The sequence below is a fragment of the Drosophila grimshawi genome, unplaced genomic scaffold (genome assembly GCF_018153295.1).
Source record: "Drosophila grimshawi isolate 15287-2541.00 unplaced genomic scaffold, ASM1815329v1 contig_1367, whole genome shotgun sequence".
Taxonomy (NCBI): Eukaryota; Metazoa; Arthropoda; class Insecta; order Diptera; family Drosophilidae; genus Drosophila; species Drosophila grimshawi.
Genome location: NW_025062889.1, coordinates 10,353,788 through 10,472,482, shown reverse-complemented (window position 1 = coordinate 10,472,482; position 118,695 = coordinate 10,353,788). Strand labels below are relative to the sequence as shown.

Below are 118,695 nucleotides of genomic sequence, written 5' to 3'. Positions count from 1 at the left end.
CATCCACATCCACATCCAGATCCACATCCATCCAATCATCCATCAACTGCAGCAGCAGCAGCAGACAACGTGTAGTTTTATGAGGTTCTGGCTTCAAGTTTGATTAGAATTCGACGATTAAGCAAAACTGTAAGCCAAACCCAGAAAGGTATTCACTGGGCTGACGCCGGGCACGTTATTCACTTTAAGAAGTTGTCAAAAATTAGTTTGGATTCGGATTACAAACATGCCACATACAGGTGAGTTTTTTTGTCTATTTATTTGCATATTTATTTTTTTTGGTTTTTTTGTTTGTTTGATCGCTTTGGTTACCTAATGAGCTTAAACGGCTTCAATGAAAGCGTTCGATGCGATCGCATCGACAAAAAAAAAAAAATAAATAAATAAAAACCAAAAGAAAACTTGAAAATACTTATTTGGCTCGTGATAATCGCGACACCTCGAAAGTAATCGCTGCCCTTCCAGGCGGAACTCGCTGGCCAACCATAAAAGAGACAGTCAACATTAAATTCGCACTTTATTCAATTTGAAAGTACTGCCCCGAGCAGTGCCATCGAGCCGATGCCAACCGGTAAAGAGTGGAACGATGGCCAATTCTGAATTACGATTACACACAATTATTACCGAATAACACGTTTGGAACGGCTCATTTGGACGGCAAATTACCAACTTTTAGTTAATTACCAATCATTAGTCCATCTTCAACTAGATACTACATTATACACTAATATACGAATAAAACATTTTTATACCCATTTGTCCAAGATTTCTGAAGCAGACAGCTAGGAACCTATAAAGTATATATATCGAAATAGATATGTTCGTCTATCCGTTCATTCTTTTATTCACAACTCATTCAATCTTAAAGTTATTTGAATGTGATCATCTAATTGCTTTGCTCACTCAGGACTCGACTACTGATCCGATCAAAGCACTATATTATGTAGCTGCCATAGGAATAATAGTTCAAAATATTTGTTCTCTTATTAAAATAATTAATTTTTAGCAAGATATCAGCGCCAAAGTCACAAAATCATAAGTCGACTTACTATATCAATATAGGAACAATTGGTCCGAAGATGAGTTTTTTAGCCGTTAACAATTTCTCTTCCTTTCTGATAAAAATTAACTACACAATTGTGGAGTATTCAGTTAATAGCCAGTATCTTTAGAACAGTGCTAACATAAATTCAAATTCAAATAACTTAAACTGCGAACTAAAATTATAAATCAGAGGATTAACTCCATATGACAAACTAAGGCGTGTCCAAAATAGTCGTTCTAACTTGCTCAACATGTTTTCCCAACTTGTTTTTTTTTGTTGACAGTTTGTTGCAGTGGAATATTATTTAAAGAAACTAACAATTAACTACTATATTCATTGCACACTAATTTATGATCATTGTGTGTTTATTTTGGTTTTCTATTTGGCATTTGCAGGTCAGGCGGGTGTCAATCAGTTGGGCGGGGTCTTTGTCAATGGACGTCCATTGCCGGACTGTGTGCGTCGACGCATCGTGGATCATGCATTGTGCGGCGTTAGGCCCTGTGACATATCCAGACAGCTGCTGGTGTCTCATGGTAAGTGTGTGGCAGTGTGGCAAGTGGCGCAATTTAACAACAAAAATATACTAAAAGGCTTTTCTGCTTTGCTTTTTGCTTCTGGTAGGCTGCGTTTCCAAAATTCTGACGCGTTTTTATGAGACAGGCTCCATACGGCCGGGATCCATTGGTGGCAGCAAAACGAAGGTAAGTCGCTGTGTGATTGGGATTGGGTTTGGTCGTTGGTGGTTTGTGGTTGGGCTTCGTGGGATATGGGCATGTGTACGCGCCGTGAAATCAACAAACGATTATATGTATAAAAATCAAACGCAGTGCAGTAAATCCATAATGTATCACAGATAATATGGCTAGTTTACATGTTGTTGTTGGTTTTTTTTACATGTTGAAATGATAGCTTTTATGGAGTGTTTGAGGTAACAACTGCCGTGGGCAGAGCGCAACAAATCAATCTCATTTGCTGCCATTGATAAGGTGATAGCACGCTTTTGTCACTCCAGGGACTACAGTCTACAGCCTGATTTCAGTCAGCTGCCAAAATTCACATGCTCAATCAGCTACCTGCAGCTACCGTGCCGAGCTGGCGAAGACTGCGATAATAATTGTTGGTTGGGGGCCCAATCACGGATGTCCATGTGTTTTTTATTTTTCATGTCGAACAATTGTTGTTGAGGTGTGCCGTCGGCACCAGTTCGAAACCGTATTTCTAATTAACGCCCAAGCCAAGTGCAGCTCAAGGTAAATGGTGCAGTCCCATTTCGCCCTATGGTGATTCAATAACTGCTTACACTTGCTCAAACAAAACGTGCATTTAACACCTACACCGGGTCAATAAAGAAGTGTCACCCCCGGGCGGGATGTGGTTTGACGGGCGAACACTGGACAGACGGAGTGGAGTAATGGACGGAGTAATGGACACAAAGCAGGGGTTACTTGTCCGGCTACTGTATAAAGCGCATTCGTGTACACGATCCGATAAGATCTGTGATGTAAATGTGGAGTACCTTTAGGGTCGACTATGACTGCATATACGAGTATTTATGAATTTTTAATGAATTGCCGCGTCACACGTGAACCTTAAGCGGTGCGAATGGGGTGTGGCACTGCTCTCAAAATTGCTATGCAAATTAACATATTGCTCAAAAAACAAGTTGATTAAAATCTCAACAAAAAAAAAAAATTAAAAATAACAGCGAATGCGGGTGTTTGTTAGGCCTCAATACACTCAGATATGTGTGTGTATCTCAGAGATATGAAAATATACTTGGGGCAGGTGGCACCGTTTTTGCACAATTGAATTTCACGGCATTTAAGTCAATGCAGACAAAATAAATTTGTTGTTGACTGGCTAAAAGGCAAGGAAAAGCAGTGCTCAAATTTTACAAAATTTATTAGGATTAAAATAAATATGAAATTAAAATTGGTTAAAAAATATACAAATTAAATGATATACATTTAAAGTCAATAATTAAATTAAATTTCAAAATAAGAAAAAATAAATAAATAATAATTCATCTGAATTAAAATCAAACAAAGGCATATGAAAATTAAAAAAGGATTTGGGGAACTACGAAATAAAACCAAGTCAGACCAAAAATAGTTCAACTTTAATGATTAGCAATTAGAAAAGTACAAATCTACAACAGTTTTTAAATATGACATCAGATTTAGTTGTCTTGCTTTTTTTTTGCTGTAGTCTCTAAGCCACACTGACTAACGCTGCGCTCTTTGTTTCTTCAACAGCAAGTGGCCACGCCCACAGTGGTTAAGAAAATAATACGGCTAAAAGAGGAGAACAGTGGCATGTTTGCATGGGAAATACGGGAGCAGTTGCAGCAGCAGCGTGTCTGTGATCCCAGCTCGGTGCCGTCGATCAGCTCGATTAATCGTATACTGCGCAATAGCGGACTGTGGACGGATGAGATGACGTCGAGTCAACAAAATGCGGCGGCGGCAGCGGCAGCTGTGGCAGCTGCACATCAAATGTCGGGCAGTGGTGCTTCGTCTAGTGGCTATGCCACACCCCCCGTAATATACGCAGGCGCGAGCAATGCAGCAGCTCAGACGGCAACACGGGTTACGCCCACAACGGGAGCACCGCCCACTGCGACCGTGTCAAGTGCGTCTGTGGCACGCTATACCAAATTGTCAATGCCACCGTCGCCGACGACGTCGCCGTCTTTACTGGCCGATGGGCTACCCCTCAAACCCGCGCCCAAGCTGCCACCCAGTCACAGGAGCAGTCACAGTCACAATCCCAGTCACAGTCACAGCCACAGCCACAGTCACAGTCACGGGTTGGCCAGTGGCGTTTCCAGCCAGTTGGGTGGCTTAGATCTCAGCTATTCGGCGCTGCACAAACACTGGCTGTGGAATCCCTCGTTTTTCTACTACACCCAAGCACAGATGCAGGCCGCCCAGGTGGCAGCGACGACAGGCGCTCAGATCTTGCCTTACAGTGGCGCCTATTTGCCACACAGTGCATCGGGCATGGCCGCTGTGGCTGCAGCTGGCGGCGGCTTCACCAAATCGGAAAGCTCCATTGATCTGACGAAACCCGGTGCGATGGGCGATCCGTTGAGTGACTGCGATTCGGGTAAATCTTCGCCGGTGGCGTTATCGATGAGTTCGGCGAGTGCCAGCACAACAGATCCGCTGGCCAACAATAATAGTCGCAAGCGTAATCCCTACTCCATCGAGGAGCTGTTGAAGAAACCTGAGAAACGCTTGCGTCTCAGCACCGAGTCACAGGCGAGCCTGGAGGGCTGCACGGCCAAGGATGATAATCTGGAGTGCATCACATCCAGTTCCAGTTCATGTGAGAGCAACAGCAGCAATGCCAGCTCCGAAGATGCGGCCAACCTGGCCAGGCCACCTCTCGAAGTGGCCGACATCGAGGAGGATTGCAGCGTTGAGGTGGTCAACTAAACCAAGTTGATTGCGCTCACTTTAGCTGAATAAGAGTCCCAGTTTTAAACAAATGTGTTTACACTAGATCCCATAATCGTGATAACTAATTAATCGAAATAAAATTTAAGCAAACTATATATATAAATATAAATGTATGCAATTATTCCAAATTCTTTTCCTTTATTGTTGGCTGACCTCTTTCTATTATTTTAAATATGTTTTTTCTTTTTTACCTGGCGGAATCGGAAATCGAAATCGTTTTATTCTTAACTTATTCGCTGTCTCTCTTGGGATTTATTTTATGTTCATTCATTCAGCAGATTTGTGTTTATCATTATCATATCATTTCAATGATAAAGTCTTAAAAGGTGAGTAAGGCAGAGAATAATTTCCACACATTCCTATAACTAAATAAGAGTAATAAGAGTAAGTCAGATATAGTCTGCAAGCCTCTGTAAAAATGGGCTAAATATGGTAGTGCATCTATTTAAAATATTCTTGATTAGAATCAACAGATAACTTCATCTTGCTGGTCTATCTGCAGCAAGGAACACAGTTCTGTCTACTTTGCTGCAATAGTAAATAATAAACAAATCATTTTTTAAATCTGTATCTAACTCAAATCTAGGCTTGTTAAGCAATTGAGAAACCATGGAAATCAATTGGCAGCTATATGATAAGATATATATGATATCTGACAACTATATGATAAATGTAACTAGTGAGAAATAATATCCCTACAATCCCTGCTCTTGGTAAGCCCAAAGTTGTGCAGACAATCACCACATTTAGCTACGAAATATTCATGTGCTGACTTAAAGATGTCTTCTTTCATGCGTTACACACTCAACTGTAAAGTTGCAGTACTTGCTGCCAGAGTGTAGCTAAGTGCGAATGAATATTTAATCTGGTTTTCAATGAGCTGCCTTGGTGGTCGCGGGGAAACCCTGTTCGCCGTGTCAGCCAGCGGCTCTTTAATTAACTTGCGCGCGAATGAAGTGTCAACAAGTTGCAAGCACAGCAACAACAACAAAAATTCATTACAAAGTACAAAATTACAAGATGTCTGACACGCCATAACTATGGATCGCCCGCGATGGTACCTGCCTCCCCCCATGCCCCACAATTCCCCCCCATCCAGCCAGCGATGACTGGAGGTGCTGCACCACACTGTGGCACGACAGCCCACTCTCAACACCACAATCATTTGCACCACTTCTACGTGTGTAAAATATTTGATTTGTAAACTGAAAAATACCAGCAATATTATATATTTTTTTAAATATGTATTTTGTTTTTAAAAAACAATAAATATTAATTCTAATCGCAGAACAATTCCTAAAATAATCAAAGTCAGTTTCCATGTTTTTTTCTTTATTTTTTATTCATGTTCAGGTGAAATATTTTTGTTAAGAAATAGATAAACATTTTACATGAAATTGATTTATATTTATTTATTTACTTTCAACAGATAAAATTGGGAAAAAGAAAAATCATTTAAATTGCATTTGTATTGAGGCAAAAGAGTTGAATTTGTATAATGAAATATGTTAGTGGCCCCACTGTGCGTAGCTGACCAACTTGGAGAGGCGACAATGACATTGATGTGCTTTGCAGTGGCAACATTGTGAGCGGAATTCATAAACAGCGAAGACAGACTGGGAGACTGGGCGACCGGGAGACTGGGAGACCGGGAGACCCAGGACTACCCAAGCCAGAGGTGTGAAGTGCTTCAATTATGTGAAACAACAACAGGTGGAGTCTGTTGTCGACTTAACCAGACTGAACACAGGCAGTTTTCTTATATACTCTGAATACCGCTGAGCTTGTTATTTGACAATTGCATAAGCTATACTAATCAGGCAGTAATCGGAGCAGCTTTCTTGCTTTTCTTATAAAAAGTGTGCTAAAATTTAATTATGCAAATGAATTCGATTTTGAATTGAGCATTTTTTAGAGAGTGCTCAAAGATGTGTGTATTTTTACTGAAGGACACATATACACTTAACCAAAATATATATATATATATTTCCAACTTAGGGTTGGAGTTATCGATAATTTAGATATTTGTATTATATGTTTTTTCTTTTGCATAGCCAACATATAACATAGATGCTTTCCTGTCAAATATATTGCTTGATACTCCTTTCATAGATTATTTTACTCCTTTCATAGATAATTTTCGGCTATATTTATAAGTGCTGACCACGTTTAATAAAATGCTCGGAAAATGTTACAATGCCAGATATGATTTACTAGCAATGTTAAAGGAAATCATAAAGCTGTACGATGCCACTAGATGTCAACCTGATGATAAAACATTAGGCCAGCACGAGAAGTGTAAGCATACTGAAATTGAGTTAAATATGCGAAAAGCGTATGTTTTGCAGCTTGAATCTGGAGGGGATGAAAAAAGCGAGACGTATACTGGTGAAATGCTGGAAGCTGGAAGCTGGCCAAAAGGGGGAGCAAAAAAGCTGCCATAATTGTATCACGTGCAGAGCTGGAAGCAGGAGGGGCATTGCACTTCATAAACAATGCTAAAAGGCGTTGAGGATGCGCACAAGAAAACTGGTGGTCAGGAATGCAGCACAGTGTGAAGGCCTTCCTTAGGGCAACCAGCAACCAGCAGCGAGCAACCAGCAGCCAGCAGCGAGCAGAGAGCAGCGAGCACCCCATCAACTGTTCCGAGCCAGATCGTCCCACATTGGAATGATCAGGCATGACTATGACTGACTGACAGGTTGGATGCTTGGCTTGGCCTGGCTTGGCTTGGCTTTACAAAAACAAAAAATGGTTTTGTCTGTGGACAGAGTGGAGCTTTGGCAGCGCTGAACGCACATATCGATCTTGGATCGGTGATTGCCTCGATCATAAGCTTGGGGGCGACACTTTTGGGCCATGCCACATTGGGGCAACAGAATATTTTTATACGCTCGCGTTCGAAATATAAATGAGGCAGGCTGGCTGGCTGGCTGGCAGGCAGACATGCAGGCAGGCAGGCAGGAATATCAGGACCGTACAGATCTACAATTCGATCGCTCGATTTCCGATCCGAGGCGTTTTTTGCAACGCCTCGATCAGTTGGACGCGACAAAAAACGCGCGCGCCGTTCACTTTGCGGAGCATTTGGATTTCGCGCTCGTTTTGTGGTTTTTGTGTACCGCTCAGCTGCACACAAGCAGCAGCAACAGCAACAACAGCAACAGCAGCAACAACAATAACAACAGCAACCGATCCGATGAAGAGAAACAGATTCTGGTGTTCGAAGGAGCGCTCTCGCTGTAGGATTCAGTGGATTGTCGCAATGTTTCGTCGCGCTGTTAGCGTTTGATTTGTGTTTTGGTTTTTGTGGCCAATACACGTTTTCGGCATAAATCAAAATGTTGTCGCTCGAATCGTACAAGATGAGCAGCAGCAGCAGCAGCAGCAACAGCAGCAGCGGCAGCGGCAGCATCATCAACCGTCGTGTTCGTCGGTTGACGACATGAGAAGCCAAGCGATGCGACAGATATTTATTTTATGGCGGTAATGGTGTTATGTTTTACGCGATTAGCAGATCCAAATGTTTGACAATGCATAGAAATGCCTCAATGCCTCAATGCCCCAATGCCTCAATGCCTCAATGCCTCAATGCCTCAGCGGCGAGGCATTCATTCAATTAGACGCAAAATTTTGTATTTTGACATAGTTTGCTCTCTTCTGTATTCATTTAATGTCATCATTTGGCCAAGGCTTTGCTTAAACGCATCTGATTTACAAGTTGTTTCTTATTTGAACATTTTTTTAATAATTTTAGATTTTAATTTAAATGTAATAAACATAAATTTTATTCAATTTGTTACGCTTTGTATTTTTTGTGTCGACTGACTTTAGTTGACACTAAATAAATAAAAGTTGAGCTGTTGTTGGACTTTTCTTTGATTGCAACAATGTTGAAAGTGGAAATTTTGTATTGTCCTTGAAGACATCTACTTGACTTGATTTACCTGTTTGTATTGCTGTAGAAGAAACCAAAGAAATAATAGAAATAACTTAAGTTTGTAATCCTTCAATATTTATTATTATTATTTATTTATTTTTATATATTATTATTATTTTATTTTCTTAATTTATTACAATTTTTAATAATTTAAATTATTGAGCTGAGCTTTTACTTAAATAAATATTTGTAATATTATTTTTATACAAATATATCATAGTTAAATATTTTACATTGTTATATTTTAATACATAAAATATATCTTTGCTTATTCTATATTAAATGGCATATTAATTACTTATGAAATACATGTAAATTTATATTTTTAATTACATCAAAAACTTAATTAATTACATATATCTGTTATATTATATATGCATACATATATTAAAACAATTTGAAAGCCTATGCGACTTCCGCTTTCTAAGCCACGACCCAAGGGCCATCAGTCCATCAGTTACAGTCTACACACAGTTTAAGGTTTTCTCTACTTACCTTTAACATGTTGGTCATATCTCTTCTTCTGCGCTTGTTTGCTTGGCTAAATTAAGCAATTTTTTATGGGCAATTTCCTTAAGGTTCACTCAAATGCACCCGACCGAAGCTGAACTCGAGCCGCTCTGGAGGAGAAGGAGGAGGAGGAGGAGACCTTTGCAATGAGCCTGAGTTGTCAACACACATTTCGAGATTGATTTCTCTGTTTGTGTTGTGGCAAACGCCGCTGCAACCGCACCGCAATTAAACCGTAAAATGCGGCAAGCACACACACACAACAAGAGCGCTGATGGGAAAGGGTTAATTGGCAGCCAGCGGCAACAGAAGTGGAAGCAGAAGCAGAAGCTGAAGCAGAAGCTGGAGCTGAAGCAGAAGCAGAAGCTGAAGCAGAAGCAGTTATGTTCTCATTTAAAACGCTCGACAACGGGTTCAAATCAAATGTGAGGCAATAAAAATTAAAATGTTTTCCTGCTTTCCTCATGCCACCGCAGCACCGCTGCACCGCTCCACCAACATCATTAAAATTGTCAATGTGTGCGGATCGATGAATAGACCATTCAATGGAAAACAGTAGCGCTCTAAAAAACTAAAATATATATCGTCCAAATGTGGCCAAAAAACTGTGACATTTACATAATTAGCTTTTATTGTTCAGTGCCGACTTCCCTGTGAGGGCCAACAGAGGCAACTCCACATCGAATTCGCCAATCGGTAATAAATTAAACAGAGACATTAACTGAACTGGCTGCGTTGACCTGACCCCTGAATGACTTGAATTTCGGGCCAGTAGGCGGCGATGACTGTGTGGGTAATAAAAAAAAAATAGAGTTAACAACTTTACAGCGGACCAAACGCCACACGGCGCACTGATTGCTGATGCTCTTGCTTCGACATGGACATCAAAATCGCTGGGCAGGCATCGCGAGCTGATCACTTTGGAATGTTAAAGGAAAGACAAACCATGTATTATAATATACAGTCTAAGCCAGCAGCAGCAGCAGAAGCAGCAGCAGCAGCAGCTTTAATTTTAAGTCTAGATCGTAACTAAATGACCATTAAGTTGTGTGTGTTGCTGCAAGTTGCTGTTACACTAAGAGAAATACGAGGACAGGTCCTTTTTGGTTTGATCGATTTTGTTGCATTGGCAGCTGCACAAGACACAGAGTGAGTGAGAGAGAGAGAGAGAGAGTGAGAGAGTGAGAGAGAGAGAGAGAGAGAGAGAGAGATAGACATTGAGTAACTAAATTAGTGCGCTCGCACAGAGCTCGTCAAATCAAACGAATAATGCATACTTCCGCATCCGAGCGGCGAGTGGAGAGAGGGGGCGAGGGGCAACTGATTCACCTGCTCAATTTGAGGCGCGCAGCCCGTATTATCCTTGAGTTGACTGTGGCAAGTGCTCAAGTGGCCATCATTAGGTTGTTCGCTTTTGCAGCAATTACGCCACTTCAATTGCCTTTGACATGACTGCGCACAGGATCTGCGCCCAGGATCTGCGCACCTTTTCAAAATCGCGCTTGCTTCTTTAGTTTTTTTTTTCTTTTTTTTTTCGTTGTTGTTTTTTCCGTTTTATTTTATGAGTCCTGGCCGTCGATGCTGGCTTACATTCGCGCCTCCTTCGCCTCCTGCCTGGCAATTGCCAATGGTAATGGAATTATAATTATAGACTCTCCACTCCATCACTCCCTGCTCGGTCTCTGGCTCTGCGCCTGGCTCTGGCTGTGGCTCTCTGCCCCTGCTCTTGGCTCTTGGTTGTTGGTTGTTGGCTAATGTTGTCAGCGACTCTCGCGCGGACAGTTTGCGGTTGCAGGCTGTGATGTCGCCACATTAAATTGTCAAATTGTTTGCGCCTTTCTTATCATGATGTTGGGCCAGGGGAAGCACGTGCTCATCATTTTCATTTTGTTTTATGAATACCCTGTAGCCACTGCAGTGGGTTGTATAAGCTGCATTACAAAATGTATGTTCGTGTAAATATATATTTTATATACAACTCATGCAGAAGCAGACTATATATATATATATATACATACATAAATATATATTTTTATTGCATTTCCTGTAAATCGATGCTCTTTCGAATATTTAAGATGAATTATCAGATGTTTTCACAAAATAATAATAGTTAATGTTTCATAGATGTCCTATTATATAACTACATTAAACTAAATTATATAATATATTTATATATATGTATAATATACGCTTTAAAGTATATTTTTTATATTATATATTTCACAATTTATTTTAATTCTTACAGCTTCAATTTTAACATAACTTTTGTTTTGAATGTTACATTTTTTGTTGTTAATATTTGTTTATTTATATTTGTTTAATATACACACCATTTTAATTCAAGTCCACTATTTACATATATTACCAAAGTGGCTCGTTGAAAAGAAGTGCCAAATACAGAACAATATTTTCGGTCCACCCTAATATAAATGCTTGTTCCTCGTGAAGACTTTCTTTGCGAGAGAGAGAGAGAGAGAGAGAGAGAGAGAGAGTGGTGTGTAAGTGTGTGTGTGTGTGTGTTACTGTTTGTTTGTATGTGCTTGCATAATAGTTTGTAATTTAATTTACAATGAAAGTAGCTATTAAGGCAATAACGCGCAGTTTGTTTAAGGCTTGTAAGTGTTTTGTTGACAAAAGCAAGTCTTTCACTTGCCATCTTTTTGTGCAATTATAAACTACATATGCATATATAGGTAATATATATGCAAATCAGAGGAGCACAGGCAAACTGCCCACAGTAAATTTGACAAGGCTTTTAAATATTTAATTATGCATCAATTTTAAATCAATATATCAACAAAGCTGCGAAAGTTCGGCTTATTTACAAAATATAAGGACAGCAGTACATGGCTAAATTAACTTTTGCTATTGATTCTGATCGAGAATATGTATATACTTTATGGGATCGGAGACATCTCCTTCGATTTATTCGCAATTATCTCTCATTTATCTATGTCCATTTTGAACTAATAATATTTTATTTATTCATTTTTTATTTTCAGTCATCTATGCTTGTAGCCTGCATTTATTCCACATTAAATAAATATTAGTTTGAATAATTTATCTTTTATTTATCTTTATCTATTTGTTTCTCTAACTCGATTTGAAAGATGATTTTGTCAACAGATGGCGCCTTTTGGTGTGCTACACAGATCTGCAGCGAGTACACTTACCAAACGGACATTGTATTCTACGGACAGAAGCTGGCTGATAGGAAACGACTTAGCCTGTCCAATAACCATATGAGTGCGCAGCGCAGCAGTTGCTGGTTGATATATATGATTTAAATGTTAAGCTTGGACAACAACCACTTCGCTGGCAGTTGACTTTTGAAATTTGAACTTTTCGTTATTTTTAGATCAAGTTTTGCAGTTGCTTACGCTATTCTACACATAATCAAGGGCTTTAAATCCTAAAAGCTCCCTTGACGTTTACTACGGGTTTGCATTGTACCATCTGTAAAAGTTCTCTTTTAGGAATCCCGTTTCCAACATTAAATGTAGTTTCAATAAATAGATCAACGCATGAACGAATATCGCTGGTTATTTTTTTTTAAATTTATGGCTCCATAAAGTTCTTGGTGATTGGCCAAGATTGGTCTTTTGACCTATCGCTGCGGGCACAATTTTGATTTCGATGAAGTTTAGATTGTTGACTCTGTTGACACCTTCTTGGGCAAGCATCCATCGACAATCTCTGCTCTGAGCAGCGAGTTCGTCTGAATGATTATCCGAATGGGTTCGGGCCCAGCTCGGGCGAACTCTGAATGAAAGTATTTGGAAAAGAGCGAAGGCCTCAGAACTTGTGAGTCAGAGGCGACTCGCAGAGTCAAAGAGTCAAAGCAATGCGTTGCGCACTAAAGGTCAAAGGGCCATTTGTGCTTAATTAAATTTTATTTGTATTGAGTGAGAGTGGTGAAGAGTGGCATAGTTGGGGGCCATAGCTGGTAGTGCCAAGGGCCGCCTAATTCAATTATTATTGTACCACTGTAAATATGATTTACACTCGGCAGCGTCTCTCGACGACACTTCAGCCGTTTGCAGCGATGCCCCAACAATTCATACGCACAATTGGTCGGCTAGAGGTCATAAAAAGAGACTACTCATCCGAGAGGCAATGCCAGATCAGCTGCTGGCTGCTGGCTGCTGGTTGCTGGTTGCTGGCTATGCCAAAAGGGACTTTGCCGTAATTCACTTGCCCGCCTCGAAAGAGCAGCGAAAGCGAAAATATGACGCAAATGGAAGCCGAGCGAAGACATAAACACACACGAAATATCTGAAAATATGCATCAGGTTTAATCAAATTTATGAATACTTAAGACATGAATGCTTGACGCTGTGCATACTTTGTAAGAATTAAGTGAACGGAGTATTTATGAACCAACACTCGACATGAATTTTGGAAAATCGTTTTCAAATAAAAGCCCCCCAAAAACCAGAAAGCTTTTCTTTTTTAAAATAATAATTTCTAAATATAAAAAGGATCTAAATAATAGAACATTTTTCGTTGAAGTAGCAATGCTAGCCTTAATTTTTTGACAGAGTCCTAACTGAAATTTGGAAGAGGGCTAATTAAATTTGTTCTCTGAAGTTTGTTTGTTTAATTTTAGCTGCACGGGCTTAGATTCCCATAAATCGTCAGATTTTTCAATTGAAATTTTATGAATTTATAAATTATCTTCAATTTTTTGCGTGAAATAATAAAACATTAATTTTTAATAATAATACAGGCAAGCGAATTTTAGAGTTATTTTTAATCATTTTTTTTTTTAGATTTTTAGAAAAATCTGCACTCGAATTGTAAAAGTAAAAGTCCTGTTTGGAAACCTCTCGTTTTAGAAATATTTATTCTGAATAATTAGATGAGTTATTGCTTGCGTTCAGAAATCTTTAAATATGGTAAAATCGTCAGAGTTGTTATAGCCATCAATTAAATCTTGCTAGAGACTCTCAGCTAAGCCTCGTGTCTAATCATTAAATATCGTAGACAGCTACTAAAGGGTCGCAGTTAATATAATATATTAAAATGTACTTGGTCGCCTCACTGACCCAAATAAGTATTCTCCTGGGTGCTTGAAGCCTTGCCTTGCCTTGCCTCGGCTCGCCAAGTGACAAACATCTAAATAAGGCAACATTTCAAGGGTTTTTTTTCACGTTTACCTTTGTCCAATTAATGCCGCCGGCGATATTATGCAAACGGAATATTTTTGCAAGTTGTTAGCGACTTAATGAAAGCTGTCACAGTTTGGCCTTTATACGCAATGTGTTTGCACTGTCTTTGAGATTACGAAGTGAACACGCTTCAATGATTGCCAAATAATTGTGTAGCTCTTTTCTGATATTCTAACGTGACATTAAAGAAGCCTTTTTCCTATATAAGAAACTCGAAATAGGATCAAGCTAGCTGTCTCTAAGTAATATATTACTTTCCAAATGGGGAAACCAACACATTGCAGCTGTTAAAGATACAAAGATACAAATAGATTTGCCATTGAATTTGTGCAAATGTCAGTAACTTTGGGGCAACTCAATAAGAATGCACAACACAACACATGTTGTAGGTGTAAACTTTAAAAAAGAATCCTGAATGTGCATTTTACGAATGTTTGCAAGAATTGATACACGAAAAAAAAAAACGGGTGACAAAATATGAGTCAAGCAAGGCTTTCACTGTAATATATGTGTGTCAAGCAGACTAGAAAACTCTTCTGCAAAAAACAAAGAGCAAAAATAGATAGTAGATAGTAGATAGTAGATAGTAGATAGGAGGCAGAGACACAGACAGAGGCATAGAGATATAGATGCGACCATGCGGAATTTAAAATTTGTGTGCAAGTTGTGGCATGCAATGCTTTTGTTGCCGATGGAATTCATACTGACAACGGCCACAATTTAATGTAATAACTCAATTTTTGGCAAACATTTAATAAATATTTATGTGTAAATAGCTTTAAGCATGAAACGCGAGTGGCAAACATCAAAGTAAAAATAAACATTAAATATTAACCAGCTGCTGGCATTTCAAATAGAAAATATGTATTTTTGGTCACGGGTCATGGCCAAAAATAAAATGTAAGGTAAAATGTGAAAGTGATCTTAAGCGACCCATTGTTGCCAATTACGTTGACATTTATTAAAGAAATAATGTAATTAGGCAACGCAGAAAGTTGACTAAAGCTGACATGGGGTTCAATGGGCTAGGGCGCAACCTTGATTGATGAAACCAGCCAGCAATCAAGAACCACTCAAAGAAGCAGCACCAACAGCAGCACCAACACCAGCAGCAGCAGCAGCGGCAGCAGCAGCAACTTGGTAAAGTTTGTGGCTTTTCTGTTAATGAATAATAACCAAACGGGCAATGGGCCACATGTGTTTGTATTTGTGTCTAGGTTCACCCTTTCAGGCAGCTCCCCATAAATGTTGAAAAGTGAAATTGTGTCGTAAATTAATTAAATTGTCTTTCCTTTGGGGACCCTTGACACTCGAACCGGGTCCCCAGTGTTGATTGGAAAAGTATCCGGCACCATTTGTCGACTTGAGCCTAATTTATACTCTTCTACTCCAATGGCAAATGGCAAATGGCAAATGGCAATGTGATAATTTTGTAGACTCTTTTTTTTTCTTCAAATAAATGAGATCAACCCACCAACTTAATTTAACTAATACAATGGGCCAGTGGCACACAACAACAGCATCAAAATACTCGTATTACGCATTCATTGAATATAGAATGAATGATTCATGCCATTCATTCATGAATTGCTCAGTAATTCAATTAAGATCCAATGCGTCAGCTTGCCTTAATTAAAAAGAGGCCAACCGATTCAAACAAATAGTTTACATATATGGCATAGATGCTGGCACTCCTCATCGATGTGCAAAACTATATTTAATGAGTATATAGAAAAATACAAATAAATGAAACTATTTTGTTAAATATATAAGAAAATAACAGTCAAATGTTTCTCAATCATTTTGAGCCACTTTCGAAATATCAGCTTCTTTTAAGCTCGAATATTAAATAAATTAAATATAATTTGAGTAATTTAGATTTGAAAAAAACAGAGTCACCTTTGTGAAATGCATGCTAATTCAACAAAAATAATGCACAACTCTTGTGTTCAGTTGTAATACTTACAACTGACCAATTTAACTATATCACTATATTCTGTCTCGAGCATTTAACGTCATGAAGGTCAACACACATACACACATGGAAAAATACACACTCAGAGAGACACACACACCCATCCATTTCACACAATCGACTGGTCAATTGAAGAGGTTAAATTTGTGTGTGTGTTTGTTGTGCGTGTGTGTATTACGGGGCTGGGCTTAGTCATGTCTCGGGGGTGTTAAAGTTAATGCTGCAAATGCCACAGGCGGCAAATATCCGCTTCAATTGTACTGTGTCTGTGTCTGTGTCTGTATGCAGACTGTGAGTGGTTTAATGGCTTTGACAATTATAATTTGAACAAATTAAAAATTAATAAGTTCTGGTCATACGGTCATCAAAGCATAATTGTATTTACTGACTTATACGGGACAGGGCAGAGCACTGCTTATTAAAATTTAATTAACATCAAAGTCCAAGTAATGGCTGCAATGCCAGACCAACATGTCAATTATGCGGTCAGTTTCTTTCGCCTCTCTTTTATTAGTGGTCCGATGTCTTTTCATAAATAATTATGCACACATCCATGTTTGTTTAATTAGACAATATGTGAGAGGGTTAGCAGGTTGAAAGGTTGGGTGCTTGATTATCCATCCCTTTTGGCAACACACTAAATCAATTTATTCAGCATTGAATTGCAGTCATATCTGAAGTGAGATTGTTTGGTCAAACTAATTTGAATACAACTGATATTGAATGATCAGCTGTTAATTTGTCAATTTATCGCTACTTTACATAACTCTGTTAAATCTTATTCACTTATGTAAACACTACATTGTAATTTTAGTAAATATCGATAAATTGACAAATTAACAGCTGATCATTCAATATCAGTTGTATTCAAATTAGTTTGACCAAACAGAGATCTTTTACATATCTGCGAGACAGAAAGTGTTGCTTACAAACCACTTACTTGTTGCTCAGTTAATAATGAGTATTTTCTAAAAATATTTTTGTATATTTTATAAGAAGCAACTGATAATGATGGCAATCGATTTGTGTGTTTTCCCAATTGAAGACCATTTTACTTTGTGATTGCCTCTGGTTTTATTTAAATTTTCATTGAAATTAATTTGTATATCTTAAAACCATTTGTAATAATTGTGAACAGGTGTGTGCTAAGGCCAGAAGTCCTGCAAGGGATAGTTTTATTGAGTGTTTGGCAGCCAATTAAATGAATGACCCGAATTCCTTAACAATTTTACAAGCTGTCAGGTGAAATAACAATAACAATTGGACGTGACTCATTATGTTTAGGAGAATGTTGTGTTGTGTTTCGTGTTTCGTGTTTGTAGTTGACAAACAAATCAGCCGTGTTAAATCGAACCCAGCTTGAAAGCAACAGCAACAACAACAAGTTGCAATGCCAATCTATAAATGTCAAAGTGGTTCACTGACCACAGCTGAGAATTGTTGGCACAGTTGCAACTGCTGCTGCTGCTGCTGCTGTTATCGGTAGTTGTTAACTAACAGGACTTGCATCCTGTTGGTTTAATGGCAATCAAGGCACAGGTTCAAAATATGCTCAACATCTGCGTGAGGGTGGCTTAAATGTCTACATAATCTTACGGTTGCTTTAGGCCAGTTGCTGTTGACAGCTCTCTCTCTCTCTCTCTCTCTGGGCGTTATGTCAGCTAAGAGGGCTAAGGAGTCGCTGGGGGAAGGATTTGGTTAAGGTGTGAAAGTGAGTGTGTGTGTGTGTGTGTGTGTGCACAAGTGACAGATTTTGACAATGTGCCTTGTTGTTGTAGTCAGGCTTTGCATTTGATGTCTGGAAACCGCAGCACGAGGCGAGAGTTGTCCGTTAGTTGGCCAAACAGCTAACATGACAAGCAAAAAGAGCGTTAACCACACATGTCCTCACTGGTCTTAACGGCGGGCGGAATGAGGGGGTGAGGGGTTGGGGGGAGGTCCTGGCTGGATTGCTGCTGACATGTCAAAGCTTTTCCTGTGTGTGCAGCAATCATGCGATTTGATGGCCAATATTATATATTTGCACTGGATGAATCACTTTGTTATGTCTATTACAATATCTGTGCTGTGTGTTTAATATATATATATAAATATTTAAACAAATAGAAACATTGATTTTGGATTTATAAAAGTACAAAATTCAGAAAGACACAGTTTTCAATCTGTGTAAAGCAGCTGTTCTCGTCAACTTTTCATTTATGTGTATTTATTTTTCTCTATCGATTTAACGATTTTTATTTGAATTATTTCCCATATTTTTTAGTTGCGACAATTTAATTTTGTTAGTGAAAGAAAATTAATAAAAGAAATAGAAATAAATAGTCATAAATTCGGCATCGAAGAGCTTCTAATAATAAAATATTACACAAACGTCATATTTTTTATTATTCTTATCTAGTTTTATGTCAAAAATGAACATTTTTATAATAAGTAAAATGTCTTTTCTCTGAATTTCTTGAAACTATTCAAATATTAAATATAAATAAATTTTTCTCTGACTTAAACAAACCTTGTGGCACAAGGAAACTGAATTTTAATTAATACTCAATGAAAAGTGCTTTAATAATTTTAAAAATATATATATCTAAAATTGTTGCACTGTTTGTATTAATCTTGAAAAATATTTCATATTTTTTCTGTCTTGTTTAACACATTGAAAATATTTTCTCTATCTAAGAAAGTCATTTATTTTTCTCTCTCTCGTATTTTAGGTAAAAGCATTAACATTTTAAGGAATAAGTCGTACATATTTATATATATATATATTCCTCTAATTTTGCTCTGTACACAATGCAATAATTAAATGTATTATAAAGCTGAAAGAGCTGTTAAGTAATTAGCAAATGCAGAAGGGAGTTGTGCTGTTTTTTTCGCAGCTCTGTTTGCGGTGCTTGTTGTCAGCGTGTGGCATGAAGTGTGGCTGCCATGAAACAGAAACACTTAAAGTCGACTCGTCGTCGCCTGATGCTCTCAGCTTGCGGCAGGTGCAACATGAGCAGAGCAGAGCAGAACATAGCAGAGCAGAGCAGCGGCACTTGGCAAAGGTAACTTGAAGCGTGCTTGAGTCTAAATTTAAAATCCTTTCAGGACAACAGCGAGACCCCAACGAAGCTTTAGAAGATGCCAGATGTGTGTGTGTGTGTGTGTTTGGTGTCGAGAAATGTCAGAAGCAGATAGGAAAAGTGAGCAACTTAAACGTTCACACACACATGTGTGTGTGTGTGTGAGTGTGTGTGTGTGTGTGTGTGTGTGTGTGTAACAGGTAGATTGCTGGGAGCCACACAAATAACATCTATGTCAACTGCAAAACAAGATGAAGAGCAGGCCACCGAACCTGGATCGGCCTGGCTGCTCGGTTGAGGCTGTACTCCTGCCCCATTGCAAGTCCTTTTCTATAGTTAATAATAACTGGGCTTTCTTTCACACACTCACACACACACAATACGATAGCTGATTATGTTAAGGTGTCTTGAGAAACAAAACATAAATACAAACACAGGCATCAGCCTCAATTTGAATTGGTTTTGTTGGTTGCAGCTGAGAGCCTTCTCATTCCAAATGTAAATCGATTAATTTAAATATTCTTGTGTTATGTTTGACAGCTTGGCAGAAGTTGAATCCAATAGAATATGGCAAGCTGGCAGGCAATATTTGGATATATTTCATTCATTCTTAAGATACTTTTGCTTAATAATAATATTAGTTAAACAAAATTTGTTTATGCCAGAATTCTAAGAAAAAACCAACCTGGAAATTTCCATTAATTTTGTATAATTAATTTTAAAAAAGAAAACCTGAATTCCAGAAATTTTATTAATTTTCTAATTTCATTTTAAGATTAATTTTCTTACAAATACTACATTTATACACTGCAACACATGACAACCATTAAAATATAATTTAAATAATTTTTTTTAGTTTTCTGTGTCCTCATTTTATTTATTAATATAAAACAATGATACATATACACCATAATATTACAATTAACAATATATGTTTTCATTAATTTAGCTGAGAGTATGAGAATAGTTTGCTGTGCAGAATCGCTTTTTTGGCCTGGCTAACACAGCCATAACCGGCAAGGACACTTTTCATTTCTTTTTGCCTGCATGCAAGTTGAGTCATTCCAACCGAGAGCTGTAAACATTTCACAACGCTGGCAACGCACACGTTTATCCTGCCACACAAACACACACACAGCACACTATGCACACACACACACACACACACACACACACACACACACACACAGCACACACACACAGAGCATGCTCGCTGAAATTTTCGCTTGCGGCTGCTTGAGTTATGCTAACCAGTGCTCAAAGCAAAGCGTGGCAAAGCTCAAGCGGCTGGACAATGTTATTGTTATTCTTGTTGTTGCTGTTGTTGTTGTTGCCACTTTTGTTGTTGTTGTTGCTTTTGTTGTATTTGTAATTTGCCAGTTTCTCAGTGGTGGTTGTTTCTGGCAGCTTCTAACAATAATTTGAGCGATTTTGCACTTTTTGCGAGCGGGTTAACGGTATGTCAGCCTGTGCCACTCTGTGGCAAGATGCTAGGCGGAAACGGGTTCTGGTTCTGGTTCGGGTTCGGGTTCGGGTTCGAGTCCGGGTTCTCCTCATTGCCAGTGCCAAAAAATGCTTTTTGTACACAAAGAGTCTTCTACGGTGGCGGCGGCGTAACGCACATAGCTTTTGAATTCCACAATTCTCGCTGGCTTCACAGAACACATCATAGTTGCCCGGGTCTGGTGGGTCTCCCTGGACTCTCTCTCTTCAGCCAGGCACCCACATAGGGCACAAAGTTGAAATGTGGAACATGTGATTGGTGGCGGTGCCGGGCAGCCGAGAAAGGCAACAGCAGACGACACAATTGTTGAATGGCTCTTTAAAATTACGAGCAGCACTAAATATAATTGAGTTAGGAGAACTTAACAGACCGAGAGAGCCCATATATATATATATATATATAATAAAAATATATAATATATATATTCATTATTATTATTATTATTGTTTTGTAATTTTATTTTGCATGTACATTTTATTTATTTATTAAATATATAAATAATATTAGGCATATTGTAATGAATAGTAATATAAATACTTTTTTAAATATAGTTAAAATAAAGTGTATTAAAATTTAAAATAGATTCAATAAATCTGGGCATTTTAAAATGTAAAAGAGTCCACCTTTCTTATCAAATATTGCGGAAACCCAAAGAAAAAGTAACCCCAATCAATGAAAGCAGTTTAATCCGATAGATTAGATGATCGCATTAAGCATTATTCATTATTCATTAAGACATAATTTTGGAAAACTCGTCCAAAAACAACTGGTTGAAAAATGGAACTAATTCTACTAGTTGTTCTCAGAGTGTGCCACATAATTAGAGTCAAAAAAGAGAAAGAAATTGTCGAGCAACTTCTATATCATTTGTAGCAGAAGACTCCGAAACCTTGGCAAAGTTTTTTTTTATCTCAGTTATCTGTCAGTTATCTCTAATTTCCCGATATGATATATGATTTCGAACTTGAGTCTTGAGTTGCGTCTATTAATATTAGTTTGTGCATAGAAATATTTTCAAAAAGTCGAAAAACATTCTTCCGTTTTCGAAATGTACTAACTGAATAATAAACTGAGCTACCCTTGGGGCCAAAACTATGCCATACATGCAAAGGTATTAGAAATAAGTTGTGGCAAGCATTAGCTGTGTGCCTTTGTTTAGGAATTCAGTTGGCATAGCTAATGTGCAGCCAGGCCGGTCCTTTGGCTGGGATCACAGCCTGCAACATTTGTTGGAATATATTTTTAAAGCTCAGACAACGGAAAAGTGGTGCGCATTTTTTTTGTTTTTTTTTTTTTTATATTTTCTTCTTTGCCTTAGTTGTGTGTGATGTTGAAAAATTTTAATGCTCATCAAATTGACAAAGAAAAAGTTTTTCATTATTACATTGCGCTGTCATTTGGGCACAGAAAATAGCTCGACAAAGTTTTGCTTTGTTTCTTTGGCTCTGGCTTTGGCTCTGGCTCTGGCTTTGGCTTTGGCTTTGGGTCTGGTTCTGGTTCTATGTGTAACTCGAGTGCAACGCGTAAATGAGCTACGCTTTCTGCTTTCTGCTGCTTTCTGGTTGCTGCTTCTCCTGCTGCTTTCTCTAACTATTGCCGGGATAGATTTTCATGCCTGCCAAGTGCGTAGTTGACGTAATTTTCTCGGATGTCCTTCCGTCAGCGCAGCATCCTTGCACATTAATCCATTTGGGTGCTGCTTCATCCTGCTACAGCCTGCTGACTGCTGCCTGCTTGCTGCTGGCTGCTGGATGCTGGCTGCACGCAAATGAGGGTACGGTCAAATCACTCACTGTCATCCAGTGTCCCAAGGAAAGAGTCGAGCGTGTTCTTTAATTTTTTTTTATACTCACTTTTTTTTTTTAACCATTTTTTATACCCGCAGCAATTTCTATAGCTTGACGTTTTGCCCGACTCCTGTGTCGTGTGTCCTGTGTCCTGTGTCCTTTGTCGCTTGTCCAGCTTCGGCACCAGCTTTAATCTCATCTTCAACTTGTACTTTGCTATGTATTTCCTTGCCTTGACTGCTGCCTGTCAACGCGACTTAAGATAAGCGCTAAAAACTTTCCATGTCTTCCTCGTCCCACCCCCAAAAAAGGGTTGCTATGACGTTTAGCTTTCGCATATTTACACATCCCAGCGCCCATCCAGCCATCCATCTCTCTACCCACCTCTCTCGCTCTCTCTCTCTCTCTCTCTCTTTCTCTCTCTCTCTGTCTGAGTATATTTTATAGACTGCTGCTGTTAGGCGAAAACATGACAAATTCGAAAACAGAAATTCTTCGACCAGATTCTTGGCTAAAAAACTTCAGTTCGTATTGGTAAAAGGCGCTTTGGCCAGCAAACTGACTCAAATATAAAGAATTCAAATTAAATGCGAGGCCGACCGACGTTTCTTGACGGCCCTGTCAATTTCTGTCAATGGATTGCGATACCCTGTATATTCATTCTAAACTGATGATGTCTCATGAAGTTCATCGAGCCAAATTATACAGTTTAGATTAGAAATATATTCACGACCTGCCTTAACATCTAAATCTATTTCCTTTTCTTTTTTAATCTGAACTGGATTATTCCACATTTTTTAAACTGAGAGAGATTAAGATGAAATCTATTTCCACTCTAAAAAGGATCGTTTATAGATATCGATAATTAATTATCAAATATAGAGATGCATGCATCTTTTCTTACAGGTCAGAAATATTTTGTTTTATGTTACAATCTGAAAATAATGACAAATGTTATTTCAAAATCAATTTACATTTACCAACACTGGATCACTATATATATATACATATATATATATATATATTTATTTATTTTTTTGTTAAGCATAAAATCAAATTCCGAATTAATTTAAATTAATTTTAAATGTTTCCATATTTTTTTTTACTGAACACTCGACTTGTAGTTGGGATTGGCTACAGGGTATCTCCGAGTCAATTACTCTCGATTATAGAAAACATAGAAGAAGGCAAGGCTTGCTCACATCTTTATCTCCATATATGCAAAGTCAATCAATAAGAAATCGTCTGATCTTCTTTTATCAACCTATGGCAATAATTGTGCAGTGGTGAATATCTTTCATTCACACATCTTCGCCGTTTTTGGTTTTATACACACAGAAGCCATTCATATTTTTTATGTTTTGTTTACACTGAGCGTTAAGCATCAGGCAGGTGACGTCATACTCACTGTGTGAGTAATATAAGAGAATTGCAGAGAGAAAGAGGGAGAGCGAGGCGCATGAGAGCGAGGGAGAGAGAGAGAGAGAGAGGTCAACTGTTATACAGGATGCTTTGGAAAGAGCACTTGACAAACATAAAAGCTCCTAATTCAAACAAGAGCCACAAGAGACTCGTGCGAATCGCTGGCTGTTTGTGCAATTAAGGAAGGAACTCATAATTTCGCTGCTCATTTCGAGCGCTTTTGCGGTGAGTTCAATTTCCGCAATCGAAAGAGAGAGGGAAAGAGAGCGAAAGAGACTGCACGAAAATTGTGCAATACGAGCCAAAAAATACTAACGAGTGTTGCGAGCGCTGCTAAACGTCATCGACATCGGTGGCCAAACTGTAAACTGTAAAGATGTTCGTCGATTAGCTCTCGTCTCGTTTTACTGTCGTCATCAGGCAGGTATCGACCAAAGTTGTGCACTGCACAGAAACGAGTCGACGTTTGAATACATCGGGTCGGGTCATTGCGCTCTGCTTTGCATTTACTCGGCCAATAAACAAACACACATATAACGGGAGCGAGTGTGTGTGTGAGCGGAGTATTGCATACAAACAGGCGCCGCAATCAAACAAAGCAAATGTGAGTGCATGCGTGTGTGTGCGTGTGTATTTGTGGATTTACCGGTGTTTTTATATGTGCATTTACGCAAATGCAAGTGTTGGAATTTACGCAATGCGTTTCCAATTAAATAGGTACTATTTTTGAGCGCATTTCATTTGTAAAGCTTGCAAAATTTTGTTTTGTGTACTTGTCAACAATTCTCTTAATATTTTTGCCGGCTTTACTGCGTGCTCTCTTCTCCGCAACTCTCTCGCGCTATCCGCTCTCTTCGCAATTCGCCTGCGCTGTAAGTGTGCAAAAAGAGTGCAAAAAGAGTGCAAAAAAGAAACAAGCAAGTAGCAAAGTTCAAGTGCCGGTTGTACTACGAAGGGTTTGTAGATGAAAGTTGTACTACCGGCTTAATAAAAATCTGGCACGCTGTTTTCCTCAACATTAGAACAACATTTGTCGCTTTGCTCTTCAACTGCGCATTGTGCGCGAGAGCAAAACTTTCCACATATCACTTTTATTCTCAAGCATTTTCTTTTTAATGGCATTTTTTTCATATTTTGTTTTCTTTTATTTTTCATGCTAGTAACTAAAGTGGCAAATAATGAGCAGCTGCTTGGTAACAACAGGGTTATTTCCGCCAGGGCTCCCAAAATGGCGTCAGCTGCTGTCAACTGCCTCAGTTTTGCTCGAATGTGATTCCGTCTTGGGTTGCAGACAGTCAAATCAATGAAATTGCGATCATCATCATTACGCGATACTTGTAAAAAGATGTCAGCTGAAAGCAAATACCTTCCTCGAGGCTTGTTACATCGAGGGGATTGGCTAAATGCAAATGAGCAAATTAAGTCAAAATCGGAAAAAGTCTGAGTGACATTTCCAAATATTTATTAATTTTAAAATCCAAATTAATATATATATGGGAGGTCCCCCTGTCCATGCCTACTACGCCTATGCTCAGCTTGCTACTGTGACTAGAATTTAGTGCAGAAACTCTTAGTAAACACACCTATTATTAAATAATTTTACAAATTAAATTAACCCAATTTAATTACGAAGCTGAACATTTATTTAAGGTGCAGCATCCCCCTGACTACGCCCATGTTCATTTTACTGTCAGCTGTAATTTAGATCGGAATAAATATTAAATTTGAATGAACTCAATCCAAAATATAAAACTGAATATTGAAGTGGATGCAATGTTGTTTTATTATTCTGGCTCAGGCTGAGCACACCCTATTAGCTGCTGTCCATGGTTAACGGGTATGCTGGTAATATAGTTATCAACCTGGCAGCTGCAACTGCAACAGCAACAACATCAACAACGTGCAACGCCCAACGTTGAAAGTGCACTTTGAGTGTTGGCGTTGCAAATGCAATAAATTAAGGTCCATTTACCAGCAAGGCAAAAGGTTTTAAATTTGACGTAAATATTAATAGAGCGTTGTTGTAATTGGATAATGGAGCCTTTTGCATATTCAAACATACACGCAAACATGAACAGACATGCATGGAAACTTGTATGGCCAAAAAAACTTCTTGCTCACAAATTGTTTTAACTTGTTGCAAGTGATTATTGTTAATAAATGCCACAAGCAAAAACTCAATTAGAAACTTATGTGATTTGCTTTTATTCAGAGCAAGCAAAAAATTATTTTTTTTTATAAAATAACTTTCTTTTACGGAAGAATATACTAAAAACAATTTTAAACTTCGAATTTTTGAATTATACAAAATTCAAAAATAAGCACAAAAATATGCTTGTGAACATATAAAATTATATTAGAATTATATTATATTAAAACCAGGATGTTATTTCGAGTAAATCGGTCTGAAAGTCTCCAATGTATTCGTTTTATTCTCTTGACTACTTTTAATGACATTTTCTCTTAAATTAAAATCGATTAAAACACTTTTTTTTTTTGTAAATGTTGCCCGACTTTAGTAAAATCTGAGGAAATGCTTTAATTTTTTATGACATGTTGCAGGGTCACCACAAAAAATCGAAGGCACCGCCTGTTTTTATGCACAACCCTAAAAAATAGGCGGTATTTTTGCATATGTGTTTGTGGGTATATTTGCAGAATACACATACACAAATTTCGGCGAATATCTGATTGGGTTTTTTTCTTGCTGGGTTTCCCCAACACTTGACATATGTGTTGAATCCCTTAGTTTAGTTATTGTTTATTTATTTTTTAGTAATTCAATTTTATAGCTAGCCTCAAGGGATTTGAGTAAAATGAAGAAACAACTAGCAATAAAATTGAAAATATAAATAGAATTATCATAGCTTTTGGCCTGATGCTGAAACAATCGCATAAATTTCTACGTTTTATAAATATATTTATTAGTAATAAATCTTTCTGACAAACTGAAAATCAGTCTTTCTTATTTTAGGATATTTTATTTCTGAAATAATGTTTAGTTTTAAGGAGGTTTTTCTAAATTTCAGTGCGATTTTTTTACTGTGTGTAAAAAACCAAATATATATGTATATATATATATATATATATGTATGATATGAGCAAGAGATGCCAGCCAAACCTAGCTTGCTATCTCTTTCCGTCTTCCTTCGCCCCTTCCACTGCCACCCGTAGAGATAACGATTATTGTGATGTGCATAATAATCAAGCTTATTCCATATTCCATATTGCCCGATTAGTTTCCAATTCATAAGCATTGTTGTTGTTGTGTTGGTTTTCTGTCTGCTTCTCTACGCCTTCTCTTTTGTCTCAGCCGCCTTAACAGCAATCCCCTCCCCCTCCTCGTCGCTCTCCCTCACCCAACGACCCCTTCACCCACCTGCCACCTTCCATGCGATGCATGCATTATGTTTTCATCTATTCCGTTTTGGGCTTTCCTTTGTTTTTCGATCCCAAAAATATTACCACGTAAATTTTTAATAAATTGAATGATATGGCCGTAACGTAACGTACTCTCCGTCTGCCCCACCCCACCCCAACCCACCTCCCACCAGCAAGCCCCCTGCTTGTCGATTTGTCTCTCACTTAACATGCATAAGCGGTTTCCATGAATGTCTCCGCTTAGCCCATACACACTGAGCATTAACTCACAAAATCTCATGACTAATGAGATACCCTGTAATAACCAATCGTATTGATTGTGCGTGGAGGAACAAAGTAGATTATTCAGTGCGCTTTCTTTGTATTTTTTTTTGATATGCATAATCTTTTTTTTGTTTATACAATAATAAATATTCGTACTATTTTTATTTTAAATATTTACTATTTATTTAAGAAATAGTTTGATAATTTGAATGTCTTGTAGAAGTCTCATAGTGCCAAACTACTGCAATTTATTCAAACAATTTTCCGAGAACCCAACATGTCCCATGAAAATCATAAGTTAAGAGAGGGAGAAGTAATTTCGTTGGCATTGTCTGCTTGACGATTCCAGTAACGAGCTTCTATATATATTTTTTTAATTTGCTTTATTAGCTTATGCACTTTATGATTTCCTTAACGGCCCGGTTTTCATATAGGCCAGCAGTAATAAGCATTGCTCAGCGCTTGGCAGCCTTATAAAGGCTTACAAAAAGGTAAATAAATTACACGTAAACAGCATATAATTAACGCCTAATAACTAACTATAAATAGTTAAAGGAAAAAACATACACAAATCAACAATTTATTCATTTATTCATATTTTTCTTTCTCAGTTCTACAAACTTAAGCAAATTATTTAAGGCACTACTCACAAGTTATAAATAATCACTAAATATTAACGATTATAATTTAATATACCTAATATAAGATATGTTAAATTAGATATTTAATTTAGTTTGATTGAATTCTATTTGTATTATTAATGTATTTCGCATAAGATGTGGTTTTAGTTATATTTCAAATTCTTCGTTTTAAATAACATAATAGTATTATGAACATTAATACTTTCACAGCATGCTAAATGGCCCAAAATATTTTAATGAGCGCCTGTCTGAAAATTGTTGCTAAGCACTTGACTTAATCACACAGTTAGCAGACAATGCTGCATGCCTTTGTTTGCACCTAGGTCTGGTCTAGCGCCCAACTGTGCATGTCATATTTTATACCATTTACGGTATTCTGCGACTTCCGTTGTGACAGCTAATTACGTGCGTGTGTGCGTGAGTGCGTTATATATGCTTATATATGCGTGTGTGTGTGTGTATATGCTACCACAACAAGATGTCAATTTGTCAACGCAGCTCAGTTTGCCCTAATCTCTATGCATGTGCTGGTGTTTACTGCTTACTTAGTAGTTTATTTGCAATTATGCCAACAACAACTGTTATTGCCTTAACATTATGCTTCTCATCATTTCTAATATTAATGTTAATCAGTTGTCGTTGTTAGTTGCAACTTTTGTTGCTCGACATATGCAAACAATATTAAAACAAAAAATGCTACTAATACCTTTGTTTATATTTATGTTATGTTGTTATTATACATTTGTAAAGTTGTAATTTGACCATGTAATGTTAATATTAACTGACTGCTATCAATTTCACCTCTCGTTTGAATTCGCTGCGGTGGTGAGTTTATGCGCTATGCTCAATACGCCGCAGTAAAGGGAAGCAGAGCACAATTTTACTCTCTGAGCGAGAATATGGGCACTGTTAAGTATTAAATTTGGCTCTCTGCGTTTAACATTCGTCTGTTAAGCGTCGCTCAATGTGCACTTGTGTCTCAGTGAGAGTAACAGCAGCAACAGTCTTGTTTTTACCGGTTACGTTAACGGTTCACCCGTGCGTCCGAGTCGCAGTCGCAGTCACAGTCGCAGTCGCAGTTATTAGAAGCAACAGCACACAAACCGCACTCGCTTTCGTCGCAGCATTAACAGCATCGTTCGTTTTTTCCTTACCCCTCCCCCTTAAAGAAATGCACTTTGAGTAGAAAGTGAGGAATTTAACAGTGTGTGTGTGCCATATATACAAAAATAAATACGACTACTTGGAATGCTGCTCCTCATCTGTGCAGGCTGCGCGCGTGTGTGTGTGTGTCTGTGTCCCTGCTGTAAACAAAGTGTTGATAACAACATGCTCTGATAAAACAGACAACAGCAACAACAACAGCAACAACAACAATAACGGCAGCAACAACAACAGCAGCAGAAACCGAAATTCAAACAGTTTTGACAACAAATAAATAAATACGTTTGCCAAAAAAAAAAAAAAACAAAGCAACTAAAAAGTTAAATAAAAATGACACCGACACCAAAACCAAATAGTGCATAAATATTAAATATTAAATAGCAAAAGTAAATGCAATTAAAAATTTCTCATTCAAAGTTTTGCAGCGTTTTGTTGTTGCTTTGTCGGCGGCATTCTCAGTCTCTCTCTGTGTGAGTGTGTGTGTCTGTGTGTCAAGTCTTCGTCTACAAGTACCACATACATGTGTGTATGTGTGCGTGTGTGTGTTTGTGGGCAAACAAGTTTTGCTGCGCAAAAGTGCGTCAAAGTAACAAGTGTTGCAGCAGCAGCAGCAGCAGCAACAACAACAACAACAACAACAACAAGCTGAAGAGGTACGTCGAAGTGAATGAAGAAAAGTTCAAGCTCATTTACAGCTCAGAGAACTAAAAGAACTAAAGCATGCTGTGCATCTGTCCGCCTCTCTCTCTCTCGCTCACTCCCCCTCAGTAGAAGCAGACGCAGCAGCAGAATGACTCAGCGCATAAAACGTACAACGCACGTTAAAAATATGTAATGTAATAATATATAGCAGCCAATACAACAACCAAGAACCCATACCCAAGACCCCAACCGCTCAATCATTTGCTGCCATTTTTTAGCCAACATCTCAAGTTGATCGTTTTGTTGGTGTTATTTTGCTATTTGTAGTAAAAAATAAAATGGAAAATAAATAAGAAAAAAATACGTTGTAATTTGCATGAGTAACTGAGTTGTTCTCTAATTCCTATTAGATCACGTAGCAAATGGCAAAATGTACTAGAAATGCGGTTGATTCATGCATCCAGCGGTTTTCCAATTTTCTGCGGTTGTCGAAGCGAAGTAAATGAAATGTGTGCATATCGCATATATATATAAGGCAATATATGGCAAAACAAGTGCCGCTTTTGTTTTTTTATGATTAGAACGAATGTGGGCTCAGTTTGCAGTCGGCTTTTGTGTTTTTTTTACAATTCAATCAAAAGTAAATATAAATAAAATCACCGGTTCCTGGTACCACAAATAGTAGTGCAACAACTGATATGGATTATGGACACGTATCTGCTACACCCCCTGACTCGTCCCTCCCCCTCTCAATAGTAATTTGAACTTGCTTATAGAATTTATAGCGCCCAATTGGATTTGGAAAAAGAAAACTACAAAAATAACTTCAAAAACAACCACAACAATTCAACTCAATTCTCGCTTGTTGCAAGTCCAATTTATGCAGCCACAGCATGCCACATGTGGCACTCCTCTGCTTTGTCGGATTCTTGAGCACATTCCAAAAATAAGAAGCGACTTGAAGACTTGAAGACTGTCGCCCAAAATTAACGAGTGTTTGTCTTTATTTATTAATATTTATTTGACTGCACCCAAAAATAAGAATCGTGCACATAAATAACGTTTTTGTTTATAAACATAAGCAGTTCGATTCCCTGAAAATAGAAAGTGTTGGATATGTTAAACAAACTTTGAAAATTACTCGGGCAAGATCGGAAAATTACCGGAAAAATGTGATATGATCTTATTTTACTTATTTTCTCTGATCAGCTTCCGATTCACTTCAAAGAGTGTATATGAAAATTCATGGAAGACTGTACATTTTGCACGATTTTTATTATAAAATGCTTGCAGGGCTGAAATTTTTGAAACAGATTTATTTTGAACAAAAGTGGAATATACGTTCAATTGACCTGGAATACATCTAAGTTGATATTAAGGAAGATTAAACCGTGACGAAAGTAGAATTTTCTTGGAATTTGCTGGAATACTTGTTTAAAGACGATTAAAGCTTGACGAAAGTAGAATTTTCTTAGAATTTGCTTGGATTACTTGTTTAAAGACGATTAAAGCTTGACGAAAGGAGAAAACTACTTTTAGACCTTCTAATTGTTATAACAGAAGATAAAAGTTTGACGAAATTAAAAATTTCATCGAATTTGCTTTATTCCAGGCAAGAAAAACATATTGAAAGTTGAATTTTCGTCCATTTGGGCTTGAATAACTGGCAAGTTGATCTTAAAGACGATTAAAGTTTGACGAACGTAGAATTGACCGGCAATTGACCTGGAATCTATCTGCCAAGTCGAATATTAAAGACGATTAAGATTAAGCCTTGACATTAAGACGCATGCAGCTTATTGGCTGGATATGGTTTATGTGTGGAAAAATTCCACTCTTAATGAAATACAAACAATCAAACAAACAGGCAGCCAGCAACAAGCAACAAGCAAAAGGTCTACACAAAAATAGGCAGCAATGAAAATGAAAATTTCTTTCTATTCGTTTTTATGTTAAAGCAATTCACGTGTGAAATGAATAAAGTGTTGATATGTGGGTTGTGTTAGGTTTGGGTGAGGAGGCGGGGTGTCAAAGGGGGAAAGCAGGAATTTCAACGCAGCGGGGGAAACAATGGGAATGAGTTATGTAGGAGAAGAAGAAGAAGCAAAAGGAAAAGAAAAAACGCAAGAGCAGCAGGCAGATGCATAAAGAATAGCGGCGAATCGAAAGACGCAAAAGAAATTGCATACGAAACAAATCAAGTTCAGGGCACAAATTTCGTAACGTTTTTTTTCGTCTTTTTTTTGGCTTGGCGAAGAATGGCAATGAAAAGTGGCTGTTGTTGTTGTCATATGTACACACATAACATAAAAAAGTACACGCTCACATACAAGATCAGCTCTGAAAAGCATACTAATTAAAAAAGTAAGTGTGTGCTTTGCGAAAGTATGCGTTCTGACTGCTCATGTCAAGTAACTCGACTGGCTATCAAAACCAAAAAAATAAACGAAAGCAACAACAACACAGTGACAGTATGGTGTAAGCCGAGCTTTGTTGTCGAAGCGATGCTCACGCATTGCAGTCGCAGCAGAAGCTGACGCCGAAGCCGGCAGCAGAAAGCAGAAGCAGAGAGAGAGAGGAGAGAAATAAATTAAAACTCACGTAGGCTGCAAGCGGACGTGAGCGTCGACCCCTGCCCTCGCCCCCGCCACGTTAACAACCATCTACGCGGCGTCGAGCGAATTTTGTTGTTTCTTTTTTTTTTGTCGTGTGTTAAGTTGTTGATTGAAGGGTATTTGGTTTGAGTACGCACACACACACACACATGCATGTGTATGCGTTGTGCTATGTTGGAAAGCGTACTATAAAAGCTGCGTGCAAGCTGTATATATATGTGTGCGTGTGTGTGTGTGGGCAAAACTTTGGTGCTAAAGCGTGGGCAGCGTATGATAATTTAACAGTATTCAGCCTGGCTTTTATTCGTTTTTTTTTTTGTAGAGCAGAACTCTGTCCAATTATACAAAATATTTATAGGATAATATTTCCCCAGCAGTTGTTGCATCTTTGTAAACAGATTTAAAAATCATAAATTGAATATCTAAGCTTCTAAGCCCAATGCACACTCACACCCACACACACACTCAAATACCATGTGCTGTTGCAACCAAAAAAAATATATAAAAATTATGTGGTACAACAAAAACAAAAAAAACAACACAAGACTGTACTAAATTGAACTGGAAAGTGCACGGTTGTTGGCTGCTTCAAAAGCGGGTTGGTTCTTTTTCAGTTAACACGAGAGAACAACAAAAAAATGTGGAAGAAGAGAAACACGTTGTAAAAGAGCCAAACCGAAACAGGTAGTAAAAAATAAACAACGTAACGAGGCCCGAGTGCTGTTGTTGTTGTTGCCGCATTTTGTTGCCGTATTTTGTTGCTTGACAGCGGAGGGAGAAAGGGAACAAAGCGCTTAGAAATTCAACTAAAATACAACATATTCGAAGCAGTCGAACTCGAACTCGAATCCGAACCCAAAGCCGAACTCGAAGCCGAACACGAGTCGACACCACTCGACTCAACCCGACGCACCTCGCCTCGCCTTTTTTTCAATCCAGGCTAATATACTAGGCAGATAGCTAATAGGGTTTGAGCCCGGTGCCAGCTCCGTGCCGCTGTCGTCAGCCAACAGTAATAATTTGAGCCCTAACAAAACTGACTATCTGACTTAGAGTGTGTGTGTGTGTGTGTTGTGTGTGTGTGTGTGTGTGTGTGTGTGTACGACACTCAATGGGGTTAGTGACCCAAAACTTTGTTTGATAGTGAAAACAGTTTGAGCATGGCTTCAAAAGCTGAACATAATATATATGAAAGGCATGCAGTAAAATGCACAACTGCTACATAACTTTATTCATAGGTTGGGCACTCACACACACATACTTATTAATATATATTTACATACAAACATATATATATATATATATATACATACATTGTCCAAGAGAGGGCCCTCAATACGAAATGAAATTGAGCGTTGGCAGCCTTAGCTAGTCTTATACTCTGTTCGCAATCATAAAAAGGGTATATTGTTTGTATGCTAAGTTCGTTTGGTTGTCTGCGCGTTTGGAAAACTTATATTCCAATATACACTGCACCAACATAATAAATACCAATATATAAGCCGGTTTAAGCGAATGCATTTAAACAGTTTCAGAGCATGCAAGTGAAAATGACAATCTTAATTCAAGAACAAAATTGACAAATGATTGCCCCAAATAACGCTTTATAAAAAAAGGCTCTAGTTTTTTTGGCTTTTCAAAATAATATTTGCATAAAGTTGATCTCTCTATAAAATTCTACACTTGATCTAAGCTGAAATTTTGGGTTGAAAATGCTTTAACCAACAAGATTAGTTAAAAACTGTATATTTGATCGGTAATTACAGTAATATTTTGTTATTACCAGTTTTAAAGTATAATTACTGTCTTGCAGTTAATTAACCATGTGTTTTTCAGATATTATATTAGAGCTGCGAACGCCAAACTAACTTTTTGCAACAAATATCTTTTGAATCGTGACGAGTTTTACCCAAGTCCATTATCCTTGAAGACAGCCTGTTCCAACATACAGGACATTTAAGCAAATTTAGACAAGACAGAAGTCATTGTTTAAGCATTAAATAGATATATATTTTTTTAATTTATTCTGCATTTCACTCACAATATTATTATTATTATTGTTATTAATAATGATTCTCACTGCATTCTTCTATTTCAGCTCGAAGGAACTGCGCAACATGCCCTAAAAAATGATGTGCAATTAAAAATATTTATTTAATAAATAGGTCTAGCAAATGAATGAAGTTGACGCCATAAAATACACAACAAAATCAAAACGCATAAATATGTGCTAACAAATAATGAAATAAGTAACAAAAAAAAACCAAAATCAAGCATAATGTACATAAATAACAAGTGTAAAGTATGTATTAGCTGCATCTAGAATATATATATATATATTTATAAATATATATATATATATTATATATCTTTATCTGTGCGTGTTACGATGCTGTCCAGTGTAGTTCAAGTGGATGCCACGTCGAATGGCATGCAGCAGCAATATCTCTAATCAAATCAAATATTTAAATTCAATTATATTTGTATATGTAGCATTGAGTGTAAATCAAATTATTGCATACAATTTGGTTGTCGTTCAAAATTGACGACCAATAAAATAAAACAAAAAATACAAAAAAATACAAATAAAAAAAACCAATAAGCCAACGCGTCATCGAATCCAATATCGTATTTATTACCCTCAAGGCAACAGCGAGACGGCTTCATCACGGAGTCCTTAGATTTTTTTTCCACGGAGGACGACGATCTCGAGATGGATATACTACCGAGCGGGACTATATTCAACGAACTGGAGCGCATCTGCACAACGGGCTATTTCTCATCACAGCCATCGATCGAGGATCAATGGCAACAGGTGAGTGGCAACCATCTGCGCACATTGAGATTAAGTGTGTCTCCATTAAAAACATTAATCAATCATCTATACCTGTACGATTGATGATACTGTTAGCATTTCTTTTTTTTTTGATTGATAAGAAAGTAAACACAATAAAAGTAGCGGTTAGCTCAGGCAATGCCGATTAGATACTCTTTGTAGACTGGAGTCGAATTGCCCACATCTAACTTTCACAATAAATTTAAAAATTTAACGATTTTTCCTATAAGAACAGTCAGACATTAGTTTTAGAATCCCTAAGAAATCGATGTCTAAATCTAAGCAATATTATTCTGCCTGCTACGATTAGATTTCAAGTAATATTTCTGTTTAAAAAAGTTTCTATATAACGAATTGATTTACTCATTACGAGCAAATTCGATTGGATCAAAATATGTCCGTGCGTTTATCACACATACATATATTTATATAATTGACGTCATATCTACATTTTGTTCGGATTATTTTTTTATTTTTTCGCCAGTATCAATGTCCATAGTTGGGCTGTTTTATCTTTGACTTAAACGTTTTTGCCTGCAGACTTATGCCTGATTTGCGGGTGGGCTTTAAACAATAAACTAGTTACGCCATTGCTGGTAGAAAAGAGAAGAAGAAATCAATAAGAAATTTACCAATTCTGCTTAGACACAATCAGAAGAAACCCAAAAATAGATTCTTTGCTTTTTTGGCCACTTTTGTTTAGTCAAGTTGTGTAAATAAAAAACAAATAAATGAACTGTAGATGTTTTGTTTGCCCACATCTGAAGCACTAAAATTAAACAGCTATCATTAAAAGGCGAATGCACACAAACATATATAATACACATTTTATACACAGCATATGTTTAAATGAATATATTTCATATAAATATATTTCTGCAATATGAAAAGAAAATAAATATATATAAAATATATATAAATATATATATACATATATGTATATATGTAGATGCGGCCATAAATTAGCAGTCGCCGCCACTGTCGATTATCATCTGAGTGTATACATATTCATATATATATACAAATAGTATGTATTTTTTGCAAATACATTTGGAATTGAGTATTAAATAATATGTATACAAATATGCACAAACAAGCAAACACTTAGCAGTCGTGTTTATGTGAAAAATGTATTTCTGTCTTATACATTATTTTATTTTTTGATAAACAGCGACTAACAAAGCTCTGACTTATCAAGAGCACCAGCTGATTTCGCGTTTTTTTTTAATATTATTTTTTATTTTTGTTTGCATTTATTATCAAAAACGCCGAGTTGACGGCTGGCTTATCATCATGTGACGCATATTTTGAATGCTTGAGCGACATTCTAAGAAAAAAAGGCAGTTACTGTTTGAATAAGAATAAGAGTGTTGCATGGCAGATATACAACTAAATATATTAACTTCTTATTGTTATTATTATTATTATTACTGGGAGCTTCATTCACTGCGACCTAGTTTGATCTATTGTGCTGTGACTCTATAACTCTTTCATTAACCCCGAATCTTGAGCTGATGGTGATGGGGTTTTCTATGTCGTTCGAGCTTAAGACATGTTTTACTAGGATACTTCATCTTCCTCTGGCTAAGACGACACAATCCGCTTTGATGTGCTCTGAGCAAGCCTCCATCCATTAACTTAAATGGATCCAATTATAACACGCTGGCTTAGTTTTTCGCCCAAATTCGTTTACTTTTTGTAAGCACATACACTCGAACATAATATCGCTCTGAAATTTATGAACAGGAAAAATGAATTGTTTTTAGAAATGATTTCAAAATATATTGAAAATTTTCCTTTTATACTTCTATTTTTTCCGAAATATATATGCTTAAACTGAAATTAAGAATAGAAAATCCATGGTTTTTAGAAAGACACAACCCACCGCTTTAGAAATATAATATCTTAATAATAAGATTTGTTACACTTGACGTCAAAAGTGTGGCGATATCTAAATTTTTTGCTGAGTGTACGCAACATTGTTTAAACAACTTGGGCGATTTATGTGGTGTTTATTTATTTAAGCAAATATGCCTGATTGAAATCTCAACTATTTCACACATGGAAAAATAAAAAAACTGAACACAAATTCCAACAATTTCAATAAATGATTTTTAGTGTTTTTTTTTTTTACTGATACACACATAATTGTATTACTGTAATTTCAATAGATATTCAAAATCTTAGCATTCCTTTAAGTTTGTTGGAATTGCTGAAGTTAAACTCTCGACTTTTATGCAGCTTGCAACCAAGTTCAGCTTTTCACAATCCACTTGTTTGATTTAAACAACTTAACAAGTTTTCCTTCATCTGCAGCATTTTTTTTTTTTTTTTTTGCTCAACTTTGAATTGCCTATTATTATTTATTTATAACACTTTAAAAGTTTTTTGCTGGGTTTCTTCTTGCTGGCGGCTGTAAAGTTTAAATTGCCGAATAATTAAGGAAGCTTGTTGCTTGAAAATATGTCAGACAAGTGGCCCGAAAAGTAACAGAACAAAATAATAAAACATTTCAAATATCGAATGCCAGAAGGGCGCAACGCTGTAATTAATATATACTATATACATATATATACTATATGCGACGGATGTTTTGCTTATTTCCCGTTGACTTCCGGGTGTTTCCGTTTGTGTTTTTGTGCTCTGTTTGTGTTTTATTGAAATTGTTTGTGTTCTCACTCTCCCATTTCACTATTTGTGTGTGTGTGTGTGTGTGTGTGTGTGTGTGTGTGTTTGTATGTAAATGCTGCGTCATGTGGACGCCGTCATTTGTTTCGGACACTTGTCTGCAATTTCAGACAGCTGTGGCAAAGATAAACAAACCACGCTAAATTTATATCTCTATCCGTATGTAAAGAAACATCTGCATCTCTCAGATGTTGCTGTGAAATCATGCTTTTCACTTACCAGACGAGCATTAAATCGTGGCGTTTACAGCCCAGCTCTCTTTTCATTAATATCAATAATCAGCCTTCAAACTTGTATTTTCGCTTAACAAACACCTGCAAACATAAAAATCATTTATGTATAGGTGTGAAAATTATAATATATATAATATATATATAAATATAAACAAAAATAAATAAAATAGATTTCTTAGGCACATAGACCTAGAATCTGAGGTTATCAAATAAAACTAACGATTTCAGCAAAGCTAATGCCGGAGAATGATGTTAAAGAAAGCATGAAATGTTGTGGAAACCGGTGTTGCAAAGTTTTGTTTGTTTTGTTTGTAAAAAATTCTAAATGCTTACAAATCATTATCAACAATACCAAATTCCTTTAACCCCTGATGGACTATTTTGAATTTATACAGAATTATTGTAGTACATATATACGTGTATATATTCAAATACATACGCTTATCGTTAGAGATTAATTGAGCACGAAATGCACAAATTATATATTGGATTATTTTCCAATTTGCGCAGACAAGTGGCGAAATCAGACCGATATCTGCCTGGGTCTTTCGACTACCCAGATATATGCCCGACCCCCTCCATCCAACCAACCAACGATGCACACAATATGCAATCAGCAGTTAACGTTTAACACACAAAAACGTAACAAACTCAAAAAGGCACGTAGCAAACCAAACCAAAAAAAAAAAAAAAAAAAAAAAATGAAATAAGAAAAAAATAGCAAAAAAGAAATAAAACAAAATAAGGGAGCAAAAAATGCGGCACTGCTAAATTCATGAAGACAGATGCACACACATATCCTGTGACATACACTCATACACACACACACACACACGCGTAGAGGTAATAAGCCAAGAGCAGCCACAACTACAATTCCACCCACTTCATTGACTAACACGTCGCCAACGCATTCCTTTTGGCAGTCAAGCAAGTGCTTGGTTTTTTTTCTCTTTTGAAAAATACTAGAGGCAAGCAACAAAGGGAAAGCAATCCGAAATACGTGCAATTGCTCAAAATATATATGTATATATATATATATATATATATATATATGTGCTCAACGTGGCCCAAACGTGAGGACCAAGCGACTGTATGCTTTAAATGCTTTGCAGGCAACTCAACGCCCAACAACGAGACACAATCCTCGAACAGCCACTGCCACTGCCACTGCCACAGCCACTTCCTTGTGGAAGAGTAACACCCCCGTAGCCCTGTCACCCCCTCGGCCAATTTCTAGCTCACATGATAGTCCAAGTGGCTGCGTTTAGCTTCTCTGCACTACGTGGCGTTGCCGTTGCTACTCCTATTACCCTCAATCATTTATCATGTTGCCTGCAATTAATCATCAAATGTGCCAGTTCACATACACACTATCAAAGTGTGCTAATGTGTGTGTGTGTGTGTATGTGTGTGTGTGGCACGTCCCTTATACAATAGTAGTTGCTGTGGCTGCCTTGCCAGTTTTACACATAATTTGAAATGCTAAAATATGTGTCTTCACACATAAGCACACATATATGTATATAGATTTAGTTCCTCTACTTGATCGTTCACAAAACCCAATCAGCTAACCTTAATGGCCCGGCGAAGTCCACATCTCGTTGCAGCTGCCATCATATCAAAGTTGCGACGATTAAATGTTTGAAGTTACTGCAACTTGCTAGCCAAAAGTTTTGAACATCCTCAGCATAAGCCAAGACTGCGGTTTCCCTTCAGTGTTTAAAGTCATCGAATAATGAGCTAAAACCTTTGCACACTCAACGTGTTATGTATTACCATAACAATAACTAAACAATTGTGTACTTATTTCAGCTTGACTGGCTGACAGTTATCCGCATACAATAGTGCACCGAAAACACACCACAAACTAGCCCCGTGCAACACTTTTTGCACAGCTGGTGGTGCGTCACACATTTCGCACACGTCCGCGGCCAGTCTAAGCCGGGCATCCCCTAAAACTATACGATACAACCAATATTCACCCAAGACTGGACCTCAGCGAGCTTCAAAGCGGCTGATAAAAATGTTCTGCGAGTGCTCAATTACACTCAGAAATATATATATATATATATATATATATATATATATATATATATATATATAATAGTATTTTATATATTATATTTCCAAGTTATTTCTAAAAATCAAACAAGTCGATCAAAATTTTAATGCGATTCTTTCTCTTAGTGTATTAAAATGAACTCGAGTGCTTCCTTCGTCTGGCGACACAAACAGATTTTGCTACAGCCAATTGAGGGATATGCGTGCTTTGTGATTTGATGCTGAGACATTTGTTTGGCTCTTATGCTTTGGGCTTGAGCTAGACGCGTTCCTAATTGGTTGTACAATTATGTAGGCATCGGTTGCTATCTGATAAACTCGTATTTATTAGAGTCATAAATCAAGCTTGCAGCTTCCACTGTTCTCATTGCGTGGAGGCAGGAGTTGTATCCATCCATCTAACCATCCATCCTATGGGGTAACGTAACTTCATCAGCCATCATCGACAATGTTTATTTTGCTTGTTTTCTTCCTCCTTTTGCTGTGTTAAAGATTTTCGTTGTTTGATAAAGTCTCCTGGTAATGAGTAGATAGATGTTTCATATTAATTACATTTCAGTTTGTTGTGTCTTGTTGCACACGTTTGGTTGCCAAGGCGCGTAGGCGTCGCACTGAGAGCGATCTCCTCAGCAACTGATCCTTTTGCATAACAATATATATTTAAGCCCAATTCGTCTAGTCAATTAATTTGCTCATTTTCAGGCGTCACAGACACAAACAATGTGTGTCTGCTTGGTTGAGCGAAAGGCAAAGCTGGAGCTGAGCAGAGCAGCACCAACAGCAGCTAAGCAACAACAAAAAAAAAGAAAAGACAAATAGAACATTTTATTGTGGCACAGCCAATTGCACACTTACTGTTTTATTTGTATGTAAATTGTAAATAAATATAAATTGTTTTCCATTTCCATTTCCCTAAGCAAACAACACTTTTGCGCGCGTCTTGTGGAAATGTTTGTGCAAAAATAAAAATAGGCGAATCGGACCAACCCTCAAAACAAAACAAAACTTTTTTTTTTGGTTTTTTTGGTTTTTTTCTTCCATCCCCTTGAACAATTCGTGTACAAAATGTTGAATTTTGTATTCTAAATTTTGCACACTTGCCATTTTGTTTAATTTGCCACATACAACAACCAAACCCCAAATGACACGCACAGTTGCACACAATCATACATGCTACATGTGTATGTGTATGCTACATATGTATGTATGCTACATATGTATGTATGTATGTATTTATGTACATGTCGTGTACATTATTTATCAGAAAGTAAGTGCGTTGTACTTGGAATGCTAAACGAGTATCGAGCCTCGTTGCCTGATTTTGTGGGTGGCTGGATGGGATGGCATGGGTTGGATTGGAGTGGAGTGGAATGGAATGGATTGTGTTTAGTCGTCGAATCAGTGGCGCCCCCAGCTCTACGGCTTGTCCTTATTCGCTAGGGTGGCGAACTACAAAAGCGGCAAAAGTAAAAATGTGAACGAGAAATGTGTGTCAGTCATAGAAAGAAAAAGGGGCATATTCACTGTGTGATGTGGCAAGTGGCATGATGGCATGGTGGGATGGTGGCACAACAGCTACGCATATTGAGGCGGTTGACAGTTGCCTCGTTTGCGGCTGCTGGTGATGATAAGCTGTCGCTTGCATAACTATTCGAAGAGAATTTCCACAAAATTTGTAGATAACACAAATCACTTTTCATATGAAGGCGATTGTAATTGGCTTCCGGCAACCAAAAAAATTAGTTTCTAGAGAATTAAACTTTGTCTATTGCCATATGCATTCAGTAGAAAAATTGCGTTGCATTTTAGAAAGTCCTCTACCCTTATCGACAAACTTAGGTCAACTTATTATTGAGTGGGTATATTTATTAAAAGGGTTGCGTTCTTCTTTCTAAAAACTAGCGTTACTCTTCTCGTAATTCAAGAATAAATTTATCTAGAGTTTGTAAGAAATATAAATAGATACTTAATTAGAAATTGTTAATCATATCTAGTATGTTCAGATTTTACATATATGAATGAGTTCATGTAGTTGAATTTGGAAAACAAATTAACGCTTTTGCGGTGAGAGTAAAAGTAGATTATTATTTTCTGAATTTGAGAAAGGATTTGTTCCAAAAATAAGTGCTTGCATTTTTACATTTTACATATATTTTCTATTGTTAGTAAATGAATTGCTGAAAATAGATAAAATGCCTTTCTAATTTTAGGACAGTTGCTGTCGCACTCTTACAAATTATTTCTAAAAATGAGCATTTTTTTTTATAGATTTCAAAGCGATTTTCTTTTAAGAGCTATCTTTTTTTCTGAGTGTAATTTTGTCTTGGAAGCAATTTGGGCAGCCAACAACCAATCTACCCACATTCGAATTGAATGACGAACCCGGCTGTTCACATTTAGCGCCTGCTGTGCTGACATTTGTGCAGGCCTCTAAAATGCTGGCGATATGTAATTACTCAATATTTTCAATGGATGTTTACATTTGTTGCATGCACCCCGGCTGTCAGCTAAATGATATGGGCGTGCCACACCGAAGGCTATCCGAAAATATTAAGATAGCGCAGGACCACTGTGGATATACTTCCTGTGCTTGCTGATATGTTTCAATGCAACGGTCGTCATCGCCGACGATGACTCCTTGAGCTGAATCAGAGCTGCTGATTCAGTCATTCTAAAGTCAAGGCTGGGTTCCTCTTTATATATAAATCTCTCTGTAAAAAATACTTTATTTTGATACGGCGCATGAATTTGAGATTGGTGCGCTTTGTTTTTCAACTCTCCACGCCCCATTTGAAATAATCATTTCTCGAAGGCGTAGAACAGAGAAACTGAGCAGCAACAAAGTAAACACACTTGCCCTTACCATATGTTAATCACCCATTCAAACATCATTTTGGGATGAATATAACACCAAGACCAAGTCCAAAGTTCGGGCACAAAAATGTGCATTGTTGGTGTCTGTTGGCTCTGCCTGCGCCTGGGAATTGTATTTTGAAAGCAGAAATAGTGGCAACCCTCAAAGTTAATTTCCACATATTTTGGGCTTGTCGCCCCATCATGACAAACTTTCGGCTTCACACACACACTGTTCACACTGTTCGCTTGGCACAGGGGCGTGCCCCAAAGTCAATTTACACATGCCACTGTGTCTGTCTGTTGAGCTGTTGGTCCGCTGCCCCTGAACCTTTTATGTATTCTCGAAATCTTGCGCCTAAGTGCATCAATTGACTCAACGCTTTTAGTCCCCCTAAATTGCATTAAAGAAATTGAAAAAATTCCCACAGAGCAGTAGCACTTCTATTCAGAAGGGTGTGTGTTAGCGGGTGTGTGTGTGTGTATTTTTGTGTAAACGCTAAAATATCAATGGGACTTATCCGAAGTGTTCACGTCTTATATTTCTAATTGCAAATTGATTTATCTTGGTTTAAATTTATATTTACAGCACCACTTAAGAAATCTTCAGCTCAAAAATATTAGAAATACTAGGGGAATATTATTTTTTTTTCAATTTTTTTAAATGTATTTAATGTGAATTGAAAAAAATGGACAGTTTTTACATAATATAAATATAAATTTAAAGTTAAAGTTAAAGAAGAAAAAATATTTAAAATTAAATGAAGAAAATGATATAATTTTATGGCTACAATTAAGCTGACACGAATGATTCTACTTCAGTGAGTCCATCCTCAAATAAAGTATAAAAATGCACTTTTCTCAAATACAAATAACATTTAAATGTAAATAAATAGGTCTAAAAATACACTTATTTTGTATGCACCCTTTTATTGAATACTGAGTGCCACATCACAAATAGAAGTGTAGCTAAATTTACTCTATCGACTGCTCTCGTCATTGATGCTTGGTTTGCTCGAATATACTAGAATTTTGTTTGGCGATTCGAAAACCATTTTAAATGCCGCACAACTCTACATTTATATATTAAGTAGCATGCTTCCCCTTGTTGCCCCGCTGCGTTCGTTCATATGCAACACCGGAAAAGAATGCCACTGTTATCAATTCGAAGGCTTAAAAAACAACTTCTTTCTTGGTTATCTGAGCTGGGCTTTAATCTTTTGTGTGCTGGAAAAAGGCTCACTCTCTCTCTCTCGTGCTGATGCGAAAGCAACCATCAAATACAGAAAATAAACTTGTTTGCTTTACAAGCTATTCAAAGTAAACTTACCCAATATGTGTTTTATGGTGCTTTCAAGATCTAAGATATCAGACTACTTTATCATCCAAACCAAACTTACTCAATTTGTGTATTATTCTATTACTATTTCATGGACTGGCTCGGCTTTTTAAATTTATTGTAAAATTTAAAATTTCGGCAATTCAAATTCAGTCTACACGGGTATTCCGTATTGCTTTCTCGCCCATTATATTATGGAGAGACTAAGTGATGTGTTGCTGTTGTTGCCAACATAGGCCCAGAGAAGGAAAGAAAAATCAGATTTACCGCATTTTAGACCGCAAAACTGAACATTTTATTTATGGATTACTTGATTTTGTTGCTGTATACGCTTGATTTACTGAATGATTCGATGGGTTTACACTTGTATCTATCTTTAAATACTTTCATTTACGGAAAATTCAATTTCAAATTTGTGTTGCTTTTTTTTCGGTGTTTCGATTCACTGTTGGCAATCCAATGGCCAATCAACAACAGGGGGCAAGATGTTCTCACAGGGGGCAGACACTGGCTGCTGCTGTTGCTGCTGTTGCGTGCCGCTTTCTGTGCACTTTAAACGCCAATTGATGTTTATATGATAATGATTAATGACTACGCCACCTTAATACAGATTGCCTTTTAGATTTGAATGTGTGAGTTTTTGTGTGTGTGTGTGTATTTGGGTATATATCATAATGAAATCCGTTGATATGCTCACCAGCCATTTAACCAACTGAAATGTGAATAGTATTTTACTTCCGATTCTATTCCGTTGAGTGTATTTTTTTTTTTTTTTGGTTTTTTTTTGTTTGACAAAAGTAGACTTGCCTTAAGCGCAATTTTTTGTTCTGTGTTACAAGCGAACTCATTACCAATAACTCATCAATACTTGGCAATTTGTTGGAGTTGCCTGTGTACATTTTTTTCCCTGGACTATCATTACTTAGGATTCTTTGGGCGGAAATTGTGTTGGTAAATGTAACTAATGATGACAACTTATTTTGGGCTAGCCTGTCGCTGTCCAATACTTTTATTGGTTTTTGTAATTAATGATGCTGCACAACCAGCTACAAGTCCAGTTAAAGGTTACACATATACTCTGAAGTTGAACTCGGACAAAGAGTATAGGATTACACTACATTTTGAGATGTTTAGATTGCTACGGTAGAGACACAGATACACAGAGAGCATTTTTCATTAATCAAATGCGCTTGCTCTCCACAAAAACCAAAGCTGTGCCTTTGACTTTTATGTGTCATTTAGCTAAAGCAAACTGACATATAGTGGAATATGGATATTTAAGCTTACACAAGTTTGTTAAAGTCGAAATCGAATGCTTTTTTTTTTCTTAAAACAACCTTTCGTAAATATTTAAAACCCCACACTGTCATTTGCCGATAATAGATAAGAAAAATTTCTGAAACTCACGCTGACAAAAGTTCCTCTGAAATTCTTCTCAATTTAGTTAATTTAACCGATTTAAAAACAGAATCTCTTCCAATCTCATCCCTGTGTTCGGAAACCAATAATATGCTTAGCTGCGAATAAACATTAATCATTTATCAATATATATAGATAGATTAGCAGGTAAAAAGGGCAAAAAAGTGAACATCTTTTGACACTTTTTCAAATTTGCTACTCATCGAAGACCCATTAAAATTTAACCCAAAATGCGTAGCAAAGTTGCACAAAATGTCCAATAAATCTTAAGCACCTCTACCAGTAAAAGTGGTGGGCTTTAAATGAGTTGCTTGCGCCTTGATTTTCATTTAGATTTCAATGGCAACGATGTACGACTTCCATTTGGGCCAATGCTGTTTTTTTTTTGTTGCCATTTTCTTCTTTCTGCTTCCACGCTTCGAATCCATTTCTGTGTTGTGCTTAGTAAAATGAGTTGTCAAGTTATTTAGACTAATTTACACAGCGTCTGTAAAAGATAAAAAGGCGACAGACCTTACTCCAGCAACTTATTACGTTTACTTTTATTTAATATTTACTTTTTGAAATATATATAAATCCATATTAAATATATTACAACTTCAACACTAATTAAATGCTTCCATCTTTGTTTCTCTTTTGCAGGTAAATTACGTTTTATTCCCATTCGACATTTATCGCTTCATTTTGGGTAAGCTCACACCACGAATTCCATTGCAAGGATGGCCAACTTTAGAATAATTGCTAAACTACAGAGGCACAATATCAAAGTCTTGTTTGGTTTCTTTGCCTTATTTATACACATATTGAGCAGTAAATTAAAGATTTTATTTGGATCTTTCTACGTTTAGATTGTGTGTTTCTAAATCACAGTTGTTGTGTTGACTGACTGAATACTGAAATGTTGTGTGATAATTTTTCAGGCATATCAAAATTGAAATAATTGAAATTATGAAAAAAAAAAACAGATCATAAGTATTTGTAGTTAGGTGCATTTATAATTATAATCGTACATATAAGGACAAAAAAAGCCCTAATATATATTTTATACTTTTTAGAATCTAATCTAATAAGTGGCTGATTTTTTTGAGTAAAATTTCCAATTTGTCCCCGATTCTTATCAAGTTTTGTAGATCACTTGTACACTATTCATTGTTCAGTGTTTGTGGGCCAGCTGGCAGACAGCAGCATTTGTAAGACATGTTTGAAAAGAGTAGTTACTATTGATTTTTCTCACTCGGAGGCATGTTTGCTTGTTTAGCCCTTTTCGTGTTTGTGTTAAGTGCTTGTGGCTCTGGCTCTGGCTGCGTGTCTCTTCAAGCATCTCTCTATACATACTGTTGTTGTTTCTGTTGTTGTTGTCTGGCCAGTATAAGGCAACGAAGAAACGTGTTTCTCCAATTTGTGTTTAGCTAATGAAAACAAAGTGCGTTCAGCTTGGTAAATGTTTGCTTTGAAAGCGTTGCATTTTCACTATTTCAAAAGCCGTTGATGCAAAGACTTTAAGCATATTCACAACCGATTACGAAAGTATAGTATATATCCTAGTCGCTTAATCTCGATTATACTGCTCCCACTTGATTTTGTCGTTGTTTAATTTTTGCATGTCATTGGGGTCCAAGCCCACTGAACGCCTACGTCATGCTGTACTCGATAGGTGTGTCCCTGCCCCATGTTGTTGCATCATCATGTACCAGCAACAATTGTGCCTACAAAATCCTGTTTTGCCAGTGCTGTTGCCAACCGATTTAGCTGCCACACGCCAGCTTACACGCACACACACAAACACACACACAGATACGGTGTGCGGTGATGCTACAGCCACAATGTGTTGTAATTAACCCGTTTGCCTTGCAAATAAATCAAAATCCAAAACCCTCGTTGGATTCCTTTTTTTTTTTTTTTTTAAAGGACTCCATGTAAACTGCCATGTCATCGAATTTGGATTTCGGAAAAATACTAATTGAATATTTATTTAGAAACTCTTTTATTCTAAATAAATTGTATCAGTTTAGCAGAGTTTTCAATTTTATTTTAATTTATTTGTTATGTTTTCAATTCCCCTGTGTCCATTGATATTAGTCGACATTTAAATATTTGACGATTCAGTAGATAAAAAAGTGAACATAAAAGAAAAGTGCTCAATGTTAAACACAGTTAAAATATAAGCGTGACACATCTAGAAAATATGTATATGCAAATTTGGTAAATATTATTTTTGTATTTGTATTTATGTCTGGCAGCAAAGTAGTATTTGTTGAACGTGCCATGAATTGGGAATTTAGTATTTGGCATACAAGCCTACATCGTATGATCGCAATTGGAATACCTCAAATTGAGTTTTATTTTTGTGTGTATTTTTGAAAGCGAGCTTAAAAAAGCATTTGTAGAAAATTGAGTTATTGCTTAAATGGAATAATAATTGCACCACATATTATTTGGTATTGCCAGTCGTATTCATTTGTGTGCTTAGCTCTTTAAAGTTCTTTCATCATACTTTCTTCATGTTTAATAACATGTGTTTAATCTTAACTCTTAACACTGTGTGTTCCTTAGTCCCGCAAAATAACCATAAATTGAGTAAGAGGGAAGAATATAGCGAAAAATATCTTAAATAATAGATGTGTGTAAAGTTTGGAATCAAGTGCACTTCATTTGAAAATTCCAAAAGTATGCAAAGTAAAAAGAGAATATTTTGTGAATCTGAAGTGAAGCTGTTGTAAAAGTGCACACACATAATTCAATGGAAGTCAAAAAACACTTCGCACCACATAAAGGGATGAAGACATTTTCAGCAAGTTGACAGTAAACAACAACAACAGCAACAGGGAGTCTAGCAAAATGTTTTATAAAGAGTTAAGTATGGTGTGGCAAAATGGTGGAAGATGCGTGGCAGCAAGAAGTGTAGCATAATAAAATGCACACAATTTACGCAATTTACGTAACGTAAAAAAACATAACCGGCAAACAAGGACACTTTTTGGAGTGGTGATGTGGTGGGGGAGGTGGGTATGCGGTGGGTGGGGCTTACACTTAATGGCCCGAATAGTATATATAAAAAGCGAAACCTAGTGTTGAAGGCAACATCTAACGGCTTGTGTTGCTGCAGTTGCTGGCTTATGTTGCACGTTCAACAGCAACGTTGCGGCGACGCCTCCTTGTTCGATTTCTGTTTAAACAGCCGCCATTTTGTTGGTGCGTAGCCAGTTTTAGGTATCGTAACTTTGCCGGTTGCTGCTGCTGTTGCTCCTGCTACTCCTGCTGCGGTGCTTTGTGCCTTGTGCTCCGCTGAGAGCTGAGAGCTGCTGGCATTTTGCTGTCACTGTTGCTTTGGCTGCTGAAATGTTGCTCTATTTGTTGACTGTGCCTTTCAATTACGTTTTCTTTGTTTTTATAAATTCTCTTTTCATTTTCATTTTTCTTTTCCCTTTTTTCTTGTTCTATGTTCTCAAATTGAATTTTCGTCAAACGAGTGGCAGGCAAGCGAGGAAACCACTTATATGCCCTTGTCGAAGGTATTACAATATTGCTGTGAAGTTTGACACGGATAAAAGCAGACGGTCTCGAGCCCATTTGGCATATATGCATATATTCTTGATCTGTCTGTCTATCTGTTTATTTCTAGTCAATCTACTCACTCAGTTTTAAATGTTAATGTTTATCGTTTCAAACATTATAATTAGCCTTCCATTTTCTGATGCATCTCATGCAATTTTCAACCTCAATTATGTCCATTACAGCCATAATGAACTCGAGGAAAGTCTTGAGATGTCAAATGGGGTTCGTTGATAAGCCTGTCATGGCAGTACTTAAAAAGCATAACCAACATGTAAATAGGCTCTGCTTAAAGTTTTTTGCAACGCCATTTTCGGGGCCACAAACTTGTTGTTGGTAAATAAAAATAATGCGATTTGCTCAGTTCTTAGCATATATTTTGCGTGCTTGCCACGAAAAGGGGTGAGTTGGGCTGAGTTGCCATGGTTGCCTGCCAGGCGATGTCAAAAAAAAAGTACATCGGACCATTTTAGATGATTGACATGACGGCGCTGCTGTAAAAACATAAATTAAACGAAAAGTGACAGGCTTCACATTGCGTATACGCGACGAAAACGAAACGATTAAAAGCAGTCGGTTAAAATGTTATTATTTTTATTTTTATTTTTTTTTTTTACTTCCATATACTTACATCCATATGCCACAGCATCTTCGGCTGCAACATCATAAAAAGCCAGCTCTGACGTGACTCCAGAGCACATGAATATTTTGCGAGTGGGTGCGCGCGTGTTGAGAGTTTGAAATGAGAATGAGAATTAGAACGGGAATGAGAAGGACAACGGGAATGGGAAGGGAAATGGGAAGGGGATTGAGAATGAGAATCTTACTTGGCATTCCCAGCCATTAACCCAAAAGGTAGCGTTGTCCATTTCCTAATGCGCTGCGACACGCTGCGACATCAATTTTCGGTTGCATTTGAAATGAGCAGTTTACTGCTGAGCAGAACTCCCATCAATATTTAATGCTGTACGCATCTTCAGTTATTGGCATTTAATATTTAATATTATTATCTTTGTACCCAACTCGACTCGACTCGACTCGGTTCGACTCCCCAGCCAAATGCGTACCACTCTGAGCAACGCTTTCGCTTTTAATTAATTGATATTAGTTAAGTTTGTTGACCAACTATAAAAAAAAAAAAACGAATCAAGAAAAGAAAAAAAAAACATTCCGTTAACGGCCAGCCAAAAATAAACAACGCAAAGCAGCTGAAAGAAAACAAAAGAAGCAAACAAAACAATATCCACACACAAAGTGAGCGAAGCTAATATCGCGTTGACACAACAAAGTTTGCACCCAACTCGCCTGATAAGATATATATAAATATGTATATATATATATATATATATATATATAAATACATATATAAGTATATATGTGTTTAAAGCAAGAGAACATGGCCTAGCGCGATAAGCACTTGAATCAATTAGGGTAGACTAAATTTGGTCAATGCCACAGACGATAGGTTAACAACGAACTTGTTACTCTTTACCAATATTATTTAATTATTAAACAAGTTGTGTAGACAAGACGAGAATACATTTAATTAGTTCAGCTGCGATTTGATAATGAATTTTTTATACAGATAAAGCTAAAAATACGATCGGCCTGCGTTTAGCCTTTGAATGAATTTTTGTTTGGTCTACTGGATCTAATATTTGTCTATTTGTTGATTTAATGATTCTACAATCATAAAATCTACGTTTTTGCCAGGAAATTTATGCTACTTGAAACGTGTCTTGTCTTGTTCATCTTGTTAGACGAAATTGATAAAAAAAGTTTTATTTGAAGCTGCAAAATTTAAGAACTGTACTTTCAAAGAAGTTGTAGCAGTAAAAATTGCTTATATATATATTTTTACACATTACACATTACATGCAAGTACCGACGATCAAGGTTATTTTTTGATTTTATCATACCATTATCCAATGTCGAAGGCAGACAAGCACAGCACCTTGAAAGTAAGGCATTCTTGCATGCTTTGATAAGCTTTTGACATATTCTTAAATTGCCACATTTATTTGTGCTTTATCTAATCAAATCTACTCAAACATAATTATTGCAGCTCCAATCTTGATTGTATGCATCAAATTAAAGCGACATAAAACTGCTAGAGGTCTTTCACCCAGAAACTTTTCTAAAACATCTTTTTCTGCAGAAAATAATTCTTTTTTTTTTTTTGGGAAATTAAGTCATTCGCGTGTCAGTCTAAACTAAAATTCCAATTAGCGTTCGCTGGTGGCATTTAATGTAAGCTGAAATACACGCCGCTGGGGTCCTAATGTTATAATTATAATAATTAATATATACAAGTGTTGTTAAGCGTATATGAGGAAGACCCAGTTTGGTTGCTAAACCTTCCTCTTCGTAATGCTTTTGTCATCACGTTTTGGAAATAAAAGCCTTTGCTTGATGGGTGTGTGGAAAAGACTTGAAGTATTCCGACACAGAAAGATATAGGTATTATATATCATTTAGCAGTTACTACAACTAATTTTCCTTCTTAATTGGAGTTCATAAAGATCATATATATAGTACAGCCCAATTTGCAACATGTGGCAGGCTTGTAATCCAGTATTCCAATGCAATTCATTTGTTTCTTAGACCTCGTGCCCCTGCCCAGCTTGACATCTGGCTTGCAAAGTAAAAATCGCATTTATCTTACACATTTATGTGCCACGGGTCATATTTTTAACCATAAGGTCTGCAGCAAGTGAAGGAAGTGAAGTAAACGCGTCTTAACCCCATCTTTCTTATCTTGAAATATGTGCTTTATGGAGTAAAACACATGGACAAGATGTAATAAATAACATTGAATAAAAAATATCAACTTTTGCAATGTGTATCGCAGATATTTCAAAATCTGGACACAGAAAAACTATATATAACTTTTGCTAAAATTCAGGGCTGGGGCCCGGATCCAAAAAGTGAGTTAAAAAAGGGTAGAAACTTAAATGTTTTGTGTGTGTACATTGTCGTTGGTGTGTTTCAGTGGGTGTGTTTGTGTGTAGATGGCCAAAACATTGAGTAGGTGGAGTGCCCTGACTCTTTCTTGTCATTGTTGTTGCTTTTGTTGTTGCGGCTGCTGCTGTCGCTCATTTGTTATGCGACAATGATAAATGTCATGCAAAAGTTTTGCAAGCTGTCAAAAGGCATATTTTTGGAGTTTTTCTTCTTTTTTTTTTTTTGTTATTTAGCTTGTTGTTCATCCCCAAAAACCCAAAACCCAATTCCGTTTGCCTTAACCAAATCCCTAGTTTTCATTCCGGGTGCGAAAGCATATTCAGACTCTTGTTGTGCTGCTGATTTAAGTCGATTGTCGACTGCTAAGTTTTGCGTTGACAAAGTTGATTAACGACATGCAAATTCACATTTGTGTCTCCCGGTGGATTCAAATCGAGACCATGCACCAAGTAATCGTCATAATTAAATTTGTCAGCTTCACATAGTGTATGCATTTCCCCTTATTTCACACATATTTGCATTGGCTTATTCCATTATGAAACACAGTCACAGTTGGCAAGCGTATTTCCAATTTTTTTGTTTTACAACATTTTCACAACATTTACATGCTTATATTATATATATACATAGATATATATATATAAGTGTATTTAACTCCCTGCTGCTTCACAAGCAGTGGCTTGACAAGTTCGCTAATGTTCAATGATTTTGTGGATGTTTTTTTTTCTTTTCCTTTCTTTCTTTCTTGATTTTCACAGACTCTAGTGTTGATTTATGTGCCTGAGCAGTTACATTACGGGTTGGTGGGGGTTATTTGAACACAAAAATATTTTCTCAAATTATTGATGGCTTTCAGCGTTTTTATATGTACACAAATTTATTCAGCCATAGGGGCGTGAACATTTTTCTTTACAAATCAAGGCACAAGAGCATATTCTGTGTCTTAACCTGCAATGTAGTACAGTACCCGGCCTCGACGAAGAGCACTCTTAGATGTTTGTTACTTGTATCTATAATTTGTTTTTAGATTTCTGTATTATGACCAGATGAAACATCAAAAGCTGGGTATTCTTAAAATTATATCCCCTTCTACATCGTACTTAAATTCCCAATAAATTTAAATCCAAATCGCAGTTGCATCTTGATCTATGCTACACACTTTTGCTTAGTTTAACGATTCAACTTTCCTTAACAGAAATTATATAAATTATATTTGGCCTACTACTACCTGTTCAAATTCAATTTGCCAGTGCTGCACCATTTTGGCTTTGTTGGGTTCGTAATTAACTCGCAGCATATGTGAGCATTAGGGCCCATCCCACTAAAGCTTTGAGACAGAGGCCTGAGCACAGCTTGCGGTCTGCGCCTCACTTCAATGCAGGCAGTTTGGGGCACACGCTGTGTTGCGCATCGGCATGTAATGCAACAATCTCAGCTCCCCTGACTGCCTGCTGTTCTTCACAAGTATCAGGTACTGATGATAATGAAGCATTCTGTGGCATAAATAAGCACTATAGTTGTCCTATATGGGTCTGTGGGTGTAATCCTGTTGGTGTCTGTCTGCCTGTCTGCCTGTCTGTCTGTTGCTTGTTTATTAATCCTTTTTGTAATTTGTAGCTTGACTGTTGCCTTTAACTCTCTTCAACGTGGGCCGTTCTTAGCTGTGTGCACTTATCTCGATTAATTCTTACTTTTTGACGTGTGTATCTGCTGTGCTTTTTGTTGTGTTGTGCATTGACTTAAGAAAGCATCTCAACTTATGATTTTCAAATATGTTCAAGTCTGATGACCTGGTCTTGAAGTTGATTTGAATTAGCTATAAACTAAACTGTAAACACAGATATTTATGCCCTGTAGCCATTAAATATGTATAGTATGTAATACCTGTTAAAAGAATAGAGACTTCTTTGAATTAAGTATGCACGATCAGTAGGCTTACCCTTTAAGTTCTCTCTGAATAGGTATATATAATCTTGTTCCTCATCAGTGATATGAATAACTAGAAATGCTTAATGCAGGATATCTTCTAGTTGATCAACCGCGAATAGACCAGTTTAACTGGTTTTACATATGTATATTCAATACCCATCAAAAGGGTACAATAAAGCTGTGGAAATTTATGTAAGGGGCAGCAGGTGACATCAACGACCACATAAAATGTGTAAATTATTGATCAGCATCAAAAGTCGCTATGATCTAACCATATTCGTCGGTCCGCCGGTTCGTCTGTTTGTCTGTCTGTCTGAGCATGCCGATCTGGAAGTGTATAGAAGCTAAATATGTATTGTTGCCAGTGACGTGTTCTTGTTAGACCCTCTCCAAAGTGTATTATAATGTTTTCTTTGAACTGATATTACTAATCCCAGTATTTATAGATTATAAATTCGCATTAATAGCATCAATCAATCGGGGTCCGATCAATCGGATCGCTTTCGGTCAAAACAAAATTGGCAGATTATTTGCAACAAATTAAGGATCGTAAATAACACATTTCTATTTTAATTTGGCCTATATACTGATACTTCAAATTCTTTTCCTGAACTCATCAGTTGATATAATAGACTACCCCCAACAAGTAAATTCCATTGAATTTATGAGTTTTATTTTTGAAATGCAAATTTGTATATATGTATATCGTATAGCTACGATTACACTCTAGTCGGGCTCTCACGACTAGAGCTAATACATACTTGCCATATTCACGCTACTCTGCTAAAAGTGCTTCAATTGAAAAGTGGACAAAACGCATTCCGGTTAGCTATGTATGAATTTACTATACGTTGCGTAGGTCACTCGGTCATCAACTAACTAGCTAAATACTTGGCCAGCTGGCTGGCTGTGTGGTTGTCCATTCATTATCTCATTTCCGCTTGAATAAGCAAAATTGTTATACTAAATATATATGTACATACATGCATACATGCATACATACATACATACATACGTACATACATACATACACATTCAGTCGCGTACATGCTCTTCTAAAAATGTAATAATGCAAATTGCAAGCGACAGTGAGAAATTCAATTAGCTTTGAGCTGTCGACAATACTTGCAAAGGGTCTGGGGAAGGGAACCCAAAAATGTTTTATATGAACAAGTGTGTGTGTGTGTGTGGATATGTGTGTGTGTGTGTCGCGTCATGGCATAATTTAATTTGAACGCTGCTCAGTCAGTTATTCCAGAAAGCATTCATTCAGCCAATCAGCTATCTCGCCTCGTACGCAGACTAAATAATATTTATTTATATATATATATATAAATATTTATATGTTTAAAAATATGTGTGCATTCACTCAGTCATTTACTGAGCCTCATAGCCGTAAAAGGTCTTTTTAAATTTAGCCTCCCTGACTGATAGTGCAAAACTATACAGTAAAAGTATTCTTAAAAAAAATCCCACTCAACAAAATTCGTTGTATTTATTTTTTAAATCTCCTGCATTCTGAGCTGCAATGCTGTCTTTGGAATTGCAATTTATTTTTTTTTAAGAATTTTATTTGTATTCTTGTATATTTATTTTATGGTGTATAAAATGGTAGCTTTTAAATATTTATTTATATTTCAATTTGTATTTATAGGCGTTTTCAAACAAGAATAAAAAATTATTATTTTGATTGGAATTTGTCAATTACGTCAATAATCCCACAATCTGTATAACGAAATTTCGGACTGACTGAAAATATTTCAAGTATGCACAAATAGCTTAATGCCAGAAACAGAAACACATTATTCGGTTAATATGGAACGCAATGCGAAATGAAAGGCATTTATTCAATACATATATATATGGGTATATGTATATATATTTATGTATATGTATATGTATATGTAGATGGATGCTTAAGAGCCGCAAGGCAAGCAATGCTATAGACCAGTTTAGTTCAGTAATTAAACTTAAGTGGAATTAAAGAAATTGCAAGCAATTATTATTTGTCATTAGTGGTTGTCGGATAAAAAGGGGTGTGGCAAACGAGAACTGCACGATTTTTGTTTTAGCTCTCGACCAAACCGAAAACGAATGAATGGCCCTTTGGAGCGCGCATCAAGAAATGCACGAGTAACAATTAATTTGTGCGAATTAATGAATCCAAGGGGAATGGACGAATGGACAACTAACCATACAATTGACCAACTGAATGAGAGGCAACCATTGAAGATGTTGATTGCTCCAGCGATTATGGGAATATGAAGTAGTGGCATAGAAGAGTCCAAGGAATCGTTGAATCGCTGCGCGGATCGGTCGGGTGCTACTCTGGCAACAATAAATTGATACTTGAGTGGGAATGCCGACGATTATAGTAGTCGACTCAAATCAATTTAAGAATAAGAAAACAAGTAATGTTGCTATAGTCGACCAAATACCCTCGACCGAATAGAAGTGATTAGCCGTATATATTTATAGTCAGAGCAGGCAGATTAACTCGACTCTTGATGGTGATCTAGAGTATGTCCGTATATACTTAGATACTCGAAAGGACGGTTAAATTTTTAATGGATTCATTTAAAGCTGCTGTTGTCCCCCTCGTTGAACATCAGCAACATTGCAACTGTTGCAACTGTTGCAACACTCAAGCGATTTGTCGATTGCATTTTGTGGCAGCATTTACAACTGTACCAGAAAAAGCGGTTTTGGATTAATGTGGTCTAGAACAACAACAAAAAACAGGGAAAAAAAGAAAGTATGAATGCCCTCAAGCGATTTGTAGAGAAGTGGTATAGAGGAGAACAACGCTAGCCAAGCATCGCGGCCATCTGCGGCATGCTCTTTGTTACATTTTCTGTTATCCCATTTTACGATTACGATTTTTATCGTATGTACGTCTCTAAAATTTAATATTATCAGAATTGGTTTTGCGCGTAGCCAAATAATGTGTTTAAATGGGAGCGAAGTTACGTACGTATCTAGAAATATGCTGAAATGAGTATAGAAGTGCTAATGCACATCCAACAAATGTAGATTGGATGAAGTCTCATCTGCTTCATTGTTACGACTACAGCATTCTCGCTTATGAGGATAATCCTCACAAGACAACACTTAGTAGACCTTGAAACTATGGTCTATGCAAACTATAGTTGTTTGCAACATGCATGGACAGTGCCACTTAGACAGCCACGACTTATGTCACTTTAAATTTTATTTCTCCACAGAATTTTTAATAGAGTGCTACGACTAGATAGCTACTAGATCTATATTTAAGTAGATATCCAACAGTTCTATATCTAGTACAGTGCATTGGGCAGCTAATTCTTATACAAACACACTTTAAGTACTGATTTGTGTTCTCTGCTAACCTCTAATTGATATCCATTCTCTCCGTTCTATTTGCAGGTAAATAAAGATTCTAAGCAGATGTTTTCATCTATGGCTTTAATAAACCAATTGTCTGTCATCAATAAGTAAGTACAAAAGGGCAATAAATAATGTGAAGCTGGGATAAATTTGTTAGTCAGCGCCAAGGCTTAAATTATTACGCTACTGTTCGGCATTAGTTGATAATCAGCCACACAAGCGATATAAATAATAAAATGTCATATTTTACAAAGTGTTCATAAGCTGAGCGTGTCGAAATGCATTCCACTCTGCACAGGGCGAAATAAGCTACAAACTTTATTGGAAAATAACAACAGCAATATATATATATATATATGTGTGGGACAAACAAGAGCCGCTGGCCGGCAAATAGCAAAGAAACCGGAAAACAAAGCCAATGGCAAATAGAAAAATTGCAACAAATATGGCAGCGACAAATCCAATGGCTTGCCACAAACACAACTGTACAAATTGAGACTCTACATTTGTATGAAACAGGGCCAACAGCTATAGCTGATATTAAAGCCGCTCTTCAAAAGTGAGATCATTTAATCGTATTACAATTAAACTAACGAACTGTGAACTGTAGGTTTCTATTAAAAATACTTAGTATATTATTATTTTTATATATTTTTGGATTAGAGGGTATCTTCTAGTTAAGCTTATTTGTCTGTTTTTATGTTTCTCATTGCTTAGAGCGTGGGGGCTTTGAATATTGCTTTTGCTTGTATGCTAGTTATTAATTCTCAATGTGAGAGTGAGAGTGCACACATTGTGCCAAGTTTTTATCTTACTTCCAGCGTAACTAGAACAATCTCAAAACCAGTAGTTGTAACAACAGCAACAACAACAACAGCAACAACAACAGTAACAAACAACAAACAACCACAACTGGCTGCAACTGAGTGCATTCATTTGTGCGTTCATTGAACTATGCCGGCAAATTGTTGCTCTAATACCAAGCACAGCAACAAACATCGCGCGCATGTGCGAAATCTGAATACCCTGCGTATCAGTTGTGAGCTCAGCAGAGTCTTTATCATTCAATGACCTAGTTGCCTTAATATCAGTCAGTTAGCATTAAACAAATCTGAGTCAAGCTGTTGTACTTACAAAATAATAATAATAATAATAACTTACAAGTAAGATTAAGTTATTTATGGAAAGACATAATCATTCAATAAGCAGGCAAAAGCTTGTAGCTCTTTAAGGGGTGTGTTGTAGTCGAGGCACATCACATACATGCTGTAGTTGTAAACGCTATTAAATGGTTTGCATAGCTCGCTTATTTAACACTTTGTCTCGGAGCAAGCCTTTCTCTCTCTACCTCTCTGCATGTCTGTCCGTCTGCCTGCCTGTCTGTCTATCTATCTATCTATCTATCTGTCTGTCTGTTAGTATGCTTACAGATTACGCATACGTCATGTTGGTATAGCTTCGCCTTACTGCTATTTGTTTTGTGCAAAAACATTTAACAATTTTCATTCATAAATGCCATTAAGAGCAATCGTTGACAGCGCTGATATTGACGTTGCCGCTGCCTGCATTTAATGAGGTTTACCAATAAACCAAAAAAAGCAACAAAAAAAAAACCGCTCAAGTGAGTGAGTGAGAGAGACAGGGAGTGAGAGAGGGGGAGGGATGGGTATAAATAATCGAAGCTCAACATAAAATCGCAGTTGGAATTTGGGTTTCTAGCTTAGATAACCTGTTTTTTGTTGTTGGTTTTCGCTATTTTTTTTTAAATTGTTTTTTGTTTTGTCTGCTTATGCAATTGCAAGTAATTCGAGTGGCGAACTCGTTTCTATGCTGTACAAAATGATTGCTATTGCCGGCGCTGCATTTTTAAGCTAAAAATAAACAGCATAATTGCAAATTTGCTGCCTCACTTTATGGGTTGTCGGTGGTTATACCCTGTAATCCGACAAACGTGTAGCATATTAGCATAAATTCTTTTATATATGGTAATATCCAGGTCATCTAGTCATCTCTTCATGTAAATATATATGTTTCTGCTAGTCATGCTCTCTTGAGCAAAGCTTTTTTGTTGTTATATATTTTAATCATTAAACATTGGGTCCATGAGACCATAAGAGATATAGTTCTTATTTTATTTAATCGATAAATACAGCGTACAGGGTATCTCCTAGTCGAACTAACGTCTAGAATGCTCTTACTCTTGTTTTGTTGTATACCCAGTCCCTCTGGGTTATTAATTTTCGAAATAAAGTGTAGGTAGCCCCAATAGCTGCCATATTAAATATCAATCCGCTGTCTTCAATTAATACTCTTTTTTATTTAGAAATGAGTAAGCTAGACTCCGTTCCGCAAGAGTATGCACTCCTCGGCGTACTTCAGTCAGCCGTTTTTTTTTTGTTATTCATTTTTTATGCTTTTGTTTTTTGTGTTTGTTTATTTTCTTGTTACCATTCCGGGCAGCGGAAGACACAAATTCAGTTTTCGGGCTTGTCAACCAGAGCAAATAAGAAAAAATTGGTTATATTTGGGGCGGATGCGCAGCGCATTCAAAAACAAAAAAAAAATAAAAATAAGTCCAAGTAAAATATGCAATTTTTATGGCAATAAGTTGAAAGTCATCTGACTTTCTAGATACATAGTTGAGAACTTAAACAATAGCGAGTTATCACACGACCAAACCACTTTTACCAAAGGCACTGTTATGCAGATGTATATACTTGCATACATACCCTGTAAATACATATATACAAACAAATTTCAGGCCATGGTGATCCCGACCCGATGGTCTCTGCTGGTCTGTCTGTGTGTTGAACAACTGTGAGGGTCTGTTGGCCAAGTACAGCGAGAACAAAGTGGTGGGTGCAATTTCTTTTGTTTTTTTTTTTGGTTTTTGGCCACTTAAAATGCGGCCGCCACATGAATTATTTATGTGCAGCTTTTCTGTTGCAGCTGCACACAGGCACACACATATTTGCATAATAACTTGCATCATCTGATGGCTTCTCTCACACTGAGAGCAATGAGCAGACATTTGCTCGCGGCTATTTTGCAGTTATTTAAGCCAAGCTAAACGGAGCTGAAATGCAAAAAAAAAACCTTGTCAGTTTGGCTGACTTTTCAACAATAAGTTGATTGAAATACATTTGATCACATTTGGTGAAGTGTAATTATTTGATTATGTTTACGTACATTTAACTGTGATGACACAATTTTAATTAGATTTTGAGCCTGATTCAGTGTGTGAAATATACAAACCTGAAGCAAATTTTCACAATTATTTGCGGCTAATGTTTTTACGCCAAGGTATTTAATGTTCACACATTTAAATGCTGACAGCATCCATTATCTCTCAAAATATACCCTGCAATTAAATATGGTTTGTGTAACGAGTTGCTTTGGTATGCATAATTATAACTGTACGTAGTAGACACGTTTACTAACACTAACAGCTGTGTTGATTCAATTGCCATCACATTTTTTGTTTGTTGTTATTGTGGAATCCATTCAGAATTTTATATTGCTAATTTGTGAATTGCTTAGTTCTGAGTTGCTATTGTTTTTATTAGTAATTCGTTTGGTATGCAAAAATATTTTATTGCTGTGAGGTATTAAGACTCTTATTGCTTATTCGCTTTGTTGCTGTGTGTGTGTAGCTAAATATGTAGGCGTGTCTGTTTTTTATGTACAAAATCTACTCAGTGTTATTTTGCAGCTTGCGTATGTCACAGATAATGCCCAGCACTGTGTCATGCTCAGCTATAGGTGTCCGAGCTGAGAGGGACGGGGGCAGGGTAGGTGCGGCGCCGGTGGAGCTAAGCACTCGATTCTGACTGCATAGCAATTCAGTCATTTGTTGTGTTTCTTAATATAATTTATTATTGCAATAACCTTCAACTTTTAAATGTCGATGCTGCAGTTGTTTTTTTTTTTTGTGGCGTGTGTTCAAAAAAAAAAAAAAAAAAAGTTGACAGGCCAAAAACGTGAATTTAATAGACCTTGGCTGGTTTTTCATTAAAGTATTTTGTCGTCGCCACGACTCATGAGAAAAACTCGATGCGGTTGTTTAGTTCATTGGCACAATTTTCACATTTTCTGCACTTGCCACAATATTGTTTTTGCCACTTTGCATGGAAAGTGCGCGTATGTTCGTGTCTTGAACCTCAACAAAAGATAATTAGTCAGCTAACATCCAGCTTTGAATCATACCAGCATATTATATAGAAATCTTAAAGCGAATTCCAATCATGTTGACTATTTTTGCACATATTTTTGAAAGTTGCTTGGTGCCCATTCTGTGGATTCTACGATTACCCAGCTGTGTTGATATGGCATATACCATATTTATACTAAGGTCTCTGTCCTTATTTGGAAACTTATTTTTCTGCAATTGCTTTATAAATTGCTTTAAAATTCCATGCCCAGGCCTATGTCTTTAAGTTGAAGTATCTTTAAGTTTCTGTTATGTTACTTGCTCTCAATAAAAATCACTGTCCGTTTATTTGCCATGTACTCAGACACATTCAGTCGGTTTCTCAATCACATTTTCACGCCGTTGCACCCGGCCACCCAGTATCGTAATTTAAAACTTTTGATTTCGTGTTGCATTTTGCATTTTATATATTTTGTTGTAATCATGAAAGAAAAATGCCGCCACAAACCAATAATTTTGTTTTCTTCTGTAAGGAAAACTAAAGAAGTAAGAATTTCCTGCAGTTTTTATTAAGAGATGATTTTAGTTTCCTATCTAGTTCGACTTGGCTGTGCATTCTGATCTCAGTTCTACTTCATAAAGTATATATTTTATTTCTATTTTGAGTATAGGTTCCTATATACCATATATATATATTTGGTCGATAAATTTGTCAATATAAGCTGATTAAAACCGATTTGACATATTTATGAGCTTAATTCAGGGTATCTCCAAGTCGAGTTCTCTCGACTAAAGGATTCTTACTTCTTATTATGGCTTGTAGGATGTCTCATTTGGCCTCTTTTAGCTTGCTTTAAAAAGTGCACATAAAATAAAAGACATTTGAAAATTTATTTAAGAAAAAAAAAAACGGCAATAACCGAGTCTGCAAGGTTATATAGTATATAGCGTGCCTTAGAAAGCTGTTTTTGCTTGATGGGTTACAAACATTCCCCCTCTCGTAAGCCAATAAACTTTTTTCTTTATAAAATTCTTCGTAAGAAGGGAGTCTAATACTGTTTCTTTTTTTTTCTTTTTTCAATGAGTGTTTCCCAGACGGAGTCGGGAAAATGACGCCCTAAAGTTACGCATTAAAGTGCAAAAGAGCATACATATGGTGAACCAAGCTAAGTCAAGTAATAGTAGGCAGGGGTGACGTGAGGAAGGAGGAGGGGGGAGGGGGAAGGCGTGGTACAAGCCCAATCACACTAAAAGGTGTTACACCGCAAATGCTGGCAGCAGCGCCTTTTACGACATTCTTGAACAATCCACAGGCGCAATTCCTGTTTCCGCTTCCTCAAGTTGAGGGCAATTGTAATTTTTATTTGTTTGCAGCAGACGCACAAGAATTATTCCTGGGTCGAAAATATTTTTTCATTAATAATTATAAAGAAATGCATGCAAATATAAAATTTTATTTTCACCAAATATTTCATAATAAGGGAAAATATTTGTAATAAGTAGAAATGCAAGAAAGAAAATGAAGAGTATTGTTTTTTTATAAAGAACCAACCTTCATTCTTTGAATAATAAGGCAATTAGAACATTCATTCCCTTGTGGTTATTATAAATTAAAGACCTCTTCAATTTAATAGACTGTAGTTTATAAGAACGTCTATAAAAATATAAATCACTATTATTATTAGCAAAACTGAAGAACTTGTATTCTTAGGTGCCATATTATTTGTATTTAAATATATTAAAGTTAGATTTACATAGAATTAGGTTTTGGCTTCCTGTGCTACCTTCCCACAGTTTTCGCGATATGTGTAGTCTTCTGAGTTTTGGCTCATTTCACTGCAGGCGACACGTTGCGACGTGATGCTTTGGTTGTTTCTGTTAAGGGTTTACAAGCTTTGCATTTTTGCGCCGTAAAAGCAGTGAGTTGTAAAATTTAAATTTATGTGCTTTACACGATCTCCCTTTCCGGTTCGAGCCGAGGGAGCCACAAATTGTTATCTGCTAAAGATTTTCGCACAGAACTCGTGCCAACATATTTATTTGGGTCTTGGCACGGAAGTTATGCCTTCCCGGCTCCAATTACAGCTGCCCCCTTTTTTATTGAATGTTTAAAGCCACCCCGGCGTCATATAGGAATACCATTAAACAGTGCCAATGCCACCCCAAGTTGCCACATTTACTGGTCACTTGGTCGCTGAGCCACTGATGTTTGGCCTGCTAATGTTCATATTGGTGTTGCTGCTGTTGTTGTTGTTGTTGTGCAAGCCCAGCCGGCTGTGCTTCTGGTGGTGGCATATAAACTGGGTTTTAATTTTCTAATTACACACGGTAAACAAATGAAAATTTATTGTGGCCACCGTTGCTAAAAATGTTTGTGTTACTACCTACCTACTACCCACCGACTGGCACCGATGAGGGTGTGGCGCCTAACCCTCCCACAACATCGGCATTTATGCAAACACACTTTGTCGAGTATATGCTTGTGTGTGTGCGTGTGTATGAGTGTGCCCCACCTTAGTACGCATTTAGAGAAATACCCTTTATGACTATGGGCCCGTTTGACTGTGCGCTTCGGGGGTTGCCGCCGGCAATGGCAACAGCAGCGCTAGCAACATGCAACAGTCCTTGTTGTCGTCGTCAATTTTGTTTAAAGCACCCAGTGGCAAGGGTAAGCCGTGGCACGCACACAACACACACTACACACAGAACACACACAGCACACACCCGACACCCCCAGCGAGTCACAGCAAAATTTATTAAAAATGACGCTTCGCTTGTGCCAGCTGCTGTTGGCCCTCTTTTGGTGCGATTTTGGCCAAGGTAAAACAAATGTAGTGCATAGACAGAAAATATTATTATTATGCATAGTAAAAAGTAAGAGCGTACAAACAAATCGTAAAAGTTCACACATATCCCCATTCGAGGCGAATTCTGAGCTTATACTCTTCTCAAAAAAAAACAGATCTGAAAATGTATAAAAGGTTAGCGACTATTTGTAAGGAAAGTAGCAGCAGCAGAAATACAGCTCGAAAGACATCAGCATTTTTAAAGTAATATATTATAGGATATATTCTAGTCGCGCTCACCTGACTCAAGAATTAAAACTCGCTTATTTATGTGTGTGAAAGCATATGTAAATTCGTATTACCCTCTGAACGTGGTGTTTTTTTTATTTTTATTTTTTTATATTTTTTGATGTGAGCCCTTTGTGTGAGTACTACTGACCCTGACTGTGAGTCACCTTTCGATTTCAGGGGCTGATTCATGCACGTTTAGCTGCCTGAACCCAATCAAAATTGGTAAAAATTGGTAACAAGGATATTAAAGAATGCAATTCATGTAACAGTCAGAGGGCAGATTCCTCTTCCTGCACAGCATCAACAACATTTACATCGATATAGCCATGTACATCGTTTTGTAAACGCCTGTCTGTCTGACCGCTTCAAATTGTTTCCTCAAAAAGCAACACTAAAGTTGTTAAAGAAATCATATATATGCAAATGGCAAGCAACAATTTACTGAGTAAATGTGCTCAACTTGCAAACCATTTCGAACATTTTGAGTGTGGTACTCACTTAAATCAAGCTTTGTCTAAAGACCGAAAGAGTAAAGAAAAGTTCAGTAGCTCTGCCGAGTACATTTTTCTAAAACAGGTCTTTGAGAAAATTGTTGTTCGAAATTTGGAACGTTTGTCTCTTAATGCATCTACGAGTGTAATCGGCAATTGTGGTAAAGATCTACAAACATGTATATATGGAGACCACAGAGTTGCCATAAAACTGTTCCGTTTTGGGCTGTTTGTGTTTTATCTACGGCTTTTGCGCATTTAGCCAGTGCACTTTTGTTGTTACTTGAACACTTTGGCACCACTTGAGGCAACGTCAAAGTGCAACTCATTATAATTGAGGGCCCGGCCAAAAGCTGTTAGACATGATTAAGTACAATGAAATAAGTAAATGCTGCTAAACATCAAGGGAGATAGAAGCTAAAAAAAAAAAAAAAAAATTAAAAAAAAGTGTCAACAGCACTCGAAAGTGCCATTGTGTTTGCCTGTACTTATCTCTTTGCAGCTGGCAAACACGTCGTCCTCTCCGGTGTGTGTGTGCGTGTGTCTGCACACCACTACACTGATGTGTGTGTGTGTGTGTGTCTGTGTGTGGGTTTGTGTTTGTGCTTAAGTGTTGCAAAAGTACTCAATTAAAAACATCAAATGTGCTTTACTGATTATCATTGAAGAACGTCGTCCTTTTGAGCAGATCAAGGACAAAATTAAGTATCAAACTGTCAGGAAATGCATAAAATAAACACATTTTAAGCTTGCTTACGCTAGCTTAAGTAAAACTAAAGATATTGCTAATAATTAAAAAAGTATTATCCATCTACGTATTTTTTTTATATAGGATTTCTTTTGAGTAACGCTTTTGAGCTCATTCTGAATATATATTTTCTTTAATTTTGTCATCTAAATAACATTGATTTTCTGAGTGATGCTGATGCTGTCGCACTGTGTGATTAATGCTGCCTGTCTGCATTCTCGTCACACTGTGAATGAGTCCAATAATGTGTGTAGCACCTATGCTGGCAACTGCCAACACACACATCAGCACATTTGTGGTTTGATTTGTATTGATTTATTTCTCATTGCTGTCGCCTGCGGTTCTATTGCAAGTTTATGACTCAACATTATTTTGCTTTGCCTAGTCTAGTGTGAAGGAACCAATAATACGGTCACAACTGAGAATTACATCAGGGCAAATTCAATAAGCGTTTTCATTTGTTAAAGATATACTCAGTTCCCTAAAGGCAATTTATTTGCTAGAACTGGGAAAGGAAAAGAAAACTTAACTTCCGTCCCTTTCCACTCGTCCTGTTTCTGTTCGTTACTTTTTATAAGAACGACATCAGCAGATCTTTGAAGGAGGTCCTCAGCAATTACCTTTAACGATTTGCGACTCTTGTTTTAAAATTGTAGGAAATGCAATAATTCCCCCAGTTGTTAGCATTTTGATAGAAATTGAATACTGATAGCAAAACTAATTTTCAAAATTGTTAGAAAAAGACTTCGGTTCAGCATAGCTCCAAATTGAGTTCTCTCTCGACTAGAGCATTTTTACGTGTCCAGAATATATTTGATTGTTTGGTGCTTTTCCGTTTTATTGGTACAAATATAGAGGTATTTTTGTAACTGAACAGACCACAGGACATTCAATTAATTGTGCGCTTTTTTTGTCGGTTCGTCAATTGCCGTATCCTTTTTTTTCACAATTATTCTTTATATTCCTGTGGAGCAAGATCAAAAGCAAACAGCAACAGCTGCGCTTGTTGTGCATATGAGCGTCTTTATCCGCAGATGAAAGTCCTGGAGCTGATGACGGGGGCAATGCTGGAAATTTATTCATGACACAGCCCAGCTGGTAAATGAACACACGACACACAACAAACTGGAGGCACTTCAATGCGAGGCCAGAACAGGACAGGACAGCACAAACAGGAGCATGCAAAAAAAAAAAGAAAAAAAAAAGAAAAGTTACTGCTCCGTTTTTCCAGAAGGGTGTGGTTCTATTGCAAGTTTATGGCTATCACTGCCATCAACAGTAAACACTCGAAATCATGAAATGCAACAGCAAAAGGCGGCGGCATCACTTGTGTAATAATAACAAAGCAATCAACAAGGCGGCCATAATACGTACGCTCGTAAAAAAGGCCAGAATAAGAATTGAAACCATAAGGGTCTTGCAGTTATAAGACATCGCACAGTTTTCAAATTTTTGCAGAAAGTTCAACGCTTAAATGATTTAAGAATTCAACTTTTATTGCATGTAAATGTGTAATTTTTAATTCTAATGCTTGTGGCAACAATTTTGTTTAGCTAAATAAATAAAATTACTGTCGAATGATTTCATCTGTTATATAGTTATTATATTATAGGTTACTTTCTCAAACCTGTCCTATATAATTTCAATATTTGCTCTTCTATAGCGGAATGATTCCAAGATAGATTTCTTAAATTATAAGTAATCCTGCTAGCTAATTTGAGCTCTTGGTATTAGTTCTACTCTATATGAATTCTTGCTCTTGCTCTTCAATTTGTAGCTTATATAGTTTCACTTTCATATTATTGCTTAACTATCATTAAGCGTACAAAATGCTTGGGCTGCATTCACGGCGAAGCGGCAACCGCGTTTTCTGTATGTGTAAAGACTAACGCAGACAATGCCATTATAATTTGTACAGCTTTAGTTGAACTCAGCCACAAACAGTGGCATTAGTCGTAAACAATGGCAAAAAGAATAAAACAGATTGCAGTAAAGTATTGCCGCAATGCCTGTGGCTACAAAAAAAGAAAATAAATAAAATAAAAAATAATGCACACATATAGTGAAAGGTAGCACGTCGAGAGAGAGAGAGAGAGAGAGAGATGTGTAAAACTAATGGCTTTAACGAATGTTTACAATCATTTCTCTGCATCCCGTCGACTGGCTGGCCACGAAAACAATTTGCAAATTGCTGGCCAAAAAAATGGCGCCACCTTCGCCTTGCGCCATCAATTCAACAGCAATTATAACAAAGACAAAAAAGAAGAAGAAAAACGAACAAGCACAACACACACGTTGCATAAAAACAATAGGCGCAACTTTAACGGCTGGTCGCCTTGATCATTATCAGGCTCTGTTCCCCGGCAGGCTGGCACTGCGGCTGGGGAAGTGACTCTTAAGTGACTGCTGCGGCTGGGTTTTGAGGCCAGTCTTTGCTGGTTGTGTTAAGGTCGAGTGAGCAAGCACAATTCGCATATGCATATGCACAATACAATCGACCAGGACGACACCTGTGCGAGGAGCACTGGCACTGGCACAGGCGCAGGCACAGGCACAGGCATCAACACTGGCACTGCCACCGAAACCAAAACAAAAACCAAAACCAAAACAAAAACACAAACAAAACGAGCGTGAAAATTTTAGTGCTTTACCATAAACTAGTTGGCACAGGGCCCAGTCCAAATCCACGCAAACACACACAGACATATATACCAATACAAATATACACTAGCTAGCTTTTTATGTTGGCGCCGCATGCCTCGGCCGTTGGCCCTTTCTGGCTGGCGCTTATTATTACTATTACTATTCTTATTTTGTGGGGCCCCGGCCACAGCTCTGGCAACGGCTCCGGCTCCGGCTCCGGCTCAAACCCCGGTCCCGGCCCCGGTCCCGGCCCAGGCCCAGGCACAGGAAGCGTGCGTCGCCATGTAGGCGCGCCAAGTAGACGCCTAAAACTATGCTTTAGCGTTTAGTGGCAATAACAAAAAAAGAGAAGGCACAAAAACGTAAAGCAAAAACAAACCTGACGATGGTTTGGTGAGTTTGGGTCTGGGTATCGCTATGGGTATGGGCTGTTAGTTCTGGCATTGCATGTTGTCGCAGGCTTTTTCGAATGCCACAGTGTAAACAAAAGAAAAGCGATATATTCTGCTCGTTCTTTTTTTTTTTTTTTGGCCACAAAACTTTCGTTAACACGAGAAATTGCATGCAACCGAAATTTACAGCTGACTGAGCTTGTGTGTGTGTGTGTGTGTGTGTGTATGAGACTCTGCCAAATGTGGCACTTTCTGCAACGAAAGCAACTACAACCCCTGAAGGTTATTGTGGCAAATTGTGCTTTTGCATGAGAACCTTAAGCAGCTTATGGATTAGTCCAAAAAGCACAACAATCAATTTGCCTTGCCACTTTTCAAGAGACTGCCAGCCTATGAAAGTGTTCTGCATATAAACATGTCCGACGGCAGCAATTCAACTCTTTCTTGCCTCAAACGATTTTCTTTTTCATATGCCACACAGCAGCATAGCAACCCAATTAAACGATATGGATAACGATATTCGTATATTGTAGAAATCCCAGATGTAGTAATGCGATACGTTCAGTTCCAATAATAGAATTTAACCTCACCATATTGAAATAGTACACAAAGTCGCAATCAGTGGAAAAAAAAACTGTTTGCTATGTTATCAAACTTGAAAAGTATATTAGGGGTAAACTACTCCCTTCATCGGTCAACAATATTTCTGGCGACGCCCACGCACGCCACCAGTAATCGGTCAAAACTTATACCACCCACCCATTTAGAGACACATTCATTTCATCAATTTATAAGGACGATTAGTTAAAGTCCTTTTGAAATGTTGAGAAGGGAAAGGAAAGAAACCCTGTTTTTGATTAGTATTTTGTGAGATTTGTTTGCTTCAAAGTACGAAATATGATTTTTGATTTGCGCTCATCATTTATAAAGTAAAAAATATTAAAATAAAATGTATCTGCTTCATTTTCAACATCCAAAAACATAAATACAGAGTATCTCCAACTAGTGATCTCTCGACTAAGACCTGATATGTTTGCTTAGTCAAAGAGTAAGGCATATTTCTTGTATCATCTATCAAAGGCCCAGTCATTAGCGTATTTCTGTTAATTGTTGTGTTATTTTTTTCGTTAATAATTTAACAATCTCCATTTCCACAAAACAAAGTCAATATAGATGTATACATATATATATATATATTTTTTTTTTAACTGAAAAGGTGTCTCGAAAGCAGCGTGTATGCTAATTATGTTGAAGGGCCTCACATCCGCTGTTCTAATGAGTCACTTGTAGTCGTCGTGTATATTTGCATTGTGCATCGCACGGCGTACCAAATTTAGTAAAGCTATGCTTATAATTTATTCTAATGGCTTTTTGGTCTGTTGCCAGCCATCCAGTTGGTATTCGCCATTGGACACTTTTGGTCGCTTTTGTCGACGGCTGCCAACGGTTACGCAAGCTAAGCCGGTTTCCACTTTTGCATTTTGTTTAGATTCAACACATTTGCCACCAGCACACAAAATAAAAGAAAAAAATTAACGATTTTACTAGCGCTGCGGCACACGAAAGTTGTTGTGACCTGTCCAACGTTTGTTTTGATTGAATGCAGCCGGTTTTACAGATCCAATAGTCATTGCGGCCTTACGATTCTTGTTCAAATATACAGCCATATTTTTTATTGTTACCATTTTAAAGCAATAAAATTTTAATCAATTTATTTATTCAAATTCTAACACATGGCGCGAAGTGTCGGATGTATCGGCCTAGTTCAACTTTCGAATAAGGTGAATTCAATTGTTATGCCATGCACCCGTTAAAGAAGGGTACAGAAAAACATCAGTAGTTTGACTGCATTTATAGAGCATATCTTAAATATAATAGGATTATAAAGAAGTAAGAATCTATATTGACTAATTTGAGTCTCAAGGAAGAATTGTGTTTAATTTTATTATAATGTGTGTTAGGCAAGATTAAAAGTGCGACTCCCTTGGATCAGAGTTGCAGACTTTATTGAAAATAGCTGTAATATTTGTATAACTGTGTAGCATGCAACATATAATGTAGATAACAGGCTAATAGTCACGCTGTAATAAGGCTGTTAAATAACATTGTACTTAACATTGGTATCGATATCGATCGATATCAATTATGTGATCACCAACTTGATAAAGAAGAAGAGATCAATCGTTGTGAATAAACTATAAATTAAAAATAGGCAGATGTGTTTGTGAAATAAATATAAGTTTGTTTTGACCGCTGCTCATTTGTATTTTGTTTTCAAATTTCCCACGATCATGTAAAGCAGCGTGATGAGATAAGGAGAATAGATGCTAAAAATAAACGCACACGTTGCATACTCGAAAGTGTATTGCGTTAGTTGAAACTGTTCAAGGCTGCTCAAATCTAACCGGTTTCAGTTTCAGTTCCAGTTGCTCAGTTCGCTTAACATTTGTGCTGCGACGATTTAACACAGATATACCCACATATATATAGATATATATATATATACATACAGATATGCTATTGTATTAGCGCATTTTTGTGAATAGCGTCATGCATAAGTCACTTGCAAAGTTAATTTAATTTTACACACATACACACACATAACACTAGACAGTAGGTTACAGATACTAAAAAGCGATCAGATAAAACTGGCTTATTCATTCAAACCCCTCTAACCAAATTGTAATGGTTACCGGCTTTTGGCGCGCTTCAGCAAAACAACTTTTTGTTTACAAACAGTTTCAAATACTCTGTAGCCGTAAACATTTCTATATAGGGTATGCCATTGTTGTGTTGTACGTATACTTATCAATTGCACAGTGAGTCAGTACCTGTATGATTAAGGCTTACATATATGTACGTGTGTATGTATTTATGTATATATGTATGTGTTCGCTGATGATTTCATAAATACATTTGCGAATTCGAATACGTTTTAGATTACTTTAGGGTATCTTCTAATCGATAATGCCCGACTAGTCACACTATAACTTGTTTTGGCTGCCTTTGTTTGTTGTCACTCGCTCTTCCTCTCCGTCTCTTTCCCGCCATCTCCCTCTCTCTCGCTCTCACTCTCGCATAAACAAGTCGCATCGGCTGCGTCGCACATCAAATAACATAATTTGATATTCAAATTCCAAGACAAACAAATTTTAATTTGAAAAGAAAACGAAATTGAATTTCAATTTTGACTACCTGCCTCCAGTTGACTGAATGACTGTTGTCAGTTTGATAAGTTGACGAAATGAGGACTGTCTTGCCACACACACACACACACACACACACATTTACACACTTACAAAAAATATATGCTAATTTGTATACAACTTTTTGGTTATTATCATAGATGAAGGAGAATCGCTCTTACCCCTTCCTTCCCAGCTGCTTTTGTGTGTATGTGTGTTGTTTTTTTTTTTGTTTTCAAAGTGTTTATGTTTATGCATAATTTTGTTTAAAATCTCAATCTTGTATTGGACTAAGAATGAATAGCCTTTACTGTTGTTGCGCAAAGTGTCTATACACACATATGCATATGCTCTTGTTCAGATATGATGTCATGATGCTATTTTCATGGATAGCACATTCCACAGATTACCAGCAGTGATATTGCCTGGCTGAACTGATCTATTGCACATATTCAATTTATCATTTTTGCCATGTCCATGTCGACAATAAAAAGTAAAAGCTTATTAAGTGATTCAGTCAAGTAAGATAAGCAACAGGCCAACCAACTAATGACAGTCAATAAACTGTATGGCTATTTGTTTAGCTGAAGTAGGCGGTTCTTTACTACAATCGAACAACGAAGCAGCTTACAATTAACCATATATTATTAACCACACATTCAGCATGTGTACTTATTTAATTAAGCAATATGTGTGTATGCATATGTGGAATGTGGACAAGTACAAGTGTTCTTCAATATGTATATATTTCAAGTTTTGTGTGAGAATGTGAGTGCCGTAAAATGACTCATTGAATAGCCCCTATCAAATGTATTCACAGCTCACAACTCAAGCAATTTGAGGCCTGGATAAATGCACTTGACAAAACAGCTGATGGAAATGGATGATTCAAACGGCGCCAGAGACTTTTTTAGAAGGCATGAGTAAGCCAGCAGTTCGTGGAAAATTTATTTGATGCTGTACAGAAGATGTTTTGAATACAGACGTAAAACGACCAAATTAAAAACAACAATTGGATAAATAACAGCATATTCAAATTTAAAAACTAATGAGTTGTACAAATGTATACAACGAGCAGAACATAGCGTAGATTTTATAGTCTTCTACCAATAACTATAGAAATATATTGGTATTTATACAATTTATATCTGTTTAGTCTTAAAATAGCTATAATCTTTGGGTATACTTTGAGCTACTGTTGAGGAGAATAAATATGCGTATTGTATATATAAGCAGCTTACAGGGTATCTCGTAGTTGAGCACTACTACTAGATTTCCATTGTTTATTTATTTGGCCGCAATATTTCTTCTTCTTCTGTTATGATATTGCAGCTCTGCACATCATCAATATATAAACAATGCATTGTTGCCAATGTCTCTCTGTATTATTTGCTCAAACTAAATTGAATATGAATAATCTAAGTAAGCTGACATGGTTTTCAAAAGAACCAATCAACTTAATATATTATGCATCTATATTCCTTCTTTTTTTCTTTCTTTTTGCTATCTTTCGGCTTGACAGCATTTGTTGAATACATTTTGGTTGCACATACTGTCATATTATGAAAAGTCTTTGACACAGTTGACTGGTCAAGAAAATTTAATTTTAAGCCAGCTGTTTGATGTTCAAATTCGTAATTGAGTGGCTCAAAGTAAGTTAACCGTACATTTTTATAAGTTTAAATAGAAGAAAATAATTAAGATAGATTCTATGTGTACATACCCTAGCAATTTTTGATTTAAATTTTGGTAACTAGTTGACAATATACAAGGAACTTAACAACCCTTGAGACTAGTTAGTGTGCTGAAGCACTCCGCACTTGACGACAAAATTAAAGTACCCTCTGCAAGGGTATAAATATATATATATAAATAGCTACGCATTGCATCATATTAAGATACATAAACAGATAGATTGGTGTGGCTGGCTTATGAATTCAAGTGGCTGATATTTGAATCAGAGAGAGATAGATAATTCGCATAGTAAGTAAATTATTTGCGCACTGCTGGAGAAAATATACAGACGGACGGACAGACAGAAGACCAACGCAAAGTGTATAAACATTCACAAAATGTGCAAATTTATTTAGCCTTGATATTTCCAAAAAAATTTAAATGCTCATATGCCGGCAGACTGGAGACTTTTTAGGGTCTTGTGCGTGGCAAACGGGCAGCATGGGTAAATGTTTTAAAATTTTACGAGGGGCAGTTCAATTCGTTTCACAACTGCGAAGATTTCATGAAACGCCACACTAATAATGAATTCTTAAATAAATTTGATAGCTACAGCTCGACTGTCTGCTTCTTCGCTCGATTTATATAAACTAATTTCATTATAAAATACAAGTCTTTAAATAATTTCATTCAATATCTTCTTAGAGCTGCCCTAATGTGAAATGCGTCAGTACTTTTGTATATCGGATCAGGGCTACATTCTTTGCTAATCATAAACGAACCAAATACAACCAAATTATTTAAACTGATTATTTTGCACCGTGAGTGAAACGGGGTCGTAGGTGGAAAGTTGCTTAACTTTACTGGCCGTGTACTTGTTCTGTGTGATTTGTCTCCTCACGAATGATCTCATTGCAAATTGAATTTGCCCAGTTCAAACGGAATTCATTCAAATTTTGCCCTTCGCCGAGGGATTCGCATTCGCATTTGCAATGCTTTGCACTTTGCGTTTTTACTACCACATTTTTTTATGGTCTATGTGCATAGTTGTGTGTGTGTGTGTGTGTTTCTACTTGTTTTTTTTTTTTTGGATGGGCGCAGGTCTCCGTGTCTCATTCGACTTTCGCTGAAGGCCGCTAACTGCCTGGGCGACATTGTGACTCCAGCGAGCTCATAAAAAGGTAATAAAATTTTTGTTTACCTTGGTAATAGGAAGTGAAAAGCACACATTTGAATATATTGTATAGAACATATTCGAGTTTTACTTCGTCGCAGCCTTGAGTGGCTCGGTAAGTTTATTTGCCAAGCGAAAAGTCGAAAGGATGAGGCCAAGGCTCCATAGCAGAAAACAGCAGGATAATGTGGCAGTCGCATTCGCATTTGCAACTTCAACATGCGATGTGGTTGGAGTAACAGGAAATTGATTTCTTTTTGTGGTTTGCCTTCCTCTTTAGCTCGCTGTCACACAAAATTTATCGATGATTGGTTTGCTCCTTGAGCATATTTATCTCAATGCAGATTTTATGCTCCACCAGCAAGCAGCAAGAAAAGATCTCATAATTGCAGTTCCATGCATATAAATAATGGGGTCGCTGTGGGACGTAAGGAGGTATCCTGTTTGTATGCCATAATATATGGCATAATAAACTTTGGATATTGCGAACTGTTGGCTTAGAGGTGACCTGAACTGATTTCTAGATCTAATGTTATTTTCAATCTGCAAAGCAAAGAATTCACAATTTCACTCTGATCAACGAAAAAGTCACTGACATTAAGTCAACTTGTTGTTATTTCTAGTTACAGTTCAAACAATTTAAGAAGCTCTCATTAAATGAGATGCTGCAAAATTGTTGCTCCAGTAAATAGTTTGCAATTTCAAAGGCTCTGATGCAACCCATCCACACTAAATCGAGTCATTAAAATGTTGTTGCATACAGCGTGGGGCAACATGTGATCAATATGTGCTCGGGTGCATTGCCACACGTTGCGCCTGATTAAGTGTGCATATATTATTGAATTTTAGTTGGAGCCGCCTGCCAGCACGTCCCTGGCAGTTATCTGTCCCGCTCATATGTGTGCCATTAAAAATTTCCGGACCATACTTCAGGGCGCACTCAACCGTAACTAACACTGCAGTGAATGGCGTAACTGAACTTTTACCTTTAACTTTTGGTTGATTTCTAGTGCGGAAACTACTTTTTCGAGCATGTGGGCACGTGGTTGCTCTCCCATTGCTAATATGTCTCTAATACAGCGTATTAATTTATTTAAATTTAACCCACTCACACACACACACACACACACACACTCTCCGGCTAAAGAGTTGAGTATTCAAATATGGGAGCATCCTTGGGTAAATGTATATAACCTGGTACAGAGAATCAGCTAAAGCCATTACAACGTTCAATGACACGGCAAAGTGCGCAACGTGGGAAATTTTTGCAGACCCGTCTGACAACAACATCGCCACATGTGGCACTGTTCTCTGGGTTCTCTGGCTCTTCCGTTCACTTTTCACTGCTTTGCTGCTATCTATGCCCCGATGATTACAGCAACCATCAGCGCTGGGCTTGTGCCGTTAAATGCTGCACAGCAGACACTACAGGTAGCATGGAGACAGGCAGTCAACCAAGAGCCAAGAGGCAAGAGCCAAAAGCAGCAACAGCAACAGCAGCATCGACATCTCTTCATACCGTTCTATTAGCTTCTAATGCATGTAATGTCAGCTAACATCAGTTTCCGTTATTCGTACTTGGGGCTTCGTCATTTCCCCTAGCATCCAACAACCTTTTTTCACCTGTGTAAAGTACCTGAAAATTGTGTGATTTAATCTTAAAATATTGATTGTCTGTTGTGTTGCCCGTCAAAAATCCATATACGACAGCAATGTGCGCAAATTTAAGAAAATACAGATATGCTAACTAATCTGAGGCACGCCGAAGATTGCTTACTCTTTGCAGAGCTGAATCCATCTGCATAAATGTGCACTCAACCTATGTAAATGAATAAATACGAATGATATTCCCTGTAGAAACTAGACCTATTTGACATTCGTATGGTGATCAATTTTTGCCAATAATAGTGAGTTTCTTTTAAGCATAAAAACTTGTAGTTGGTAGTAGTAGTTCATTGCTGGTAGTTGAGTTTAATTATAGCCCTTTATTTGGTGCACTCTCTGTCTCTGGCTATCTATTTCTGTTGTGGCTATAATTTATGCGTAATGGTCTACGCATGTTTGTTGGTTTGTTGGTTTGTATTGAGTTTGAGCCTAGAAGTATGCATCGTTTTTGTGGCTTTTCTCTTGTCTCTTTTCATGTCGTTCAGAATGTAATTTTATACCCATTTTACGCGCTTTTTATTTGCACACTTTTTCATTATCTCGGTGACTTTTATTATTACATTTTTGTAAAGCGTTTAGTCTGCCCTTTATTTACTTGATTGCTTTTGCGGTTTTTTTATACCCTGTATTTATTACCTTTAATGTACGAAGGATGTCGCAGCAAACGTATGAATATTGAAGTATACATCAGTTTGACTAGGATAAATAGAATCGATATAACCATGTTTAGATATGAGTTCTCGTTCGTAAAGCACAAGTTTAATTCTACTTCTTCGAAATATCGAGTTATTACAGAGAAATTATTCATCTAATATGCACAGATCAAGAATATTTTACTTTTATTTTAAAGGTTTGAGAGTTGTGAGATATATCTCGAAATTTTGTTGACAATTTCTTTGACATATTGCTAGGCGTAGAGAAGAAGAAAAATCTGTGAAAAGCAGATAAATATTCATAATTTACCTACCTACCCCCCGCGTGCACATTTTTATGACTTAGATCTTAGCAAATGAAACTCAATCTATTACAAAACACAGACAACATCATAAACGTCAAAGGGAGAGAGAAGACATGGCTTATTATGGATTAGCTTTTCGCGTCTCATGGACAACCATTTCTTTCTTTCTTTTTTTTTTGGTAATCAATGACACATTTACGACATTTGCCATGTCTTTTTTTTTGTGGCAAGCACAATTAAATTATTTATAGCATGCTTGTGCACAGATCTTAAATTTATTTGTCAGTCGGCGGCAAAAGCAATTCCAGGAGCCATTCCATCGCAACGCCGCAATAACCAGTCCAGATTTGATGTCCTTAACAATTGGGAACCCAATCAGCAAAGGATAAGAGTTCTAATTACGTCGAGTTTACGCTCGAAAATGTAACAATTGATAACACAATGCTTGTTTTGATAGGCCCTGAATGTACTGACTGTCAATAATATTAAAAAAGTATAGCATTTACTGGCTGCTTGGTAACCCGAATCATGAAATCGTAGACACCAAAATTGGTTTCCTGTCGAACAGAGCAACACTTATATTGGACACCTTTCGGTTGACATCATTGAGTTTTCTGTCAACGTTGTTGTTCGTTTTAATTGGTTGCTTAATGCAATTGAACTTTGTGCGTTCAATTAGGCAATTAAAGAAGACAATTTTAATTATTTTTGTTGCTCCTAGAAAAGAATTTCTTTTGTTATTTAACTCTTTTATTGCAGACTTCAATTTAACTAAACTTGTTCTAATTCGAAAATAGCTACGAACTGTTTTACTGAAAGTAAATCTGTTATTGCGTCGCTGCATTAAATTGTACAATTTTAAAGCTATAGAAACTGTTTACAATTTTCAGGAATTCTAATGATCTGCCCGAAAAGATAATGAGACCTTCATCCTAATGCGATTTTCCACCTATTTTCTACATTTGAGGGCACCCCTCTACACTTGACTTACAAAAGACGAAAAAAACTTTTTTTTTTGTTGGGCGCTAAGACCGCAAAAAAAGGTAGCTGTAAAATATTTAGGTTATTTGTTGAAAATACATTTCACTTTTTATTTTGAACTTTCTGGCTTTTGTTGGGTATTTTATGTGCCCAAAATATGGGTTTCGAGCTTTCCGAACATTTAATATGCCGTAGGTTTAGGTCTTGTTCTCTTTGCTCCAACATAAGTGCAAAAATGCCAATTTCATGCATGACAAAATATTTTTAAATAAATATAAAAATATTTAATTTAAATGTAAATTTCTTATGGACATATTATATACATTTTCACGGCTTAGAAAATGCCCGAGTATCCCCCCCTTGTGCTCATTTATAAACATATATAGATATACATCTGCTGTTAGTTAAGAAATATGTGCCGTGTCCCGTCTGCCGTCTCCCAGCTCCAAATTCGTGTACAATATGAGAATGTGGCAGGTGATGAAAGTAGATGTCTACGGCCAGCAGCAGTCACAGCACCAACGAGACGGGGAGATGGAAATGTCTGCTCCGTCTCTGTTGGCTGCGTAGGTCGTTCGTCATAAAATTAGCAAGGAGGGTTTATCCTATTTCTTTTTCCGTTTCGTTGGCTGTCCCAACACAAATTAGTTGCTGAATTTTTTATGCCACACGCCCCCTCGCGCTGAGAGTCACAATAATGCGGCGACTTCCCAGCTACACGCTGTGCCACATACATCTTGTCTAACTCACACCAGACTCGACTCGACTCGACACGACTCGACTCGCCTCGCAGCCCTCGGGACGAGGCTGTATTTGTTCATTTTGTGGCTGTTTGTGTTCCACCTGACAACGAAGGCGACCCAGAAATGAAAATTGATGCGGGCCGTGAGATTTTTTACGCCGCATTGTCAAGTGTGTTGATTTGATTAAGACTGTGTGTGTGGACTTCCTCTCCCATCCCCTGCCCAGCCACGCATGCCCCACAAACCCATTTCAAGAGCAATGACAGCAGCAGCTTGCAACAACTTGCACAAGGCATACTAATTGCAAAAATCATCGTTTAGACATATAACATACAACATTCTGATTGTCATTACAATTTGCTGCTCTCAAACAATCACAGTGTGCATGCAACTCTGCCGCAGCCAGCCGCAAGCAAACTCTAATTTTCTGTGGCTACAGTTTCGTGTGAAACTCAAATTGCAATGATAATTGCAAAATGTCGTTGTTGTGCTGCAAAATTTTCGATATCTGTGCTCTGGCCACCTTTGAGTTTTTCTTTCTGTTGCACAAATATGCCGCCAGTCGTTTCAAGGCTGCACGCAAAGGGCAACATTTTGCAGCTGGGCCAAGTCGGGCAATTGTTGGCCTCGCAGTAATTGCATTGTGCTGAGCAATTGTCATCATCAACAGAATCAACAACTGCTGTCCACTTGCTGCGTGTGCTGTTAATAGCTTGCTGCATCTCAAGTGAGTCATCTTTGGCTGTGCCGCCTGCTAAGAAGGATATCCGCTCTTTCGCATTCGCTTAAGCTTATTATTTATAATGTGCTCCAATGTGAAGATGCTGTTGTTATTGTTGCTGCTGCTGTTGTTGCTGCTGCTGCTGTTGCTGTTGTTGTTGCTGTTACTGTTACTGTTCTCATTGGTATGCGAACCGCATAATTACGTATTGCATTATAATGCAGTGAAATTAAATTTGCTGCGCGTGTGTCTGTGTGCGTATTTCAATTTATTGCAGAGCTGTCTCAAGTGCCCGGTATAAACATTTCTTTGGCTGTCAATTTCGTGCCGTTAGCTTAAGGAGAGCATAATGACTTTGACTTAAATGACTTAAGATAAGCAACAGACGTATTTGGGCATAATTTCATAGCCCCAAGAAAATGTAGTGCTTATTATTATAAAGTTCAGCAGAGGCTTAGCAATTACTTAAGTTATTCGCCAAAAGCCAAAGCATAAACACACTCCACGCCACTTGAACAGGCGTACACTGCTGCCAACGCAAGACTTACATTATGTTTCTAATTAAAATATATTAATTTGCTTAAATTTGACCGCAAGTTAAGTTAGTTGATGCTAGGCATTTAAGCACTAACAAATACTGATTAACCAAAAAGCAACAAAATGCGCGTCTTAAAACTATTTTACTAGACTTCGATTATTTTATACACTGAACTCATTTCGAATTTGTATAAAAGTATTAAACAGACAGAAAAAAGCATCTCCAAATTATTCTTACTTGTTTTACATATTTGTAGTCCTTATATAATTGTTGAATTCAGTGTGCACCTAGTCGGCGAACCCTTTAAATTAAACATTTTTACCTTGAATTTCGAAGTTAAAATATTTCATATTAAATTTTATTTGTCACCACTCAAAGGCCCTTCCATTTCCATCATCATATTTTGAATATGTTTGCTCGTCGCTGCAAATATTTCAACTCGATGAGTGCCAAAGTAAAAGGCTGCCAGTGCAAATACATTTTTGAAGTGCATATTTGGTATTTTGTTGGTCGCTCCTCGTCAAAGGTGTAGCGGGTGAGCAACACGCTTTTCTTTTTATTATATTGAATACACATCGGTTCACTTGAATGGAAACGCGAGCTTGCATTGCATTGCATTGAATGCGTTTGCTTGCATGCCACAAGCGCTTTGACGCCATCCATCAACGCGGGCATCGTTGAGCATCACAGCAGAGCGTCAGGATGCTTATTTTATCTGTATGTATTTGTATCAGTTGTGTGTTGCATATTTGAGACTGATGCAGGCAAGCAAAGAGAGACAGGCAGATGGCTAGATGGCTAGATGGCTGATGCAGCAGACTTCTTCCTCGTATTTTGAGGCTTGGCACGCTTCAGTTGGCATCTTAAGTGCTTTTTGAATTCAGATTCGATGACTCTGTTGATCTGATGAGCCCACAAATCTATGAAATCCTTTCAAATGGTGCTCTTTAAAATTGCTACACTTGCACAATAATATTATTAATTTAGTTGCTACGCTTTTCAGCATTGTCTGTTTGTTGTCCGTTTTGCATAATTCATTATGGAAATTGCAATTAATGGCAATTGGAATGGCATCGACATGCCATGGACTGCAGTGTGTAATCCTATTTGTAAATACACAACGCAACAATGTATAAAATATACATAAATAACGAATAATATTGTTGCATTTTATAACTTTGCATAAATAATGAATAATATTGTTAAATATACAATATACAAATTGAACCACAGTGGCTGTGACAACGTAGATAATATTTTATACTGTGGTGATCTTAGTATAAGCTGCTGTTATTTCCATTAGTAAAACACATTCATTTTGTATAACTTATCGAAATTTGAAAGCTTTGAAGTTTTATTTGAAAGCATTGCAAATATTTTCATAAAATTTCATATTCTAAACGCCTACACAAAATGGTCAGGGGAATGAAAGATAATTATATAGAAATAAATTAAAACGATACAAATGCCGATGCATTCGTATTTGTGTAAACAAAACGCATATCTTCATAGAACAGACAGGCACACAGACAGACAGACAGACGTACAGACAGACAGACAGAACCCAGTCATTGTTGTGTTGTTGGCCCCTGGTTCGCTTAAAAGTTAGCAGCTGGAGTGGGCCATTCGTAGCGGGGGGACGAAGGGAATTTGGTCAGCCGATATGGCACCTTAAATACGTGCCTGAACCATCGAACCGTACACCTCCATACGGCCACTGGCGCTGCCACTTGTCTGACAGTCGCAGAGACGGCCAGACGGGCAGACAGCCAAAACAACGGAGGGAAGACAGCCAAGGCAGCAATTTGCCTACAGCTAGAAATCATGTCTAGAATGCTTAAGTGCGTCGTGAAGCCAACGCCAAGAGACAAGTGGAATGTGTGTGTGCGTGTGTGTGTGTGTGTGTGTGTGTGTGTGTGCGTCTTTATATCTCATTTTGCGTAGGCGTCCGTTTTAGTTGATGAAGTTTAATGAACTCCAACCATTGATCAATACAGCCCCAACAATTGAGAGTTGTTACTGCTGGTTTTCATCTTTCTTTTTTTCTTTTTTTCAAATGTTTGTAAAGTAATTTTTAATATTTTTATGGTTTGTATAATATTTAATATGATTTGCATATTTATTGGGTGGCTGTTAGGTGCTTTGTACGTGGCTTTTAATTGTGAGCAGCATGCAGCATCACGAGCTGCGTGATGGCATTTTTCAATTGTTCAAACTGAAAAAAAAAAAAACACACACAAGAAAAATGCCAATAGCATGATCGTAAAATACACACACAAGCAGCCGGTTTCATAAATTGCTTATGACCAAAATGAATACTCTTGAGATTGAGTATGAGGAGACTTGCAGATTAAGACTTTTAACGATAAGTATAAACAGCTTATTATAATTGTCATGTTGCACTTCCATTTGACCTCATTGCGAGCAAATCAACTCTCGTCTGTGGCATCAATTCTCAAATGCAATTTTGTGTGCTCCCATTTGCTGTATGTGTAGAGAAAAAAAGAAAACAGAAATGCTACTTCAACTGCCAGACATAATAACTACAAAAAGTGAACTTGCAGCTGTACGTTATTTTGGCTCACAGCGTGAAGGCGTTAAAAATGAACTATGTTGCTACCCGGTGCTGTTAATATACAATTTGATGGCAGACACACACACACTCACACACATACACACACATACACACACACATACGCGAACATTCGAACAACCATTCGAACAAAAACAACAACAGCAACTGCCTCTCTTAGCCATGCACAAAGGCACAAACAATCTGAATGAAAAGTTGTAGTAATGCTTTTATAATGATTACGCCTGCCTACAGTTGCAACTGAAAGGGCTAGCACAGCCAACACAGCCAACACACATACAGTTGCAACAAGCGCGCCAGCAACACCAACAATATTGGCAGATACTACAACAAAAAACAATCAAACGTCGACAAGCTGCCAACTGGCAGCAGCGCGGTTCCAACTTTTTAAATAAACTCCATGGGGCTGTGATCTGTGCTGGCCCTGTAGCTCTCATTGAGTGTGTGTGTGTGTGTGTGTGCCTGTGGGTGTGTAACTGTGTGTGTTTTGTTTGTTTTTTGTTGTTTTTTTTTTGTTTCGCACATCTGCATCAGGCTGCAAAGCGCTGCTTGTCTTGTGGTCTATTGTGCGTTCATTGCACCCAACAGCTTTGCAGCGTGTCGATCTGCAAACTGCTGCCTGCCTGTCTGCCTGACTGCCTGCCTGACTGCCTGCCCCATAGGATAATGAAAATGGGGCAGGCGCCTCATTACGCATTCGACTAGTTGCCTGCTGGCAAACCATTTGCAGGCATGCCTTTAAGCTGAGTGGTTGTGGCTCTAAGCGCTCGCAGGTTACTACAAAACTTAAAAGCTACAATATTTAGTTTTAATTTTATAGCAGCTAAAAAGCTTTGGCCCTGTTACATTGCATAATTTGTACATTTAGCTTTAAAATGGCCGTGTTGCTCCAATCAAATTATCTAAGCGCCATTTTGATAAAAGCATCATTATGGCCTTAAAGGCCGTTCGTCGGTGGGTTGCCTTAACTGTAAAATGCACCGAAATAAAAACCACATTTTGACATAAGGCATCCGGGCCGCACCATAACCACAACACAGACACACACATACAGACACACACACAGACACACACGGCACACCGCAGTAGACAAAGCCGTGGCAAACTGTATGGACCAACTGGGCTAACAGTCTGTTTTGCTGTCCTATCTGTCTGACGCAGGCTCTCAGCGTGTTTTGTCTGTCTGAGGTCCGCTTGTGTCTCTATACACACATGTGAATGCATGCAAGAGGCGCCTGCCACGACCATTTTTGCAGCGGTTTCTTTTGCGAACACATACACACACACACACATAGACATAGCCGCAAGTCAACCCTTATTGTATGGCTCAGAAGCAGCCGTCCCCTCCCTTCTCTATCTCTCTCTCTTTACCTTATTTACCTCATGTACTGCATACAAATGTGGCGGCATCGGTGGGCTGCTGCATGTTTGCGCTTATGGCAAATCCCTGCGCTCTAAAAAATGTTTGAGTATGCCGCACACAAAAACACACACACCCACACACACAAACACACACGCACGCACGCACACACACACACACACACACACACATACACACACACACAGACTCTCGTCTGCATGCTAGGTTTCCTCTTTGCATTTGCGAAAACTTTTGTAAAATGACAAAAATATGCCTATTTAAATGAGCAAATGTTGAAATTTATGTACATTAGAAAAGTCGTCATACACACACACACACATCCATACACACACACACACACACACTTAGAGAGGGAAAGCACATGTCCCATAAGGGATGCTCTTTTATTTGCCCTCATCATGGGGCTGGGGCACTGAAGCTTTTATGTTGCTCTTTTTTGCCGTCGCGTCGCGTCGTCCATTCAACTAACACTCATTCATCTTACTCTCTGTGTGTGTGTTTGCGTGTGTGTGTGTGCGTGTGTGTGTGTGCGTGTGTGTGTGTGTGCCGACAAATAGTAAACAAAAAAAGACTAAGATGGGCTAGAGTAAAGGAGCAGATCTTTGTGTAACAACGCTTTGCAGTCGGCTTTCACATTTGTCAGTCACTGAGCAAACAATTAGCCTGGCCTTAATCAGATTGCCGCGACTACTTTCATGTGTCGTGCATATGTCGAATAGCTTCACTTATCGGATCCAACTTTCCGTCAAACTTTGGCCAACTTTGCTTGGATTATGAGTTGTTAAAAATATTTAAAGATACGTCTCGAAATGTCACTTCTCTTGCATTAGTGCATTACACATTTAATGACCAAATAGTAAAGGCTCTTCGCGTAAACTTCTACAGCTAGCTCTTAATTCTTGAAACTGCTATAAAACAAAGCTTATACTTACTTAAGACCATACATATCGCTCTTGGCAATCTTGTGTGCAGCAAATCAGCAACAACATTGTAAATGAATTGAAAAAACAAAACTTGACTATTACCAGCCAGTTGTCCACTTCTGCAGACAGGAAAAATATTCGTTCAAAATATTATCTATTAAAGTTTCTTGTCCACTTGTCCACCCAGTGGAAGAACAACAACTATAATAAAACAAAACAAAACCAAACAGTGAAAACATAAAACATTGGAAAATATTTGCTTGTACCTATTACAACTCAAAGGAAATTCTTACAAAAGTTGGTTCGATGGGGGAAAGCGACGGCTCCAAAGAGGGTGTCGGGTCGCCGTACAATAGCCCCACAATAGCCCCACAATAATAATACAACAAGCTCTAAAAATATATTCCCACACTTTTACACATTCGTTTTGGCCAGTAGACACTCTCTACTTTAAGTTGGCTTGGCTTTCCTTTTCAATTGCTGGCTGATTGTTTTTAGCTTTCATTGTTGTTTCGTTGTGCTTCATTGCAAAAACAATATAAAAAGCCAAGTATTGTGTGTAGAGCACTTACTGCTGTTTCTGCACGGCAATATATTTATAAATATATATATATATATATATATATATATTTGATTTTAATGAACTTTAAATATGCAAAATTCTTTGTTTGTGCTTTGGGCATTTTTAATTAAATTTATTATATATCTCACGTTTGCTTGTTCTCATTTTCAAAAATTTGTATATATATTTACTTGATGCTCATTAATTAATTTGTAACCAACTAATTTACAATTAACCAACTAATTGCCGTGCCAGTAAAAAGTTGATTAACTAGCTCTGACTAAAGCTGCCCTAATTTAACTTTTGCTGCTATATCTATATATTTTGCTTCTCTGGCAATAAATTGGAATTTATACAGTTGGTCTCGTAGTTTTATCTTTAAAACATTATTATGATTTATAATTATCCTGCGACTGAAATTTAGACAACTTTGTGCGTAGGCATTTCCTTTTGCCTAACTGACAGGTCTATAAATCAAAATCAAGCTGTTAAGTCAAGTAAAACAGAAGACAGCTAAAGCAACCACAACCTAACGAATAATACTCATGTTTTATAATGAAAACGATTCAAGTTGGTTGTGGTTCAATTTGCTATTTTACCGGACATCCGTTGCCAACAGACAAAATCAGACATAAATTAATCGATGCGGCGCACATATCGGCTCAATGATTGCCTTTGATATAGGTCACAATTGTGTGAGAGGTTGTCTGCCAAAAACTGTCAAAAGTACGTTGTGATAAGCACAAATACAAAAAAGAAATACAAAGGTTGAGATAAACGAGGGGCGCCGTATAAATCACTGGAAATCTTATATATATATCTATTTTATTTTGAATGCAAATATATATATATTCGTTTCAACATAAATTTCTTTAAGAGCAATGCGGTTGATCCAAGGACTCTTCAACTTTTTAAATGCCTTTCAACTATGATTTAATTTATATACAAAATTGGGACTTTCACAGAATGAAATCTTCATTTGCGTTAAATATCTTTATAACTAGACATAAACTATAGTTCCTCAACATATAATTTTGCTAAAAATAAAACAGTTTTACGCTACTTTATAAAACTAAACCACTAAATCAGTTAATTACACAAATCAAAACCAAAAGTGACTTATTTTCAACCCTCGCACACACTTCTTTGGCATGATAACAACATTCCAAGGCTGATCCCAAGTGTGGTCTGCAGACTCAAAGCGTCATGCGTATCTTGTTTAGTCATGGATGTTTGTAATCAAAGTTGAGCGTATGCTATAAGATGGCTTCAGTTAATACAGGATACAAAAGTATTGTTTTGTAGTTGTAGCATATTTATGAGCGCATAATGGCGACAGCAGACGAAAGCAGACGACGATTCAGACATAAACAAGTGGTTCTGCTGTGTATGTGAAATTGTATATGGCGCCAATGTTATGTTTGACTGTGCTGTGTGTGTGTGTGTGTATAAATAGCTAATAGGATTTGCGCCAAATGAAGTAAAAGTTACGAATCCATCGTCGCAGATCTGTGCCGTTTGATTATGATTTTTTAACGGCTCTTGGCAAACTGTTTTTGACAAACATTTTATTCAATATGCGACAAATTTTCACGCTAGAAACTATTAGCAACTTACATAAATACACACATAACACACAAAACGAAAGGATTTTAATTTGGTCACGTGACATTTATTATTATTTATTAAACAATTCAGTAACCAAATTCAAATAATTTACTGAACGACTTAATGTAAAACGACTGAATTCTCTTCTATTTTTTATTATTGTTCATTGCCTTCTTCTCGAAACTTTTATAGTATCGCATGATATCTATATCTAGTTGGGATAAAAGTCTTATGTCTATTTTACTAGTCACTACCTGCCAGATACAACAAAGGGCAACAAAATCCACAAGTATTTAAGCTGACTCATTTTCAATGTAGAAAGTAACACGAAAACTTTTCAAAATGAAAAGGAACATGCACCCAGAAAAGAAATTGACGCATCAACTTTGTTATTGATGGCAACTTTTTATGTTGGCTGGAACCTTTCAAGCAAATGATCCAGTCGAGAGTGCCCAAGTAGGAGATACATTAACCCTATCATATTTTCTAGCAAACCTTTCGTATATACATATATAAATAATTATTCACTCACACAGTGGTTCTTGCACTCACACTACACGGGAAATAAATACATAAATAGAGAGGTATTAAAGAAATACATCAAATATTCATCATTTGTTTATGCTATGCAAGATATGGAGCATCTTTTAATAGTTTCGGAGATCGAAAAGCAATAATAATTGAGTCGACAGACTGTGAAAATTAGTTAACTTATCTCAAAGTTGCGAATGCATTCAGAATGTATTCATATTAATCGATTATTAAACAAGAATTTAATTTAATTTGTTGGTCTATCAGGGAGCTTATCCTTGTCAGGTCTCATTACCCCGACAAAAACAAAAGTCTACAAACTTAAAGTACTTAGAGCAAGCAAATTTATAAAGCAAAGATAATAAAATAGCGGTTGCATCATCAGCATCATCATCACCGTGTTCATTATTAGCATCAAGATTTCTATTTAAAACGTTTTGTTCGTTATATGCAAGCAAGCAGGCTGGCAAGCAGGCTGGCAAGCATTTGGGGAAGACCCCCAAATGGCTTGCTTCCATCTGTAAAACTCAACGTTGCGACTAATGCATTACATTTTTGCCTCTGCTGCCGACGGCAATTTCTGTTGAAATTTTTTGGACCCACCCACAAATCTGAGGGATTCAAAATTTACGCAGCTACTTAAAAAACTATGCAACGATGCTAGCCAGCAGGCAAAAACATGGCTTGAGACTTTGTAAACGTGGCAAGAACCCGCACCGTAATCCAATTCATGAAGTTGCCTCAGTAAAAAGTTCCAGGGTAGTTGGAAAAGAAAACGCAGCCAGCTGTCTGCGCAAATTTGGCGTAAATTTAATTTTCAAATAAACTGCAATGCGCCGGAAGGGCTTTGCCACCATCACCCACCACTTTTCCCTCCTTTGTGGGCAGAGAGTCTGTTCGAAAAATATGCACGGTTAAGGCTTGGCAACAAAAAAAATAAAAAAAAAAATAAGAAGTAGAAAAAAAAATTATTCAATGCATTGCATTTACATCTTGTTATCGCTTGATTAATTGTCATTGTCCGCGTCAGCCTGTGAACACTAACTGAAGAGTGGGAAATGGATTTTGGTTACGTGACAGCGTCTATAAGCTTCATCAGAATAACATGCCACAGCACTTCAAAGCAGAAACTTTGGCAACCATTACTGCTGCTGCTGCTGCTGCTGAAGCTACTCGATATTTAAATCACGCTTGGCTAGTTGCTAGCTGTAAGCGTTGCCATCCACCTTTTTGGCCACAATACTACGACTACCATAATCAGAACTTTGTTCTGAAATTCAACGGATTTCTTAATGCTGAATAGATTTAAGGAATTGGTTGGTCATCTTATTTAAGTAATTTAAATATGTTTTTCTCTGGCTAAAGTTTTGAATAATACTTAATCATTCTCTCAGAAGCACCATTAGCTTTTGATACCAATTCAATTTTAAAGTTGTTGTCCACTTTGTAAGAACAACAGAATCCAGAAACTGGATTTTTCTAGCTCAAGTGTCCTTGGCCTGGAGCCAACGAAAAACATATTTAAAGTATAATTTAATGTTGAAATTGGATGCAATGCAAATGTAAGACTTCCATTTCAAATTTCTTCTTCAATTTGGAAACATATCTGCGTATTTTTTCAATAAAGGTTCTTCTAAATTTTAATTTATAAATGCAAACATTAAAGCGAAATAACATCGACCTTTATATAATGTATGTAAAAGTTTGCTAGTCGTGAAAAACAATAGCAATTCATAAGCACACCCACACGTTGACTGTGCAAAACAACAAGGAGTCAACATATAACAAATTACAACACATTTTACGCACCCAAAAAATAAGGTGAACATTGCAAATTTGTAACTCATTGTGAACGCAAATTAAGTGTTTCGGGCTTCCGAGGCAATGCTCCAGGCAGACCTTTAATGTGCCACGTATAAATTTTCCAATTTAGGCTGGCAGGCAGCCAGGGCAGGGCAGGGCAGAGCAGGACAGGACAGGGTGTGGGGCTGGCAAAAAGGTGGTGCTATGTAGCCTATTAAAGTGAAAGGGCTCCCTCACCTTCGGAGGGAAAAAAGCAACCGAACGGTCATAAAAACGCAGTAAATTAGCATTAGACACGGTGGTTATTTTATTACGAACTGACGCAATGCACCCCACAAAATGTTGCCGCTGGTTTTCGCTTCTGGGTGGCAGCGCCGTTTGCTGGAACTGTTTAGCGCTTATCTGAGCAGCCAACTACAACTCAGAGTCGCGTTTTTCAATAACAGACCATTTTATGCATATTTTTATTTTTAAGTAGCAAAGATAACACATAATCAGACTTGTTTAGAATTCAGAACTTTTTTTCTAAGCCCCGAACACATTAAAAATGTGTAAAATGGGTAAAAGGAAATTGTGTAACAGCATGTCCACAGGCCGAAGGACACTTCTCTCAGAAGTATATATGTATTCTTGATCACTAAAAGCCAAATATTTTCCTTTTAAAGACTTTATAATTAATGTAGATATAATTACAATTGCCTACATTTCTAACGGAATCGAAATTCTGTGCTTACTCCAGTGTCTTGGTTTTATTAGTTTAGAATACAACATGATTGCCCTTCGAGAGTATGCCTGAGATATGTTTATTTATTTATTGCCTCAGATTTTATTAACATTTTGTCCACAATATAGGCCAGTATTAACTTTTTACTTCTTTTTTATCATTACAGGTATGTTAAAACCAAAGGAAGACGAACCATAAATTGGATGACAACATTTATGAAGTACAATAAGCCAGTTTCAGTTCCATGAACTCGCTTAAAATGGGTGAAGTTATGCAAATATGCAATCATCTATGATATATGTATAATACGGGCTCTTTCGACTCTTTTCATTTTTAATTTATATCGAAAGATATTTATTTTGCTCCGATACTCAAGATATATAAAGGGTCACACACACAGTCTTATCCATGTTTTCTACACAACAGTTTTGCCCAACCTGGTCTAAACATTGAGAGAAAATTGAGAACAATGCATTGTGTAGTCGCTGTAAGTCAATTGTTGCATGCTCTTCATGTTGCACATTCAGCTTATTAGTGCAACTCACTTAGGACAAACAAAGCCAAGATAAACTGTTAATCGTCGGCAACACCTAAGACAAACAAAAGCAGCTGCAATAAAGACAGCAACCAGAGGAGCTTTCAATAATTGCATGTGGAGCTCAGGGGGAACTTTACTGCCTTTCCCCGCCAATTGGCAGTTGTTGCATTGTTCGCTTTCGGTCACGTGAATGCGTTTATAAGCAGGCAAGCAGACAGCCAGCAAGGACTGGCAAGCAGCCAGGCTGGCAGCAACCCCACTCGTGCAACAGCCACTTGCAACGTGCAACTTGCAGTCCACTCTGCTTGGTTTGGTATCTGGTTTCGATTGGCTCAAGGCACCAGTCCGGCTGCATTTGCAAACACCTTGTGCTAATCTTGATGGACTGCCAATTGGCAAATGCAATTGCTGTCGATTGCTGCCTGACAATGGCACCAATAACAACAACAATAACATTAACAACACTTACAGCATGAATGAATCTGATACAAGATAGCAAACAATAACATTAACTGGCAAGCTTAAATTCTAAAGATGTGCACTTTTATTGGCAACATCAACCGAAACAACACAACTGAATTCTATTTGTAATATATTTGGAATACGATGAGAAAGCATAACAAAATGCAGAGGCATGTTTGGTTTCTAAAACGAAGCATAATAAGGCCAACCCGAAACCAAATAACTATTATGCACCAAACCACAAACAACAGCACAGTTTTCAATAATAGTACAAAATATCAGCATGTCATAGTCATTCAAATTGAACAATATAAAAAAATATATATCCACAATTAAAGGGGTTGCTAAATAAAAAATGCTTTGCTTGTCTCTTTGACAGTATGTCAATAGGCAATGTCCTGCTCGATACAAACAACAACAACAGCAACAACAATAAATTTATGCATTTACAGCATCCTAGTAGTAAATCAGATTTGAACACACACACACACACACACATAGTAAGGTCTCTGTTACAATTTCAATTGCAAAATTGCAGATTGTTTTATATGCAGTTGCAGGTTACAAATGTTTGAATGTTGTTGATTTAGCAGTTGGATTTATTGCATATTTGATTTCGTGAAACAAATTGTCTGCATACCACAGACAATGACTACAACAGCAGTTGCACAGATCCAATTATGTTTACAGCTGTATTTATTTTCATTTAAATATGGGCACAATGCAAAAAGAAAAATAATATTTTGATTTGCCACTGACATTTCTGGCAGTTATATGTATATGTTTTTCAGTATCTGGTGTCAGATGTCAGTGTAATTTAGACAGCAATTTCTAAAACTGTTGTAATACATTTAATTGGCAAGCTTACTGCAAAGTTGGCCAACGTTTAAAGCTCCAAATTAGAGCAATGTCTTCAGGAAATTAGAAACCAACCCTCCTTTTACTTAAAGTATACTGGGATTGGATCACTATATCATAGGCTGTCATAGCTTAAAGAATTATAAACATCGGGTTACTTATCACAGAACAATAATCAATCGGCTTTTTATATTTATTATGGAAGTTGATCTCTGCTCTGCTCTGGCAGGATGAATCACATTGCTTAAGTCACTTGGGTTAATAATTGTTGGTTTTTTTGCATGTTGCATGTTAAATGCTCATACAGGGTATCTTAAAGCCGTTCACTTTCGGTTTGAGCAAAACAAAATCATTCTGGTAAGGACGAACAAACTGGTGTTTTATGTAGTTTAAAATTGGAATGCGTCCAAAGTGAAATTAATTTCAACAATTTGCGGTTTTTCAGTGTAAATAAGTAAGAGTGCTTTAGAGGAGAGACTCGAATCGGATATGCCCTGTACACATGCCTTTACCATTATACATTTAAAAGCTAAACCAGTGATTATTTGATAAAATGGATCTATTGAGTTTAGGTTTCGCCCACTTCCAGTTGAATGGCCTTAACAAAAGTTGGAAATTACGATAAGCATTTTTTATATTACACAATTTTTACTCATTTACTGGGTAAGCACGTGCCACGTCCACATCAGATCTAGGACAAATGCAGCCCCCTTTTAGTACATTCACAAAAGTGAGTTTTTTTATTTTACTGACCACAAGTTTTGTGGACTAACTCATTTAATTTAATTGTTAATTTGTTAATTCTTTTTTTCGTTGTAAAATGGGTTGTTTTGGTAATTGTTCTCGGCGGTGGGTCGTTTTTAATTGATTTCACAACATCTGTAAATCTCTTATTTTGAGTACATATTTTGTATATTTTTGAGTTAGTTAAACTAGTACAACGAAATCTGTAAAATGAGCAAAATGAAAAAGGCAACGAAATGCAAGCGAAATGTGCGTATCTGTGGCAGATGTAAAATTGCAACTGTGGATGTCATGGCAACAGAAACACGCACACAAACTGCAGGTGGACAATTTAATGGTAATTACCTTTTTACCATGTTGTTAGCATTGAGGCGAAATTCGTACCTGGCATTAGGCTGCCACTGTGGGAAAATAAGCCACAGCGGCAATTGCCATTGTCATTGTTATTGTTGTTGCTGTTTTTGTTTTTGTTTTTGTTGTTGCTGTTGCTGTTGCTCTTGGGTTGTGGGGCAAAATTTACATGCTGGCGAGTGCCAAAAATTTGTACAAATTTCCGCCGATGCCGCACAGGCGTCTCTCATGTGTAACGAATGGTGAATGCCATATAAATTAAGTGCGGCGACAACTAAGAAACAACAAAAACAACAACAACCACATGACAGCGGTGCAACACAAAAAGGTAATTTTTTGAGTGGGAAATTTTAGCCCAGCGGAGCCAACAAAATTGGCAAACAACAAATTCTGGCGGCGGTTTTGTGGCGCTTCTGTTGAAGGCAAAGGTAAACCCAAAGTAAAACTGCGAAAAACATTTGCGTTGAACAATTGCTGAGAGTGCGGCGGGTGAAAAACTGCGGCACACTTGTCCAGTGGGCGGAGAACATTTAAATGTGCTGCATAACTATTATAAAGTTTAAATAGAATATATATAAGAAATAGGTTTAGGCTTAGGTAACCTATAAGAAATATAACTGCCAACAAATATATTCGAATGGGTCAATTATGAAAATGTCTACAAAGTAGACAAATCAAATCTTCAACAGCCGCTTATTAAGATTATTCAATGGTAATTAATGGGAAATCATTTGTAAGCATTTATTATATCAGTATTTGTCTCTCTATTTCAAAGAGAAATGAATGGCTTTTCGCTAAATCCTCACAACTTATTCAGTTTAGTGCAATTGCAAAAAATAATTGATTGCTTTAGCTAAGCCTTCTCAACAATGACAAATGTGTTTTTAAAGAGCACTAGCGATTCTGAGCCAGATGTTCAAGGACAGGCCAAGCTAAAAAAATAACTTGGTATCTACATTTAAACCGCATAAATAAATGAAAATCGGCGTAACTGAAAAAAAATGTTGGCAAAGAGCGCTGTAAACCCATTAACAATCATGCGGTGTGCTTTGACCTTTCGGTTGATGATCATTTTTTTATTTATTTTTTTTAGCAATAAAAAATTGTCAGGAAACCCGAAGCAATTTTCGTTTGACATCCTTGAAACGGCTATTTAATGGCATCGCCCATTTCCTTTTAGCATGAAAGCAACAACAATAACGATAAAGTAGTAGTACTGCAATAACAAACGAATTACAACAAGAAAATGTCATGGCACTCTAAAGAGATCCATAAAACAAAAAAGTTGTACAACTAATAAGGGATACAGCTCGACCCATCTCTAATGCATCGTTTAAAATTACCACTAAAGTTTCATTTGGTCGCGATGGCAACAGCTCAGTTTTTAATTTTCACATAGTTTATCGTTGCTGCTTCCTTTTCAGTTGCGGCCCAAGGGCTGCTGCCATTCAATGCTATTCCGCTAGCGTCCTTTTTATTGGTATGAAACTCGAGACTCGAACTGTGACTGGAACTGGAACTGGGGCTGGGATTCGGTATCTGTGTCTCTGTTTCTGTTTCTGTGTCTCTGCCATTCTGCGGCTGGCGATTGCTAATATCCGCTTTTAATTAAGCAACTTCCCTTTCAGCATTGCGGTGCGGTGTGGTCCGTGGCGTGTTCCCTCAGTTGGCTTTTGGCTTAGGGCCTTGGGTTGTCTCTTCTTCATTTTTGGCGTAGCTTTTTCAGCTGCCTTTTTATTATTTATGTATATATATATATGTATATTTACTTTTTGTACATATTTCGTTTTTTTTTTCTTCTTTTTTTTTGCCTTAGGCATGCCAAATATTGTGATATTGACCCAAACACAACTGAGGCAGTGAAAAATCATTTAATTTTCTTCTTTTTTTCTTATTTCTGGCCTTTTTAGTTATTATTGCGCTGTAGGTACAAGTCTATGGTGTAACTTTAGCTTGAGCCAGAAATGTTTTCTAGTTACGAGAACACTTAAAGGCGCAAGCAAAAAAAACCAAAAAAAAAAAAACAAAAATAATAAAAATATAAACAAACAAGAGAAAACATAGATGCTTGCTTGCCCCCATATCAATAAAGATTCACGAGGCATGCGGAGTCCTCGCTGCCACAACATGTTCTATGCACCGTATCGTGTGCAATGCAAATGTGTAATACGAGCTGACTACGATGGTCAACAGCCACAACAGAAACAGAAACAGCAACAGCTACAGCTACAGCTACAAGCTTGATTGGGGTCAAATCAACATCACAAAAGCAACAACCACTTAAAAAACCCCGCTGGCATTTCTCTCCCGTTTTGTGGCCCGGTGCAATTTTAGTTGCTAGCTATTTGGTTGGCTGTGTCTTTTGTTGTTGAACAGTTGTAATGAAGCAAATGGCCAACTCAATGGGTTCTGGGCAAAGGGGTGACTTTACAAAATGGAACGAAACGAAACGAACCAATTTTAAAGATATTTAATTTCAATGTACTTTTGCATCGCATTGTAATTTGTACAGGATTTTTGTGGTCTAATGAAATTGTGTGGTTATAACTATAAAATAAATATATATTTTTGCATTCAATAGTAATTTGTAGAGGATTTTACGGACTAATTAAATTGTATGGTTATAGCTGCTAAATAAACGTTAATGGATTATTTTTTTGTTGATATTTATGGTGCCATAAAAAAGGAGAAACCTATCTCGAAGCACTCCTATTTTTGTTTTTTGTTGAAAAGTTGAGGTGCAGCCATTAAGCTTGCTGCCTATACGAAAAGTGAAAATTGTGCAAAAAATGCTGTAAAAAGAGTCAACAAGCCGTTAGACAATCTGTTCGACGGCACCAGCCAACAGCAGCAACCACAATCCAAACCACATGTCTGGCACATTGTAGGGCTGTTATGGGGTACTGTCTCTAAAATGAGAAACACATCGTGCCACAAACCGATGCTTTCAATACCCTTTTAAAAGGTGTTATCATGTATTGCTGCAAATCTATAAGGTATATATATCTCTGATCTGTTTTGAAGATATCTTGATTAAAATTTGAATATTATCCCCAAATTTCATCAATATATAAATATAATATATGTCGAAGGAAGACGTGAAACAATAAACTTAACGTAAAACTAAAAAAGAAAAAACAAATGATAAATATATATCTCAAGCTGGGTTTGGATAGTGAATTTAGTCGTCGACGTGTCTAATGTCTTACTTGATCACTGTAGATGCAGCAGTGACCAGTTAAATCACCTGTGAAAAAGGCAATTCAATTGATAGATGTCAGCGAGCTGTAGTAAGACAAAAACTCCACTGACCGATGACTGGGCTTGTTTAATCAACAAGCATACAGTGCACACAGAGGCATCAAATCAACAGCAAATTTAACAGAAATGCAGCAGCCAAAGCAAGCAATGTATGACAATAGGCAAACAGCTGAATGACGACCAGGAACGCATATTTCCCTGGTCATCTTTCAGCTCTTAGTTGACGTCAGGATGAAAGTAGGCAACATGTCGCATACATTGTACGATTCAGTTGGCAAAGTGCTTGAACTTATATTACATCAAAAAAGTTTTATTGACAGCCTCGAATCAAATTGGTATTATTTTCGCTTGTATGCCAAAAGTAATCTCAGAAATAAAAGCAATATTCAACAGAAAAAGGGACATCAATTCAGTTTCTTCCAGTTGTGAATTGATTATCGACAATTACTGTTTAGTTTAGCTCGGAAACATTTATAGATATGAATAGTTAAAAAGTTATTTTATTGATGCCGCAAATGCAAAACGAAGGTTTTAGTTATTATTTGGTAAAATAAAAAGTATCAAATTGCCTATTATCAAAGTCTACAGACATAATAACTCTTAAAGCTGTTATTAAAATAACAGAAAAGGAGTTTTTGAATAACGACACACAACTCTCTGCTTTATATCTTTAAACTGTGCTTGTTTAAATAATCGATTACCACAGAAAAGTATTATTTACATTGTATTTCGGACAACATTTGTGCTGCTGCAAAAAAAACCGAAATAACAATTTTGCGCCTCATTAAAACTACTGAGCTACTGAATTGAGTTATGTCTATTTATATATGTGCAAAATGGAAGCTTTCTGGAGACAAGTAACATATGTGAAGGAGCATTGACCGCCAAGTATATTATCAGCAATTGCATTTGCTGGTACTGGTTGAGTGTCTGGTTGAGTTGAGCGTTGAATGTTGAGTTTATTGCGACAATCGGCTCACACGCTATTCTAAGGCTTCGCATTGGTTGTCTTGGGAATTAAGTTCTAGCTAAAGCAGCAGAGCCACAAATAAATCTGCTAAACTGAAAGCTGATACTTTTGAAGCACTCTGTACTCAGTAGTCAGGATATCATTGCCAGTAACAACAACAACAACAACAACAACATCAACAATCCTCCTCAGCATATGTACTGAGTGCCATTGCCTGGTAAGTGGCAGGTAAATCTCACTCTCTTTGGCTGCAATTACTTGTGGCACACATTTCAAACAACTCATCGCCTTGGCAGCAGCCAACTGTTGCGCATTGCTGTCGTCTGCTGCCTGTCATCACTTTTTCACCAATTACTCAGCTTTACGACTCATTAAAGCGGCTGTCGCCAGCCGAATGTATTAAAATGCGCCAGCAACAAGGAGTTTATTGCTTCCGAAACTTCTTTCTACTTTCTCAGGTTGATGTATGTGGTTGCATGTGGCACGTCGCCACGTTAAGGCATAGTCACTGAGAGGCGCAATAGTAATGATTATGCAAATGCCGCATTTAGAAAAATCAATAAATGGGCACTTTAATAATTTGCCAACTTACCTTTAGCCAGAAACAACAGCAGCAGCCTTAAATGTAAATCTCCATCCATACATATTTCATAAGATATACTGAGATGAATTGATTGACTTACTTTGCATTTATTTATGTATGACAAAAAGACAAACAAATGGGCAGGAATCAAGGCATTTTATAAAGAAAAATAAAAAGTAGAAAATATTACTAAGTTCTCAGCTACTATATATTAAAAGTTTACCTTTTAAAGACATCCAATTTAAGCATTAAAGTTTTGTCAAACACACAACAATAAGGAGGTAAACAAGCGACTTTTGTGCTTAACTTGAGTCTAATAGGATGGCTTGCTAAATATACTTATGTCCAAATATGACATACATATAAGCATACATTTCAAGCCAAGTTGCGTTGAATACAATCATATTTTAGTTAACAAGCAGCCACAAGAAGGATAAGCTGCTGCTCACTGCTCAACTTCGGTCCGGTCTGGGCGACTAAAAATATATATGCAAATTTCGAGGGTGTGCAATCTGGGGGAATAACTTGAGGGTCACAAACACTGACCAGTGTGTCAACGTGTTCATGTCCATGTCCGAGTTTTGGGTATAGGGAAGAAGCTACACACAAAAGCAATTTGGTATTGCTGCTCTTGTTGTTCTTGTTGGTCTTGTTGGTCTTGTTGGTCTTGTTGTTGTTGTTGTTGCGTAATCTTTTATGCCCGTTCGTATCTTTATACTGGTAGTTTTGGTTACTTTATGTTTGCCCGCTTGGTCTCGGCCATGTTATTTGTTGTTGTTGTTTGTTACCATTATTTTATTGCCGCCTGTATTGTATTGTATGGCTGTTTTCCTAACTGCCACTGTTCACTATGCACTGTGCTTAGCATCCAAGTTGGAAGGCCAGCAACTTCTACTGTAATTTCATTTGGTTGTGCAGCAAAATGTAACTTGCTTAAGAGCAATTAACTTTTGGTAGCCAGTCCGAGGTGGGCTACACATGTTGCTCGCCAGCAAAAGCAATAAGGACACTTTTGGGTCGCCTTTCAGGCGAAAAGAAAAATTCCGCTTTGTGTACAAATTTGGTATCTACCGCTGCGGACAATCGATACAAATGGGTTGGGGGGAATGGGAATGGGAAGACCGATAACAATCTACGCATCGCACACAAAATCCAAACAAAAATGAAGCATTTACCATCAGACAAAATGCGTTGTTAAACATGTTTCGGGTCAATATCAAAAGCCATGATAGTTGTAAGCCACAAAATGTTAAACAAACACTTCCGATAACACGGCCAGGACTGGGGTCTGATGACAAAAGCCATCCAATGGCTATGCGGTTAATAGACGTTCCATGTACATTTGCCACCTTGTGCGTCCATTTTGGGTGCGTCATAAAACCTGAATACCACAACAATTGCGATTTCTCGTCCCCACACCAGCTACCCCAAGCTCTATTTGTCTGTACATGTGTATGGCATTTTATGCGCTCCTTTTTTCCATTTATTTATTTACTTAAACTCTGCTTGTCTGGGCTGGCCTGGGCTGGGCTATATTTAGAAGTAAGTTTAAATTTGAATTCAAACTTTTTGGGGACAAGTGAGTGAATTCGAATTCGAAATGAGTCAAATCCTTCCTGAATGGGTCGTATTCATTCAGCCAAAAACATTAGCTGGCTTTGTCATGCACAATAACAATAAAAAATAATAAAAAATAATAATAGCATTTGCTTTTTATGTGTATATTGGTAACTTTTCCTTACATGTTTCACAAATCTTGTTGAAATTAACGACATAACTATCATAGCTATGATTATTATTATTATTTCGTGTGGTTCAAGTGTGGTTAAGCTGTCGCTGTCAGCGTCAATTAAAAAATAAGAGTATATTTTTATACATTTTGGTTCGGCGACGGGGGGAATTGGTCGGCCATAAAGGTTAATCTTGGTAACAACACAAAATGCCAACGGCTTCAAGAGCATTTTTCCTATAGCACACACACTCAGACAAAACGGACGCAAGTTGCGGCATCCAACAGTGTTAAATTTATTTATTATCATTGTCAGCATCATTATTTGCGCCAAGTGTCATTTAGGCAGTATGAATGGAGCAACAGCAGCGACAGCAGCAGCGACAGCAGCAGCAGCAGCAACCATGGCAACAGAAACAAGGCGGCAACATGCCACAAAATGACAAAACGAAGCGTAAAAAACAGGCAGCAACAAGAGCGTCGCAATTTGCGTATGGCACACAAAATGCTATCAAGTTCAAGCTAATGGCTAGGGCGTTGTGACGAATCCCAGAATTTGCTGGGCCGCAGTGCCAAGCCGGGGTCGGATCGGAGGGCATAGAATCGAATAGCGGCGAAAAGCGAACACTGAATGCATATGGAAAGTGGCAAAAACTGTTTGTATACTCAACGAAAGTAAAAGTAAAAGCAGAGACCAGTCAAAGAAACTCCAGAATATTGGGGTTGATGCTGCTGCCTAACAGCCAGCCAGCCAGCCAGCTAGCGCCGAGAGGCGACCAGAAATAATGTTCGCATTAATTCCTCATTTAAATTCAACGGCGCGTACGACGCATTAGTTGCTTCAAGCCACACCACCCATGGCACCCAAACCACTCTCACACCATTCAAGCAGCAGGCAGCAACCCTCGAGTGGCTGCTGCTGCTGCCTTTGTTGTGTGGTGTGGTGTATGTGTGTGTAGCATACTTTTGGGAGCAGCTACTTCGACAGTTTTTCGCATTGAAGTGCTTCTCGATTACTTAAAAGCAAATTCCGTTCCTGAGCGAAAGTGATCAGCGACGGTTGCTCATTTCTCACTGGCTGCTCGCAGCTGTTTCCTTGTTTCAAACTACTTATGTGAAAGCTTGCTGCTTGAGTAGTCGGCAACTTTTTAAATTAGCATAATGCCTGAAATTATGCAACGCCTTTGCACCAGACACTTGTGCTGGCTGCCAGTCGTTGCTGCTGCTGCTGTTGCTGTTGCTGCCGCTTCTGCTACTGCTGATGTTGTGGCACTTTAAGTGCACTTTGCACGCCCCTACCCAAAAACAAACAACAATTGCAACAACATTCAAAAAAAAAAAAAAAACTGTAACAATAACAATGCCAGCTGGGGGTCGTCGTAGTTGAGTCCAAGGAAGAAGTAAATCAATGCATTACACTCCAGAATGTAGCTGTAGGTATATCTGTGTCTGTGCTGATAATGCCAATAATTCAATTATCCTGCATTCATTGCGCCTTCCCTCCCATGCTGCTTTTACTCCTGGTCGCCTGGTCTCCTTGTCGCCCTCGCCTGTCTTTGGCTTTTTGTTATTGACAAACCAACTGACTTGCTGATATTGTTCTGTTATTGGACTTGTATTGTTACAGTTGCAGTCACTTAGCTCGCAGCGCACAGATAACAAGCAGAAGTGTCACAGCAAGACATCAGTGGAAACAATTGTGACAATAATTCAAAAATTGCTTTATCATTGGCTATTACACACTTTCTGCAGTTGGATAATTATAAATACTCGTAAGCTGAAATGATTTTTATGGAAATATTCAGTTACTTCAGGTTGATTATGTATATTAGTACATAAATTATCGTAATCAGGCGACTTAAGAAATGTTTGTAAACATTTTGTAAGTTATAATGAATGCTTCAAAGAATTATTTGTGAATAGGAACTGATTGGTCAGTAAGTCATTATGTCTGTTCCGAGGAAATTCCATTAACATTTATAAGACTCTCTCTGTCTCTCTCTCTTTCTTTGTCTTTCTCTCTGTCTCTCTCTCTTTCTCTCTGTCTATCTTGCTACTCGTTGTATTGCTTTGGAGCTTACCCGGTCAACTGCTGACGACATTAATTGTGAACATAATTTTATTACATTTGGTTCATTAAAACTTTCAAAATGGCAGCCCCAAAAGAGAGAAAAAAAAAAAAAAAAAAGAGAAAGAAAATTAAAAGGAAATGTCGAACACATCCCAAGGGGCTTTTAAAGCGAAGCTCTATGGAATTATGGCTCATTAAATGACATAATGCAGATAGAGCACACACACACACACACACTAACACACAAACAAACAGCAAAAATGTGGCATGTAGTCTGGATGGTGTATAGCATACTTTCTGGCAAGTTAGCAGCTGCTTCTCGGCGTGGCAAGTGAAAAGCACAGGCGCTGGCGAAGCTGCCTCCGCTAATATATTTCTAATACACAAACACGCACCGAAAATACACACGATGAGAGAATCGCAGAGCTCAACAGAATACAGCAGGGAGTCCAGGACATGTGCCGCATAATAGCCTTAACAAGATTTTTGGTTTTTTCTTCTTTTTTTTTTTTTGGTTTGGCATTGCTGTCGTCTTCGACGAGCCTAGCCTCTTAACTGCCGCTGCGTCTTTTTCAATTACACACATAATTAAATGTGTTCCCCCATATATCCCTATCCCTGTCTTTGACTCTGACTCTGACTCCGAATGTGGCTCTATCTCTATCTCTGACTCACTCTGTGTGTGGTCGTATTATCCCGTGGGGCGTGTGACAGTCTAGGTAAATATTATGTGCTTTGTGTGTGTGTGTGTGTGCGTGCCAGCAAATGCTGAAAATCCCTCCCAATAGACTCAGGCCATATAGTCTTAGCTCATATTACATTTTGTAGATTTTAATAAACATGCTGATAATTTAATTAAATCGTATGCCTTTATTTAACATTGAAACATTCTTGCTCGAACCCAGCATCCGACTGTCTGTTTGGCAAACGGCAAAACTCCATTTGCTGTTGCCCAAATTCAATTTCATTTTATCCCAAGCCCTTTAAGCCCAAATAAAAGCCTTCTGTTGGCGGGCGTATGATGGTTTTAATTTGTACAAACATTTTGTCTCATTTGTTAAGCTAAATTTGTTTGCTTGGGATCATTGGGCTCTTTAATACAAATTGCGTTACAATTAGCAAACAATTGTGTTGGTCGCATTGCGAAACTCGGCTTGTAAATAATTTTCCAAAAATGCATATATTAAATAAATAGTAAACAAACAAAGGCAAAATGCTCTAGTCGGGAGTTGAGGCAGAGAGTAGACAGAAAGGAAATTAATTTATACGGGTCGCATGATATAGATTTATAGATGACGCCATTTGGCACTGATGCGCCCCTCGAAGTGCACTTGGCCCATAAATTGACAGCAAAAAGTGTGCAAAAGTACTTCCAACACATATACAAATAACAACAGCAACAACAACAGCAACAACAACTTGAACGGAGCGACATAAATTTCTATTAAATACAAACGAGCTTCGCAAAAAGTTGTTTTGCTTAGAAAGAAAGTTTTTTGGGGACGCTCATTTAGTGAGCAAAAGTGAGCTTATTGATTGACACATCAGCTTTAAGGCTAAGCAGATATAATTATTTGTTTCCGACAGCCATCTAAAAACTTTTCACCAACCATAATCTTATATATATGTTGATTACAAGCAAACAATTCTCGATTACAACTTTGTGTTAGTTGCCAACATTAAACGGTCGAAATGTCTTCAATACAGCTATGATCAGAAACGATTGACAGACTTGGAATACTTAATGGTCTCTTGACAGGACACTGTGGACTAAGAGGCGACCTAGTTAAACTGTGTGTAATTATCAGCAGCATCTATCGATTTTGGAATAAGAAGAAGGAATCCTCAAAGCACATCATAGCGGATTAAGTCACCATGTTCAGAAGAATATGTAGTAAAGAAACATGTCTTAAGCTGAAAAGACGTTGAACAAAAGTCTTGAATTCGTTCAATAACCAGAATTGCTGGAAGAGATATAGACTCAGCTGGGGTACAATAGATCAAAATAATAATAATATTAACAAGACAGAAACAGAAACTTTTTGTATATGTTCAGCGTAAGCAAACATTTGTAAATGTCTAAAGCGAATGCTGCTGCTCTCTTTTCTGATTAATATTTCAGCATCCCTTTCTGGTTTAGTTCTGCTCACAAAAAAGTGAAAAATTGTGTAATCCATAGTTCATAAGAGTAAAGATGCTTCTTATGCAACCAATTAACTTTGAGCGACATCCAGTCAGTTACAGCACTTTGTAGTCGCGAACTGTGCATTCACTAAAAATCAATCATTGGCCCGGGGTTGCTTCACTTCGTGTAACCAAATGTGGATGACCAGTTTTTCTCATTGGCTCGGTGCCATGAGCAATTTGAGTCGCGCTCTAATCTTTGGGCTGTGCTCTCCTTTGGTGGCCAGGTGATTTGTTTGCAACGCCGTTTGCCAGCAGCAGAGCGCATAAAAATGCCATTTCTGATACCATTTTACCAGGGAGCCTAGCTCCGACTCGCTCTTAGCTCTTAGCTGTTAGCTGTTAGCTCTCAGCTCAGCTCAGCTGGCATTTGCATTTGGTTTTGGTACTGTATCTTGTATGTTTTGTGTACGTCGCATCGGGTGTGCTTTAACAATATATCAAATTCAGAGCATGCCCGCTGCATGTAACATTTTATTTAGATTTTTGCCCAAAGATTGCGTTGCATTGTCTGACTAAAGTGTTGCCGGCCAGGAAATGGAAACTAAGTGCAGCAGCCGCACATTAATCATGGACTACTTCCTCCGCCCTTCGTTTCGTTTCCAATCCGTTTGGAATGTGTTGAGACGCTGATTCATAAACCATTTATAGTTTTCTGTTGTTGCCCTGTTGTTGCTCGTAAATCGCACACGCAACTTGTTTTGGCGACTTGAAAGGGTTAAGAAATTTATGTGTTGCAATTATTTTCTTGAAATAACACTTAAAGTGATTTACCGCTCCTGATAGGTGGCAGGGGTAGCACAATAGCAAACCTAAGCAAATGTGGAATGCACAGTTCCCGCTTTTCCCATATATCTCAGCCAGTTACTCTTCCATTTATTCCACATCATTGATTTTACGCTTTTGCATTGCACTAAATAAGATTTGTTAAAAAAGGTCTTCTCCGTTTTTTTTTTGGCGAAAGAATACCCAAAAGTTTTCGCTATATGAGCAATTTGTGGTATTATTAAAAGCCTTTAGGATTTAGTTACTTAGCCTCGTATTGGTTGATGGACTTAGGAAAGATTGTGTTGCTTCTGGTTGATGGACTTAAGCAACATTCTGCTGCTGACGGCTTTGTCACCTTCAAAGTGGCATGTTAACTTGCCAGATAGGTTGACAGGGCAGCAGGGCTGCATCTGCTGTGCTTGCCAGCGAGAGATCGTCAATCAATAAATCATCCTATTGCCAGTTGCAAACCCCATTTACGACCAAGCAACCAGAAAACTGCATAACTTCACTTTGGCAAATTCCACATCGTCAGAGTATTTGAAATTTTGAAGTGTGACCTAACTTAAAGGATCTCTTATAAACCCAAGCCTATATATTTTTCCACCAGAGTTTTTAACATATTTTTCTTGCATTTATTGCAGACCTGCTATGAACTGGAACGATATTTGCGCGACGAGCCCAAGCTGCAGAGCTATAAGAAGATGCACACGGATTTGGATACCGCCTGGGATATATTCTCAACGCCGGCCCGTCTGCTGGAGGAGCTGAAAATCAAAGAGAGTCTGGACTCGATATCGACGACCTCGTCGGTGTCGTCGAATTGCTCGCGCATATCATGGGACAGCAATGGTTCGCAGGCGCTCAGCTGTGCGGTGTTGGTGAAGCAGGAACGCATCGACGAGGATGAGGAGGATGCAGCACATGGATTATCCTGTGATGACAAGTTGGGCGCGTTATTTGCACCGCCGCCGTCAGCCATATCGCCCAATCCGAGCATCAGCAGCGCCGGCAACATGACGCCCACCAGCAACAGTAGCAGCAACTGCACCAGCAGCAGCATCAACAGCAGCTGCAGCGGCAGCAGCAACAGCAGCGTAAACGTCAGCAGCAACAGCAGCAGCCTCAGCAGTTGCAACACTATAACGCTGAGCTCGAGCAGCAGCAATGCGCCAGCTATTAAGGTGCGTGTGCTGCAGGCAAAGGCGCAGCGACATTATCATTTGAATCTGGGCCAGGGTCAGGGTCAGGGCCATGTGCATGACTTTGTGATTCCGCCGTTGACGCCGCCATCATCACCCGAGTCAAGCCTACGGAGCCATAACTATGCACAGCCGCCACAACATCAGCAACAACAACAACAGCAGCAGCAACAACAACAACATCGGCCGCAGCAAATTGATGCAAGTGAGCTGGCGGCGCTGATAAAGCAACAGCAGCGCCAGCAGCAGCAACGCCAGCAGCAGCAACAAACGCCAGCAGTGGCAACAGTAGCAACAGTAAATTCCACACCCGCGACCGCCATTCTGCACTTTGGCAGCCAAAGTTCCGTCGCCAAGAATTCCTCACTGACGCAGGCCACAACGTTGCAGCTGCAACAGCAGCAGCAACAGTTGGCTGTGCAACACTTAAGCATTTCGCCGCAGGCGCTTAATAAAACCAGCGGCGGCAGCACCAACAGCTCGCCGGGCAACGTCAACAGCAACAACAGCAATAACAACAACAACCACAACAATAACAACAACAACAGCAGCAGCAGCTGCAGTGTTGATCAGTCGTCGAGCAACCACAGCAACATTCCTCGCAGCACCATCGTGCGGCTAACCACAGCAAATGGAACACCTGGAGCCGCTGGCATCAGTCTGGCTCGTGTTATACAAATGCAAAACAATGGCAATGCTAATGTTGCTGCTGTGCTCAGCGCCGCCGCCAACAACAACAACAGTAATAACAGCAACAACAGCAACAGCCACAACAATAATAGCAGCACCAGCAACAACAGCAGCAGCACATCAGCAATGCAACAGCAATCGGTCTCACAGACGCCACAAATAGTCGCCGTGGTTACGTCAAACCCGGTGAAATCCACAACTGGTACGTATACTCATTATACCGAAAGTATTTGTGGGCCACAATATTTAACCACACAATTAACTTGACAGCATCTACCAAAAATCATCACCCGCGCCAGCATCACAGCGATCACAGTCCGGACTCGAAGCGACGGATACACAAGTGCCAATATGCTGGCTGCAAAAAGGTCTACACGAAGAGTTCACATCTAAAGGCGCACCAAAGAACCCACACAGGTGAGAAGCTCACAGTACGCCATAAAATACAAATTAATTATAATTCAATAAAATCAAAACGAAATTAAAAAAAAAAAGAATTGTGGAACAATTTCGGTACATTTCACTACTCAATGATATAATCATTAGGTAGACAGCAATTTCGTGTCATGCCCAACATTTCCCCTGGCGAAAAACCAGCCAACCAGCCGGACTCGAGTCGCTGGCCGCCCCCGCGCAATAAATCAGACTCCCACGACATCGGGGCGGCACATTGGTGTGACCTGAACACGAAAACAGGACCACGACCAGGACACGAGTGCATTGTTTTGTTGCCATTGTGGCAATGTCCACACGCGGCGGGCATGCAAAATCAAGTGCAATGCGAGCGGGCAACCCAAAAAAACATCCTTGGATGACAGTAGACGAGGCTTCAAATTTCAATAAAAATCGCATAACTCAACAATGAATTATTGGTTACACGCACATGGGGCACTCTTACACGTTGACACATAGATAAAGCCCAGCGATGAGATGTAATTTTATTGCTGCCACATACAGCATCAGAGATTCCCAGAGAGAGGGAGAGAAGAGCAGAGAAAGGGGGAAAATGTGCTCCGTTTATTGATTTGTGCCATCGCAATTTTTACAATCGAATATTTGCTGCTGGCTTTTGTTGCTGTTGCTGTTGCTGTGTGTGCTGCTGTGTGTGTATCTGAGTTGAACAAGAGCCCTGTCAGCATGCACTTAACCCATAAAATATACATGGATTTATATTCATATATTATGAAAATTATAAATCAAACAAAATGGCCTATACGCCAGTTAATCAATCTAGTGACGAATTTATATATATATTTTATTGTCCTTTTTTGTATTTTGTCGCAGTACGCTCAATTGTATAAAATGCACTATTCGAAATTGTAAAATTATGTCGATGTCGATGTCGATGTGCATATGCCATTTAAATGTTGTTTTAAAAATGTATTTGACCCTTTCAGTATTACCGCAAAAATGTGTTTGACCCTTTTGCAATCAGCTGTATTGCTAGAGCAGTAATTTGAGTAAAGCCTTATACAATATTTTGATACTGCCAACATCATTAAGTATTTATAATAAAATTGCTTTTAAAGTGGAAGGTTCAACTTTTTATCATAATGTAGACCAAGTTGTTGTTGACTTTTTATATCGTTTACTCATAAAACGAGTACTGTTTGTAATAAACGAAGGACACATTTCCGACTCCGACTAAATTTTAAATTTATCTATATATATATATAGATATTCATGATGAGGCGCCATTTCCGTCTTACTAGCTGTTTGTCTGTCTATTTGAAGGCATCCACTTCCTATACCAACATTATATCGATAAATATCGATTACTGGCCACAGTTTAAGCATCTTACATTTTTAACGAGCTAACGGCATCAAATTTAATATGTGTGTTCTTGTATAGCATTCACAGATCATTATAAGAAAACATACACAATCTCTGTTAAATACAGGGTATCTCTTAGTTCTGCACACGCAAAAATAACGCTAACTTTTTCCTTACTTGCCAGCTTAAGTGTTTGTTTGATATAAAAAGAAAATGTTTAACAGCAAAAATGTGTTTGAAAGTAAAAAAAAAATTGCTTGATACAATTTTTTTCACTTTAGCTTTGAACATGAAAACTTTTGCCTTGGTCAATCGTCAAAAGAAAAGTATTTTAGGTAGGCGGACAACAGGCAAGTTTATCATGACGTACTTAATTGTTTGCATTTTGCTAACTTAAAAGTTGTAGTTGGCATTGTTGTTTCTGTTGTTCTCTGTTTGTGCAAAATCGGTTCTGCCTTATTGCCGCCGCAATTGAGCATAAGGTGTTAATTGAATATTTTCATATTGTTTGCAACATTTTCATTAGCTTTTAATTTTCATCCCGCTGCAGCCTTGTGTTGCACTTCTGGTCTTTGCAGTCAGCTGGGCGGATACACTTTAATTTAATTTGGTATTTTTGAATGTATTCGAAATAAAAGTCGTTAACTGTTGAGCAGAGCTTTAAATTTGGGAGCGTTTAATTAGAAAAGCATTGAAGTCACCGAACCGAAATATGTGCGAATAACTAACAAATGATTATCAATTAAAGTGAAAAGCAGAACAGAGTAGCCAATAAATGTGTGCAGTGCGCAAAAGATTTCAATTAGTTAAACGCTGTGGCCATAAAAACAACAGACTTGCCAGTTGCAAGCCTGACGTTTCAAATAGCTGGTGGGAGTTGGCCCCGGCCGTTAAGAAAAGATTGCAAGTGCAATCAAGCGGATAGACGCAAACAGACCATAAAAGTTGTGTTGAGTGCAAAAGCCAAGGAGGCGCACAGCGCATAAAAGAAAAGCTAAAGAATAGCGTGAACTGAATGGAATGCCACTACCACTGCCACTGCCACTGCCACTGCCACTTTCCACCACCACCAAACACCACCAGCACAACCAACACCGCTACCCCGTTCGTTGCATGTCTCAGTGGGGCAGTCTTTCTATTGGCCGCTGACATTAAAACCCGACGCTAGCAAAATTTATAAAATATTAACTGGCTCCGAGCTCTCTGCGTAAAGCGGCACCTGCTGCCCTTGCCACCATTCTTGTTGCACTTGCCACACCCTGCCAGCTGAAACTTGTAATATGGGTGGCAGTAAGGAGTAAGTTTATGTATAGAAACAAATAGCTTAGTTTAAGTTTGAACTACGTTCGCAACAATAAATTTACAATGAGCCGATAGTCGCGAATTATGTTGCGAAAAGAAACAAAAGAAACAAAATCGATGTTTGAATACTTTAACACTCTTAACACTTGACCAACTTGACCTCACTTAACATAACAGTGTTGTATAATTAAAACTTTAAAACATGCCCTCAAACATTGATCGGCTATCGATGCAATTTAATAATAAAAATATCGTATTACAACAGATTATTAATACTTACTTCCAAATAGTTTTCCATTCTGTAATTAATTATATAAATATGAGATCGGTTACTAAATTGTATATTATTATGTTTATTATATTCTTTATGCATAAAATAATAATAATTATGGGTAATCGATTGGGTATAGGGTATCTACTAGTTGAGCTCTTTAACTAGTGTTTGTCTGCTCATTGTTTGTGCCGCTTAAATGCGCCTCAATACAAAACTCATAAGTCGTATACGTATTTCAATGCACTTTGCTTTGAGCACTTGAAGCTGATTTACGCACACACACATCCGCACACACACACACATCCGCACACACACATTCGCACACACTCTGATTTTATATATAGCTGCTGTTTCGATTTCTCGCTGAAAGTACTGACAATATGCCAATGTTGAAGTAGCAGCAACAGACACACACACACAGGGAGAGAATGTCCTCTTGCTTGCAACGTTGAGGCGCGTCACAGTTGAACGTCTGGGCAGAGAGTAAACAGAGAGTAAATGGAAATTAAGAGAGCGCTACACTTTGGCACTTTGGTCGTTGGCTCGTTGGCTCGTTTGTTTCGCTGGGCAAGTGCATAATGTGAAATTGAGCACGGAAATATCACACATTTCCGCATGCATTAAGTTTTAAGCTGTGTGAATGTATGCATGCTATATATATATATATATATAAATGTATTCGTATATATATATATATATTATATATATAAATATATTAAGCTGGTGTGGTGTGCGTTACAAAGTTTTCCACTCAGCTTTATGCATTTTTCTTGGCTGTCGTCTACTTTACTGGTTATCTGGCTCCACTTTTCACTGCTTTTCTCCAGCATGGCAACAGCGGCAATTTCCTGCCTTGTCTGCTGTTTGTCTTTTAAACTCAAATAATTTTTGCCATTTTTTCTGGCAGAACTCTGCACTGTTCTTCTATGTTTCAGTCTTTGCACATTTTTAGGTTTTCTACTTTTGTGTGAAATTACAACTTCTGCATTTCCTTTTCGGTTTCCCGGCACTGGCGCTGTAACTCTGTGGCTGGCTTTCAGTGCCATTGACTACTGCTTTTGGCACGCAGACTATTGTTGGCAAAAGGCATTCTCGATTTGGCACACAATTTCACAAACTTCGATCTGGCTTATTGCAGACGCTGGCTGAACATATAATACATATTTTTCGGCAAAAATTGATTAAGATATCTTAGTCCACATTCAGAATATGAATTCAGCTATATCAGATTTTTACTATTACAAAATATGTTCATAATAAAGATACACATTTTGATATAGAGCGGAGATTTTATGTATACAATTCAAATGATGTACAAAAAAAAAAAAGAAGTAAAGTAAGCATACTTTATTTGCTTCGTTTCCTTCCGCCTGTTCCACTATCTTATGTTGCCTTTATTATCCATTTTATTTGTGAAGGTACACAAAAAGTTGTGCCCTAAACGCTCTATACCAAGTATACCCCCCTATATCTCTGTACTCTTCCATGGTATGCATATTTATGCGCTCTTTTGTCTGTCTTGGCGCCAGCAGCAAAAAAAAAAGAAAAAGATTACAACAAATAATGGTTGCATGCAACGTGTTTGTTAAAACTGTTTTCGAGTAACTTATTTAATAAGTGGACGCTTGAGATTTTTATTATGAATTTATATTAAATCTTTTTCTTTTTGAACCACTCTCATTGCAGGTGAGAAGCCGTACAAGTGCTCCTGGGAGGGCTGCGAATGGCGTTTCGCTAGGAGCGATGAGTTAACCCGCCACTATCGCAAACACACTGGAGCCAAGCCCTTCAAGTGCCGCAACTGCGATCGCTGCTTCTCGCGCTCCGATCACCTGGCCCTTCACATGAAACGCCATATGTGAGGTGAAATCTAAATCTAATTCTATATCTGAAACAGAACAATTGTTCAACTGTTCAACTGTTCAACTGGTTTAGAGCTAATTCAACAAAATTCACGCATCAGACGATAGCACAAGCAATTTAGAATTTGGTGGAAAAGTTTTCTGTTGCCTTTGCTTTCATTGTTTTATTATTTTTATTATTTTCATTTTTTTTTTGAGTTTTTGCTTATCGTTATCGTTTCGCTTGTAAAATTTTTGTTGTATTATTTACTTTAAATGTTTAAGTAGTGAGCGGTAAGCAGTTAAGTATCCATATGCATTTCAAAAGTTGACAACAAATATTTAACAATTTACCAAAGCAAAGCTATTTTTTGTGTGGATGCAGAAAATAAATTGGGCGAATCATGCGAATCGTCATGAATCAACTTATTCAGCACAATAAAAAACAAAAATAATACAAAAAAAAATAAAAATAAAATAAAAAAATAAAATGAAAAAAAAAACATATATTTTTGTTTTGTTTGAAGCGAAGACAACAAATATTGTAAACACTGCCAAACGAAAGTGCGAAACAAATTTTAAATATTTATACAAATAAAATATACTACAAAATGTTAACATACATACATACATACAAATACAAAGATTTAAAGTTAATGAAAATTATGCATCGTAATGGCGTAGGTACAACAAAATACAACAAACACAAGTGCAAAATATGTTTTAAACAATAATATGAAATGCTTATATTTTCTTACATTAATTTTATATATATTTTAAATTTGTAATATAATTGTTGTATAGGTTGATTAAATGTATTTTGTATATTTGTCAAGTAAATCATAAATGCCCAATAAATGCAAGATTTTTGGCGCTTCAAATTGATATTTTTTAAAGCAATTTTGTTAATGTAATTGTATTTGAAAAGCACACATTTGTTTTGTGATGAAAAGTATTACGAGGAATTTTTAATCTGAACAAATCATAACGCTACTTTTCTGGTTTGAGACAAAATGCGATTTCCTATTTTTGACATACGTTTACAAATTCTTCTTTATGTGCCTCATTAATTTAAACAACAAAATAATAATATATAAAATACTTGAAAACAAACTTTTTTTATGATTACAAATTTAGATGTACTTCGAAAATACAATTTCTGCTCAATTCAAGCAGTTCACCTTTTATCAAAGTTAAAAGCATTTAATAAACTTCCACAAGATCTTCTGAAAATTCAGCGAAAATGTTTTCTGGAATGATGTAGCAATGCTTTTTACTTTCCATCATTTTGCTGTTTCTTTTTAGTTATTATGTGCTGCTTATTATTTAATTTTGTTTATAATTTGATTATTATTAAATATTTTTAATGAATAAATATTTTTTAAAAAATTTGAAAACTTTTAATTGGATTTTATTTTGATAGGATTCTTATTTGCACGACATAAAACGACATAAACATGACATCAATCAACATGATCGAGCATTATGGTTTGTGTGATGACAAATTCTGTGATCCAGACAACAAGAAATAGCTAAGACAACAAATAAAATACATAAATACACACACACACACACACACACACACACACATGCATACACATGCATACACATACACATTTACACACGATTGTCAAGAGTCACTCAAATGTATTTGATTATGTTTTGTTAGGCGCATTTCGATGAGCACTGGTACAGTTTGTGAAAACTATATTGGAAAACAATTATATACTCCTATATTTGGCATTAAAAAGTTGTTTCTTGATTTCTAGCTTAATTCTCAATGATTGTGAAGTGAGAAGAGATTTATCACTTTATCGACGGTTTGTGTGTGGCTTGTGCTTTGTGTCATCTCAATGTTATGTAATTATATATAGTCTCATATATGGATAAGAAGTTACAAACTAAAAGTTTCCTTAAGATTATATATATATACGTATATATATATATATATATATATATATATATATATTATCGGATAAAACGTACGAGTATACTGGATTTGATTGTCCAGTATCATTTTTGGCTTCCATGCGAACAAACAAACATAAAAAAGCACTGAACAAGATTATGATGATGTTAACACAACTACTTATAAATATTATTAAAAACCCAAGAGAACAAAAATATGTACGATGTGTCAAAAATACTTCAATCAGTTTAGTGAAACTTTTGAGAAAGATTAACCAAACCCAAATGGAATATTTTGTATAGAAAATCCTTAAAGCTAAAAACACAAAAATCCAACAAAAATCATTTAGATTAAATGCATGGGGGCCTAAGTATGAATAATGTATAAGTACTCATGTGTATGTATTTTACAATCCAAAATTCAAATCGTAAATGAGAAAAACATGTATTTTAAAGAAAACACAGAGCAAAACTAAATAAGTACGTATAATTCTGTAAACATTAAAACAAAATAAAAGACTGGTCAACGAGGTGTTCCGCGTTTATGCAACAATTGCAACAAAAGTAAGAAAGTTAAAAAATATTAAGTAAAATGGAATAAAACTCAAAACAAATCTATTAATTATACTATATTTAAAAACGCATTCAAATACTCCTTAGCATATTGCCTTAGCAATTAAATCATTCATTCAAAAACAAAAACAAAAAAAAACCAACAAAAAAAACCCTAGCAACCCGATATTTTAACTGGTTGAGATTGTATCGTTCAGGTTGAGTAAGAGCGCTTGTAAACTTATTTTTGACTGCAGAAACAGTCCACTCGGCCATTTGGCAAAGGCTAACAAGTATATTGTCTACTACTATTCATACGTAAACTGTAAAGTTAATAAAGTACGAATTTTAAGAAACGCTGAATGTGAGTCTAGAAGTACTAAAAACAAAAAAAAAAAACAAAGAAAATAGGGGAAAAACAACAACAACAAAATAAAAATAAAAGACACACTGAGTATAGATTAAATAATTGTCTAAAATTAACAGTTAAACAATTTGAATGTATACAAACAGCACAAAATGCAAGACAAGAATAAGAAGAAGAAGAGCGTACACTGTACACATTTTCTATAGATTTACAGCTTAGCAATAATATTGAGTAAAACGTTTTGAAATATTTAAATACACAAAGTACACAATTTAAACACAATTTTCGTTAAGCTTTCGTTTGCATAGTGCTTGTCAAAATTTGGTTAAACTATGATTTAGGTAAACAAAAATATTGCATAACAATTTTGTTAACATTTAGATATAAACAGCGATTGGTAAAGTGCATAGCAGAAATATATATAGCTACATATACATATATATATGTATATATATATATATATATATATATATATATTTAATTATAATATTAACGTTTTATATAGGGAAAATAAGCGCATTAACGTCAACATTTTGTGTATAGTTTAGTGAAATGAATTAGTTTAATGTTAAAAAAAAACCAAAAAAGAAAAAAAATCAAATGAAGAAGAAAAAACCCAAACTTATTAAAACATACTAATTAAAAGATACATATACATTTACATATGTGTGTATATGTAGAAACAAAAAACAAAAAAACAAGAAAATTATATGGCAAACTACATATATGTGAAAGTTGTGTATGTTTATGTTTAGGCAATAAGAATTCAAAACTGACGAATTGGGAGAGCATGCAAAGCATCTACAATAAGACACATCATTTTGTATAAAACGTGTAAATTTACAGACACAGAGGCTGGATAGAAGAAAAAAAAAAACCGAAAATGAGATGAGCACAGACCAGCTGAGCGCACCAGAAGCGTTATACAATAAGTTATTTCGGTTTATAAAAAAAAAATATATAAAAATATGGGCGCGAAACTGAGTTCTTTTTTGGGTCAGCAGCAAATGGTGATTTATATGGATTTTTATAAAGATCTTAATTTAGCTTTTTTGTGTGAAAATGTAAGTTAGCCTACCTACATACACAAATTAATTAAGTTAAATTATATAAAACAAATTGAAATTGTACACTTAAGGAGCGTAATTGATATCAAAACAAACACATAAGTATCAGCACAGGTAAACTAAAAATACATTTACAATAAAGTTGTATGTAAATCGAATAACATACAAACCAAAAAAAAAATGGCATCAAATTTAAACAATGGCTACTTTACCGCTTGTGTATAAAACGTAACAAAAACAAAAACAAACAAAAACAAAAAAAAAAAAAAAATCGGAAGCAAAACGTCAAAAAACGAATCCTTAGCTAATAGCAAAAAAAAAATCTAATTGTCAGTGTTTATTATTACTATTGATGTGCATTTGCTGTTTGCGTATTTTTACGCTTATTCTTAACGCAAATCTCTTTTTTGCCACCAGTTGTACTGCTATGTGAGATGAGTTGAAAAGTTACTAATAAATGGTAACAAAAATAACTGCTTTAATTTATTTTTTTGTAAAATAAAAACAAATAAAATAAAAAATCGTTTAAGGCGTTTGGAGTGAACAACTAAAGGTTTAAATAATTTAAATGCAGTTTTTATAGAATTTAATTCAATTAGCATATTTTTGCCGTCATTTTTGTATATTCTATGAAAAGTATATCAATTATTATTGATCATTTTTATTATGATTATTATTATTATTATTATAATGCTTGTTTGTTGCAACTTTTTGTGAATCTCAATATAATATAGGTATATATAAAAATGTGTAAGAAACATCTAGAAAATAATATGAGCATAAGTAAAACATAAAGCATTCAAAAAATATGAACATGGCAAATTTATTGGGTAAACAGCCTATAGAACAAATGCGAATCTTGTATTTACTATTAGTTCATTATACATTATACAACAACAGCAGCAACCAAAAACAACAACAACAAGAAAAACAACAAGAACAACAACAACAAACCATACGAAGGAGCCGATGGCATAATTATAAACGTTATTTTATTCTTGTATAAGTATAAACTGAGGCATTTTCAACGTATGACAAATATATTGTACGCAACTTGATATTTTGAGGAGAATTTCTGTGAAAAAAATATAGAAAAATATAAAAAAGATAAATATTTGATTTTTATTTCTGGGAAATTATGTTGGTAAACAATGTGGAGAAAGGTTAAAAATAAACGCACCATTTAAATTTTTGATGCATTTAAATAATGTTGACTTTGTCTTGGCAAATAGAGACTGGGCTTGTGAATATATTTAACTCATGTGATTGCAGGCGGCATTAAACAAACAATTCACATCATTAGCCCCGAAGTGCTCACAAACAATAACAATATCAGGGATATTATTGCAATGTATGAAAGCACCTCATAACGCTGCACATTAATTTAAATTATATTTTTCAACATGCATGCAAATTTTCAGTAACTGTGTGTATTCATTATTATATGATTCCAGCTGTTAAAACGGTAATGGCGAATCAGATAAAGCACTTCTGCAGCTTTATTCTCTGTTGCACTTACATAAATTATTAGACTGCAGAATTTACAACAAATATGACTACAGATTTTTACCTGACTAACTGTACGGATAAGTAATTTTGTATTATATAATTGGTCATTCGTAAGACCATAAAAATTAAAAATTAACATATGCTTTTTTTCATACTTAATTAACGGTGTGTGTGCTCTTGGAGTTTTATTTAAATTGAAGCTTAAGACTATATTTTCAGCCTGTCGTATTTTCAACTCTTGTGACAGAATTATTACACATAAAAGAGCTCCATAATGTTGAAAGAAATTCGTACTTCAAGCAAAGGGGAACTTCAAATTATTTATCTATAATTCTATAAAATTTATATTTAAAAGAATATTTTATGCACCTGAAGACACATAAGTATGCTATATTTCTTTCTTTACTACACTTCTTTCCACTTTTCGATGTTTCCATACAGCAATAATTCGATTTTCGAATGCTGAAGAACTGCAATGAAATGTTTTGATATAACCGACTCTAACCAGTTTGTGGAATAGCTACAAAGCTTAATGATTAAATAGCAAAGATGCAGAATATAATGGCTTACTTCATAGTGCTGAGCAAAACTTTAT

General features: G+C 37.1%; 2 protein-coding genes across 2 annotated transcripts in view; both read left to right on the top strand.

Moving 5' to 3' along the window:
• Nucleotides 1-4,596, top strand: part of LOC6559104 (paired box pox-neuro protein) — a 10,255-nt gene extending 5,659 nt beyond the window's left edge. The window contains exons 2-4 of the mRNA XM_043215509.1: nt 1,441-1,581; nt 1,670-1,749; nt 3,304-4,596. Of these exons, the coding sequence (XP_043071444.1) occupies nt 1,441-1,581; nt 1,670-1,749; nt 3,304-4,488 (1,406 nt within the window). The 3' untranslated portion in view covers nt 4,489-4,596. The remainder of the gene's footprint in view (nt 1-1,440; nt 1,582-1,669; nt 1,750-3,303) is intronic.
• Nucleotides 4,597-35,141: 30,545 nt separating this feature from the next.
• LOC6559563 (Krueppel-like factor luna) lies at nt 35,142-112,869 on the top strand. The gene is made up of 4 exons (XM_032735166.2): nt 35,142-35,405; nt 106,259-107,708; nt 107,777-107,923; nt 112,543-112,869. Exons 1-4 carry the CDS (start codon nt 35,304-35,306, stop codon nt 112,716-112,718), a joined length of 1,875 nt encoding a protein of 624 aa, XP_032591057.1. The 5' UTR covers nt 35,142-35,303; the 3' UTR covers nt 112,719-112,869.
• The last annotated feature ends 5,826 nt before the right edge of the window (nt 112,870-118,695 follow it).

Coding starts and splice junctions, on each gene's coding strand:
- LOC6559563 (XM_032735166.2), top strand. CDS start 35,304: ATGGATATACTACCGAGCGGGACTATATTCAACGAACTGGAGCGCATC. Junction 107,709..107,776: donor CCCGGTGAAATCCACAACTG/GTACGTATACTC, acceptor TTAACTTGACAG/CATCTACCAAAAATCATCAC. Junction 107,924..112,542: donor GCACCAAAGAACCCACACAG/GTGAGAAGCTCA, acceptor CTCTCATTGCAG/GTGAGAAGCCGTACAAGTGC.